Below are 144,179 nucleotides of genomic sequence, written 5' to 3'. Positions count from 1 at the left end.
GAGTCCAAAGGCCAAAGCGGCCATTTTTTCTAGGGGAATTGATCTCTATTGGCTGGAGATCAGTTGTAATAGCAGGAGATCTCCAGCTAGTACCTGGAGGATGGTAACTCTGGTTTAGATGAAGAGCCAGCAACTGCAGTCAGCATGTGATTTTATGCAAGAACTCTGAAATATTATACATCTTTTGCTAAAAGTATGTTTAAAGAACACAGCTATTCCAAACGTTACTAAAAATAACCCAACGCCTTGTTAATTGGCCTTGGTGTAATTCATGCGTGTGCTTTGTCTGAGGCCCATAAGAATGTCAGGTCTTGAACAATGGTTAAAACTGTTAAATTGTTAAAAATACATGAGCCCAGATGGAGATCCGACGGAGCTCACCCTCTGAGGAGCTGTATGGAATCAGAAGGCTACCTTCGTGAGCAGAATTCACAAGGACTGCACATTGTACAGAGTTTAAACAAAGTTTATTTCCCCTTTTTGAAACTTTGGGTTGCCATTGCCGATTGTCAAGGCAACCGACAGAGAGCTCTCTGCTTCCGTGGGTCAGATTTCTAGCTCTGGTGACAGACACTACAGCCTCCCTGCTGAAGTAGGGAAACACCTGGCTTAAGGGTGCATGGTAGGGTTGCCAGGTTGGGAAATACCTGGAGGTTTTTGGGGCAGAGCCTGAGGAGGGTGGGGTTTGGGGAGTGACTTCAATGCCATAGAGTCCAATTGCCAAAGTGGCCATTTCATCCAGGTGAACTGATCTCTATTGGCTGGAGATCAGTTGTAATAGCAGGAGATCAGTTGTAATCCCAGATCTCCAGCCACCCCCTGGAAGCTGGCAACCCCATTGCCCTAATATCTGACACCCAAGGCCTCTGCCTCAGATGTGTGTGTGGCCAAATAAGAAGTAGTAGAAGTAGTAGTAGTTGTTGTCATCGTCATAGTCCTACTCGTAGTCATAATAGAAGAAGAACAATTGGTTTTTATATGCCAACTTTCTCTACCACTTAAGGAAGACTCAACCCAGCTTACAATCACCTTCCCTTCCTCTCCCCACAACAAACACCTTGTGAGGTAGGTGAGGCTGAGAGAGTGTGACTAGCCTAAGGTCACCCAGCTGGCTTCATGTGTAGGAGTGGGAAAACAAACCCAGTTCACCAGATTAGAGTCCACCACTCATGTGGAGGAGTGGGGAATCAAACCCGGTTCTCCAGATCAGAGTCCACCATTCCGAACCACCGCTCTTAACCACTACACTATGCTGGCTCTCAATCGTAGTTTATTTGGGGGAATTTTTTGCTCTGTGAGCTTCAGTACCCTAAACCTGAACCCCTGCCCCCATTGAGAATGGTAAGCCCTAATACATGAACATGGAGTTGGCTTGAAAAGTCAACATTTATTCAGGCCTAATGTTAGTCATCATTAATCCTTGTATGTTCCCACCATTCCTCTCTGTCTCATACTCTTTCTAGGACCCATACTGTTTTCCCCTAAGTACTTTATTACATTTTTGCAGAATATTAAATTTTAATATGATTTTAAAGGCAAACGGGTACACAAACCATTCTCTGCTTATCCTGCCCGACAAAGATTGCAGAGATATAACAAAACCAGAATGCCAGAGAACAAAAGATGACTATTTATGAATCTCTAAGGCCCCAGGGTTGGAGGCAGGGGGGAGGGGAAGAAACACACAGAGCTATTGAAAAACTAGGAGGGCTGGGAGGGGGTAAGCAATTGGTACACTATAAAAAATTCATTGATACTCCTTTCTTATGGTATTTACACATTGCTTCAAAGCTAAGCATCCTGCTATATGGGGGGGGGGTTTCAATTAGAAGACTGGGATTTTTTTAAAAAAAATGGTTAATGGAGCCAAGAACACTATTTTTCAATGAACATCAATAAAAGAAAGTTGGCAGTTCTATCACTGAAGGGGGAAAAGTAGGCATGGCAAGGAGGAGGAGGAGGAGGAGAGAGCCAGCATGGGATGTTTAAGGTAGAGCCAGCAAATTTGCGGAATATCTTCAGGTGACTCTCCTTAAAAAACCCCAAGTTTGGTAAAGATTGGGTCGGGTGTGTGTGTGTCCAATTTTATGGCATCCCAAAGAGGGTGCCCCCGCCATTCTCCATTATTTTCAATGGAGAAAAATGGGCATCCATAAAATTGGACCCCTGACCCAATCTTCACCAAACTTGGAGGTTCTTATAAGGAGAGTCACCAGCAGCTACGCTGCAAATTTGGTTCCTCTACCTCAAAAAACCGCTCTTCCAGAGCCCTGCAAAGATTCCCCAATACTTTCTTTGTGCTGGGAAAATTTGATCTCCATGATTCTCAGCTCTGACATAGCTCAATGTTATGTCAAATGAGGGATCTTTGTGGGGCTCTGGGGAGCTGTATTTCAAGACATAGGCACCAAATTCAGAGCATAGCTGCTGGTGTCTCTCTTGTATGCTTGTTGTAACATAGGTGGGAGGACTATAAAGTAAATAAATATATAAAACTAATGTTTATATTAAAGCAAAATGGTATATTAGTAAACCCTGTCCAGAACTGCAAGCAACAAAGAATCACTTAAGATGCAGCAGACGACAAGCTCAATATTGCTTGGCTTCCAAAGACAATGTCACTGGTTAACTGAAAGTTGTATTTTTCTCCTATCTTTTCCAGGCAGTTTTCAAATAGATTGTCAACCTTGTTAAGCTTCAACAATCCCACTGCCTAAAAGACAGCTCTAAAGGTCAGGTCTACAAGAACAGAGTAATGTCTTTCCCATTTATTCTAACATTTTGCTCTAAGCCTTTCACTGAGATTGTAGCTAAAGGTTATTCAATTTAGGTCCTCTATTGGAAGGCCCAGGCTAGTCATTGCAGAAGATAAGGCAAAATCATTCTTGAACACCCTGAAAGTACGGTAGTTAACGTGGGGGGGAAATAGCCTGATGGCACCTTACATAATGACAAACGTTTTGTGTCTTAAACTTCGTAGATTGAAATCCATTTCATCAGATGCATGAATTAAATTGCTAGACTCCAGTCCAGTAGCACCTTAAAGACCAATAAAATTTCAGGGGTATAAGCTTTCAAGAGTCCAAACTCCCTTTGTGAGGCATCTGATGAAGGTAGCTTGGACTCTCAAAAGCTCATACCCCGAAAATCTTGTGGATCTTTAATAGGGTTGCCAACCTCCAGGTTGTGGTTGAAGATCACCCACTATTACAACTGATCTCCAGCCGATAGAGATCAGTTCCCCTGGAGAAAATGGCCACTTTGGCAATTGGACTCTATAACATTGAAGTCCCTCCCTTCTCCAAACCCTGCCCTCCTCAGGCTCTGCCCCCAAAATCTTCAAGTAGTTCCCAGTCTGGAGCTGGCAACCCTAATCTTTAAGGTGCTCTTGGACTCAAATCTAGCTATTCTACTGCAGATCACTTTGTCCCTGTAGATAATTCTGGAGACTATAACTAAAGGAGTACTTGGGGAAATAAGAGACATGACACATTAGGTCGTTGAAGTGGAACTGATGAAGAAACTTGAAACAGCCGTCTTCCTTCTCACCTTCTGATCTTCCTTCAATTGGATGAGTCTTCTTACCTGGAATTCTTACCTGTGATTTAGAATAAGATTATTTTATAGACTTTGACTCCAGAACAAACTGTATATGGAATTGGACTCTTATTGTCATGAGTATACTTTGTTGACTCTTTTTGTCATGATTGTGTACTTTTGATGCACTAGTAGTTTGTATGTTGATAATATGGATTTTTTTGTGCAGTTATATTTATTGTGCAGCCTATCTGTGATAGACTTGGTGTAACCTTCAGGTACTAGCTGGAGATCTTTAGCAATTCTTCAGTGATTCTTTAGCAAACTGAGGACAGAGGTATCCTGTTTGGCTCCGCCTTCTTGAGGCAGCCATTTGGAGGTTTGGATCTGTTTGGGGACCCCAGGTATAAATATTTATGCCCGAAGAGAAGCAGGCAGGGATGGGGGTCTCCAGCAAACTCTCTACAGCAACCTCTCTACAGTGACATGAGAATTCCCCTTATGCTTCACAAGCATGTGTTATTAAGGCTGAATAATACACACATGTCTATCACTTCATGACTGCAGCATCAGAAGGTGACTTGTACATATGGACACAGAGCAAATTAATAAGATTGGTTTCCGCACATCAGAAGTTAGGGTTGCCAGGTGCCTGCTTTCTCTGAATTAAATTTTTTTTTCTGAACTACAATAGTGTAGTGTGGGCTAGTAATGACCATAATAAAATGATACACTTATTTGATTATAGAATTGTAGCTTTATTGCAAGAATTCCGATGAAGTTTTTGACAAAACAACAGCCCATTCCTGAAACAAAAAAGTCTTCACTTACTGGCGGAATATGGCAACAGAAGGAGAGAGATGAATCTCCCTGGGGAGAGAGATCCAGAGCTTTGGAACTAATTGATAAAGTCATCAGGGCCAGATGTGCCATTCACCCAAGCAGTTCTTAAATGCAAAATAACTGGATTTTTAACCCCCCCAAAAATGAAACTTATCAAAATCAAATGTCTTAAAAATGGAAAGTTGCCAATGTAACACGAATAATTAAAGAGATCCAGAATGCAATCTGAAAACCATAGATCTAAGCTAATGTTTAACTCAGGAAAATTGCTGAAAGTAGTAGAAAAGCTAGTTAATATAAAGAAGAAAAGGGATTGTTATGGACAAAATCAACATAGTTTTTGGGAAGGAAAGCATCACCCTACCAGCAGTTTAGGAATCTGGGATGAGCCGAAAGAGTATACTAACGGTGATTACTGTCTGTTATGCATCTACAATATAGACTTGTCATCCCATTAAACAAGTCCTGGTTCATTAATCATATAACTATAATCTTGCTTTGCTCAGGAATAAAAACAAATGCCCTGAAGCAAAAAGAGACAGGATTTCATTGTTTTTAGATTACATACATGTATGTGATAGGTGGCATAATCTTAGAAGGGACATTTCAACAGCATTGCTAAGAAGGGGTACCCAGAATCCTACTTAGGTATGTTCAAGAGGACTTAGGGCTGCAACAGGGCCATCCTAAGAACACTTTCCTAGGAGTATGCCCCATTACTCTGACCTTGATGGCCCAGGCTAGCACCAAGGAGGCTATGTCTCACAGCCCCTGTTGGGACTATTGACAGCAACGCCGTGTTTTCTTGTATAACTATGTAATTTAACATATTTGTTACATTCCGGTCTTTTGTACACCTTGTATATTGTTGTGCATGTTTTTGTAGTTTATAGGTATAGTTAGATAGACAGTGGCTGCATACATACACACACACACACACACACACATATACATACATATATATATACATGTTTTGAACTATAAATTGTTGGCATCCAGCACCGATTGACTTATTTGTTATTACGGCCATAGTGCTGTGTCTTTTATTGCAACTGCTTTTACGCCACCTGGAGGTTGGCAACCCTACGAATAACCAATTAAACATTATAATGCTTGTGCTTCAAAAACGCTTTTGAAGAAGTCCACCAAAGGCTCTTGAGCAATCATGGAATAAAAGTATAAATCCTGTTATGGACCAATAACTAGGGTTGCCAGGTCCCTCTTTGCCATTGGTGGGAGGTTTTGGGGGCAGAGCCTGAGGAGGGTGGGGTTTGGGGAGGGACATCAATGTCATAGAGTCCAGTGGCCAAAGTGGCCATTTTCTCCAGGTGAACATATGAACACATGAAGTTGCCTTATACTGAATCAGACCCTTGGTCCATCAAAGTCAGTATTGTCTACTCAGACTGGCAGCGACTCTCCAGGGTCTCAGGAAGAGGTTGTTCACATCACCTACTTGCCCAGTCCCTTTAACTGAAGATACTGGGGATTGAACCTGGAACCTTCTGCATGCCAAGCAGATGCTCTACCATTGAGATGCTCTACCCTTCTCTATTAGCTGGAGATCAGTTGTAATAGCAGGAGCTCTTCTGCTATTACCTGGAGGTAGGCAACCCTACCAATAACTAGCTAAAGAACAGAAAACAGGGGCTACCGAAAAAAGGATGGTTTTTACAATGGAGGGAACTAAGTTGCTCCCCCACCCTGGACTTGCTCTGGAATCGTTGCTATTTCTCTTATTCAGGCTTGCCAAAAATTAGCAGATAGTGGTAAGAGGCATCTATAGGAAAAAGAATCCTTTTGTCACTGTGACAGTTTATGGAAGAAAAAAAACCCCAAGAGGACTAGAAGGCCTTTTCTTCCAGCTCTGTGACTTTAAGAAGCAACGTTCTGTAAAGGTTTTTGTGACACTCCACATTTTCTTCAATACTTCATGCCAAGTATATTTCTCTTCTTAAAACCCATTATGTCTTTTTAAAGGATATTTGCTAAATATCTCTGTAGGTTTGGGAAACGATGCCACCCGTTGTTTTATGTTGAGGAGGAGAAAAAGCAAAATGGCACATATGAAAAGATATTTGCCGCACGATTATTTTTTAAAAAGCAGGAAGTCATATAAAGGACAAAACACAATTTTTTTTAAAAAAAATTGGATACAGAAGCCGGTGTCTGAAGCTCATTCAGCGTTCAAGGGATTATGGTAAAAGAGGGAGAGCCATTCAATAAAAGACGAGCAAATGCTTTGTGATAGGCTAAGAGATAAAATGTGCTCTCTTTAGAGTAATCCCTGGAGGGGAAAAAAAGAGAGATTAAAAGCATCCTGGTCCTCCGATGTAGCCATTTGCTGGACCAAAAATAAAGTCATTATTGTGGCATATGGAGAAAAACACTCAGCACATGCTGAGCCCACAGTGGCCCTTTAGAAAAGTACAATCAACCAGAACTGCAACCACTTGGGGTTTTGCTTTAAAATATCCATGGAAACAGCCTATTTAGAAATGAATAGGCTGTAGGACTCCTAACCTAGAAACTCTGACACTGTGAAATCTAAACGTACCACTAGGGTTGCCAACCTCCAGGTGGCTGGAGATCTCCTGGGATTACAACTGATCTCCAGGCAACAGAGATCAGTTCACCTGGAGAAAATGGCTGCTTTGGAAGGTGGACTCTATGGCATTCTACCCCACTGAAGTCCCTCCCCTCCCCAAACCCCACCCTCCTCAGGCTCCACCCATCAAATCTCCAGGTATTTCCCAAGTCAGAGCTGGCAACCCTACGTATCACTGAGGGCCAATTTGCAGCATTTGAAAAAAAAAGTAAAGTTCAGATGAAGACCTGCCACGATCACAAAGGTTTATAGAATCATAGAATAATACAGTTGGAAGGGGCCACCAGGGTCCTCTAGTCCAACCCCCTGCACAATGCAGGAAATTCAGAACTGCCTCCCCACAGCCCTAGTGACCCCTACTCCATGCCCAGAAGATAGTCAAGATGCGTTCCCTCTCATCATCTGCTTAAGGTTATAGAATCAGCATTGCTGACAGATGGCCATCGAACCTCTTCTTAAGAACCCCCAGGGAAGGAGAGCTTACCACCTCCCGAGGAAGCCTGTTCCACTGAAGAACTGCTTTAACTGTTAGAAAATTCTTCCTAATATCTAGATGGAAACTCTTTTGATTTAATTTCAACCCGTTGGTTCTGGTCCAACCTTCTGGGGAAACAGAAAACAACTCAGCACCATCCTCTATATGACAGCCCTTCAAGTACTTGAAGATGATTGTCATATCACTTCTCAGTCTTCTCTTCAGGCTAAACCTACCCAGCTCCTTCAACCTTTCCTCATAGGACTTGGTCTCCAGACCCCTCACCCTCTTTGTTGCCCTCCTCTGGACACATTCCAGCTTGTCTACATCCTTCTTAAATTACGGTGCCCAAAACTGAACAAAATACTCTCGGTGAGATCTAAGCAGAGTAGAGCGTTACCATCACTTTGCGTGACCTGGACGCTATACTTCTGTTGATACAGCCCAAGATCGCATTTCTTCAGAGCATTGCCAGCTGAACACCTGGACAGTCTCGACAGGGTTGGCTGCGGAGGGAGGCGAGGTTGGCCTTTCGTCAGTCTCCAAAGCCCATGAAGAATCCAGCATTTGATCTCCTCCTCACAAGGATCCAAAGGATCTCAGTTCTTTATCAGACTCTCACAGCTCTTTATCGCCCAAAAGGGCACCTAAAAAAAGAAGCGTAAGCGAGCAAAACAAACAAGATGCAGAAGGAATGTCTGGTCCCCAAAGTGCATCTTAGGAGCTCTGAGACTTGAATCTCTTAGTTAGCAAAACCTAAACACACCTCCCCGTGCTATATCTATTTCTTCCTGCCGACTCCCCTCTAAGGGCTTACAATTAAGAGCAGTCCTTCCATTTCTCCCTAATCCAATTTCGAGCTCTCTAGCAGCAGCAAAGGAAATAGCTTTCAAAGGTGTCGTCAGCACGTCACTGCGCTTCTTAGTGATATGATAACTTAATCACTTCTTTCAAAGCAAGCAGGAGTTCCTGGGGAATATGAAAGACTATGAGTTGTTTTTTTAATTAATAAATAAATATCCTGTGTCTTTCAATGAGACACAAACTCTACTGCAGTAGAGAAACATACTATTCCCCCCTCCCCCCATGTGGTTAAAAAGTCCTTTTTTGGTTGCTCTCACTAGTATGTGAATGTCTTTCTTTTTTAACAAAAAAGGATAGTTTAAAAGAACAGTTTCAGAAGGTAGCTGTGTTGGTCAGCAGTAAAAGAGCTAGATTCAAGTTCAGCGGAAGTTCAGAACCAGCTGAAATTGCCAAAAGGGACCCCACCAGTTGCAGAGAAGTCATCAGTAGGGTTGCCAGGTCCTTCTTGGCAACCGGCGGGAGGTTTTTGGGGAAGAGCCTAAGGAGGGCGGGGTTTGTGAAGGGGAGGGGCTTCAATGCCATAGAGTCCAATGGCCAAAGTGGCCATTTTCTCTAGGGGAACTGATCTCTATTGGCTGGAGATCAATTGTAATAGCGGGAGATCTTCTGCTATTACCTGGAGGTTGGCAACCCAAAAAATACAGTCACAGTCAACACACCCATATAAACTATACAATCCACCAATTAGTGTATACATACAAAGTATCAAAAAGGTACAAGATCCTTCTTATATCAGATAAGTATAATAAATATTTTGTTTTTACTCTAGTTAACAATATTGTTTATAGAAGACTAATCATATATGAATTCTTGTTTCAGATGCCAGGTAGAAGAGGAAGACAGCCGTTTCTTTCTTCTTCAGTTCCTCTTCAGACCCTTAAGTTTACCAGTTGGTATATTCCTTCAATTTAACGTAAGTTCTTTCCTTTATTCAAAAGCTCCCCATGGATAGTTCAAAAGCAAATTCTCTGCTCTTTCAGGCTAGTCGGGTTCCATAGATTTTTTGCTAATTACCTGGAGGTTGGCAACCCTATCAGTAGGGTTGCCAGGTCCTACTTGGCAACCGGTGGGAGGTTTTTGGGGAGGAGCCTAAGGAGGGCGGGGTTTGTGGAGGGGAGGGACTTCAGTGCCATAGAATCCAATTGCCATTTTTTCCAGGGGAACTGATCTCTATCAGCTGGAGATCAGTTGTAATAGCAGGAGATCCCCAGCGACTACCTGGAAGATGGCAACCCTAGTCACCAGGGACCTCCCCCTGAAGATATGGATCTAACAGCATCCCCAGGCTGTGAAACGATTCCTTCCCCTGATCAGGGCTTTGTTGCCCTTGTTCTGCTGGGACCTCCCCTGCCGTGGGGGACTTGCAAGGCCTCAGATTGGAGAGGGGAGTTGCTTGCATCACCTTATTCCTCCTCCTTTCTGTATCCTCTGCTTTTACTCGGATTCTTTGGGTGAAATAGGCATGGTCGCTTTAGCCTCCTTTATTCCCTGTTTCAGCCAGGATTCAGCCAGGATCGAAGGCATGTGTTTCGCCGAACGTGGGTTCAATCCTGGCTGAATCCTGGCTGAAACGCAATAAAGGAGGCTAAACCGACCGTGCGTTTTCGCCCTTAATCCTCCCCCTGGCCTGCTGCAGAACTTCCTTAAATAGTCCAACCTTCCAGTCCCCTCTCCTTGTGAGAAGCCGGAGCCCTCCTCAATTAATGGAGGGTGCCTTTGTTCCAAATGTGACTTTGAAGCAATAACTCTAAATACAATGACAAAAATAAGGACGAAACCCTGAAGCATCCTTGTGTTCGTTCTACATCAGAAACGTCGGGGTTTTTTTTCATCTCTCTCTCTCTTTTAAAATCAGATTTCCGAACACACACACACACACTTCACTTCTTTTGCCCAACACTTTCCTCAGAGAGTAAAGCAGAAATACACTTTAAATAAACAGAGAATTTTAAACCACAGCAGGCTCTGGTCACACGGTCACCTTCAAGTCCCACTGATTTCAGTGGGAAATCTAAGCACATCTATTGAAGTCAGTGGGACTTTGAAACGCTTTTCATTGTTGCTTTTTTGGAGGGGGATTCCCTTTAAAAGCTTCTGCTATAAAGCAGCATATGAGTTTTGTAATATAAAAACAAAATAAAGAACTGTCATATGCCTTTTTGGCTCATGTGACTCAATCCTCTCCTTATACCACAACTACTGAGGCAGCAACATGGGGGTAGAGCATACGCAATAAAGACTTAGGCTAAAATATAGCAATGCATCTCATATTTAGGCTGGATCTATATACATCTTGGGAAGACAGCAAAATCAAGAACGATCACAATAGATGATCCACCAATGTCTGGATCCAGTCTTTCAGGTCAGAGTGATAGGTTAGTTTTAATTATCATGGCTAGTAAAACTGTGGAAAAGTATTACCCTTTTATTAGACTCAGGCGCTGGAGCATTAATACTTCACATGCTCGGAAGTTATATGATCGAGTTTTCATTCTGTCCTCCCACTCTCCTTTGACCAACATTGACCTAGAAATATTGTTCCAGTTCTGTATAACTCTCAGGTGAATACTAATTTCTGCAATGGTTGCTTGCCAGATGGAGAGATCAATCTGAAGTGCACATTTGCAGTAACAGAGGGAGCATGAAAGGGATTCGCACAGATTAGAAATGCTTTATTGTTGTTGTTGTTGTTGGACTCTGATCTGGAGAACCGGGTTTGATTCCCCACTCCTCCACATGAGCCGTGGAGGCTAATCCGGTAGCCTGGATTTGTTTTCCCACTCCTACACACGAAGCCAGCTGGGTGACCTTGGGCTAGTCACACTCTCTCAGCCTCACCTACCTCACAGGGTGTCTGTTGTGGGGAAGGAAAGGGAAGGTGATTGTAAGCCAGGTTGTGACTCCCTTAAGTGGTAGAGAAAGTTGGCATATAAAGACCAATTCTTGTTGTTGTTGTTGTTGTTGTTGTTGTTAAACAGGTTCTTCCTAACACTTGTCCTGCAATAACATTGCAAACTGGAAATCGTCCATGGGATGGCAATTAACTCTGATATTTAGGGTTGCCAGCCTCCAGGTACTAGTTGGAGATCTCCTGCTGTTACAACTGATCTCCAGCCAATAGAGATCAGTTTGCCTGGAGAAAATGGCCGCTTTGGCAATTGGACTCTATGGCACTGAAGTCCCTCCCCTCTTCAAAACCCTTCCTCCTCAGGCTCTGATATTACCCTACTGATATTACTGGAGTATCAGACCTTGTAAGTCATCTTGCAAAGCTAAAAGCCAGACCAGAGAGAGAGAGAGAGAGAGGGAGAGAGAGAGAGAGAGAGAGAGAGAGAGAGAGAGAGAGAGAGAGAGAGAGAATTATCAGTATCAAACCTGGAGTCTGCATAGGTTGTGTTACACTTCAAAGGAGCCAAATCTGAAAAAAACATTTGGAGCTCAGCATTCCGGGTATATTGTTGGAAAAAAAATATTGGGGGAAAATATCGAAGTGTTTCTGTGCAGTTTATTTTAGGGAAAGAAAGAGCCCTGTCAGGCGCACAAGACAATCAGCTAGACTTGCTACTACGATAATGCTTCTACACATTCTCTCTGTACTTTCTTACTGCTCTGATAAAGTAATACCAACAATGTGACTGTTTTTTACAATATTTTTGACAGGTAAATTGACCATTTCTTTGTCCTGTCAAACAATAACCCTGCTTGATATGATCCAATATGTGAAGGTGATTACATAGGAAGGAGAAACAGCTTCACACGTTTCACGCTGACAAATTGAAAAGAAAGTCTAGGGATAATGTTAAAGTTTGGGGAAGATTTTTTTTTAAAGCTTGTCATTAAACAAAAGAATACACACTACCTAATCTAAAAGAGCAACAACAAGAAATTCTTACAAATGTAGGGTTGCCGGTCCCTCTTCGCTACTGGCGGGAGGTTTTGGGGGCGGAGCCTGAGGTGGACGGGGTTTGTGGAGGGAGGGACTTCAATGCCATAGAGTCCAATTGCCAAGGTGGCAATTTTCTCCAGGGGAACTGATCTCTATCAGCTGGAGATCAGTTGTAATAGCAGGAGATCTCCAGCTATTACCTGGAGCCTGAGGTTGGCAACCCTATCATTTTTATTGAGAGAAAAGGATTCAAGGTAGCATAAAATAGTTTAAAGCCTGTTGCATTGCGCCATGCTTAATTGCCAAGGTTATTAATTTTGCTTTATATGTGTGCGATGTTACCTTAAGAGTTCACAGAACGGGTTGCCATGACAACATTGAAGTAATCATATATTGCTAAATATATCATTGCCTAGTTTGCTAAAAATATAAAGGAGGCAGCATTTTAGAAAGTGGTGACTAACAGATGACTATCAGAAAGAGCAGGAAATGCTTTATTATTTCAATTCCCAGTTCACTTTAGGATTCAAAAGTGAGCCGAACATGCAGCTGTATTCACTGGGGGAGGGGGTGGACCAAAAAATGAATGCCCAACCTGGTTAAAGGCCCATCCAAAACCATGATATGAAAGGTTATCTTCAGGGGAAAAGTCAACAGAATACAGGTAGGGTTGCCAAACTCCAGGCACTTGGCTTGCTGTACACAGTAGTGGAAGTCAAACAACAGCAGTAAGCCAAAGTACAACAGTTAGATGCAAAAGTGTGAAGTTCATTAATCAAGTATGCACAAATGCACAATAAACAAAGGTGAAACCCAAGATAGTACAGCGAATTCCCAACAACACAAGGTTGAAGAAAAGGACCACAATGTCCAGAAAATGGATATGATGCACAATGCAATGACAAGGTTAACATAAACCTTCAAATGACCATGATTTTTAGAGTTATAATAACTCATAATTCTTGTATATCAAAGTGACCGTGGTTACTGTGAGTTATATATACCTAGGGTTGCCAACCTCCAGGTACTAAACTGGAGAAATAGGCACAAGTACCAAATGCTAAGCTGAGGAAATAAATAGTACTAGGCTCTTGCAATGCAAACAAGCTTCTATTAATAATACAAAACTGTGCAATAAGTGAAAGTGCAGAATATTACAAACGGAACAACAACACATACAATACAGCTCCAAAAGGCTGCTCAATGTTCCACAAAATTTATCACAAAGTTGTTATAGTCAGTCAAGGTTAAGAATTATCTCAAGAGTGAGCGCAAGACGAGAAGGCGGCCCGGATGACCTCGCGCTTTCGCTGCTGCGGTAGCAGCTTCTTCAGTCATTCGTCTTGAAGTTCATATGCACTTGATTCTTAACTATAGAATAAAGATTCTCAGAAAAGGGCTCTGCTCTCTCTGCGCCGCAAAACCCCACCCACTTCGCTTCCAAACCCCACCCACCTCAGGCTCCACCCCAAAAACCTCCCTCCTGTGGCGAAGAGGGACCCGGCAACCCTATCCTGCTAGCTGAATAAATGAATAAACCCACCTCCAAAATCTCCAGGTAGTTCACAACTCAGAGCTGGCAACCCTAGCTTTTAACCACTACACCACGCTCATATGTGGATCGCAGGAAATAAAATAGTCAATCATTTGACTTGCCAGATCTTATTTTATATACAATTGCCAAAACAGCCCATTAGCACTCAATAAAGACACACATTGTTAACATACTTAATGGCTTGCAACGAAGAGCTTTAAAAAAAGCTTGGGGAAAAACTGCAAAGCAGTGTGTTCAGAAAACATTTCAACAATTTAAAAAACAGCTTGAAAATAATTTTTCTAATCTATTTTCATCATGTGAATGTGTCTTGCTTGGTCAGATAACATTGTCCTTTGCTGTCAAACATTCCGAGGGCTTTCAAAAGGTTAATTATAATGGGAATAATGTATCTCAACTTGTGTTTCCTGACATAGCTGTGTAAGATAATTGCAGTTTGTAAGATAGTTTGCTTAAGTGACCAGACATTTGTGACCATTTTGGATAATAACGATCGCCAGGCAAATGTCACTTTCCAATCAAGACTTCTGAATTCCTCATTTTAAAAAGAGCATGTTTTATCAAGCAAAGACAAAGGTCATAGAAATAAAGAGAGGTCTTGGGGGAAAATACCCCCAAGGAATCTCTGGAGTAAGCTATCAACTTAGACTGGTCTGTGGTTAGGGTTGCCAACCTCCAGGTACTAGCTGGAAATGTCCTGCTATTTCAATTGATCTCCAGCCGATACAGATCAGTTCCCCTGGAGAAAAATGGCCGCTTTGGCAATTGGACTCTATGGCATTGAAGTCCCTCCCCTCCCCAAACCCCGTCCTCCTCAGGCTCCACCCCAAAAACTTCCCGCCGGTTGCAAAGAGGATTCACTATTCACCGATCTCTAATGATTCATTATACAGTTTTGGGTGAATCCTAGAGAATTAGGGGTGCCAGGTCCCCCCCTCCTCCGGCGGGAGGTTTTTGGGAGCGGAGGTGAGGCAAAGATTGTGGCGCGCACGGCTGCACCGACACGATTACGCCACTTCTGGTTTACACCCGGAAGTACTGCATTGCAAGGGGCTTTTTACCAGTTTTCCACTTCAAGTGATGTCACACATTGGCATTATGCTGGGATGACTGTCCCCACCCACCAGCATCTCCTGGCAGGGTGCCCCAGTAATTGTAAACCTACCGATTTCTAATTCTGCCTTCCCTATATTCCTTGTGATCTCAGCCATGATGAAAGCCTTCCTCTGAAAGCTTTTTAAAATCTGCAAACACGTTCTGTGTGCAGACTCAAAAGCTGTGCTTCATTCGACCAAAACTGCTAAAAGGGGTCTCTTAGATGACAGCGTTTGTCAAAACAGTTTCAGCCGTTTCCCAAACACGGGTTGCTCTTCTGCAGTTTAATGGTCTTCACTCGGATGTGATATATCTCCCAGTGGTTCCCTGTTTCAACTGGGTGTTCATTAAGCCCTAGTGCTTTATTAGTAATTTCTTTGCCATCTGTGTGTGTTTTCTCGAGGTTTCCGAATGGAATGGGCTGTAGGCCCAAGGCTGATCCTGTTTGCTTTGTTTTTCGGAGGCAACAGCCTGTGCGGTAAGCTGCAATCACTCATGACTGGTGGCATCAGCTTTTGGCAGGGATGGGCTGTTGAGGGATAGGGTTGCCAGGTCCCTCTTAGCCACCAGTGGGAGATTTTTGGGGCGGAGTCTGAGGAGGATGGGGTTTGGGGAGGGACTTCAGTGCCATAGAGGCCAATTGCCAAAGCGGCCATTTTCTCCAGGAGAACTGATCTCTATCGGCTGGAGAGTGTTACAGATACCGTGGACTGCCAAAAAAACCAAATCAGTGAGTTATAGATCAAATCAAGCCTGAACTGACCCTAGAAGCTAAAGTGACTACACAGAGGCTATCGTACTTTGGTCACATTACGAGAAGACAAGAGTCACTGGAAAAGACCATCATGCTAGGAAAAGTTAAAGGCAGCAGGAACAGAGGAAGACCCAACAAGAGATGGATTGACTCAATAAAGGAAGCCACGGCCCTCAATTTGCAAGACCTGAGCAAGGCTGTTAAAAATAGGACATTTTGGAGGACATTAATTCATAGGGCCGCCACAAGTTGGAAGCGACTTGACGGCACTTAATACACAATACCCTGAAAGGTGTGCTAACCTATGTTTAACCCACCCTACTCTGTGCTATCGTCATATTTGCAATAGACTAATCCCCACACACACACACACATGTTGCCAGACCAATATCTAAGGCTGCCTTTTGGATCTTTTCCTTTTAATTTTATGTTGACTGCACAGTGATTGGCCTCACAGGCCAGCGTTAACTGGTGTTGCTCCCAGGCTGAAGTTAATTTGTATGCAGGCAGCAATGATAGGACAGTTATATACTGGTTGGTTTGTTTTAAATCAAAACATGCACAAGAGATGCTTGTGTCTCTGGAAAGAGTGTGTGACCCCTCTCAGAAGCACACCACCGTTACATACCAAAATAGCCCATGATCAAGTCACTGACCCTTTAGGGAATGAAAATCTATCCCAAGAAAGAGATGGTAAATGTGGATAAGCATACAAAGCCTGATTAACTGAATTTCTTGTCAGGAATCTGTCAGGAAAGCACAACGTCAGTCGAGAGTTTACGAAAACCCTTAGACAAGAATGTGACAGGCAGCTAAGCCACTGAACATATCAACAGCAACCCACACAAGTCCTTATTGGAATTACAACCCACCAAATGAAAAAAAACAAACCCATTTTCAAACACTTTTTTTCTTTGAAAAGAGAATTCCACCTTACAAGCTGCACACAGCAGAAGACTGATAATGAAGAAGAAGAAGAGTTGGTTTTTATATGCCAACTTTCTCTACCACTTAAGGGCGACTCAAACCACCTTCCCCTCCCCTCCCCACAACAGACACCCTGTGAGGTAGGTGTGGCTGAGAGAGCTGTGACTAGCCCAAGGTCACCCAGCTGGCTTCATAAATCGGAGTGGGGAAACCAACCCAGTTCACCAGATTATCCTCTGCTGCTCATGTGGAGGAGTGGGGAATAAAAAATGGTTCTCCAGATCAGACTCCACCGCTCCAAAGCACCGCTCTTAACCACTACACCATGCTCGGTCTTAACCACGACACCATGTTGGCTAGAGGGCAAGGCTGTTCACTATTACCAATTTTCTCCTTTGTGGAGCCACTGGGTTGCTCTGCACTGGACAGTATTTGAGACAATCACAGCTCAGGGCAGTGACATCTACACTGTAGGAATAATTCAGGCATTCCTGAATAAGATCTGGTAACACCAGACAAGCTATCCTGAAAGGCAGCCAAGTCTTCCACCACCAACATTGCCCTGAAATTCTCTTGCAGGGGAGTTCTGAGGGATGTTCTGTATATTCTCTGTTTGCATGGAACAATAGGAAGAGCCAACAAGCCAACCTAATACCTCACATAGACTGATAGAACACTTTAGTAAGCACCTTTGATTTGCCTGCAACACACCTGGGTTCTTCAGCAGATACATTGAAGAGGAAAATATACCTTAAGGTCGTCTGTGTAAACTGTCTGGTGGAAGGGCAGTGGCTCAGTAGTACAGCATCTGCTTGGCATGCAGACGGTCCCAGGTTCAGTCCCCGGCATCTCCAGTTAAAGGGACCAGGCAGGTAGATGATGTGAAAGACCCCTGCCTGAGACCCTGGAGAGCAGCTGCCGGCCTGAGTAGGCAATACTGACTTTGATGGACCAAGGGTCTGATTCAGTATAAGGCAGCTTCATGTGTTCATGTGTTCAACCTGGGTGGACATTTAGCCAACATGATCCAAGGGAAATTTATTTTCTATCCTTCCAAATAACGTGATCAGTTGGTTTCTAAGTGTAAGCAAAATACAAAAACTCTTAAGTTTTACTAGGAGGAAGAACAGTATCCAAAGAGAAGCCGCTGAGAGCCAGTGTGTTACATTTTTTGCCTGTTCCATCTGCTTCAGCTAACAGTCTTTGAGTTATAACCTGATTCTGATGCACATGCAGTTGTTTAAAGAAAAATCAATACAAATAATGTTTAAAGTCTCATGCGAGTGTAGATGAACTATTGATCAGTGACTGCTGATGCTCTGTTTTGCCTTGCCTGTTACAGAATAATCTAACAACACGCACATTCAAATTAAATTAAGGACAAGGGGGAAAGGAAAAGCCAACGAAAAGGAGAAGGAAGAGGAAACGGCTAAATTAGATAACAGAACCATTAACACAGTTCTCAGGAAACACACACAGTGCATATTATTATTCAGACTACATAATATATCTACATTTATGTAAGGACACATGGATACAGATCCGTCCCATGTCTTAATTTGTCATTCCAAAACATAATTAAGATAACCCAACACTCAAAAAAACATTATCCATAGAATGAAGATTATTTCTCCTTGCTCCCTGGTAATAAGTCCATTTCATTAACGGAGCGATGAATGGTTGATCCGAGCCAGCCATGCATTGGAGATTCCAGTTTCTTCTAGTGTGCAGTGTTACTTACCTTAGCAGCAGTAAATTAGCTTAACACCAACTCCACATCTTTTAACTAACTGAATAAATAACTGTTTTGGGTACAAGAGGTATAGCACAGTTGCAAGGATTTTGCTTCCTTTTGTCTGTTACTAGTCATGATGCATTTCTATTTGTCAAAGAGCTCCCCAACCTGTCTCCACCAGTTGGAGGCTGCTTTGGTTTGGTCAAAAGTTTTCCAAAAGACAAAACCTTGAACTCAGGCTTTCGCCCCAAGTCCAGCTGCCACCAGCCCTTTCAAAAGGTTGAGCTCCAGGGGGAAGATAAGGGCAATCCTCTCCCAACTCACTCCAAAATTGAGTACAACGCTTACCCTGCAAGGTAAAGGCCTGCCAGGGAAAGATTACACTCCCAAAATGTCTTAGGTTTTTGGTAGGTGGTTTTTACGCTCACACAAAGGCACTTAGAATTTAGGCTTGGAATCCCAAAATCACAGACACAAGCCATTTAAAGGCTAACAATTTATTTATAAGATTCAAGCTGGTTTACAGGAAAGAAAAGTCATGAAGTGTTAAGCAAGAAAACAATAAACTATTTAGCATAACTAGCTAATACATTCAAAAACCTTTTTGGTTCAAAAGGATTGGCTAAGATTTCTTGCATCAGGTTTATAGTTACCAACTTCCAAAGATGCTTCCAGCATTCAAGAGTTTCAAAAGGTTGTCCAAAGGTTTCTCCAAGCAGGTCAGCTTGACCAGAGTTTCCCCGTAGGGCCAAAATCAAATGGGTTGTGATGCAGCCAGCACAGCTCTCCTGCTGTACCCCAAAGCATGCATAGTTTTCTCAAGGGTTGGTTTGTCCTTATATTCGTTTTCTCAGTGGCATGAGCTCATAGAGGCCAATTGAGAAAACGCAAGCACTTAGCTGTTAATTAATCGCTTGGTCAGAATTGCTGACTCACTCAGATGTGTTCAGGTGAGGAAGCCTGCAGAACTACCTGCACCTGGACATCGTCATGATGGCTGACTGATTGGTTACTATGGCAATGCACGGCCTTGCATTCCAAAAAGGGGAAAGGTTAACTAGCACCAGCTGGGGCTTACTCCCTCCACAGAAGCAGTTTTCAAAAGGAAACTTATTTTTCTGGTCTAAAATCCCAATAACACAAAATTCATAGGCCTCCCAGGCCTGAACCAAAAAAATCATGAAATCCAAGAAATTGAGAGACCTCAACTTCTTGACACTATTCTCTCCAGGATCAGAGGAGCATGCCTATTATATGAGGTGCTTTGGAACACAGGCAGGATAATGCTGCTGCAGTCATCTTGTTTGGGGGCTCCCTGGAGGCCCCTGTGTGAACAGACTGCTGAACCTGATGGGACCTAGATCTGATCCAGCATGGCCTTTCTTATGTTCTTACGATGCTTGACCAGATGGACTATTTATCTGATTCAGCAGAGCTCTTTTTGTGGTGTTACTGTCTATGTACACACCAGTGAGTTGGGGTGTGTGTCTCTTTTTGGTAAAGATTCATCAGGTACCAATGACCTTGTTCAGAGCAAAGTGTTCGTTCTTCCAGGCCGCCATAAAGATACTTTAAAGATGCGATATTTATGCAAATCCATTCCCCTTTCACCATGCAGAAGAACAGATGGTGTTCCCTTTCGAAGCATTCAGATGGTTCCCAACACTAGGCTTTTGAATGGATTCCAGGTCGGAAACAACGTTGTGTCTTCAAATATCCGTGCCATGTAATATAGAAGAATAAATCTTGGTTTCCGAGATCTTATGAATTGGACACACGTCTCCAAAAACTGAGGATCTGCTGAACAAATCGCTTAGCATCGTGGCAAGTATTTTCAGATGTATCCTGAGAATGATATCCCCAGATGATCTAGTTGTGATCCAGGTCTGGTAATACAACCACAGCACACTACTCAAGCACAGATGATTTCCTGTCCAGATAAAACTTATTGTTACCATAATAAATGCACCACTGTATGAATCTGCAGAAATTTTGCAAAGGAGCTCAACAGGAACATAAAACGATATTAATACATAATAAAAAAAAACCTGACTGTTTCCTTTTGCCAAATGGCAGCAGGGAGAATTTTTGCTCTGAGTCAGAGACGATTAAATCAAAACTGAACAGGGAGGGGAGAAGAATACATTCCTAACTCCTCTGGTGGTATTCCTGCTCCCATTCATTACACCAGAAGGGACAATTCAGTATACATGGTGATCTAATTATGAAAAAGCAATCTGTTGCGATTCCCTCTCTCCTCTATTTGCAAGCAAATCGTGAAGAAAGGACAGCGCCGTTTGGCCTGCTTCGCTTGAACTGCCAATTTGCAAGCATTTCATCAGTTTGAAGGAGGCAGTCTGAAGAGTGAAACACAACCGCATCCCATTCCACACCCAGCACTTATAGATTGATGAGAAATGGGGAAGGATCCTGTGGACATTTTGTCTTCCTTTTGCAGTAAACCCCACCCCCTGAATCGATCCAATGGATATTCTGGACATGTGAATTAGGGTTGCCAACTCTGGACTGGGAAATTCCTGGATATTTGGGGGTGGAGTCCAAGGAGGGCGGGGTTTGGAAAGGGAGGAACCTCAGCAGGGTATAATACCATACAGTTTGGGGAGAGGCTGGGGCTCAGTGGTACAGCATCTGCTTGGTGTGCAGGTTCAATCCCTGGTATCTCCAGTTAAAGGAACCAGGCAAGTAAGGTGATGTGAAAGACCTCTGCCTGAGACCCTGGAGAGCCGCTGCTGCAGCCTGCATGAGTAGACAATACTGACTTTGATGGACCAAGCGTCTGATTCAGTGTAAGGCAGCTTCATGTGTTCATGTGTGAATCCATTCTTCAAAACAGCCATTTTCTCCAGATCATTTTCTCCACGGTCTGGAGCTCACTTGTAATTTCCGGAGTTCTCCAGGCCCCACCTGAAGACTGGCAGCCCTACATGTGATTGAGATTAGAGTTACCAACTGCCAGGTATTAGCTGGAGATCTCCTGCTATTACAACGGATCTCCAGCCGATAGACATCAGTTCACCTGGAGAAAACGGCGGCTTTGGAAACTGGACTCTACGGCATGGAAGTCCTTCCCCTCCCCAAACCCCGCTCTTCTCAGGCTCCGCCTCAAAAACCTCCTGCCGGTGGTGAAGAGGGACCTGGCAGCCCTAGATTGAGATGTTCATGAAACTGGGGGAGTACTGGGCACTTTTCACTTAATTCCCTCCTAGCAGTCCCAGGTATTTTACAAGACAGCTCATCAGTTATAATCACTGGCGGGGGACATTTTCTGGTCCCCTCACACTGTAAACCTGAGCTTCAAAAGATCAAATAAAATCCATTATTATTGTACACAAAATGCAAAGTATCCACCATTAAGACTGAAAGTAAAAAAACAAAAAACAGCTGAGTGTACATGTCCTTGTTTAGGTGACGGATGGACCTGTGGCATTTGTTAAAAGCTCAGGAGACTTGCTAAAAAGAGGCAGCAAATTGAAATGTCTTCAAAAACAAGCAGGCTCTTGTTACCGGTTGAGTGTGAAGCTGCATAAACATATCCCTCAGTGGGTCCAATGGATGGTCTGGGGCTGCCTGAAATACGGAAAAAGGTGGGGGGACAGAACCTACTCCACCCCCCAGCTCACCACAGGTCTAATCCAAGTCTGTCAGCCCTATAGCTGACTTTTTGCAATAAAAGAGCCATTTGAAGAACACTACTTCTAGTTTCCTAGAGTTAAAGTTGGACTTAGGGAACAGATTCGAAGCAAAGACTCTGCTTCTGAACGTAGGTGTCTAAAATCTGAAGGATTTTTCCCAGACCCCTGGTGTAGGTTGCCACCTCCGGGCTGGGAAATACCTGGAGATTTGGGGGGCAGAACCTGAGGAGGGCAGGGTTTAGAGAGGGGAGAGACTTCAATGCCATAGAGTCCAATGGCCAAAGCGGCCATTTTTTCCAGGGGAACTGATCTCTATCAGCTGGCGATCAGTTGCAATAGCGGGAGATCTCCAGCTACCACCTGGCGATTGGCAACCCTATGCTGGTGGCTTACTTGTCAGAATAGCTGAACAGCATCTCCAGAGCTCAAAGACGGCAACTTCCTGAGCTGTTACCATCACCCCACCTGCCTCAAATCACACAGGGTCATTAATTAAGAAAATAATAGGAGAAACGGCCCTGAGACATGTCCTCAAGAATCAAGGGTCTAATATCCTTTTGGAGCACATTGTCCAAGGATGCCATTTGTTGCAAGGTTTTCCAGGCTATTTTTGCACCAGGGACATCTAGGCCAACCCCCTGCACATTGCAGGAAATTCACAACTACCTTCTCCCACACCCCCCGTGACCCCTACTCCATGCCCAGAAGATGGCCAAGATGCCCTCCCTCTCATCATCTGCCTAAGGTCATAGAATCAGCATTGCCGAAGGATGGTCATCTAACCTCTTCTTTAAAACCTCCAGGGAAGGAGAGCTCACCACCTCCCGAGGAAGCCTGTTCCACTGAGGAACAGCTCCAACTGTTTAAATATATCTATATCTATATAATGAGGAATTCAGTAGCAGAGGGCTCCGATTCACTCAGCCAACCGCTTCCAATTTCCCCCTCAAGCGGTTCCAGACTTGGTTGGTCTAGCAGGCTCCAAGCAGCCAAGCCTGCTGATCAGAGCGGAGGGTCAGCCTTTTCATAGCACCGTTGGGAATCTCAGGCTCGTTCCTATATTAACATTGGCAAGGTGTCAGCTGTTCATTATTTTTATTTTACAAGCTTGTTTTAACACCTTGCGGAAAACACCACAACCCTTCCTCCAAGCCAAGCCTGGTCCGGGCCTGCAAATTGCCTCCGGCGGCTAGTTAACTAGCTGCTAGACCAGTTGTCTTTCCACTGATTTAAATTATTGTGATTATTTGTAAGCCAAGTCCCCACAGGCCAGCCCAGACTGAGTATTAATCTTCAGATACCCATCAGGTGTTTCCCTCTCTGCATTCTTAATTTTAGTTGTATCCTTTGAGCCAACTTGACCATTTTGACAAAAGCCTTTTGAGACGGTCCCCACTGTAAGAATTCATTCGTCTTCTAATTTTAAAAGATTAGTTGGTGATCGTTGGCATGATCTCACTTCAGTTACACTTAAACACTGCCACCTTGTGACTTAAAAATATTATTAAGAAAGTTAAGATTTGAACGTTGTGGGGACACCATTTTGAGACTTAGACCCAACACGTCTTCTGTTATCTGTGGTTTGAAAGATGGACCATGAGGTCATTTCCCACCAAAAGAAGACACTGAACCTGGAGGGGGAGAGATTCAAAACAGATAAAAGGAAGTATTTCTTCACACAACACATAGGTAAATTGTGGAACTCCCTGCCCCAGGATGTGGTGATGGCTTTAAGAGGGGAGTGGACATGTTCATGGAGGAGAGGGCTATTCATGGCTATTAGTAAAAATGGATGATAGTCATGATGCACACCTATTCTCTACAATATCAGAGGAGCATGCCTATTCTGTTAGGTGCTGTGGGACACAGGCAGGATGGTGCTGCTGCAGTCGTCTTATTTGTGGGCTTCCTAGAGGCACCTGGTTGGCCACTGTGTGAACAGACTGCTGGACTTGATGGACCTTGTTCTGATCCAGCAGAGCTTTTATGTTCTGATGTTCGTTTGTCAGAAGAACATCACTTTCCCACCTCTTTCCACCCCTGCTGCACTTTCCAAAATGCTTCTCCAAAGGGATAAAAAGCCTCCAGAAAAGCATGGCAGAAGCGCTACCTCAACATGAGAGGAGTAAGTAATCCAATGAACAGGGTAACATGCTTCGGGAGCTGTTTAACAGCCCTGTGGAAAAAACCTGACTCACTGTTTGTGATCAAAAAGGGTGTTTGAAAATCCTCTAGTGATTATGCCAGATATTCAGAATTTTTTTCTTTAAAAATAACAGATATATGCAATGCTTCAGTATAAGGCAGCTTCATGTGTTCATGTGAAGTGGGGTGGGGGGAGAAGGAAAAGAATTAAGCCTTTAAAAAAAGGTATAGTTAAATTGTGGAACTCCCTGCCCCAGGATGTGCTGATGGCTGCCAACTCGGAAGGCTTTAAGAGGGGAGTGGACATGTTCTTGGAGGAGAGGGCTATTCGTGGCTACTCGTCAAAATGGATACTAGTCATGACGCATACCTGTTCTCTCCAGCATCAGAGGAGCATGCCTATTATCTTAGGTGCTGTGGAACACAGGCAGGATGGTGCTGCTGCAGCTGTCCTATTTGGGGGCTTCCCAGAGGCCCCTGGTTGGCCACTGTGTGAACAGACTGCTGGACTTAATGGGCCTTGGTCTGATCCAGCATGGCCTTTCTTATGTTCTTATAATAATTATTCATTTTTATATCTCACCTTAAACTCAGGGCAGGTAAGAATGATTCCCATGCCTCATGCTTTATAACCACCATAGCAGGGTGTCTTTCCAGCTGACTTCTGGGGAACTCTTGCATTTTCTGGAAGCTTATCAAGGTTTTGTAAGGAGAAGTTCTGATGCAGCTGGGTGAACAATAGCTCGTCCATTACTCCCCCTGTCCCTGTGCGAAGCCCAGGAATGGTGTGTCCTCACGTGGGGGTATAAGCTTAGGGTTTTCAGCCTCCATGTGGTGGTGGCTGGAGATCTCCCGCTATTACAACTGATCTCCAGGTGACAGAGATCAGTTCACCTGGAGAAAATGGCCGTTTTGGAAGGCGGACTCTATGGCATTATACCCCATTGAAGTCCCTCCCCTCTCCAAACCGCACCCTCCTCAGGCTCCACCCCCAAAATCTCCAGGTATTTCCCAACCTGGAGCTGGCAACACTATATAAGCTCCATTTTCACAGAATCATATTGAGGATCAAGAGGTCTAGCCTGTGCCCAACATGAATCATGTCCACACCCTAGAATATTCCCAGAATCCACACTATAGCACAGGGGGTTCTGTGCTAGATGACTTGGGGCCATTCAGCAAAGAAGTCAGCAAGGAAAGGTTTCCTGAAACTAAAACACTAGAAACCACGTTTCTACTGAAATGGCTATTATTTTTGCAATTTACTGTTTTTTTAATAGCACTTCAGTAGCAGTGCATGCCAATATTGGCACAATTAATTGCCATTAAATTCTCCAAATGACTAAAGGTACACAACGTTAGAAAAGGCAAAGTGTGTTTGATTTCGCCATTCTTTTACTGATTATTTTTAAAGTGGCCAGAGAATGTTGCAAACTGAACTAGATCGAAGAGGAAGAGGAGGAAGAGGAAGAAGAGGAAGAGGAGGAAGAGGAAGAAGAGTTGGTTTTTATATGCCGTCTTTCTCTACCACTTAAGGGAGACTCAAACCGGCTTACAATCACCTTCCCTTCACCTCCCCACAACAGACACCCTGTGAGGTGGGTGGGGCTGAGAGACTGTGACTAGCCCAAGGTCATCCAGCTGGCTTCGTGTGTAGGAGTGGGAAAACTAATCCAGTTCACCAGATTAGCCCCCGCTGCTCATGTGGAGGAGTGGGGAATCAAACCCGGTTCTCCAGATCAGACTCCACCGCTCTAAACTACCGCTCTTAACCACTACACCATGCTACCTTTAAAAAGGTAAAGCACCGGATCATTCCTGACCCATGGGTGACGTCACATCCCGACGTTTACTAGGCAGACTTTGTTTATGGGGTGGTTTGCCGTTGCCTTCCACAGTCGTCTTCCCTTTACCCCCAGCAAGCTGGGTACTTGTTTTACCGACCTCAGAAGGATGGAAGGCTGAGTCAACCTTGAGCCGGCTACCTGAAATCAACTTCCGTCGGGATTGAACTCAGGTCGTGAGCAGAGCTTTTGACTGCAGTACTGCAGCTTAACACTCTGCGCCACGGGGCTCTTCTTGGTCTCACATTACACACAATATTTTTAATCAGGATTCATCCATTAAATTATCAATGTGGCTGAAGCAATTTTGCTTCATTTGCTTCATCCATTAAATTATCAATGTGGCTGAAGCAATTTTGCAACCCAAATTTTCAACAGTCCTAATTAAAAAGGTTATATTATATCATTAAGGAAGAATATGATTCTAAGCCAGATTGCCTGTTATAACAAGTTTATCTTTATTTAAAACGCAGAGGTATTCAATCAAAATTTAGCTCTCTTATTTATCCTTAAGATACCCTGTGATAAACAGAAGCCGTGGAAGCTTAAGCAAAGAACCGTTTCACCAAAATGAAATCATACCCAAGTCTAACAGCTTCTTCCTGTAGACAGTCTTCCCTCAAAATGAAGTTAAAAATACAAAACATCTATTTCAGTGCAGATTCAGCAACTTTATTTACAAATACAAAATAAGTCGAGAGGAGGAAAACAATTCTTCAGTCTTATTTACTTGTCTGAGGTGCGCGTGGGAGCCCCATTTTTCAAACCTGAAAAGGAAAAAGAAAACCCCTCACAAACAATTTCCCCCCACTGGATTTAACTGTTCAAGCACAATGAAAATACTGATCCCCGAGCAAACAGACTGAAGTTTTATATTTTAGTCTTTAAAAGTTTCATATGACTTAGGCTTAGAAACTGAAATACAGGCAGCAACCACCAAAGTGTGCCTTTAAACACAATTTCATAATAATTCTGCGGAACCCTGGAGGGTATACATCAAAATTAGAAATTGCAGTTACAAAACCATATTTATTTTTCAATAATGCTCATTAAAGAGCATTAAAAAACCCCAAAAATAGTCTCCATACGTAATTGAAAAATTCAAGCTATTTCATATAGCCTTCAATATTCTGATGTATTGACTACCAGGTATAGATTACTCGTGTGTATAGAAATGAGAGCGTACATTGAACAGACTGCGAGTGTGTTTTTTATCCAGAAGAGTTTTACTACGATTACTTTCTTATAAATAACTAAATGTTAAGTTCAACGGATACAATGCATTTTCTACATAATCTAGACAGGCATATATATATATATATATTTAAAAAAACCACACACTATTTATAGATCTACAGCAGCAGCTTCCTCTGTTATTTGTAGAAGCGTTTTCATGTTCAGGTTTCTCTCACATAATGGTTGGCTGTCCAGCTGTTGAGAAAAAGTGGTGGTGTGGGGGGGGGGAGACAGAGAAAGAGTTAATTTAAAGGGTATGCCCATTTGAATACAGGCAACTTTTAAACTCTGAATATTTGCTGCATTCTACTTATTCATGGATTTCCAAACAAATGTTTAAGAGGGAAAAAAATTAGTTGCTTCTGATTCTTGAGGATTTCACCTCGCCCCTCAGACATCTACACCAGGGGTGTCGAACTCAATTGTTACGAGGGCTGGATATGACATAAATGTCACTTGGTCGGGCCGGACCATGCCTCGCCAGCCCAGATCAAGAGTGGTGGTGGTGGGGGGGGGTGGTTGCCTCGGCTGGCCGAATAAGAGCTTTCAAGGGGCTGGATCCGGCCCATGGGCCTTATGTTTGATACCCCTGATCTAGACCTCTAAATGGCTATAAAAGTCTTTTTCCAATGCAGTTATGATTTCAGGTAGCCAATAGAGGGAGCTCTAGTAATATCAGGTTACTCCTATGCGTGCACTAGCCCAAAGAGGACTTCAAAGAAATGTTTGGGACTAAAGTCAGTTGTGATGAAAACCACATCAGATTAGCTGCTGCCTCTGCCTTGAAGAAAAACAAGCAAAGAGCAGCCAGCACAGACAACAGGCTAACACAGTAGGCAGCAGACTTTCAAGGATCGCCGTTGATTCCCTAAAATTATTCGGGTTGCCAGCTCCAGGCTGGAAAATCCCTGGAGATTTTGGGGTGGAACCTGGGGAGGGAGGAATTTGGTAAGGAGAGGTACCTCAGTTGGTATAATGCCATAGATACCACCCTCCAAAGCAGCCATTTTCTCCAGGGGAACTGATCTCTGTCTTCTGGAGATCAACTGTAATACAGGGAGATCCCCAGGCCCCACCTGGAAGCTGGCAACCCTATGCAAATGTAAAGACAATGCTAGCCTGAATTGGCTTCTTCCGCAACACAAATTATTTTCTTTTTTTCATTGTTAAAACTCCCAAGCTCACATTACCATCATATTACCAAGAGAGACTCAAACGATGATGTACACAGCAGCTGTCATCTCTTAAAGTTAGAGCAATCTAGATGAATCCTGATAGGAGAAGGCTGAGCAAGGTGGGCAGTCCATGCAAGGCACAGATGAGAGTTAACATAATAAAGTTCCTCAGCTTGAGAACCGCTGACCTAAGGTGCCAGAATTCCAGGTCAAACCCTTCAAGCTCTTCCCTATTCACAAGCTTCAATATACCTAGAAATCTAAAAATGTGAAATAGGGCTGGTTCGCACATGACACAGTTCCCCTATAACTTGACACCAGCTAAAAGCAGTGAGTTTGAAGTGACAACAGGTGACAGAGCACACATGCACGGAGGTCACATCTCATGATATCATAGTCCTCAGATAGTGAAAATACATGTGGGAACCAACCCAAGGCCCCTACTATGCAACATTAAATATGTTTTGACATTGGACACATTCCTAAGGGGAGAGACTCTGCCTCCTTGTTGAGACGTTGGACTTTTATGCAAGGCTGTTTCCCTTGCGCTCACCTTCCGATGACTTTGGGTCTTTGTTTTGATTATGCATGCCATTTCTGACCGTCAGAGGTCACTTCGTTCTCCCCCTGAATTTCCCCGCGTTTTGCCCATGTTTTCAAATTTGAGATAAAACAGGTCCCTGAAAATGCAGGCAAAATGCAGGGAAACGCAGGGGGAGAGGGAGGCGACCTCTGCCGATCGTAAATGGCATGCATAATCAAAACAAAGACCCGAAATCGTTGGAGGGGTGACCGCGAGGTAAACAGCCATGCATAAAAAGCCAGTGAAACAAGGAATAAAGCCAGATCAAAAAGGTTCTACGTGGTCAATCAACCATTAACATTTGGCTTCTGAAGCGTTAAAATCCGAATAATTCCTTCAATGCACCAGCCACTCGTAAAAGGGACCCTAGATCGGCTATATAGCTGAAGGGCTTCCATCTATCAAAGTCAACCCTTCTCTGTAATTTTAAATGGTTACCTAGTGACTGCATCCAAAGTAAAAAGCACCACCATGGCTATTTTTCATCAAAATCAAGCCTGAAATACCACAGCTGAAGTAAATAATCAGTTGTGAAGCCATAGTTCAAACGCCATTGAAGATAGAGGGGTCGAACCTTCACAATTATGCCAGGATTAAGTTAAACGTCTTCCCACATGGTTGCTAAAAATGCTTAAACAATATAGCTATAATTACAATGTACACCCACTCTGCAACATTCACATGCAGAAGATGGCTTTGGTTCATGTCATCCTAGTACTGGAATGAAAACCATCTACAATTTTCAGTTCTCTTGAGTGGAAGTGCAGGGCTTGAATCCAGAACCTGGTGAATGGAAAGAAAGTGTTCTACTGCTGAGCTATACAGTTACTATAACTCAAAAGGGCAGATATTCACACTTCCTTCCCCCCACCCCAGCTAGAAAAGACAGCACATCATAAGTACATGATAGAGGACCAGACATGAGTTTGCCACATTAAACCACGGCAGAGTCACAACACAACACTTACACTACACATTACCGTTTTAACATCCAATCCAATTCCTCCTGGAGGAATTTCCTTCCAAGCATTAACATGGGGGAAAAAATGAGATTTAAGAGCGTAAGCAAGAATAGGCATTATTTGTATTTCTAAGTAAGACGGCCCCAACGAATTCATAAAACTGAAAGGGTGAATAGGAGCCCAAGCCAACAATGAAACTTAATTTTCACAGCTATGCAGAAGAGTTCTGCTTCCAGCTGTGGGTGAAGAGGAATACCATATTTCTGGGGAAAGGAGGGTGAGGAAAGAAGAGTCCTTTGATATAATCAGCCAATGCCACATCTCAAACTTTATACAACCAATCTGCAGTTGAAGATTTAAAAAAAACGATTTCTACTCCTTCACCATCAGCTTTTTAATGCGAAGGCAGAGAAGTACTTTTAATGTGTCATGAGCCATACTTATTACAAGTTGGAATTTTTTACTTTAAAAATCTGATACGTTCAGTGCTTCTTACTGCTCCTGCAGTTGTTGCTATAGACTGGGTTCTTTAGTGTTTACATCCTGAAAAAAATATATTCATGCTTGTTGGGGGAGGTGGAAACAACTGAGCATATGATTCTGAGATGCCCAATTTACAAGGAGGCCAGATTACAATATCTTCAGCCTGTGCTAGATGGCTTTCTGTGCGAATCCAATGAAATTAAATTGGAAAACTTATTGTGCGATAAAAATCACTGGGTATCCAGACAAGTTGCTAAGTTTTGCCTCGAGATATGAAAGACTTGGGAAACGACAGTAAAGCCGTTGTAAAGCTGTAGACTTTTATTCTTCCGTTGTTTTGAATCATTGTTTTAAATCTGAAACTTTTGTTAAATCTTGTTATAACTTCTGTTATACTGGTCAAAGGCCACAATAAAATTTTTATGTTTATGAAGGGCTGTCATATAGAGGAGTACTTGAAGGGCTGTCATATAGAGCATGGTGCCAAGTTGTTTTCTGTTGCCCCAGAAGGTCGGACCAGAACCAACGGGTTGAAATTAAATCACAAGAGTTTCCAACTAGACATCAGGAAGAATTTTCTAACCATTAGAGCGGTTGCTCAGTGGAACAGGCTTCCTCGGGAGGTGGTGAGCTTTCCTTCCCTGGAGGTTTTTAAGCAGAGGTTAAATAGCCATCTGTCAGCAATGCTGATTCTATGACCTTAGGCAAATCAAGAGAGGGAGGGCATCTTGGCCATCTTCTGGGCATGGAGTAGGGGTCACTGGGGGTGTGGGGAGAGGCAGTTCCGAATTTCCTGCATTGTGCAGGGGGTTGGACTAGATGTCCCTGGGGGTCCCTTCCCAACTCTATGATTCTATGATACATCCTGAAAATCGGCGCCGTAAGTCCAAGGACAAAGAACCCCCTCAGAATCCCAACAAACGAAGCGCTGGGTCACAATGAGAACCCTGCCATCGCCCTTCATACGTCTGGGTGTGACACTCTTAAAAACATCAGGCACGGAACAGCGGAAGCCGAGCCAGTAGCTCATAAGAAGAAATTAAATGGTGATTCATTTATGCAGGAAGGAACGCCTTACTCTTAAATCTGAGATAGCAGTCGTTACAGAAGAGTTCATTGTTTCGGATGCGGACTTCGGTTCCCGTCTGAGACCCCCCAAGGTCGCACTCGCAAGCAACGCACTGTGTGGGAGAAAGAACAACAATTGGCGAGTACACAATTAGCGGACGGCCATCAGAAGGGAATCCTTGAACTATTCCCCCAGCTTGGGCAAGAGCAGTGGTTAGTAATGTTAATAAGGCAGATAGCCGGCAGAGATTCTAACGGGTGCAACAAGCAACCCAGCAGAGTGGCATGGTCTAAAAAACAAAAGAGGAATGAGTGAGGTTAGATTGTCAAGTCTTTGCTCTCTCTGACACGGTGATTATATGGCACGAGAGAATCACAGCAGGCAGACAGTTTTGGCACAAAGCACTTCTAGCGTAAAGCATGCAGGTCGCTTACAACACTATCTGATTTTCAGCTTGACATCTGTCCCGTTTATGTTTCCTAGACTTCCTTTGTTTAAGCTTCCAATTGCTTGAAATGCTATGCAAACTCACAGAATACCAGCTTTCCGTTTTTTTCTGCCCTGCCATGTTAATAAGTTTTCTGTTATGATGGGAGAATGCTCAGGACTTTAGCAAAAAGCCAAATTTCTCCAGTCTTGAATAGGGTTCTCAGCCTTGTGCTAGCAAATGTCGTAAGAGAGTGCTACCTGGGGGTAAGGTTTTCAGGAGGAAGTGATATCACTTCTGGGTGATGCTCTAGGAATTTCCCCTAATTTCTGTGGTAAAGGCCATAGAGATTAGAGGAAATATCTAGAGCATCGCTATTAGTGCCATTTTCCCATCATTTTTTCCTTCTACTTCTCAAATTATTGAAGGGGGGGGGGGATTGCCAACTTCCAGCGGGCAAACGGCAAGCCTATTTTCGGGAAGGTTCCCCTCCCCAAATAAAAAGAGCAACACAGTTTCTACTCTCCAAAATATCCTCAAAGTGCTTATTATAGTATAATTGGTATGAATAGCTGTGACAGAATACTGGATTAAGCTACAAGCTATTATGATGTAGATACGGCTATTATGGGATTGTGAGAATGCTCCTTTAAATAGACGTATTAGAAGTGTATCTTGTTCTCAAGGGAGCTTACAATACAGACCAATTACATTAATAAGCAACCCCAATTAATCGGCAATACAGTGACAAAACTATAGCAGCCATGTAACTTCCTAACAAAACCATAGTAAAATAAGTTCTTTAAAAAAATTCATATGATAATTGGAACAAAATGGCTTCCAACTTCTTGCAATCATAAATGAGCAGGCTGGAAATTCAGAGAAGGGAGATGGGTGCCACTGAAGAGAAGGCCCCATGTCCTGGTGGCAGCCAAACAACAGTGGCATTCTGAGTAGGGCGTCACTTGATGAACTTATAGCATGAGGATTTGGGCAGGATCTCAAATGGGGGACGGCAACTCCCAAGATAAAAAGGGGGGGGGGGAGACTAGTCATGCTTCAATCTCCCTGACTGCACTGAAAGTAAAAGTGTTTGAAGAGTAACTAATGCTAGTTTGAATCTTTTCTAGACGGCACGAGATCACAGAGAATAAATGGAAGTAATTAATCCCGCGCTTGATCTTTTGAACCTCTCTCTACAAGGGAGCTAACCCGATTGCTGCACCGCGTAGCGCGTGGTTGATTACTACCACCCTGTTAAGTAAGCTGCCATGCGAGCAGATGTGTGAAAGCTCCTGCGCTTCCCAGGGTGTTTCGCCCAGCTCTCACCTTAAAACAATGCAAATGATAACAAAGGCCAAGAGACTCGATGATCATGGCCGCTCCTTTGCCCAGAACGTTCTTACAGTATGAACACACGCGCTTCCCACTGACCGACCTAGATACAGAATGAGAACGTGGCTGAGAAAACAAGGCTTAAAGGGGGCACAAGAGAAAGATCTCTCTGAAGAAACCACTGGGGCAGGGTGAGCAAACAACCCCAAAACTCAGGATTCCTGGATGAAATCTGAACGTTAATATCCTAGAACAAAATTCTGCCAGCTCAGCCGTTCTGGCAACTAAACGCAAATATACACTTCCAGTTAATTCTTGTGCAATGGAGCACCAGTGCAAAGCCTGGACTAGGGTTTCCAACCTCCAGGTGGTTATGCATCGATGGCCACACAGCAAACTTATCAAATAGAACCTCTGGTTAGATCCAATGAATCCCCCCTCCACTTTCCTGTTTCAGCCCCTCCAAAATGACTATCCCAAAAGTTGGGGACATTCAGGTATAACAAGGTATGTGCAGCTGGGATTGGGGGGTGGGACAGGACACAATCCTCCCAGTACTTCCTCCCCTAGTGTGAGTGGAAGTAGGAGAAGAGTTGGTTTTTATAACCCGCTTTTGTCCACCATAACAAGTCTCAAAGCGGCTTACAATTGCCTTCCCTTCCTCTCCCCACAACAGGCACCCTGTGAGGTAGGTGGGGCTGAGAGAGCTCGGAGAGAGCTGTTGACTAGCCCAAGGTCACCCAGCAGGTTTCATGTGGAGGAGTGGGGAAACAAACCCAATTCTCCAGATAAAGAGTCAGCTCATGTGGAGGTGTGGGAAAACAAACCCGGTTCTCCAGATTAGAGTCAGATGCTCATGTGGAGGAGTGGGGAATCAAACCTGGTTTTCCAGATTAGAGTCAGCCACTCATGAGGAGGAGTGGGGAATCAAACCCAGTTCTCCAGATTACAGTCCGCCGCTCATGTGGAGGTGTGGGAAATCAAACTTGGTTCTCCAGATTAGAGTCAGGTGCTCATGTGCAGAAGTGGGGAATCAAACCTAGTTTTCCAGATTAGAGTCCACTGCTCTTAACCACTATGACACGCTGATACCCTTCCACTCTAGATTCTAAGTAATACAATAGACATTAGAAAACACTCGGTGCTATTATGGGCAAGCCTTACTAGATTGCCTAGAATTTACTTTCTGTTGTTGTTATTGTTGCTGTTAAGTATTTTGCCGGTAAGTAGCATACCTGTTGCGCTGCTGGGTTCCAGGATGGGAAGGCGAGGTTGGTGACTGGGCATGGGGGACAGGAGACGGTGCAGATGGGACAATGTGAGGCAAAGATGAAGCCTTCATAGAACCAGCAGAAGACGAGGGCAGGCTGGACAAGGGGGCACGCATGTAGGCTCGGTTCGAAGTGGACACCACCGGAGGCGCATGGTGACTAAAATCCTGACTAGACGGCAAAGATGTCGTGGACGCAGACTGACTCATCCAAGAGTGAGGCCTCCAAGAATGCGCTCTCGTAGAATCCAGGTTATCTAAACTCTCACCTCTGGAACAAAAAATAGGTTATATAGATGGATCCGACTTGCCACCATGGCTGTATGAGCGGTTTACTCAACATTAGCTACTCCAGTGAGACGAAGGCAATGCAATCGTATAGTTAAATAAGATACAATAGCATAATTAAATGGTGGAACTCCCTGCCCCAGGATGTGGTGATGGCTGCCAACTTGGAAGACTTTAAGAGGGGAGTGGACATGTTCATGGAGGAGAGGGCTATTCATGGCTACTAGTCAAAATGGATACTAGTCATGATGCATACCCATTCTCTCCAGGATCAGAGGAGCATGCCTATTATATTAGGTGCTGTGGAACACAGGCAGGATGGTGCTGCTGGAGTTGTCTTGTTTGTGGGCTTCCTAGAGGCCCCTGGTTGGCCACTGTGTGAACAGACTGCTGGACTTCATGGGCCTTGGTCTGATCCAGCAGGGCTTTTCTTATGTTCTTATGTAATCGAAGGCATACCTAGAAAAGCTCCAATTCCGAGAAAGCTTGTCGCATGGATTAGCCTAACCAGAGTTCCATTGTAATCAATGGGTATCATGTGCAGTCAACTTCCTTGATCCCTGGGAATCAAGGCTGCAGGGTTAGCACAATAGGAATGCTTATCTCGTTTGCTCAGAGATGTTTGCACAATTAAGAACTCGATAACAAAAGATCTTAGTGAATGATAAAGGGGGGGAAGTTGGTGAGTATTTTAATACCTCTTAGTGACATGTACATTTACATTGTTTCCAGTGTATAGGAAGTCACCATATCACTTTACTTGGACTAAAATGGTATATTGACAGTTACTATGAAAAAATAACAAAATCCTCTTACAGTTTCCTATTGCTATGCCATAAGAACATAAGAAAGGCCATGCTGGATCAGACCAAGGTCCATCAAGTCCAGCAGGCTGTTCACACAGTGGCCAACCAGGTGCCTCTAGGAAGCCCCCAAACAAGACGACTGCAGCAGCACCATCCTGCCTGTGTTCCACAGCACCTAATATATTCGGCACGCTCCTCTGACCCTGGAGTTTTCTGAACACGAAGAGACTTTCAGCCACCAGCCTTGGAAAGAGTAGGCCTTATGAAAGAGCCTCCATCGACAATACCTCTCCCCCCTTCACTTTCATACATGGTGGGACTGGGAGTGGGTTCTGGGATTACGCTTCCCTTCTATATATATATATATATATATATATATATATATATGATTCAGTATAAGGCAGCTTCATGTGCTCATGCATAATCAAAACAAAAACCCTAATGTTTTCTATTCTGTATTTTTGTTCTGTTTCTATTATTAAATAATAATAAAAATAAGTTTAAAAACGAAAACCAAAACAAAGACCCAAAGTCATTGGAGGGGTGGCGGCAAGGGAAACAGTCATGCATAAAAGGCCAGTGTCTTAGTATCTCAGAAAATATTTGTTTTCCTGGAATGTGACCCCTCTATTTTTGTTCCGCAAAGTAACAGAAATTCATGCCCTGCCCTGCTTTGTAATCAGAGCTCCATAATGGCAGAGTATCTTAAAGCTAAAAAGGGCGGAAAAGGCTTTCCGACACGTCCATTACCTCCTCATTTTACTGCCCGGCAGACTCACGGGCTCTTTGTGCATGCTGGAACTCCGCTGCCTGATCCAGCTGTTATCTGTGTGCAGGGAAGTCTTCTTTCTCATTTCCTGAAGGATCTGCTGCCTTTCCTGCTCTGCAGGGGACAAGCCGGGCTCTTTCTGAGATCTCTTCTGTGAGTCAACAGTATGCAAGGACGGCTCGGAGCATTTGCTCTTCATACCTAGTTTGAAAAGGAAATAAAACTTAAAAAACAAACAGAGGGACACATGGCCAGGCTGAAAGGGGGAGGGCGGGGAGAAAGAATGGTGGAAAAAACACACACAACAAACTAAATAATGCATTATATTATTGTCTATGCATTGTAGGATTAGTCACGATTCATGACAGAGTGCTGATGGAAAGGTGAAACATATCTTGTTTTTGAAAATGCAAATGCAGCTCATTGGGGAGAAGAAGGTTGGCTGTGACTCATAATCTCCCTGGCAAAAAGAACAGGTCTAACATTCAAGAATGACAACATAGCCTAAAATCCAGAGCTGTCACCTATCTACAGTTGAGTTCAAGGCTGGTGCTATGACCCTCGTCTCAAAATAATCCATCAACTAGCAAAATAATCCAGTAGTCTGGATTACCCTTGAAATGGAACCAACAGTATTCATTCATCCCTATTGCTCCTCTTTAAATTTGAGATTAGAATAAGACCAAGGCCAATGGTGTAAAATAGGTTAAAAGATTCTTTTATTACTCAAGAATAGAAATTCCCTACACGTTTTACCCAATGGGGCGTCTTTCGGGGGATCTGTAGTTATTGCAGTAATACTTCAAATTAGCATAAATTCTAGAATTTATGGTCATTTGAAGAACTGTTGAAATCACTACAGATTCCCCTGAAGAAGCCCCACTGGGCGAAATGTGTAGGGAATTTTTATTCTTGAGTAATAAAAGAATCTTTTTGCCTATTCTGCACCATTGGCCTTGGCCTTATTTTGAGACTCCTGTTACTGGTACGGCCCTTTTATTTCTCTTTCCTCTTTAAATTTCGGCATGTTAAGATGCTTACCGTTCCTATGGGCATGATGCTCATCTAGATCTGGAGTTGATCTGGATTTGCTTCTAGAAAGAACGGAGGATGCGTTACAGAGATATGGCACAGTAGAGAAAAATTACACTGATGTAACAGGTTACAACAGAACAATGGGTCAAAGTAAAGAGCTGCGGCACATTTGGTGAAATTTAGTTGTGACTTGTGGACTCTACTGGGGTCAATTAGCATGCAAACGAAGCCAGGTGCAACTGCCGATAAAGGGCGAACAGCACACCTATCAATAGAAGGATTGGGGGAAGTAGTACAAACATGTTATTGGCACAGGCAAAGTGAAATACTAGCTGCTAGAAGGTAGGGATGAACACATGAACTTTCCTTAGACTGAACCAGACCCTTGGTCCATCAAAGTCAGTATTGTCTACTCAGACATATTTCGGGTCAGACTTTACAAACTTTAATATCTGAAGCTCTTCTCAAAGGATTTCCAAATCATACAGCAGAAATAGGCTCCTTACTGCTTTTAAGGACTCAAAAGTCTGAGACTTCAAGCATTTTTGCGAGAGACGCTGAGAGCATCTTTTAATCAGGAACACTTATAATTAGTGTGGGTCTGAACACAGAAGATAGCTGTTCTACAGTGGAAATATTTTAGGCAACAGAGCTGAAATTACACTTCTCCCACATCAGGCTTCTGTAATTGGCCATTATGTGTGTGTGTGTGTGTGTGTGTGTGTAAAGTGCCGTCAAGTCGCAGCCGACTTATGGCGACCCCTTTTGGGGTTTTCATGGCAAGAGACTAACAGAGGTGGTTTGCCAGTGCCTTCCTCTGCACAGCAACCCTGGTATTCCTTGGTGGTCTCCCATCCGAATACTAACCAGGGCTGACCCTGCTTAGCTTCTGAGATCTGACGAGATCAGGCTAGCCTGGGCCATCCAGGTCAGGGCTGGCCATTATATACCCTATATAAAATAGCGACTTCACTATAAGTTAGGTGCCACAGGGCTTTTAAGAACTGGTTTAACCACCGGAGGTTTAACCACCAACTAATGTGACCACTCTCCTCGACTGCCTCATCATTCACCATGCAGAGACACAATTGTACGAATGAACAATGAAAGAAAACCTGAAGATGTGGTCATTCCAAACAGGGAGAAATCCCGAATTATTCCTTACATTCATAGCCAATATTAGCATAATATTAGCATATTATTACCATAATACTCTGCCTGAGACCCTGGAGAGCCACTGCAGGTCTGAGTAGACAATACTGACTTTGATGGACCAAGGGTCTGATTCAGTAGAAGGCAGCTTCAGGTGTTCATGTGTTCAACAGCCAGATTGATAAATTCTGAAGAATTCTCAGGCTTGCACACTCTTTTTTAAGGGGAGAGGCCATGGCTCGGTGGTAGAGCATCTGCTTGGCATGCAGAAGGTCCCAGGTTCAATCCCCGGCATCTCCAGTTAAAAGGGACTAGGCAGGTAGGTCATGTGAAAGACCTCTGCCTGAGACCCTGGAGAGCCGCTGCTGCTGAGTAGACAATACTGACTTTGATGGACCAAGGGTCTGGTTCAGTAGAAGGCAGCTTCAGGTGTTCATGTGTTCATAATTACTGATTTCCCCCCCCCACACACCTTAATATTTGGCCGCACACTTACTTATCGGAGCTGAAGCAACCCGGATACTCCGAATTTCTTGGTGCATCATAATACCTAAAGTAAATAAATATACGTATTTGAACAGCGCAGGAAGAGATAGTGAAATGAACAACAGGTAGGGCTGCCGACTCCGTTTTGGGAAATACCTGTAGATTTTGGGAGTGGAGCCTGAGGAGGGTGGGGTTTGGGGAGGGGAGAGACTTCAATGCCATAGAGGTCAATTGCCAAAGTGGCCATTTTCTCCAGGGGAACTGATCTCTGTCACCTGGAGATCAGTTGTAATAGCAGGTGATTACCAGCCACCACCTGGAGGTTGGCAACCCTAACAGCAGGCCCGTACATTTTGAACAAGAAATTTTGGCAGACCCAGAATTGCATCCCAGAAACAGGAAGCTGCAGGAGAAGAGAATGACAGGATAAGAAGTCAGACCTGTTCTTTGTTGCATAATTCACGACCATAGCATAATTATCGATAGCAATGCCCTGCACCAAGTTCTTAGCATGTGCAGGCCGCAGATAAACAGCATCTGAATACAATTTAGTATAGCAACAGCCCAGGTGCATACAGGCCTGGCCTTGAATATTAGGAAGCTGACATGTTTTGTGGATTCTTGGCAGTATGACTGAGATGCACATTACAAAAATGCACAATTTGGCTGACACCGACAGTCATATTCTTGGAACAAGCAGTAAAGTGAATAAATATGGGCAGCAACAGGATTTCAGAGTTTAATTTATCCCCCCCCTTTGAAAAGTAGTAGTAGTAGTAGTAGTGGTTGTGGTGGTGGTGGTGGACATTCAGGAATAATATGGTATGTGATGCTGGGGGTGGGACAAAGTCCACCATGGTACCAGAACATCGAGGAGGAGGAGGAGGAAGAGGAGGAGAAGAATAATAATTGGTTTTTATATGCAGTTTTTCTCTACCTTTTAAGGAGAATCAAACTGGCTTACAATCGCCTTCCCTTCCCCTCCCCACAACAGACACCTTGTGAGGCAGGTGGGGCTGAGAGAGTTCAGAGAGAACTGTGATTAGCCCAAGATCATCCAGCAGGCTGCATGTGGAGGAGTGGGGAAACCAACCCGGTTCACCAGATTAGAGTCCGCTGCTCATGTGGAGGAGTGGGGAAACAAACAGTGGAGCAGAACTCTCTTGCAACGCAAGCGGCTCCCTTGCCAAAACTAAACCCTTATATGCCAAACACATTTTTGTTCGGAACACAAAAAAGGGGTGCAAAAAATAAATAAAAAGTATTGCTTCAGCACAAAAGGGGATAGTTTCAAACAGGGCCTCCATAATCGGAAGTACCACAGGAAAGTCGACACACTTATGTGGCACCTCAGTTTCCAAAACAAAAAGCAGAAAATAAATGTGCAATGCAGACCTTTGATATTGGGGCCTCTGCGCTGGAACCTCCCTGACTTGTTCCACCACCTGCTGTTTCCATTCCACTTCCTCCTGGTGCTTTGGCTCCTCTCTGTAGTAAATGGTGTCCCGTCCATTAAGTCCCCCCTCATGCTCCCCTTCCCGGAGTTTCCTCTCTTGTTCCACCCGCAAAACTGCTTCTTCCTGGATCCTCTGCTCTTCCAGGAGACGCTTCCGCTCTTCCTGGAGTCTTTGCTCTTCCAGGAGACGCTTCCGCTCTTCCTGGAGTCTTTGCTCTTCCAGAAGACGCTTCCGCTCTTCCTGGAGTCTTTGCTCTTCCAGGAGACGCTTCCGCTCTTCCTGGAGCCTCTGCTCTTCCAGGAGACGCTTCCGCTCTTCCTGGAGCCTCTGCTCTTCCAGAAGACGCTTCCGCTCTTCCTGGAGTCTTTGCTCTTCCAGGAGACGCTTCCGCTCTTCCTGGAGCCTCTGCTCTTCCTGAAGACGCTTCCGCTCTTCCTGGAGTCTCTGCTCTTCCTGAAGACGCTTCCGCTCTTCCTCTTCCTTACTATGCTGTTCTCTTTCCTCTTCCCATTGTCTGCCAGTGTCATAATAGTCAGCTCTCCCATTTCCGTTTGTTCCCCACCTGGAAGAAGGTGAATCTTCAGCTGTTACAGAAAGAGGATCTGACTTCCATATGGTCTGTTCCTAGGAAAAGAGTGCACAGTTAATAGAAACGAACAGCATAGAATGTATTTAGTCTCAATTTATGGATTTCTAACCAGCGGAAATAGTCTAGCAAGGAAAAGGTTCTGTTAAAGGGTAACTGGAAGAAGTGAGGTGAACATGTACGATTTGCTTCCTTAAACACTAAGGACCAATCCCAATTTAAGATCTTGTTTTGTAATTGTTTACAGCTTGCCTTCCGAATACTATTACTTGCAGCTTTCATTTGCTCTATTGCAGCAGTTCCCAAACTTTTTGAGTCATGGAGCACTTTTCAGGAGAGAAATTTGTTACGAAGCGCTACTTTTCACCTAGCACCTATATACTAAACCAAATGACAGTAGTATTTTTCTTTCCAATCTCTTCACGGAGCACTAGATGTTTCACGGAGCACCAAGTGGGACATGACAGATTTCTATTATAATTTTTATGGCCAGATAACAGAAGGGATCAGATGTGTTTGCTCATTATATGATCCTGTTGGCAAAGGTCATCTCTGAAGTGACTGGTATCCCTGCAACCCAAACACCAGCTATTGAAAGGCCTATCCTTGTCTACAAGGAGGGGAGGGGCAGTGGCTCAGTGGTAGAACATCTGCTTGGCATGCAGAAGGTCCCAGGTTCAACCCCCGGCATCTCCACTTAAAGGGACTAGGCAAGTAGGTGATGTGAAAGGACCTCTGCTTGAGACCCTGGAGAGCCGCTGCCGGTCTGAGCAGATAATACTGACTTGGATGGACCAAGGGTCTGATTCAGTGTAAGGCAGCTTCATGTGTTCATACATTACAACAGCTAAAGATGAAGTCAGCTGGTCAACCGATTGCTGCTACACTTTTAAAATGGCACTTCAATTGAAATGAACAGACATTCAAAGAGTTTATTTCTGGTCTGCCCAGCTCCATCCGGACTATCATTGGCTCTCTGGGGTATGACAAAGACAACGTAAGATCTGTAACGGGAGACGCCATGGAACTGAACCCAGAACTGACTACCTACAAAACCCAATGAGTTATCAATGAGTTGAACTATATTGTGGGGAAGAGGGAGGTTTCAGCCCCCACCCCCCAGTACTGTTTTCTTGACCTGAAATGGCCCTGGGGGCACTATTTGCCCCTCTGGGCACCACTGCTGCAAATAAAGCCCTTCTGGGGGTCAGGAAAATGGTGTGGCAGGAAGGGCAAAGCCTCTCCTTGCTCATCCACCGCACTACAGTCCCGATCTGAATCAGGCCCCTGGAGCACTTGGGAATGTAGTTGTCATCTGACTGTATGGTTTGGAGAATCGGGTCAGGGAATTCTTAGTAAAACATCACTTCTAGTTTGGCCCTGAGACCACACTTTACAAAGAGTGTGAAAAGTTCTGCTTGGAATTGGTAGATGGGGCATGTGTTTACTTTACTTTCAATTTCTGTGAGGAGCCAACATTTTAAGATTATATCCCGCTATTGCCAGAGATGGCCTTTTTTAAACATCTTGCCTGAAGAAGAGTTCTGTGGAACTCAAAAGCTGCTCCCACTACTCTGTGATTTTTTTTTTACTTAGTCCTAACAAAAAGATATTTTGCCGATGTGGTTCCTCTTTGGACTTTGTCCCAGGTCCATGCTGCTTGCCTGCACTTCCTGTTTTAGAACTATGCACTCTGCTTTCAGTGTGGAAGCGAAGTTGTGTTTTTGTTTCAGGAAAGAGCCAAGAAAGGTTAAAGCACAAAGTGTTTAGGACACACCTCGGTTAAGTATTGAGAGCTCTCCTTCTCAACCTCCTGCTGTGCTTTCAGCCATTCTTCCTTCAGCCTCTCCTGCTCACGCTGGTATTTCTCCTAGGTTTTTTTTGTTTTTTTAAAAAAAGAACAGTATGGCACAATTAGCTGAGTTTTTTCTTCTTCGTGATATACCCAAATAGAAAGATAGTCTCTTTTAAACCGATTAAAAGAAACGCAGGATTGGGTAGCCATGGGTCATTGTGCACCCTCATTTCAGCAAAAGTTTACTTAGCACATTTTTATCATATCCTTCCTTCAAAGAGTTGAGAGTGGAATCCATTGTCCTCCCCTTAGGGGTGCCAATCTCCAGGTAATAGCTGGAGATCTTTCGCTATTACAATTGATCTCCAGGTGACAGAGATCAGTTCACCTGGAGAAAATGGCCGCTTGGCAATTGGACTCTATGGCAGTCCCTCCCCAAACCCCGCCCTTCTCAGGCTCCACTCCAAAAACCTCCCGCCAGTGACAAACAGGAACCTGGCAACCCTACTTTACACCAACAAATTATAATCAACATTCCTGCCAGTTTTTCCTGTGTCTGTGTGTGTGAGAGGGGAGACCATACATCACAGCAATGTTACTTGATAGGCTTGCAGAGAAACTGCAATATGTTAACACAGAAAAAGGAAAACAAAATCTCTGACAAAGCAGCATGGTTTTGGGAATAGGACAGGTAGCACTTCCATATCCGTATGCACCTCTCCATAATCCCTGCTTAGCCGCCAGAAGGATCCAAATCCATGGCACCTCTTACACAGAGGTAAGATCTGAGAGGACACGAATCAGGACAAACTCATCCCCAGCTGGAGTCTCCCCGGCATGCTGGGGTCATCTTTCACAGATATATAATAACCCAGCAAGTTCTCAGAAAGGTGTTTTGGCAAGAAGGGACAGTTTTATCTGAAGCTGGCTGCGTATTTACGGACGGCGCAGCTGCTGGTTATTTATACTTGTATTGTTTTACGGTCAGGCTACTTTAGTTATTGATCGGTTTGTGACCGGTTTATGTTTGGTACATTGCTCGCGGTGCTACTTGGGGCGGAGGACTGTTATTCAAGATATAGCCTATTAACCTTTTAACTTCCACTGTAGGGTTGCCAGCTCGGGAAATCCCTGGAGATTTGGGGGAGGGAAGGACCTAGGAAGAGTGAAGGTGCAGTTTGGGGAGGGGTGTTGAACTGAATTGTTATGAGGGCCAGATAGGACATGAATGTCACTTGGTCGGGCCAGGCCATGCCTCCCCAGCCCAGAATGAGAGCGGGGGGTGGCGGCTGCCTTGCCACCATGGTGTAGTGGTTAAGAGCAGTGGACTGGAGCAGTGGACTTTAATCTGGAGAACCAGGTTTGATTCCCCACTCCTCCACAGGAGCGGCGGACGCTAATCTGGAGAACCGGGCTGGTTTCCCCGCTCCTACACATGAAGCCTGCTGGGTGACCTTGGGCTAGTCACAGCTCTCTTAGAGCTCTCTCAGCCCCATCTACCTCACAGGCCATCTGTCGTGGGAAGGGAAGGTGACTGTAAGCCGGTTTGATTCTTCTGTAAGTGGTAGAGAAAGTTGGCTGGCTCGTAAGCTGGGTAAGAGCTCTCAAGGGGCCGGACCCCTGCCTTAAACACAGCTGGAAGCGGTTTCTATTGATAGCACAGACAACAGGGCAGCCGGTCAGTTCCATTTGGAGGCCTAAGATCCTGGGGCAGTTCAGCGGGCCGGTCTGGAGCCACCCCTAGAAGAGACGGCCCGCGAAACACTCACCTGAAGCAGGCGTTCCTGTTCTGCCTGCCATTTTTCCTGTCTCTGTCTTTCTTTCTCTTGATCCCAAGCCCAGCGGCTAGAAGCACTTATGGGTGGAACTGGGAGCTGTAGTAGCAAAGACACACAAGACACAAAGATCAGATTCGTGATTGGAGAGAGAAACTATGGATGTATATGAGGATGGCCAAATTAGCAAGAATTCCTACCTGGAAAAGATATGGAAGAATTAAAAAAAAACCTGGGCAAAGGCCGTCACATATTGGGATAAACTGGCAAAAATGGATTTTACTACTTTAGTTAGTGAATCATAGAAATAAGTTTCATTACTTTTCTATTTTATTGTTAATAATGTAATTGTTAAAACTGTTTACACACTTCTTCGGAAGTCTGGTGATGGGTCACTTTTTAAGGTGGGTGGAGGGTCAAAAGGGTATTTTTGCTTTTTGAACTTTACAACTTTGTAACTATGAATGTATCAACTACAGCATACAATTGATGCTCTTTTGTATTTTCTTTTTACTTTCTTTTTATTATTGTATTTGTTTGTTTTGTTTTATGTTATAAATATATATAAAAAGACACAAAGATCAAGAATTTGCCAGGTTATTTATAGTCTCAGGCAAGAAACTAAACATTCAGAATAGATTTCTTAACTACATTTACCCCGGATGTACATTGAGGGGTTTATTTCCTGGAAAGAAGAAACTGGAGGTGGAAAAGGTGCTTTTGCTTTCCAATTTAGGGATGCCAACTTGGGGTTGGGAAATTCCAGGAGATTTGTGGGGCAAAGCTTGAGGAAGGTGGAGTTTGGGAAGGGGAGGGACCTCAGCAGGGAATAATGCCATTTTCTCCAGGGGGGGGAGCGATCTGTGTCTGGAGATGTTGTAATCTGGGGAGATCTCCAGGTCCGTCCCAGATAGGGTTGCTAGCTCCAGGTGGGGAAATACCTGGAGATTTTTGGGGGCGGAGCCTGAGGAGGGTGGGGTTTGGGGAGGAGAGGGACTTCAATGCCATGGAGTCCAATTGCAGAAGCAGCCAATTTCTCCAGCGGAGATAGGGTTGCCAGCTCTGGGTTGGGAAATACCTGGAGATTTTGGGGGTGGAACCTTAGGAGGGTAGGTTTGGGGAGAGGAGGGGCTTCAATGGGGTATAATGCTATAGAGTCCAATTGCCAAAGCGGCCATTTTCTCCAGGTGACCTGATCTCTGTTGCCCGGAGATCAGTTTTAATAGCGGGAGATCTCCAGCCCCCACCTGGAGGCTGGCAACCTTAGAGACAGGTAGCAACAAAATGACTTCCTACAAGGATGACTGTCAATACATAAGCTCTGATCATCAGCATCATTTAAATAAACAAGTACTTACATCAAGGATTGCCGGTTCTGAGCCTCCTGCAGGATTGGAAGTTGTGAGGAAGAAACAACAATAAAGAGAGAGAAAAATATTTATCAATGTGACCTGGAGAATACTATTTAAGCATTAAGCATTACGAGAGACTTGTCCTGAGCCCTGTTTTCTTTAGGGTGTCAAGGACTCATCCAGTGCCCTCAGATGAAGAAAGATTAGAGTCAGGTGAGAGGGAAGACGTCACCTCAGCCTTGACTACTTGTTATATTTTCACCATGGATTTCACTCTTTGTTTCTCCCTCAACTGCCCAAGCCAGGGATGAGCAGCAAACAGAAAAAGGGACAGCAGCAGTAACTGCAGGATATGCCAGTCACCACGTCAGGGAAAAGCTCAAAGATGTGAGCACTTTCCCTCAGGTTTCATAAAGAAAAAAAATGCTGAAAGGGGTTCTGTGCACCCTCATCTCTTGTAAACCTGTATTATTGAAGAGCATGTTTGGCTGAAATTTGGATAAATAAAATAAGTTTGTACTTCCGAGCTGGTTCTTTCCTTTACCAAAAAAACCACGTTTTGTTTATGGTTGGACTGGAGTGTTTGTTGCATAAGCTTGACTTCACTGACATTGTAAGCCACCCTGAGCTATTGGAAAGGCAAGGCAGGCTTTTAGAAGACAAATCAAATATATATATTAAAACAAACACATTCTCAGCTGCCGCGCTATTCTTCCTAGGCCTCTCCTGCCTAAAGCTATACAAACAAAAATAGTTCCTGGGCCAGGACAAGTAAAAACACACAGGTGGAAGCCGAGAATACGGTGTTCGCAGTAACACCTGTGAATACCACACCAGAAGGAACAATAAATACACCACCAGGTCAGAAATGTCAGGTCAGGAGCAAAATTTCCAGTTAATAGGAAATACAACAGGAAATACAAGCCCCCTTGTGGCCTTTTCCTTGGAAGATATTTGTGCCGTCAAGTCGCTTCCGACTCATGGCAACCCTATGAAACAATGGCCTCCAAAACGTACTATCTTTAACAGCCTTGCTCAGGTCTTGCAAACTGAGGCTTCCTTTATAGAGTCAATCCACCTTTCCCTGCTGCCTTCAACTTTTCCTAGCAAGATTGTCTTTTCCAGTGACTCTTGTCTTCTCATAATGTGACCAAAGTACAATAGCCTCAGTTTTGTTGGCAGGGTATAATGCCATCAGAGTCCCCACCACCACCCTTGAGAGCAGTCATTTTCTCTAAGCGAACTGACCCCGGTAGTCTGGAGATCAGCTGAAATTCCAGGAGATCTCCAGACCCCGCCTGGAGGTTGCTAACCCTACCACTGAGATGTGCTAAAAATATACAAGCGCTTGTCACAAAGCACCCAATGTACCACTGTACTCAATCCACAACCAGTTCTAAGAGCATTATTAACCGACGTACGCTATTTGAAAGTTTGTGCGCCTTTATTACTTTTTAAAGATTTGAGTCATCAATAATGACATCTTTTTATCTTTTAAAAATGCTTTGCTCTCTTTTTTCTGCTGAGGTAAGACATTAGAGATGCATGTATAATTCACTTTTCAGGTGTCATTTGAAGAACACTGTTAGGCATTAAGAAAGGAATGCGCTGAAAACCAAGGAACGTCCCATATAAGCAGCTAAAGCATTCTCCATTTGCACTGTAACTTATCTGGCTTTCCTGCAAGTCTTTTTATGGAATGCCAATAGTACGAAAATGTAACTGTCAGGGGAAGGTGTTCTGGTCACCCTTTTTTGTGCTGCACTGTACTATGTTCACATTTTACAACAATAGTAGTAAAAACCAAAATGTTATAAATAAAAAGTTCACTTGTCACAAATGATAAACCTAGGGAGCGCCTGCAACACCATTCTTCCAAGCAATCAAAATAGCAATGAATATCCCATGGATATGGTTGCCAACACTGCCTTGGCAAGTGCTGAAAGATTTTGAGAGTATTGCCTGGGAGGGTGGAGTTTGGGGACAATGTGACGTCACTTCCAGGTAATGCTTTAGGAATTTTCCCTGATCTCTATGGTAAAGAGCACAGAGACACGGGGAAATTCCTAGAGCATCACCATGGAGGGCATTTTCTGTCCATTATTCCTTCTGCTCCTCAGTTTATCAAGGGTGGGTTATTGGGGCCGAGGGCAAGGGATTACCCCCTACGGGCAGACAAACGGCAAGCCTGCCCAAGGACAGAATTACTTTTTCCTATAAAAACATATTTATTTGGATATGGGGACAAGATAGCCTTACTAAATGATCTGCAGCCTTTTGAAAAACAAATGTGCATCAGTTATGCAATCAACTGGTCCTCTGGAACAAAGCTTCTTAAATTGTGGGTTGCAACCCCATATGGGGTCACGTAACTGAATGTGGGGGTCGCAAAACAAGCACATCCATCTCATTAGTATGCAATTTTGCTTTCGTCTTTAATAAATGGTAAAATTATATGTCACATGTCACATGAAGCTGCCTTATACTGAATCAGACCCTTGGTCCATCAAAGTCAGTATTATCTACTCAGACCGGCAGCAGCTCTCTAGGGTTTCAGGCAGGGGTCTTTCACATCACCTACTTGCCTAGACCCTTTAACTGGAGGTACAAGGGGTTGAACTTGGTACCTTCTGCATGCCAAGCAGAGCCTCTACCACTGAGCCAAAGTATTGTTTTAAAATAAATTTCTTCATGATTTATTATCAGTAAATGTTTGATTTGTATGCCTATTTTATATACCTATATACCGGGGTCGCGTAAAAATTTCTCGGGCGAAAAGGGGTCGCGAGTGGAAAAAGTTTAAGAAGCCCTGCTCTAGAAGGCCTAACATAATGAAGTTCTCTTTCCAGTACGCCTCATTGTGATCCATACTGTTATTTGGTACAGTGACGCTGAAGGCCTGAAAATGAATGAGCAGCTAGCCTTTGCCAAGCATGATAAAGAGTTCCACCAAGCCGCTTGACCGTCACAGAGAGTTATGCTAAAGAGTTTCTGGCTTGTTTATCTTTACTTCACTGCCGTCAAAGCAGCATGACCTTTTTTTTTAAGGCAGGACGCATGATGCGATTCATCCAGTGCATAGCTGGGTGTCACTAGGATAAAATAAGCTCCCATCAGGATCAAAAGGAAACATTAATCTTGGAAATTATTTAAGAACATTGATAAAAAGGATGCACATATTCTAAGGAAAGCAGACATTCGGTAATGCATAAAAATGCTATCGCTACAAGTGTCATCTTAATCACCACATCAACAGATTCCATGTGCAAGAAAATACTGAAAGAGATAAAGGAAGTGTATGACACAAATTATTGAGGGGAAAGTGAAGGGATGGTGAGATGTAACATGCAAATCACACAAGTAAACACAACTTTATAGAATTGTGACAAACCATTCACAGCAAGAATATCCTGACATTTCCAATTTAAAAAAAAATATTAGAATTTGCCCATGGACATGTGATGTAGAATGAGCATCGCCAATTTTGAACAAATCTAAATCAGATTGTGCACAAATGTCAATCTGACTGTTCTTCCGAACTCAGTACACTTGCTCATTAAATCTTTGCTCAGAAGCATGGCTTTTTAGAGGAAATCTGCAAACTTGGACAAACGGCTCCGTGTTTCACACCGTTCCCCCAGCGGGAACAGTGTTTGAACACACATAAGAAATGTAAAAGGTTTGATATATACAGAGGAACACACAAAGCCCATTACCACAAAGGTAGACCCATGAATTGTAAGAAAACCCTGATGGTCCTAGGAAAAGAATGGAAACAGATTATGCTAGTTTGTCATATGCTAGCAACAGTCAATGATTGAAGAAAACTCAGAACCCAACACCAGAGACTTGATAAGCAGAATATACACAGTGGGGGAACAATTTCATGGAAGTACATGAAATGTTAGATTTTTTAATTTTTGTTTACCTTGTTCAAAAAACTGTGATCGCCTTTTTAAGTTTTTCAAAGAAATAGATTCTGTGTCTATTTGGAAAAAATATGGAGATAACAAATCAGTGCGGCGTGTGGTCTGACGGTATTTCATCTCTCGCTGTTCACCGGATATATGCTATTCACTTATTTCAAGCGCATGATTACATTCAAGGTAAGCTGTATGGCCACAAACATCATTTGTTAGCTGTAGTAAATACTTGATTTGGGGCAAGAAGAAGAGTTGGTTTTTATATGCCGACTTGCTCTACCACTTAAGGAAGAATCAAACCAGCTTAAAATCACCTTCCCTTCCCCTCCCCACAACAGACACCCGTTGAGGTAGGTGGGGCTGAGAGAGCTCTAAGAGAGCTGTGACTAGCCCAAGGTCACCCAGCTGGCTTCGTGTGTAGGAGTGGGGAAACAAATCCAGTTCACCAGAGTAGCCTCCGCCGCTCCAAACCACCGCTCTTAACCACTACACCATGCTGGCTCTCACAGCACTGATATCACAGAAAGGAAGAATGCAGGACAAGTCCTGCTTAGGGTTGCCAACTCTGGTTTGGGAAATCCCTGGAGATTAGAGACCAGTGTCTGGGGACGATGGAGCGTGGAAAGGGGAGACAGATCAATGGGGATGTGATGATATGGAGTCTACCCTCCACAGCTGCCATTTTCTCCAGAGGAACTAATCTCTGTAAGTCTGGAGATCAGTTGTAACTCTGGAAGAACTCCAGGCCCCTCTTGAAAGTTGGCAATGCTAGTCCTACTGGATTAGACCAGCTGGATTAGATCTACATCAGTATCTGGTTTGGACAGCGGCCAAGCAGTTACCATGGAGGGCCAACGAACACAGCATAGAGGCCAAGGCCTTCCTCAGATGCTGCCCCTTAACATCGGTATTCAAAGTCCGAGTGCCTCGAACAACATTAATCCTGTGCCTCCTATTCTAGACATCCATCATTTAAAAACACAGTCAAAGCTAGCGTAGACACATGTTGGACATAGACCAGAATGGGAGGAAGGATACAAAGGCAACATGAAAGTAAGTGTTATCAGTGGAAGGTCTTCTCGTTCCTCATAATGCCACAGATGTTTCTTTCATCAACCACATTCTTATTTATTCCATTTTTGTTTTTTGGGGGGAGGAGGAGTTGGTTTTTATACCCTGATTTTCTCTACCCTTTTTACGGAGACTCAAACCAGGTTACAATTGGCTTCCCTTCCTCTCCCCACACCCTGTGAGGTAGGTGGGGCTGAGAGAGTTTGGGGAGAGCTGTGACTAGCCCAAGGTCACCCCAGCAGGCTTCATGAGTAGGAGTGGGGAAACCAACCTGGTTCTCCAGATTAGAGTCCGCCACTCATGTGGAGGAGTGGGGAATCAAACCCAGTTCTCCAGATTGGAGTTCACCGCTCTTAGCCACTGCACCACGCAGTTGATGTGGGGCTTCCAGGCAGTCTTCCATTCAGGGTTGGGGGGAAATACTAATTTGAGAATATGATCGACGCTGACAGATGATGGGAACACATAACGCTGCCTTATACTGAAGAAGACCGCTGGTCTACAAAGGAAAGTATTGTTGGTTTTACAGGGTCGCTGGCTGAGGTCTTTTGCAAATGGAGATGCTGGAGACTGAACCTGACCCCTCTGGCATCCAAAGCAGATGCTCTACCACTGAGCCACAGCCTCTACCCCACAAGTCACTGAACTTGATCTACCATAACCCAGATTAGTACAAGGTGCCACAAATTCAAAATTATAAATATTTGAAAAGCCAGTAATTCTGTAGTTTATTTAACAGTGCTGGTGTGTAGCGGTTTTTTAATTCTGTTAACTTAAAAAAAACAAAAACAAAAAACCCCACACACATTTTTTACTACAATAAAAAATAAATTTTCTTAATTTTGGTTAACCTAACAGGTTGATTTAGCAGCCAAATAAGCTGGGGCTGCCCTGAATTTCAACTCTGCTTCTAACCCAAGTGGAAACCTGGTTTCCTGACCAACCGGAAACCATATTAGCTTCCACGATGACTAACACCACATTTGCCATTAGACATGCGAATGATGAGCCTTCTCCAAATGGTAAAATATTCACTCCCAGTCCTATCTGTGTCGTAGGCTGGAGTTGCAAAAAGCGGTTATTATAGACACACAGAGCTCCGTTGCCACAGAAACACCGCTGAAATAATCGGAAACTGCGAGGGAGCAGCTCCTCGGCTGAAACGCACTCTAGTTTTGTGTTACAGATCAAATTCTCCCTTCCTTTGTCTTCCCCACAAAGGGCTAAGCATTCTAACACACAAATATATAGTAACATCATGACACAAAGGTCCAAAAATTTAAAACTTCCTTTAAAACAACCCCCTGAAGGGTCTTTACCCGGTTTTTTAGGAAGGACCTTCAACAGAATCTCTTCTCCTACCCCCTCCCATGCCCCCATATGTTGTTGATGGAGAAATTTAGCTCTCTCCCAGCCTCCTTGTTCTTCTCTTATTATGACAAGCCCATGGACGGTGTCAGCTGGTCATGCTGAAATAAAGGGACTAGGATGTCCTTTTGGTTAACAGCCCTTTCCGTATGCACTGTTTCTTGAACAGAATCATGTTTGTTACTAGCAAGACATTTCCATTTGTAAAAACTTCAGGGGTTCCCTCTCCCCTGCAAATTCGTATTTCAACTGTACCTGAACCCAAGTCATGTATACTCTGTTCTTTGCCAGTTCCACATACACAACATTCATAGCAGCCCCAAACACTCCCAAATGACTGCAGTTTTACCTTTTTGCTCACTGTTATTAGTGTCCCCTTGCATTCCATTGACTTTTGTCTCTATGTCCTGAAAAGAGAAAGTTAAATACACCATAATAATTCCAGGGCTTTAATTTAGGATCTTTTTTTTTTTAATCTGTGAAGAGAAACACATCTGGTCCTGGTACTTTTCTCAGCGTTCATATGAACGGCTTATACTTTGTAAATAATTTAAAATTTAATCCTACCTATTCGGGTAGGATTAATGACTAGCTGAAAGCCGATGCCCTGAAAGTCAGCAGTAGTAATTTCTGTTCCTACCCTTTAGGGTTTTTAAAATTAATTTTATACACTTGCTATGAATTATATGGACCAGACATTGTTCATCCAAAGGGAAGATGCAACAAGGAACAGTATTTCTACATACGTTTTAGCATTTATCAGTTTTTTAAAATTTAAAAATATTTGTATGTCAGCTTTTCTCCCAAGCATCCCTGGGCTGAAGGTGGGCAACAACAATATAAAAATAAATAATGAGGAAAATGCTTGTAATCCATTTGTCATACAGACCCAACGCTCTGTGCAAAACTCTTTGTTTATCTCTCTTCCAAGAAGATGGCCAGGATGCTTCAGAATATTAGCCTACAGTCAATCATAGATTTAAAAATCCACCAGGGCAAGGAGTGATGCTTTTTGGAATTAATTCTCTTCAAAGCATGGCTGGGTGCTCTTTCTTGATATTTGAGAAAACCAGGAGAAGATGAGGGGCCTTCATGGAACTCCCACCCCCAACTCCAGGAAGGGATTTAGACAATCTCCAATTGGAGACAAAGAGTTGGGAAGCTGCCACAATTGGATCATTTCTCTCCTAAGCCCTGAGGATGATTTCCCTTATGTCACATTGCTTCCCAAACCTCTGTCAGCCAAGCCAATGCCTTTTTCTTGAATTAAAAATGGAGACTCATTTAATTCAGACACCCGTAGTGTTCCAGAGGTAGGGTTGCCAGCTCTGGTTTGGAAAATACCTGGTGATTTTGGGAGTGGGGAGCCTGAGGAGGGTGGGGTTTGGGGAGGGGAGGGACTTCAATGGTATATAATGCCATAGAGTCCACCTTCCAAAGTGGCCATTTTCTCCAGGTGAACTGATCTCTGTTGCCTGGAGATCAGTTGTAATCCCAGGAGATCTCCAGCTACCCCTTGGAGATTGGCAACCCCATCCAAAGGGCAACTGGTAGTTTCCTCTGAGGAGAGATAAATTTGCTATCTACCAGCACATCAAAAATGACTGAATGATTCAGTCACACCAATGGTTGCCAACCTCCAGGTACTAACTGGAGATCTCTTGCTATTACAACTGATCTCCAGAATGTAGAGATCAGTTCCCCTGGAGAAAATGAACGCTTTGGCAATGAGACTCTATAGCATTGAAGTCCCTCCCCTCCCCAAACCCCGGGACATAAGTGGAGTACAATGACAGAGCAGGGGTGTCAAACATACAGCTCACGAGCCGGATCCGGCCCCTTGAAAGCTCTTATCTGGCTCATGAGCCAGCTAAGCCAGCCACCCCACCCCGTCCCGATCTGGACTGGTGAGGCACAGCACAAACAAGTGACATTTATGTCACATCTGGCCCACATAAAAAATAAAGTTAGACACCCCTGCTATAGAGTCCTCCCTCCCAATCATCCATTTTCTCTAGGGAAACTCATCTTTTTGGTCTGGAGATGAGCTGTAATTCCAGGGGGGATCCCCAGGTCCCACCTGGAGGCTGTCATCCCTATTACTAGCCACAATCTGATTTTCACGTTGTATTTGGAGGGGGGGGGGTGTATCTATATATTTAACCAGGGTTGTTGCTACCTGGAAAAAAAAATTGTTTTCTGTCTCTAAGCAACTACTATAATTCTTTCATCTGAATTCAAGAGCTGAAGAGGAAGAACTGTTAAATCTTGCACCCAATTTTGTAACCCAGTTCCCGGAAAATGAATAACCTTCCCGCTCACACGCATACCTCACTCGGGAAATTGTTGGACGTGTCTTTTTGTGTCGATAGACTTGGACTTTTGGCTGAAGTGCGGTCGCCGGATGTCGCATCAATCCATTTGCTTTCTGGTGTACCTATAATGTCGGTAGCCATACTGGTGAGATTGAGGATTTTGTGCCTTTCATATGGCAGGGAAGGCTGGTCTTTGCCCCAGTCTGATTGGCATGTGGAGATCAAAAAAATTAAAAAGCAGACAGGAAGGTGTGAAAGTATAAAGAAAAAGAATTAATGAAAATACATCCAAAGGAAACACAGAAAGAAAAAGACTGGAAAAAAAAGAATGAAGTAAGAAGTAAATTGGAATTTGAATGTTTAAGAATGTTAGGGCTTTTATGAGCAGACCGCCTTCCCCAAAAAAGCAAGAATTAGTCAACAGCTGGCACAACACACTAGCAAGCAAAGTAATTTTCCTTTTTACAGACTTGGAACAGAACTAACACATGCTACTGAAATACTTTTATGTACACATGAAGCTGCCTCATACTGAATCAGACCATCAAGGTCCATCAAAGTCAGTATTCAGTATTGTCTACTCAGATCGGCAGTGGCTCTCCAGGGTCTCAGGCAGAGGGTCTTTCACATCACCTACTTGCCTGGTCCCTTTAACTGGAGATGTCGGGGATTGAACCTGGGACCTTCTGCATGCCAAGCAGATGCTCTACCACTAAGCCACAGCCCTTCCCCTCCTTGTAGACAAAGATAGGCCTTTCAATAGCTGAAAGTGTTTGGGTTGCAGGGATACCAGTCACTTCAGAGATGACCTTTGCCAACAGGATCATATAATGAGCAAACACATCTGATCCCTTCTTTTATCTGGCCATAAAAATTATAATAGAAATCTGTTATGTCCCAAGCCTGGTACCGAAAGCACCACTGGTGAGTGTTCATTTCTATTAAAATGTTATCTCCAATTTAAGGGAAGTAGCTTGCTAGTCAAGAAATTTACAGTGGCCGTTTATGCACGGGAGGTTTTGCCTTGGGTTTGCCGCTCTCTAGACGTACATTTTCCCCATGCAAATTCTCAAAACACAACAACAAGCCCCCATGCAAAGTTTTGAGATTTGGATGGGGAAAATGCGCATCTAGAGAGCGGCAAACCCAAGGCAAAACCTCCTGTGCATAAATGGCCAGTGTTTAGGCATGCAAAAGCATTTTTAAAGGATCTCAAGACAAAACAAAATAAAAAAAATTAAGCCACAGAACTATACCCACAACAGCAAGAATACTAACAGAAAGGATTACATTTTGCAAAGCAATTGCTGTTGCAGTAGATTCTAGGAAAAGATAACTCTTACCCACCACAGTAAGGATACAGGCAAAGAACAGTCACCTTGTAAGTCACAGTATGATTGCCCCAAGCAAGAACTCACCCTTCTTCCCATATCGCCTAACATCCATGAGAAGGTTTCCGGTTTCTAGAGCACTGCTGATGGCTCCTTCCCACTGACTCTGGTCCATATGCGAGACCTTCGTGCCATTGATGGAGAGGATTTCGTCATCCACATTCAACTGGCAAAATTCTGCGGGGCTGCCTGGTAACAGTGGGGGGAAAGGAACAACGCTACTTATACGAACATCTGCAATGATGCAACCAAGCAATGACTTAGACATTAGGAAGAATTTTCTAACAGTTAGAGTGGTTCCTCAGTGGAACAGGCTTCCTCAGGAGGGGGTGAGCGCTCCTTCCCTGGAGGTTTTTAAGAAGAGGCTAAATGGCCATCTGTCAGCAATTCTATGACCTTAGGCAAATCGTGAGCGGGAGGGCACCTTGGCCATCTTCTGGGCATGGAGTAAGGGACACTGGGGGTGTGAAGGAGGTAGTTTGGAATTTCCTGCATTGTGCAGGGGGTTGGACTAGATGACCCTGATGGTCCCTTCCAACTCTATGATTCTATGATTCTATGGTGCTGTTTTTAATGAAGAAGAAGAAGAGTTGGCTTTTATATGTTGACTTTCTCTACCACTTAAGGAAGACTCAAACCGGCTCACAATCCTCTTCCCCTCCCCACAACCAACACCCTGTGAGGTAGGTGAGGCTGAGAGTGTGACTAGCCCAAGGTCACCCAGCTGGCTTCATGTGTAGGAAACAAATCCAGTTCACCAGATCAGCGTCTGCCGCTCATGTGGAGGAGTGGGGAATCAAACCCGGTTCTCCAGATTAGAGTCTGCTGCTCCAAACCACCGCTCTTAACCACTACACCACGCTGGCTCTTTTTAACACCAGTACCCACAATTCATCCCCGTTGTTAGGTCACCTTCTGGTAGGAAGGATCTCAGAAACATGGGCAGAATAATATCTACTCTTCCATCAAGGACTGCTTTTATTTAGATAATAACTAGCTCTTATTATTTTGCATACAGAACTTGAAACCCACCAAAAGAAAAACACAGCCCCCACCCAATGCTCTTGTGATCTGCTGCTAGTCTGGGCCTGTAAAAAAAATATGATCGGTGGGGTTGTGCTCAGCAAGGGGCACGTGTCTCTGTCAAGTTTTTAGTTTTGCCATCGAAACAAAACCCATATTAAGGTCATGAAACAATCTGGCTTTTGTTAGAATGAGCAATACAGAAGTATTGTCTAGCCCACACAGGCAAATCCAGTTCCAAATTATTTCTACAGCACAATGATATTGCAGTATCCCATTATGTGGTGTAGTGGTTAAGAGCAGTGGACTCTAATCTGGTGAACCGGGTTGGTTTCCCCACTCCTACACATGAAGCCAGCTGGGTGACAGTGGGCTAGTCACAGCTCTCTCAGAGCTCTCTCAGCCCCCACCTCCCTCACAGGGTGTCTGTTGTGGGGAGGGGAAAGGAAGGGGATTGTAAACCGGTTTGATTCTCACATACACATGAACCCATGAAGCTGCCTTATACTGAATCAGACCATCAAGGTCAGTATTGCCTACTCAGACCGGCAGTGGCTCTCCAGGGTCTCAGGTGGAGTTCTTTCACATCACCTACCTGCCTAGTCCCTTTAACTGGAGATGCCAGGGATTGAACCTGGGACCTTCTGCATACCAAGCAGATGCTCTACCACTGAGCCACAGCCCCTCTCCTTTTAAAGTAGAGAAAATCGGCATATAAAAACCAACTCTTCTTCTTCAGCCTGAGCTGTGGAATATCTGGCATGACATTACTTATTTAAGATATCACTTTAGCTTCTAAAACCTAGCTAGGCTAAATTTTTTCCCTAACTGTAACAATACAACATTTTTATTCAAAGGTTAACTAAAAAGTGACTGTGGTAGATCTTCACCAATGTAGTTAAAGATGGATGACAGCCTTTCCTTTGCATGCCCATGAACTTTAAAATATACTAAATTAAAAAGCTGAAAAGTTTGTGGAATGTAACACACTACAACCCCTTTGAATGGTGTGGAGGAAAATTGCTCCTCCCACTATAGATCTAGCCATCAGAGTCCTAAATCAAACAAACATCGGTTCTCCGAGCCAGTTTGGGGTGTTTCGAAACCCTTTACCATTCGTAGCAGTTCTCCCTTCCATAACATCATTGCGACTTGAATTCTCAGAATTCAGTTTCAATCACCTGTTGGCCACCCCATGGCAAGTATATTAAGAGCTTTAAATAGTTATCTTACCTTCTTCTATCGCCTTGACGAAAACTCCAGAAGGATTCCAGTGCGTTGCGAACCCAAAGTTTCGACCGCTTCCTGGTTTCTGGTTAATACTGATTCTCATATCACTGAACTGGCTCTGAAAAAAAAAAACCCAAACAAACAGACTGTAACGTAACACTGTGGTATCTGGTGTCACAAGCATCTACATGGACGAAAGTCTATCCCCTAAATAAGTGAGGCTACTGTCCGTGTGGGCTTTTTAATTATCTATCAAGGCAGTTATAAATGTTCGCCATACAGCAAAGGCTTAGCAAGACAATTAATTTTAAGTTTTGTATTTAGACATGGAACTGTGGTAGATGCTTAGGCCTCACTCATGGGAGCATCATGGTCCTTGTGGACTTCCTGTGCTTCAGAAAGCTGAAATTTGATACCCGTGCTGCCAAAGATCTGTAGCTCAATCAACAGAAAGAAGAGTTGGTTTTTATATAGCCACTTTACCATTTAAAGGAGAATCAAACCGGCTTACAATCACCTTCCCTTCCCCACAACAGACACCCTGTGAGGTAGGTGGGGCTCTAAGAGAGAGCTCTAAGAGAACTGTGACTAGCCCAAGGTCACCCAGCTGGCTTCGTGTGTAGGAGTGGGGCAACCAACCCGGTTCTCCGGATTAGCCTTGGCCACTGATGTGGAGGAGTGGGGAATCAAACCCGGTTCTCCAGATCAGAGACCACCGCTCCAAACCACCGCTCTTAACCACTTCAACATGCTGGCTCTCCAAAGCCTGGAAATGGGGCATTTTTTACTTTTGTCTATGGTTGTGAACTCTTGGTTGGGAAATTCCTGGAGATTTTGGGGGAGGGTGGGATTTGGGGAGAGACCCCAGCAGGGTATAATTCCATAGTGTCCACTCTCCAGAGCCACCATTTTCTCCAGGAGAACTGATCTCTGTAGTCTAGAGATCGATTAACATTCCGGGAGATCTCCTGGCTCTACCTGGAAGTCGGCAACCCTACTTCTGTCTCTCAAATTTGGGGACACAGCCCGCCTTATAAACTGCAGTGAGCTTTCTAGTACAGAAAATGACAAAGCACCAAGTGTTTTGGTGTGGGAGTTGCCCTTTACTAAGCTTCGACAATCCTTGCATGGGCGGCATGTGGATTTCCAGAGGCAGCCAGGAATACATCAGTGTTTGCAGAGGGCAAGCTGTATTTACTCATAAAAAATCTGCACACAAAACATAGAATTGTTTTTACGAGTAAAGTTAGGGTTGCCAGGTCCCTTTTTGCCACCAGCGGGAGGTTTTTGGGGTGGAGCCTGAGGAGGGAAGGATTTGGGGAGGGGAGGGACTTCAATGCCATAGAGTCCAATTGCCAAAGCAGCCATTTTCTCCAGGGGAACTGATCTCTATCAGCTGGAGATGAGTTGTAACAGCAGATCTCCAGCTAGTTGGAGGTTGGCAGTCCTAAGTAAAGTCCACTGGATATAGAACACATATAGTCCGAGGCACCTTGATTACTAGAAAGAGCTGAAAATGGGGAAAGCCTTTGTTGATAAAATCTCTCATCTGATCCAACCTGGAGGCCTGTCTCATTGTAGGTTCTTTCCCAGTTATGTTAGAAGCTACCCTTCGACCAACAGGGGTCATTTTGGATTGCTCTCCTTGACTAAGATGAACACACTTCTGTATACTTCTGAATACAAGTATGTCAAATTTCAGCTGATTACTGCAAAATTGCAACAGCTTTAGGGTGTACTTCTGCATCCCCTATTTTAGGGGACTTTAGGGTGTACTTCTGTATCCCCTATTTTGAAACACATACTCAGAGAGAAGATAATACCTCCCCCTATATGCTACTCACATCCACACTTACAAATGTATTTATTGAAAGATTATACCTCTCTTTTGTTCAGGATGACTAACAAGCAAATATGTAGGACTGCCAACCTTCAGGTACTAGCTGGAGATCTCCTGCTATTACAACTGATCTCCAGCCAATAGAGATCCATTCACCTGGAGAAAATGGCCGCTTTGGTAATTGGACTCTATGGCATTGAAGTCCCTCCCATCTCCAAACCCCACCCTCCTCAGGCTCTGCCCCAAAAAACCTCCCGCCAGTGGTGAATAAGGACCTGGAAACCCTACAAATATGTTAAAAACTATAAACCTGCACAGCACTGCCAAACTGATGTAACGATATGCCAACCTGTGTACCAGGTGGCTGTCACAGACCAGGTTCTTTCAATTCCCAGCTTTCATTTTTTTAAAGAAAGTAAGTCTCTATCTCTTTCTGTTGCAGAGATATGACTTTCTCCTTATATCTCTGCAGCAAAAAGGGCAAGAGACTTTTTGAAAATGAAAGCTGGGAACCTAGTACACATGTCAGCATATCATATTGATATAACTATACTGTGACTAGCCCAAGGTCACCCAGCAGGCTTCATGTGGAGGAGTGGGGAACTGAACCCGGTTCTCCAGATTAGAGTCCACCACTCTTAACCACTACACCACGCAGCCACACCAGCAATGGGGGAAACAGACAAGGCCATCCCCATGTGGAAACCACCAATAACATCAACCAGGTCACAACAACACAGGCTAGGACTTCAAATCGAAACAGTAAGAGCTTAAAGGAAGACGGCATTAAAGATGAGGGTTGGAGAGACTATTTTTAAAAAGTCGATCCATGTTAAAGACACGTACCCTCTCCTTCTTTCATTTGCTTTAAAAATTCCCGCAAAATTAAAACTGAGTTACCTTTTTCGCCTGCGTAAGCAAACAGTTCTAAGCTCTGGGGTGTTATTTAGTGCACTCAAGTGAAATCAGGCTCAAATTTCTACCTCCCAGAGGCTCATAAGGAACAAAAGAGCTATTACCCTGTATTCAACTCTTATCAATAATCCAGTAGCTGCTTTGCTTACTTATGCTGATCTACAAGCAACAATTTCTTTGTGTGATAGAAATGCAGCCTGCAGAACAAAATTTAGAGAAAGAGAGTTTACTGAGGACCCTTCAGTCTGATCCAGCAGAACTCTTTGGAGGTTATCAAGAGTTTCCACTCCAGATTCTCTACTCAACTATGGGAAATCAAGAATTTACATAGCTCACATATATATGAGTGGATAGAATATACAACTCCACCTTTACTACTACTGCTCTAACCGCAGATTTTAACATAATAGAAAGGTAGTAAGGTAGTATGGCCCTGACCTGGATAGCCCAGGCTAGCCTGATCTTGTCAGATTTTGGAAGCTAAGCAGGGTCAGCCCTGGTTGGATGGGAGACCACCAAGGAAGTCTAGGGTTTTTTACGCAGAGGCAGGCAATGGCAAACCACCTCTGAAAAAAGAAAGAGTTGGTTTTTATACCCCACTTTTCTCTACCTTTAAGGAGTCTCAAGGCGGCTTACAATTCCCTTCCCCTCCCCACAACAAACAACCTGTGGGGTAGGTGGGGCTGAGAGAGTTCTGAGAGAACTGACTGGCCCAAGGTCACTCAGGAGGCTTCATGTGGAGGAGAGGGGAATCAAACCCAGTCCTCCAGATTAGCGTCCCGCAGCTCATGTGGAAGAGCGGGGAATCAAACACAGTTCTCCAGATTAGAGTCCGCCGCTCTTAACACCCCGCTGGCTCTGAACATCTCTTGCCTTGAAAGCCCCTACAGAGTCACCATAAATTGGCTACGACTTGTTAGCAAAACAAAAAAAGTGTCATAAAGGTCAAATTAACTTTCAACAGCTGGCTTAAACCAAACATTTGTGAATGGAGAAACCTTGATTCCTGTGCGGTGCTGGATTGCTATGAGCCCAGCTAATCTGATTATGATAGGAAGGAGGGCAAGAGAGGACGATAAAGCCATTCCGACACCAGAGAATAATGCTCTATTTATTCATGCAAGATAATGAGGTGGGAGTGAGGTGGTAAAGAACTGAGGTGATAAAATGAGACAGATTACAGGTGGATGTTTTTGGAATGTTTCCTATGTTTAAAAAAAAATCCTTATAAATAGAAAGCCAGCTCTATGACCAAAGGCTGGGGATACTTTCTCCCAGCTTTCCATCAGCAGGGAGGTTTTTATTGTGAAAGAACATTCAATCCTCCTCGGGTGGTGTGGGGTGAAGGAGTCAGAAGCTTGGCTAGGCACCGATGAGTCATTGCTAGAGTCTGAGCATCCCCTAGTCATGGAGATGTGCATTAGAGTTCAGACACTACCAGATGCTTCCCTTCTTTATTCACTCCTGTATCTATTTTAGTGGTTGGCCCAGCTGCCTAGAAGCACAAAATAAGCTTAGTCTGGAAGTCTCCCTTCTGGCTTCCCACATTATGACCATAACGTCAAAAAATAGTATTTTGCAAGAAACATTATTTATTTATTGCATTTGTACCCCCCCCCCTATGTCCTGGCCGAAGCCCGGCTCAGAACGGCTAACGTTAATTAAAACCCAGAACAGACACATATAACATATAGATCCAGTTAAAACATAACCATGAAATTCTCGACAAAACAAATTGGCATCTATATAACGCCACAGGTCCATAGCAGGGAAGAGCAACCAGGGACCCTAATTAAAGTAGATGGAAAGTAAGAAGAAGGGGAGGGAGAATCATGTAGATTTATTTATTTGTTTGTTTTATATCCCACTCCCCTCCCCCCAAAAAAGCGGGACATAGAGCAACAATCAGCAAATGCAGACTGCAATTCAAACCATTTTAAAAATGGGTCACTTAAATTGACAGGAAATCTAGTTACAATGGAAGCGGTAAATGTTTGTTAATAACAGATACTTTTAAGAAAACATTACAGTTGAAGTCGGGAAAGAAAAATTGAGGCTGCAACCCAAACTAGTGAAAAACTGCATTAAGTCACACCAAGAAGTTTAGCAAATTGGATGGGAAAGTGGTTTCAGTAGAAGAGATCTCCCCATCTAACATTTCCTTGCCATACCATCAACAATACCGCTAAGAATGCAAGGAATGCTGTTCACTAAGCCGTCCTCAAGTGCGCTGCCATAAACTTCTCAAAGATAACAATGGCATTGAAGCCACTGGCTGCTGACAACCTCCTTTGTTGACATTCGTAACTGGAGAAAGATGGGAAGAGCAAGCAGCTCCCGATAGCATCTTCTGAAACCCTACGGCAAGATTAGCTCCTAACAGGAGTTAAACCGCTTCTGTAACACAAACTAATGAAAAACTGTGTGCTTGGAAGAGTCAGGTGCACAGCTCGAGCTCTGAAATGATACTGTGGATGTAGCAATTCCCAGAGCTGAAGAGATAAGCCCCCTGCTCAGTTTTAAGAGTGGCTTATCTCTTCCGCAGTGGGAGAAGCCGTAATTATGCCACCACACAAATCAGCAATTGCATTTGCCTCTCCTGATATTTTCCTCCCATGAAAATATTCACACCATCATTGGATCATGACCTCATGGTGTATGATTGCTTTAAAATTATGAAACAGACTTGTCTTAAAATTCACGGACAGGCTTGGACAACGAAATAAAGGAGCAGAGCAAGATTTAGTACATTAGAATCAGATGTTCAGGGCCACAGCCTTTCTTGAAATGAATGAAATTTACAAAGGCTTGGTTCGCCTCTCAAAACCTTGGTCAATTTCATACTTACTACACTGGGTGAGTACACTTGCTGTAATCTTAAACTGAGTTACTCCAGCCTGAACTCACTGGGCAAAAACGCATGGTCACTTTATCCTCCTTTAATCCCTGTTTCAGCCAGGATTCAGCCAGGATCGAACGCATGCGTTTTGCCTAATGTGCATTCGATCCTGGCTAAAACAGGGATTAAAGGAGGATAAAGCGACCAAGCGTTTTCACCCACTGAAAACTGTACCCTTAGACATGAGTAAGTTGCATAGGATTGTTCTGTTAGTCTAATAGTTTGGAGGTCCAAAGCCTAAAAAGTTCAAATGAATCTGACCCTCATAAAGGTAAGGCTCCTGCCTGTGAAGAGCATGGGGGAAAGAGGAGGAAAGCTGAGAACCAATGAATGCCAGAACTGGCAACAGCTGCAGAATTAACAATATACAACTTTTAAACGTGACACCCCATGATGACCCGGGGCACAGCAATGATGCATGCTGATCAGCAGCTTCTCAGCCAAGACAGATTGCCAAATGCAGTCGCTACATAGATGCGGAACAGCTCTCAACACTGCTTCCTTTGAATTGCAAACTAGACTTCCAGGTGATCCAAAGACAGCATGCACTGAACAAAAATGCTGATTTCAAGCAAGGCCATGTTGGTGGCGTTTTTTTTTTACATTGTTCTCAGAATCTCTGAATTCCATTATGAACCAGAAAACAAGTTTAGGCCCAGGTTGGAGACAGTATGTCTTGAAAAGATCTGTTGGACCACTGTTTCATTTCAAGAGCTAAAACTGCAAGACCTAAGTAATTTTTGGATTTCATAAAGGGGAATACTTTGAGGCATCAGGGTAGCCACCCTTCCATGTTCCATTTTTGGAGGAGGAGAAGAAGAAGAAGAGTTGGTTTTTCTATGCTGACTTTCTCTACCACTTAAGGACGAATCAAACTGGCTTACAATCACCTTCCCTTCCCCTCCCCACAACAGACACCCTGTGAGGTAGGTGGGGCTGAGAGTGTGACTAGCCCAAGGTCACTCAGCTGGTTTCACATGGAGGAGTGGGGAAACCAATCCGGTTCACCAGATTAGAGTCCACCGCTCATGTGGAGGAGTGGGGAATCAAACAGGGTTCTCTAGATCAGAGTCCATCGCTCCAAACCACCACTCTTAACCACTACACCATTTTGGCTGGTACTTGCTAGATTTCTGATATCGAGACAATTTCCATCTCCCTATTCAAACTGCCTCACTCTCTTCCATAAGGCCCATTTTCCTTGAAGAGTTCTAGCCAAAACAAGCTGCCACTGAACGAAGAGCTAAACAGAAGGATTAGATCGTTCCATACTCACTTGCACTATTGACGCCTCCAGCTCTTGAAGACTTCTCTCTTCTACTCCTGAAGATACAGCTGTAACTATGTCTTGCTCTGATTTAGGGCCAAGGTGATCGATATCCACAGGTTGGAAGGCAGCCGAAGTATTCTCTGCAAGCAAGTCTCTTGTCCTAGACTTGTCCTCCTCTGTGCTTCTTAGGTCATTCAGAGACGGGCTTTGACCAGCTTCCGCTTTAGAAAATGAATTGCCGGTGAATGTACGTTGAGCTCTCTTGGATGCGTCTACTTCTCCATTATACTTTGGGGCATCGTCCATCTAGAAGAAACACAAGTTGTTGTTTATTTAAAGGCATTTTTCTAAATTGGGCAGAGCGCTAGATAGTTTTAAACGCTCGCCGACTTCATGTTTTATCTAGACCAGGGGTGTCGAACTCATTTGTTACAAGGGCCTGATATGACATATGACTTGGTCGAGCCGGGCCATGTCTCACCAGCCTAGATCGAGAGTGGAGGCGGGGTGGCTGGCTCGCAAGCCAGATAAGAGCTCTCAAGAGGCTGGATACGGGCCCCGGGACGTAAATTTGACATCCCTGATCTAGACCTAACACACACTGCTTAGTAGACTCCCTATTAATGCATTTTATAAAATGAGGATTATCAGAGCCATCTCAAAAAGAATAGCCCACAAACACTGCAATACAGCAGTGCCATTAAGTGAACAAACCCTTTAAAAGTCATGGTTTGGGATAGTATAATGTAACAATGTTGAAGCAGCACAAGAAATAATTGCATACCCCCTCAAATAATACCACAGAAGCTATTTATAATCTTTGTATTCTTCAACAGCTTTTGTTATTGTTCTTTTATGTTTATGTCAACACTGTAGTGTGAGTGATTTAAAATGTATTCATCAGTCAAGAAACATCTATTTTAAGCATTGGAAAGGTTTGTTTATATCTTATGCCAGGTGCCCCCAATGTAGGCACCGTGGCGCCTGGCACCCACCAAGTGCTTTTAAGAAAGTGGCCAGGGCCAAGTAAGGCTTTTGCCCAGCAAGGCTTCTGCCTGGCCCCTGGAGATTTGACTGGCTGTGCAAATTTGTAAAAATGTTGCTTTGGCAGCAGCTGCCACCACAGCACAAGGATCTTCATTGTGTGACTGAAGGTAGGCCACAGCAGCCATTTTGTGGCTTGCTCCAGCCATTTTGCGGCTTGCTCCACCTCCTGCAGAAGCTATTTTGCGGCAGCCGTTTTGTGGCTGCGCCCATCACACCGTGTCAAAATTACAAAGGTGCCCACAGGGTCAGAAAGGTTGGGGACCCAGCCTTATGCAATATTTTTTTTCTTTTTAATCCTACAGAGAAGGTGGAAACTCTTGAGCTACAGCTAGAAATGGTGACCCACAAACAACTTAAGATGAAAGTTTTTTACCGTGAAGGACCTGGGAAGCGATGAGATTCCTCTTGAATGGACACCGAAAGGTCTTGGCGTAACCACGGATGTTAGCCTGGCAGTATCAGTTTTCGTGTAAGTTCTCGGGAGGGAAGCTGAAACCCGAGCTGACGCAACTGGTGCGCTGACTGAATAGTAAGCCGAAAAAGAGGGTTGGCTCTTTTCTTCCACCACGCTTTTAGGTGGAGCTGGAGTTTCAACTCTTGTGTGGCTGGTCTCAACTCTTGCGTCGACGGTCTCTGTTTTTCGATCAATCTCTTTGCCGTTTTCTTCGCTCTTCGGCAAGTAGGCGGCAGTGCCGTTTGCATCAAACTGATCTTTCGCAGGCCTGGAAGCCATTTCCTCCTCGCTGAACACATTGTCGTTTGACAAATACCTCTGCCTTGTTCTCTGCTGGCTACCACCTTGGTACAGCCCCTGATCCCTGTCCTCTCTAGGGGCCAAAGGAAAACATCGTTGCGTGTCAGTGACCTACAGAAACAGCTGGGCTAGGAAACATCGATTCAATCCATTCTAAAGCAGAGTCTGAAAAACCTGCGGGCTTTCTGGTTATTGTTCAGTCTTAATCCTTACACTCCTGGTTCAGGGCTTTCATCTCTCTCTCTCTCTCTCTCCTTTCATACAAATAAGACCCATGCATATTTTCAGCATACGAAATGTTGCCAAAGAATGACCTGTTTCCCTCGGGCAAGTTTTAGAAAATTTCCCAAGGGTGAATATTTGACGTGATGACTAACAAACACAGCTTTCGTACTGCAGATCAATGAGAGCTTTTTCAAACAAAAGGCTTAAATGCAAAACGGAGAGACGTCTCAATATGGACCCTAATTTAAAACAGCAAGAATTTCAGCTGTCCTAAACACCTGAAGCAGGCATGGTGTTTATTTTTTACCTCTTAAGAAAGGCTTGCCTTTGTCCCAGATTCCACTAGGAACACAGAGGGATTATAGACAGAGACGGTAACAGCCAGATGTGAGCTTTGTCATATTGTTTTATAAAGCAAGTAAATGCCTCTGCTATTTTTACCAGAACTAGTTAAACAAGAAAAAAAAATTCCACCAAACACCTGTGTTATTTCTGCCAGAAGCAGTTAAATGTGAACATAAAATTCAATAAGAAACCCAAGACACCTGCCACTAAGACTATTGAACGGAAAGCATAAATGCTCTGATCTCAAGCATACTTACTTGATAATGAGCTGAAATAGGTTTTCAGTCTGGACATAAATTAAACAAACTCTTTTAATCATTGGAGTCTGAAGAAAAACCCTGACCTAAAAAAGTAACCTATTCTTCAACATTGCTTTATTAAAGCCTTATTAAAGCATTGCACCTTTTGAAAAGTTCCATGAAGGTAATCACAGTACAATGCAAATAATTTTTATTAGCAGAGAACGTTTTAAATGTTCTGCGTTAAAAGAAAAAGTAATTTAAATTGGTTGAGCAATGAAAGTGCTGCATTTGCTTCTGAGTGCTGGAGGCTCCAATTCTTAAGGATACTTCTAGCAGAGTAAGACATTTGAACTCTCTGAGGCTGATTTCCAAGTAAACATGCTTAGAACTTACTAAAAATGCTAATCGCAATTTTGAGAGCATTACCTGTCTTTCTGCATTTGTTTCAACGATTTTCCGCGTCTCTCGGAACTCACAGAAGACAGCCGCTCCATCTCTTCTCTCTCTTCCTTTTTCTTTTGCAAATCAGTATTGTAACTCTTGCGCCGGCTCTTCCATTTTGCCAAATCCTAACGTAAATCACATGAACACGCAATACATTTTTCTGCAGTTATCTGTAAGAGAGCTACTCTTCTGAATGGCCGGATATCCTGTTACCTATCCGAGACTGCTCATTCCGACTGGAAGCTCGGGTGCCCTAATTTCGCTTTACATGTCTAGAGTTCCTGCGTTCTCAAGTATCCTCCTAACAAAATTCGCTCTCAAAGAACTGGAAAGCAACTGATTTCCCAGAAGCTGAAGAGGCCAGCCATATGCTGGACAATCAAAAGTTAAGCAACAAAGATTTCGTAAAAGAAAAGTATATTACGCCCTTAAAAAAACCCAGTTACACTGGAAATATTTTTTCTAAACCCTTCATAGCAGCAATTACATGGAATTTTAAGAACATTTTTGTTCAGGCAAACAAGAACAGAAACGACTGATTATATCCTAATAACTCAGAATATTTTTGCCTGCTTCAAGATGAATATTGCTCAGTGTTTTAGGCTGTCCTCTGAATTGTGATGTCTCAATGGAGGCCCAACCCAACACTGCCATATAGGCAAATTTGGTATCCAAATTTAAAACCTTTGAGGGAGGGAGCATAGTTGTCCTACTCCAGAACCTTAAGAAAATGATGTTGGGCAGGGGTAGGGTTGTCAACCTCCAGGTACTAGCTGGAGATCTCCCGTGTTTCCTGACATAGCTGTGTAAGATAATTGAAGTTTGTAAGATAGTTTGCTTAAGTGACCAGACATTTGTGACCATTTTGGATAATAACAATCACCAGGCAAATGTCACTTTCCAATCAAGAATTCTGAATTCCTCATTTTAAAAAGAGCATGTTTTAGCAAGCAAAGACAAAGGTCATAGAAATAAAGAGAGGTCTTGGGGGAAAATACCCCCAAGGAATCTCTGGAATAAACTATCAACTTAGACTGGTCTGTGGTTAGGGTTGCCAACCTCCAGGTACTAGCTGGAAATCTCCTGCTATTTCAACTGATCTCCAGCCAATAGCGATCAGTTCACCTGGAGAAAATGGCCGCTTTGGCAATTGGACTCCATGGCACAGAAGTCCCTCCCCTCCCCAAACCCCGTCCTCCTCAGGCTCCACCCCAAAAACTCCAGGTATTTGAACTGATCTCAATCACCTGGAGATAAAAGTGGGAGACCTCCAGTCATCACCTGGAGTTTGGCAACCCTAGTATTATACTGTGTTTTAGATGCAGTTTTGTAAGCTGCATGCATTATATTGTTCTTACTGCATTATTTTTAGTTGCAATCTGCTTCGAGTATCATTGAGAAAGGCAGACTATAAAGGAAGTTTTCACGTAAATGGCTTAAGATAACCCTATGCAGTACCAGGGAGCTCTTGATATAGCCCTTTGAGGGGGAAATAGTGGACCAAGCAGTCTTTATGACTTAAGACTTCATGATTTAATACTAACAAAAATTAATTATGTATAACAGTGATTCCGATAGAGCAAATCTGGTCCCATCAATGGGTTATTGTAAGCCTTTAGATAAACAACCAAGTCGCTGCATCAGAGACAATTTCATGAGAATATCCAAAGAACGAGCTATCTCTATTCCAGGGAAACCAGCTGGGTGAAGATACGCAACATTCTACCAGTAGGTTTCCCAGGGAAAGTCAATGAATCAAAGTTTTTGACCCTTAAGATGCCATTATCCTAGCCAACATAGCTACTGAAGGATAGACTGGGAGAGCTACACCCACAGATGACGTACTGGCAAACACATTTTTCATATTTAAGTATTTAACTTGCCTGAAGAACTTCCCTCTCTACACACTAACCAGGAGAAGGGTGTTTGCCTTGCCCCCAGGGGAGAGACAAACGATTGTAAGCCCGCCTAGCAGGGTATTCAGTCAAGTGGGTATGGTCCTAGAGGGCATTTAACCCCTGGAAACAATTCACATGGTCCTAACTGCCCCATGCCAAACGAAAACAAGGATTTATCTAATGGTGGAAGGAACTAGGCATCATAAGGAAGCAAGGTTCCTGACCCCATTTTCTCCTTGTAAGGAAAACGGAAGGGACTGGTCTGGTAGTGGAGAATCAGCAGGTAGAACAAGGATAACATTTCCCCCACAAATTTCCACCAGAAGCCATTTTCTAGCCTTCTCTCCCTCGCCCCTAGAGGACCACAATACTCTAAAGAAGCCCAGCTGAGAGGAAACAATGTGGGGTATCTCTCCTGGCCACCCATTAATCTTCCCATTCAAGCCCCCTATCCTCCCCCTGGTATTCATACTATTTAAAGCACATGTTTGGAAAGGCAACACACAGTTCTCCTCTTACAAAAGGTAGACAAACATCTTGAGGAAGTGGATAAGCACGGCAGCCAGGCACAATGTCTACTGTTTCATTGTCCCTAGCATCTAACAGCCAAAAACATAACCACTGAAATGGAAGCTGAATTTCAGAGAGTCAACAAGCAACTGCCAAGAGATCGTCTTCATAGGACATTTATACATTCTACAAAGTTCGGAGTATTTCTCAGAATGACCAAAAAAGAGGCCTTCTATTATATAGCTCCTTTGCCCAACCCCATGTCAGAAACAGAGAGCAATAAAATGCAGTCACAAAGGACTTCTCAGAAACCATACTCTTCACTTGCCTCCGTATCTTAAGACAGTAGAGCAGCAAAGCAATGGCGTGCACTTCATCTGCTGATACAAGGGCTAGGAAATGCTTTGACTTTAGCAGTCCTCTGAGTTTACTTACACACTCTGTTACAGAACAGAAGATATGGGCACCTTCTATAATAGCCCGGACTAGACCGATCTCGTCAGGGCTTGGAAGCTGAGTAGGGTCAGTACTTGGATGGGTCACCACCACGGAAGACTAGGGTTGTTATGCAGAGGGCAATGGCAAACCATCTCTGCTCAACTCTTGCCCTGAAAACCCCATGAGGTGGAATTTCATGGCGTCGCCATGAGTCAGTTGTGACTCGATGGCACACTTTACCTTCAATTACTTACATCTTGCCACTGTTGGTCTTGCTCTTGTAGCTGAGACCTTATTCTCTGTAGTTCTTCGTAACGCACCTGCCGGATTGTTTGGAGCTCTTCAGCACTGACGTCATTCAAGGATTTACTCCTAAGAGGAGACACCGTTATTTTAACATTTCCACTTTGCCTTTAGGTAAGGTAACAGTTCTTTGGAGAGGGAGATGAACTATCTAGTAAGAAATAATGGAATTGTACCACAAACAACAAGAGACTGGGAAGAAAAATAAACTGTGTGGAGGAGCTGGAGTTTATATTCAACTGTCAAGTATGATATCAAAACAGAATAGGCAATACAATCCATTTCTAGAAGCTTTTTGGGAGCCATTATTAAAAAGATCTCTCTCCCAATTCTGTACACCTGAAGTTGTGTCATCATTAGGGTTGCCAACTATGAGTTGGGAAACACCTGGAGATTTTGAGGGTGAAGCCTGGGGAGGGTGGGGTTTGGGGAAGGGGAGTGACTTCCGCAGGATATAATGCCATAGAGTCCACTCTCCAAAGCAGCCAGTTTCTCCAGGGGAACTGATCTCTATAGTCTGGAGATCAGTTGTAATGCCAGATCTCCAGGCCCCACCTGGAGCTTGGCAACGCTATCATGGGCATAGTGCTAGAAGAAAATTAATGTAAGCATCTTTCAGGGACCTATATGGAACATACTGCAGTAGCATTTACATCAGGAATGCCACTAGTCTGAGACCAGCACTGCCTATGCACAATGCAGATCCTATTCCAGCCATGTATTTCCAAACTTTACGTTGTCATGGACACAGGAAGAAAAAGATATGTGTTGCTTTGGGGGATAAGAAATTACCCTAGATTGATTTTACCATAAATCCCAGTGGAGTTTGACATTGGTAAGTGTCATGATGATACAACTCTACACTGCCACAGCTCCTGCAAACACACACACAATTAAATGCTGTGTCTTGCATTGGACATTTGGACCCAATACGAACCCTAACCAAAGACAATTGCATTTCATCAAATTATAAAACAGTTCTATTGAAAAACAACTTTTTGCTACGTTTCATTAGCTGTTCAAGAGAGATAATTCTCCAAGAAAAGAGCAGGGGAAACTTTGTAATGCAGTACGGAACATGGGCCAGCGTACAAAGTTACCGGAATTAGAAAACCTCTCCCGGAGTACAGGAAACGATAAATGAAAATTAACTTTCCTTTGGAGGTATCATGTAGCTGTCTGCTAGCAACAATTTCCTAATAGGCAAAATGATAGAGCCGATTTTGCAAGAAACACCTGATGTCCAGGACAAAGTTTTAAAGAAATATACATGTTTTTTAAAAATATATATATGAATGGAATAGACTGCCTTTTCACCCCCAACACTTTAAATCAGCAAGGTTTACCACTGCACCACAACATACAACTTCCAAGATTTCTTTTCTTCTTCCTTCATTTTCTGACTTGGTAGATGGAGAACGAGACTGATCTCAACAGTGACACAGATAATGGGTGCAATCCTAAGCAAACTTGATAAAGAGTAGGTCTCATTCAGCTGAGTGGTACTCCTCAGGGAACACACTTTGAGTAGTTCATTAAGCATATGAAATACACAAGCCTTGTCCATCCTCTGGCTGATTCCTCCTAGCTTCCATAATTGGTTTCTCTATCCTTCATCTGAACACTGGGGGCCACAAGAAAGGTAAGTGTATTTATGGGTTTTTTAAAACAGTTTATTAAAAATTCTAATTAATATTTTAAAGAAACCAAGTAAAAACCTTCCTATGACTACATTTCTGAGGAAGTCAACGAATAACTTAGTGATGGATGTGCTTAAAACAACCAACGCAGAAACCAACACTGTTTAGGATTAACCGTCTTTAAGAAACAGAAACTCCCAACTTGATTTTTCAATATGTTTTAAAACCCTTGCTGATTTTGGCAGCGTTAGCACCACTTAATATGGAGTTCTGCAAAACCCTTATCACAAAGCCTGATCCATTTCAAAAAGACATTGCCAAAAATGCACAAGGCACATTACACAAGAGTGGGAAAAGTCATAAAATGCACGTGCACAGGCTAATCTACTATAGAGTGCAACATTCAGCCTCCCAAAGGTAATTCCCGCATGCATCTGACATGACAGCACCGTCTATAGCAAATGGCCAGAGGCCTCCTCTAGTTGCCAACAGGCCTGGAGAAAAATGTCCTGTCCCCTTAACAGTTGCTTTGTGTATGGCCTGTTATTGATTTGTACCGCGTAACCCACTTTGGGTCTCAGTGAAGAAGGCAGACTATAAATACAGAAAGTAATTAAAGGTAAAGGTCCCCTGTGCAAGCACCGGGTCATTCCTGACCCATGGGGTGATGTCACATCCCGACGTTTCCTAGGCAGACTTTGTTTACGGGATGGTTTGCCAGTGCCTTCCCCAGTCATCTTCCCTTTACCCCCAGCAAGCTGGGTACTCGTTTTACCGACCTCGGAAGGATGGAAGGTTGAGTCAACCTTGAGCCCGCTACCTGAAACCAACTTCCGTTGGGATCGAACTCAGGTCTCACGTGAGCAGAGCTTGGACTGCAGTACTGCAGCTTAGCACTCTGCGCCACGGGGCTCCCACAGAAAGTAATTAGTAATAATTATAACCTACGATACTTGTGGACAAGTACAGAAAGCTGCCATACTGGAACCATGGTTTGTAACACTTCACTGGCACAGCCGCAGATGCCTCCCATACTTAGGCATACGTTGTCACGGCAGCAAAACCGTTCACTGTTAGCATCTCTGGCACACGGTCGCCAGCTGCTGTCCAGTGCAAAGAGCTAGCCATGAAAAACTGTATGAGCTAGATTCAGATGCTCTGTTTGAAGGACTCCGCGAGCCAGGCATCAGCAACAGAGAAACGTTAAGAAACCAGGAAACAGCGGTCCTCTTTTATCATACGTGCAACCCTTTTGTCAGTGAAAGCGCCTTCCAAACCAAGCGCCGAAACTGCTACGCAAACCAGCCAAGCGCAGAAGTATTAAAGCAGCATGCACCAATCGCCTAGAGCGCCAAGTTTTCAGCCGCCGCAATGAATGCACAAGCTGGGGGGGGGGGTGTTAATCCGTTCTACGGTCCGGTACGTTTGCGTTCTTTCGCCATGAAACTTACCCATGCTCATCAGAAAGCTTTTGAAACAGCCTAGGAAATCAGAAAACCAGAAACAAGGTCATATTACCCATTCCATTTTCATCAAATGTAAATCAAGGCAACACTGAAACACAGGATAACTAAAACAATGAGTATTGAACTGCTGAAGGAGCAAATACTATGAGGTCTCCATTACCCTCTGAAATTTCAGATACTTATGAGGAAAGACTGAAGAGAGTCTGGGACTTTTCAATCTAGAAAACAGGTGACTAAGGGGGGACATCATAGAGGTTTATAGATTTATGCACGGGGTGTAAAGAGTTGACAAAGAGAAATTTTTCTCCCTCTCCCAAAATAGTGGAACTCAAGGGCACCCACTGAAGCAGATGCGCAGTAGATTCAGGACATACAAAAGGAAATAATTCTTTACAAAGTGAGTGATTAAAATTGGAATTCGCTGCCAGAGGATGTAGTGATGGCCACAGGCACTGACATATTTAAAAGGGAATTAGACAGATTCATGGAGGATAGGACTATCAGTGGCCACTAGCCATGGTGACTAAAGGAAAGCTCCATGTTCGGAGGCAGTCAACCTCTGAATACCAGGAGCCAACATCAGGGGAAGGCCTCGGCCTCCAGCAGGGCTCTTCTTATGTTCTTACGAAGGCCTCAGCCTCTATGCCCTGTTGTTGTCCCTCCAGAAGAACTGGTTGGCCACTGTGCTAGACAGTATGCTGGACTAGATGGACCACTGGATGCTGGACTAGATGCCTGAATGACCCCCTCCCACTGCTTCTACTGGACTAGATGCACCACTGATCTGATCCAGCAAGACTCATGTTCTTATGGATATGGTTTAGAAGAACCATTTGAAGTAACAGCCTCAACAAGCACAAATACCACTTCCTAATTTCAGCTGGTGTGAGTGTATGTATCTGTCAAACACAAAAATACTGTCAAACACATAGACGTATCAGAAGCTTAACACATTAAAGCCTCAAACATTCATTCACAATTTAGATGTTCCTATGATAGCCCTTCAAAACAGTCAGAAAACAAAACATTAGGGCCACAATCCTGTTCATAACCTATGTGTAACATTCTTGGCATGTAGGAAAAGAAGCCAATTAGAGAGGGATAGTTAACAAGCAAGGAATCCATCACCAAGGAAGGTTGGGGGAAGCAGCCATAGAGGATCCAAATGAGGCCTCATGCTACCCGAATTTTAAGTGCACTTATCATTCCTTACATTTTGTTAACTGTGTTAAGCTTCAATATATGATCAAACAAATTCAGAACCACAAATGTTCACAAATGTTTCCAATGAAGCATGCACAATGGGTTCTTCAGAACTACACAACTAGCAAAACATACACAGTGTTTATGGAAGACCGAACGAATGCCTTGAGTGGAGCGAAACGGATGAGGCTATTTCGAGATGAGAAACGAACACTTTACCAGGCAAACACAAGAAACCTCATAAGGTATGACCAAGGATTGTCTCTTCGTGAAGACAGACGCTGTCAACATCGACACCTTATGCTCACTACGGTCCAAGAACCTTCTGAAAAGGCTGTAGAAATCCTCCCACACTGGGGCTACCTTTCAGCGCAGGATTTAAATTGGAGTGGGGCAGCGTTACCTGTTAAAGTTTTAGTGGCATCATTAAAAAAAACAACGTTTCAGTGCAAGCTCTCAGCCTCCAGGATAGATGGGGCTAAAAATTAAAACAAATGGAAACGTTACTAATTTACCAAATTCGTTCGAGTTGTGAGTCCTTCCTGACCTAACTGCAGGAAAGGGAGAATTCAGAAACATGTCAGGTTACTAAACTACTAAGAAGCAGAAAAACGGGTCTCTTGTTAATCCCGGTGACAGCAAGAAATCTAGCAAGGCCTTTAATTTGATCACAAAATTGAAGAGGGAGGGAAAAAACACAGATTGGGACAAATTTGCCTTAAAGTCAAAGCCCCCTTCTCCCAAAAAAGCTGCACAGTGCGTTTCGGTGTCCCTTTCCAAAGGCTCCCATCCCTCATGACGGATAAGCAGCCTCTGGCTTCTGACAAACAATAGTTACTCCCAGAAAGAGAAGCTACAAGGTGCGCCTGAACACCTCGCACGTTCCAAAAGGGCTCTGAGATGTTTGTAGAAACAATTATTTCCCCTGTACCTCCTCCTCATCCACAGGCATGTCTATCAACATGATGGCTTTAAGAGCTTTATATTTTCATAAGAAGGTTCTAGAGAAAAGGTCACGGGCGAGAACAGAGTTTTCATTGTTAGCGAAGCACTCCAGTACTCAAAGCGTGCATATTTCCATAAATGTCTACAGACAGGTGCTAAGTAGTAACTGACTGCCTTGTTTCTGTTATCACAAAGAGCAACAGATCTCTCCTGGTCCTTTACTGGAACAAAAGTTGGACAGTTCAGGAGGGGGAGTTGCGTTAGTCCAGTGATCGAACAAGTCCTGTAACCTCTGAAATGGAACATCTGTACTGTTGACGACTTTGGTAACCAACACAAGGACTTACAAGATGATGAACACAAAAAGCCAAACAGGTTGAAGTTTCACACCAAGACATGCAGAGCGGAATACGAGATGCTGCCTTTCTTCATAACAACCCACATTTCTCAAGTACTCTTAGACACAAGCTCAATCCATGCAAGGCCACGAGCTGACCTTTCCACCATCTGCCGTTTCTTGTGCTTGATTTTGCTGGCCTCTCTGATAGCCTCCCATTTTTCTAGATCGTCTTTGTTGCACGTTCCTGGGGAGAAGCTGATTGGCTGCACGTTAAGGCCCACTTTGAGAAGTTCTATCTTGCGGGTCAGCATATCGTCCTTTTTTCGGCGCGAAGAGGGCAGTAAGATGTTTCCACCACTTTCATTCATTGAGGCTGTCTTCTTCTCAAGCAAGCAAAGAAACTTGGCCTGGATTTCTGGTGGGAGACTCCAAGGATCCGGAAAAAGAGCAGGCTGGTATCGATCTGGGGCACCCGACAAGGGCACAGCTCTGTTCTGTAGCTGAACTTTGCGGACTGTCAGGTCATCTTTTTCTAAATCTGGTATTACAGGTTCACCATCTCTGGGCTGCAGAACTATTTCCCCTTCTAAATGAGGGCCTCGCTTATAGGACTTCCTAAGATACTCAAAATTTTGGAGAACTACCGGATTCAAATGGAACGCGCCAGTCTTACGAACAAACAAATCATCATTCTCCAAATCTGGATAGAAGTCTCCGTTTTCAGAGTCCCTTTGGTCATATCCAGGCCTAACGTAATTGGTTTTTCTGCATGTTATGAGCCTAGGGCCAGAAGCAGGATCAATTTTGGTCCTAGTTTCGGAGGACAGGTAGTCATCAGAATATTTTTGCAGGGCCCGGAGAAATAAAAACTGACTGAGATATAAGAAAAAACACACATACAAAAAAATTAGAGCTGTATTAACTGGTAAATTCAGAAACCTCTCACAGAAGTGGTAATTCTGGTTCCAAATTGCACCATTTCAGACGGTAGGTAAAAGCCATGCAAAACCAAATGCTTCTCAATGCTCAACAAATAAAGGTGTGATGTGGAAAACTACAGTGTTGGGGGAAGCCTGTTCCTGATACTGTAGTTCTCTAAGGCTTGAAACTTCAATCTCTGGGACTGAAAAGGGCGCACACTGCAACATTAACACATGGCTGGGCTTACATTCCAATGTCTTTACGAACAACGACTTTATTCCAGAACAGCACCAGTGACAGACACACACCAGCCATCGCAGGAAATACGCAAGGGAGCACAGGCAACACAACAAAAAAGACGATCCCGTTTCTTTTAGTCGTGTGAATTTGGTAAGCTGGCTATGTACGGGCAACGCGTAGAACGTTAAAAGCAGCTTCCACGTCGCTTATTGTTCGTTTTAACATTTAGCAAACAGAGCTTTCCCCACAGACAGAATAGCACACATCATGCAGTTGTAGCAACCTTGGGAGGTCAGAAGAGACGCTAATGCTTCTTTCCGCAGCCTGTGGTTGTGCAGCATATTCTGCTGCTTGGTTAATGAAGTCTGGGTCTCCTCTGCAAGTGTTATCCAAACTACCACAGGTGATGTTGCGTGGTTGGACTTCAGCAATGTGCTCTTCAGAATCTGTTTTTATACTGCAAAGTAGCACAAAAGTTGGAGAACAGGCAGGGGGGAAAGTCAAAGAACGCCTAAGTGCTGCTGTAAAAATCACATACAAATTATCTATTTCAATACACAATGCTGAAAATAAGTGTGGGAAAGATAGCGTGCCAAGATTACTTGAAACGCTATTCAAGTTTCAACTTCCCCAAATGGCAGACCAAGAAGTTTTTAACACACTCCCTTTAAAAAAATACTTCTTTGATCTGAGCCAGTTTAAAAATATATATATATATTTCTATACAAAAATTAAAATCTGGTTCTGACTTCCAAAGAAGTGACAAACCTGAATCCTTGAATATCCATATACCATTTTTTGGAAAAAGATATTCTGTCAGCTTTTTTCCAATGTAATTCTTCGCCTGGAGTCCACGTCTTGGGAAGAAACTTATGAGAAGAATCTTTTGTGTTTGACACTGCAGCATTTATTTTGCGAACATAAAGGTCATCTGTTTCTATGTCTGGGGTGCCCATTGTCTTTTCTTCCTCCTCTTCATCGAAATAGCTGGAGAAGTCTGAAAGGACGTTAGCTGTTGTTGACCTGAATTCCATCTCTCGCTGCAAAGCTCTCCTCGGGTTACTGCACAAAATATCCAGTCAAGTTATACTTTTTAAGAACCAAACGTGCCGCCCTGTACACAAGAAACATTTTGGGCTACAAAATCACAAGCTCTTTTGAATGAAGAAAATTAACTTTCCAGTCTGGAAACTCTGTAACAGTGTCAGTAGGCGGATTATGTTGCCTTTGGCCAACACAAAATGTTAAGAATTTGATTATGAAAACTGAGGTTACTTATAAAGATGTAGAAATTCTGGTTTTTCTATGTCCCCCCCCCCCCAGTAAGTTGCTGTTGACTTATGGTGACCCTACAGGGTTTTCAAGACAAGAGACTTTCAGAGGTAGCTTGCTACTGCCTGCCTCTGTGTAGAGGCCCTGGACTTCCTCGGTGGTCTCCTATCCAAGTACTAACCAGGGCCAACCCTGCTCATCTTCCAAGATCTGATGAGGTCAAGCTAACCTGGACTGTCAGGGATGCTCTAGGCTGATCCTGCATTAAGCAGGGGGTTGGACTAGATGGCCTGTATGGCCCCTTCCAACTCGATGATTCTATGACTATCTGGGCCTTGGTTTTCAATGGATTATTTACAGAAAAGCTTTTAGGGAGCTCAGGAACAAATTATTTAGATCTACAGAATTAAAGCTCAGACCTTGACACGCATACATCGTAATCCTAAATGTGTTGAGCATAACCTACAGTGGAATTCTCCTGTTCAAACCCCAATGAAATTAATGGAAGCTGCGCAAGAGCTCAGTAGATTGTGCATTATACTTATTAAACCAAATAGGCCCCAATTAAAACAATGGGCCTTACCTTCAAACAAATGTATTTAAGATAAGCGTATAAGCATGTATTTAGTGACAAAATCCCATCTGGAAGAAGAAAGTGTTCTCAGATGTCAGTGTGAAAATATACAGGTCACTAGAAAAATGTGTTTGGACTTGTTCTGGGAAGCCAAGTTGTTCCATATTAAGTCCTACCTATGTCGTTCCTTGGGGCAAACCTTTGGAACAAGAAAAAGCTGAGCAGAAATTCTGGCAGCACTCTTTCCAGCAGTAGCAAAAAAATTCAGAAGTTTGCTTAATGAAGTGGGAGCTTCCTTTAGCAAGGAAGTAGGGTCCTCAGGAGCACTCAGGATTGAAACAGAGCAAAGCTCAGACCTTGTTAACTGAACACAGCAGGTGGGTTACATGGGCAGCATCTTGAAGTATCAGATTTAGACAGATCACTTTGTGGGGCATTAAGAAATTCAGGTGCTGAAAAGCTCAGTGGGGGGGTTCTTTTTCAACCAGGCCCTGTATTTTGCAGTGTCAACCATAGCCAGTGTTTGGCTGCTTCCTTCTGGTCTTCCAAATCGTCACACTTTCAGATGATCGGTGTGCAACCTAGATGCGCCATGCCACATTCTGCTGTGCCATTTTACTTTGATTAGAAAACTAGGGGGGCTCTGTCCTCAGCTGCTGAGATCAGCCCAAATGGGAACAAAGCAAACAGAATGAAATCACACGCCTCGCGACCGGCTCCATTACAACTGCAGAATAAACCAAAAGCAAGTTATAGAATCCACGAAACAACAATCTAACGCATCATCATTTTGTATTAGAACAGCTGTTATCAGTCCAAAGCAGGGGTGTCGAACTTAATTGTTATGAGGGCCGGATATGACATAAATGTCGCTTGGTCGGGCCAGGCCATGCCTTGCCAGCCCAGATCAAGAGTGGGGAGGGGGTGGTGGCTGGCTCGCAGGCCAGATAAGAACTCTCAAGTCGGATCCAGCCCACGGGCCTTATGTTTGACATCCCTGGTCTAAAGCTACAAATATGAACAAGTACTACTGGATTTAAATGAACTTTTACATAGCATACTATATAGTTTTTTTTCCAGACCTAGAAGTGGAACTGTTGGCAAAAGGCAATTAAGAGGTTTATTCTCCTGATTCTAATAAAAGGACCAAAATCTATGTTATAAAGTACATAGGAGAGGTAAGAGTGTGTAATAAGTTATTCATCACTTTAATAACCTTAAACCCGGAAGTCAAATGCAACCAAAACACCCTGCACGAGGCAAAACAGTATTCCCCAACTGTCCATTTCATTAAACCCCAACATCCTGAAAACCACAGAAGAGTTTCGAACTTAATAAAAACGATTTATTTGGCCTGGTGCAAAATGTAACTTTCTCCACCTTCTAACCATGGTTAGGAGACTGGGACCATACTGCAGCCTCAGCAGTTGTCACCCCTGCCATGGTAAGGGTGAAGAGGATGGGAGGAGTTCATGTGCTCACATGCATGCTTCAGATTTCCATAAGGCGCATTACTTCTACACTGAGCTTCTTCATAGCAACAAGATTAACCCTGGCCACTGAAGGAGCGTAAGCATCACACTAGTACCTGGAGAAGGTCCCGTCTGGCTCAGTAAACACAGGACTCGCCCAGCTTCTCCGGTTGTCTTCATTCTTTTCGGTCCTCTTCTTTCTCAAAGGAGCAGGTATATATGTTGGTGGTTTGGTTTTGCTGGGTAAGAAACGATTGAACTCCGCCGCAGGCTTGGGTTCAATTAAGGAAACCCTGCGGTAGGACATGTCGTCTTTACTAGGATCTTGCATCCTGGCGCGCGTTTCGGAGTCTGTGTCGCTTTCACAATCTTTTAAAGGAAAAAAAAACACAGGATGCACAAAAGACATATTTTACAATGACATTTCAGTTTATGATAACGCAGTATGAATACAATCTGTGAGGTTACAAACAAAAGTACCATTATTATTAGGAACTTGCCACGATGTTGCAGAAAAGAGCTGCTGGACTGGATTTTAGTTTGCACAGTGGCATTAAATTCCTCACATCACTGTCTTCTCTTCGCCACCTTACTAACAAAATAAAATGTTCCTCTCCAGTCATTTATAATCAAGTGACGCTTCTTATTAGAACTACTACAGCTGGTATGATCAGAAAGCCTCATCTCTGCAGTAGACCATTTTCTAAAATTGATTGTCCAATACCAGAACGAGTTTTCAAAATGTCATTGCAAACAAAGAAGTTATAAAGACACGGGGAAGAGATTACAAAGCGTCAGTTAACACTAGCATGCTTATTAAAATGGATTTGTTGCTCCTGGAAACTTCAACACAGCCAGAGAAATGTCACAATCACTCACGTCCACGTGGAATGCAGGCTCAAAGTGATTCTCCTTAGCAATGTTTTATGAGAGGTTTAAATATTTTAAATGAAAATACTGAAATGATTGTATATATCTTTCATTACCTTGGATCAGAGTACAGTAAAACACAACTCTATACTTCTATCATCAAGGTAAAAACACTTTGTATCTCAATGAAAAACATACTACAAAATATGGCCAGTTTTACGATCTTCTACATATTAAAAATAATATACAGGTTGAGTTATACAGATTGAGTATCCCTTATCCGGACTGCTTGGGACCAGAAGTGGTCTGTATTTCGAACCTTTTTAAAAAGATTTTTAGAATATTTACATATACATAATGAGATACATTGGGGATGGGACCCAAGTCTAAACACAAAATTCATCTGTTTCATATACACTTTATACATAGCCTGAATGTAATTTTAAACAATATTTTTAATAATTTTGTGTACACTGAACCATCAGAAAGCAAATCGGCGTGCTGCTGAGGGCCTGTGAGTAATTCCAGCATGCCAGCTCAAAAAGTCTGGTTTTGGGTCCAGATATCAAATGTCTGGATAAGGGATACTCAACCTGTAGTCACTTGCTTGTACTGAATGGGGGGCGGGGAGGGAACAGTTAAAAAATGGGATTCCCTGGGACTGTATGGTTAAACTATGATTTAGAAACTTCTCAATTGGTAGACCTCACACTTAACCTCTGCCTAATACTGCTAGAGGAAGGCACTGGCAAACCACCTCTGTTAGTCTCTTGCCTTGAAAACCCTATAAGAGGTCGCCATAAGTCGGCTGCGACTTGACGGTACTACACACACACAATACTGCTAAGGATAAGAGAAAGCAAGGAATAAGAAAAAGGTCTTCATGTTTGCTTACTGAGGGATACACAGTTTGTATCCTAGCTTTTCACTCAGATAAGTGCAGAGCTGTCTCTGTCCTAAGGAGCCTTCCTAGAGCTGACAAGTGTTTGTTTGTTTTTTGCTGGAGGAAGGCCCCCTGCTTAGGGCCAAACTACAAATGATTGAGGCCATGAGTCCATCCCAAAAGCAAATGCTTCTAAAATGGTGTCTGGCTGTTAGCTGAGCAGAACGGTGGGTTATAGCTTGGTATTTCAACCAGTTGCTAGACAGTCAATATTTGTTTAGAGGAAGATATTCTGCAGAAAGGTTCTTTGAAGCTGGGGTGGGGGGAGAGCCGAAATAAGTCAATGAACAGCAGTGTTTAATCCGAATATAGCTTTCTTTCCTGCTCACTTCTCTACAAAATGCTAGCTGAAGATTTGATAGGAACATACCTTCACTGCAACCTTTTAGAGTTATGTCCGAGGAAAGGCTGGCGGAAGACCTTGAGCCAAATGAATCCAAGCTATCAAACGAATCGTCTCTCTTATGGCTGGCAGATGAAGAAAGTGAGTCACTACGTTCAATGTACCAAATATCACCGTACCCACTATCCCTTCCACTTCGCTTGGGGCTGTTAGATTCTCCAAGAGCCTGCAGGGATAAAAAATTAACCAAATTGTGTTCAAAGTATTTTTAAAAAAATGTTTCAGAAGTTGACTTGGTAATATATGGGTTTTTAATGAGCAGATGCTTGCCCTTTGGCAAAATGAATTTAATGCAAATGTATTCTCTGTTTTATAGTCTGAATATTTTTAATATACATACTCACATATTACACTTAAAAGTTTAAAATAAAATGTAACTAAGTAGACTCCTTTGAAATGTGGTGTTGGAGGAGAGGGTTACAGATACTGTGGACTGCCCCCCAAAAAAATCAGTGGGTTATAGATCAAATCAAGCCTGAACTGACCCTAGAAGCTAAAATGACTAAACTGAGGCTATCATATTTTGGTCACATTAAGAGAAGACAAGAGTCACTGAAAAAGATAATCACGCTAGGAAAAGTTGAGGGCAGCAAAAAAAGAGGAAGACCCAACAAGAGATGGATTGACTCAATAAAGGAAGCCATGGCCCTCAGTTTTCATGATCTGAGCAAGGCTGTTAAAGATAGGACATTTTGGAGGACACTGAGTCATAGGGTCGCCATGAGTCGGAAGCAACTTGACAGCACTTAACACACACACACAAGAGAACCAAGTAAGCCTAATCCATTATGCTAAAGGATCAGCCACAGGAAGTCCCCAGACCAAACCCAACTCCACCTAGCCTTCCTATAGTGTTGGCAACCTCCAGGTGGGGCCTGGAGATCTCCCAGAATAACAGCTGCTCACCAGACAACAGGGATCACATCACTTGGAGAAAATGGCTGCTTTGGCGGGTGGACTCTATGGTGTTATACCCCGCTGAGGTCCCTCCCCTTCCCAAACCCCACACTCTCCAGACTTTATCCCCAAATATCCAGGAATTTCCCAACCCAGACTTGGCAACCCTACCTTCCAGCTGCCAACACAAAAACAATGAGAGTCTGTGGAACAAGCAGAGGCCGTGGCTTGCCCGAGCCGTTCCCCACCCAAACGTTCCACCTAAAAAGCTAGTCCCTGAACAGGTTGTCATGCAGAATATGGAAGTACATACAACATTTTATCTTTGTTAGAAAAATTGCTCTTCCACACTTAAACGTCTTACCTTTGACAAAGCTTGGCCTAATAATTTTTCAAAGGCTTTTAAATTAAGGTGTGGGCCATTATAATACGGGTTGCTGTGCGCTTTTCTACCCAGCCAATATAATGTGATCAAAACCTAAAACAAAACAAAAGGAATCAAATAAGAGACATTTGCAAGTAACCAAATCAGGCAAGTGTGTGTGTGGGAAATCCTACTATAAAATATTGCATTCAGTTTCAGGTTTTCCATAATACATTCCAATACGGTATACTATTGTTTCACTTTCTTCACAAGACAGACGTTTTACAGTTTGATAAAAGAGAAGACGACTGAAGACTTCCAAAAAAATTGGGAATGCTATTTCGAATATGTTAAACAGAAAAGACAGATTATTGTCGAAGGCTTTCACGGTCAGAGTTCATTGGTTCTTGTAGGTTATCCGGGCTGTGTAACCGTGGTCTTGGAATTTTCTTTCCTGATGTTTCGCCAGCAGCTGTGGCAGGCATCTTCAGAGTAGTAACACTGAAGGACAGTGTCTCTCAGTGTCAAGTGTGTAGGAAGAGTAATATATAGTCAGAAAGGGGTTGGGTTTGAGCTGAGTACTGTCCTGCAAACGTAATGTGCTAATCATTGTCCTGTAAGTATCAAGATAATGTGCTAATGAGGGTATGGTATGTTAATATGGAACCATTGTATTCTGAAGTGATCTGTTAATGTGTGTAATCCAAAGCTAATCTGCATGGCTATTGTTGAATGTTGTCTTTGTTAGTCTGGAGGTTTTCAGAACAGGAAGCCAAGCCTTATTCATTCTTAAACTCTCCTCTTTTCTGTTAAAGTTGTGCTGATGTTTATGAATTTCAATGGCTTCTCTGTGCAATCTGACAAAATAGTTGGTAGAATTGTCCAGTCTTTCAGTGTCTTGGAATAAGACCCTGTGTCCTGTTTGTGTCAGTCCATGTTCAGCCACTGCTGATTTCTCAGGCTGGCCAAGTCTGCAGTATCTTTCATGTTCTTTTATCCTTGTTTGTATGCTGCGTTTTGTGGTCCCGATGTAAACTTCTCCACAGCTGCAAGGTATACGATATACTCCTGCAGAGGTGAGGGGGTCTCTTTTGTCTTTTGCTGATCGTAGCATTTGTTGTATTTTCTTGGTGGGTTTAAACACTGTTTGTAGGTTATGTTTTTTCAAACGTTTCTCCATCCTATCAGTGACTCCTTTAATAAATGGCAAGAATACCTTTCCTATGGGAGACTGTTTTTCCTGAGTTTTCTGATTTTTGTTTGGTTTGTTTGGTTTAATGGCCCTTCTGATTTCATTCTTGGAGTAGCCGTTTGCTAGCAGTGCGTGATTTAGATGATTAGTTTCTTCCTTGAGAAACTGTGGTTCACAGATCCATCTTGCACGTTAATGGCGAAACGTCAGGAAAGAAAATTCCAAGACCACGGTTACACAGCCCGGATAACCTACAAGAACCAGAAAAGACAGATTGTTAGAGATAAAGATTAGTTTATAAAACTTACTATATAGGATAGAAGGAACTTATTTAAAAAAAATGTAGACTATAATGTATAGGATATCTGAAATGAAGAGACAGACTCCCCAAAGGAGTACAAACTGTGTGAATGTGTGTGTATATGTAATTTGTGTGTTTTCTTTCTGAAAATGTTAATAAAATATCTTTTTTTAAAAAAGACAGATGTTTTACAATTCTCTTTCAACTAGCACATGTGATTCTTAATTTTCAAGAACCTCTGACCAGGTCCCCTTTCAAACAAACAGGTAGTGGCTAATACTAGCCTTTTCTGGCTAGATTATGAATATCCAACCTTAGGGTCTTTTATTAAGCCTGGTCTATACATCCTTGTTAAGCCTGATCAATACATCCTGCAGAGGGAACAATTTATGTCATATCCATCATGCATTCACAATCACAGCAAGAAGAAATATGTTCTATGGAACAAAGTCTTCCCTTTGTACTTTACTTGACTCCAGTTTAAGACAATATATTTTTGTAAGATTCACCTATCTAGAAAATAGCTCCTCCAGTAAGTCTCAGCACGTAGCCAGAAGTATATAAACAGAATTTAGTAGAGTTTTGCCCATGCATGAGGAATCTTGAGAATCGAAAGGCAGCATTGTGTGGTGGTTAGACTGTCACAGTAAGAGGACAATGCACGTTATTAAAATCAACAAGTAATGCAGTTAAGCACATCTCTTCAAGAGGACAATGCACGTTATTAAAATCAACAAGTAATGCAGTTAAGCACATCTCTTCAAGAGACCAGTTTTTACTACTGCTTGAGAGTTCTAATGAAAAACAGTAATAAACCCAATAAATTAAAATTTCGAGTCATTTTTATGGGTGTCAAATGATTTAAAAGTTAGGAACCCCCCCCCCCCGCATCTTACATTTTTCACTCTTCTGTTGGTCTCTTCTTGCCTACAAAAAATACAGAGAAAAAAAGTCCATTAATCTACATCATGACCACCACTCAACGGTATTCACATAGCAAAAACTAACTTGGACTCCACAGACAGAAAGCACAGAACCACAGAGCCTAGTATTGTAACTCACAGATACCCTAAGCGCGACCATACCCCACTGACTATTAGTGCCAATCAAATCACATGGCAAAATTGGACAAGAGGCATCCCTTTGTAAATGGGGAAATCACACAAACTGACCTGCAAGAGCAGATCCAGATCTGTGAGAGAAAGGAAGGGTGAGATGGATGCCATTCCAGTGAACCTGTCCTAGGAAACTCCACTTAGGAGCCAGTGTGATATGGTGGTTTGGAGCGGTGGACTCTAATCTGGAGAACTGGGTTTGATTCCCCACTCCTCCACGTGAGCGGTGGACTCTAATCTGGTGAACCGGGTTGGTTTCCCCACTCCTACACATGAAGTCAGCTGGGTGACCTTGGGCTAGTCACAGCTCTCTTAAGAGCTCTCTCAGCCCCACCTACCTCACAGGGTGTCTGTTATGGGGAGAGGAAGGGAAGGAGATTGTAAAACAGTTTGAGACTCCTTAAAAGGTAGAGAAAATCGGGGTATAAAAACCAGCTCTTCTACTGATCTTCTTCTTCTAATGCACATTTCCCAGCAAATTTAAAAACTGGAAAATCGTATCAACCACCCCCTCCCCCATGCCAAACCATTTTCAACAGAACAACAAAACGAAAGAATGCCACGTTCATTTTATGTCCCATATATATATATATGTCATAGCCAAGTAGTTGAATTTGGCGAGGTGGTGTGTGATTAGGGAAAATATTCTATAAAGTGTACTTTATGCACTTTAAATTGAGTATTATTTTTTTAATAGTGAGACTTCCTTAATTACAACTTGGAAACTGCTCAGTTTGACTGGTATTGTTTCCGTTCATGTTACCAAATTTGATGAAACAATGCATTTTTAGAACTCATCACTGGCCAGGACCTAAAATTAAAACCTACTCAGCTTACCCACTAGGCATTTTCCATTATTGAAATAACAGTGGACAACTTCAATTTCAAAGAATATTGGTGGATAGTAAGATAAGAACAGATTACAGAGAAAAAAATATTAATTCCAAGAGTCTAACTTTCAAAACGTATATATAAACCAATAGCTTTGTTGGTTCTTGTAGGTTATCCGGGCTGTGTAACCGTGGTCTTGGAATTTTCTGTCCTGACGTTTCGCCAGCAACTGTGGCAGGCATCTTCAGAGTAGTAACACTGAAGGACAGTGTCTCTCAGTGTCAAGGGTGTAGGAAGAGTAATATATAGTCAGAAAGGGGTTGGGTTTGAGCTGAGTATTGTCCTGCAAAAGTATTGTCCTGTAAGTATCAAGATAATGTGCTAATGAGGGTATGGTATGTTAATATGGAACCATTGTATCCTGAAGTGATCTGTTAATGTGTGTAATCCAAAACTAATCTGTATGGCTATTGTTGAATGTTGTCTTTGTCTGGAGGTTTTTCAGGGCAGGAAGCCAAGCCTTATTCATTCTTAAACTCTCCTCTTTTCTGTTAAAGTTGTGCTGATGTTTATGAATTTCAATGGCTTCTCTGTGCAATCTGACAAAATAGTTGGTAGAATTGTCCAGTCTTTCAGTGTCTTGGAATAAGACCCTGTGTCCTGTTTGTGTCAGTCCATGTTCAGCCACTGCTGATTTCTCAGGTTGTTTAAACCCACCAAGAAAATACAACAAATGCTACGATCAGCAAAAGACAAAAGAGACCCCCTCACCTCTGCAGGAGTATATCGTATACCTTGCAGCTGTGGAGAAGTTTACATCGGGACCACAAAACGCAGCATACAAACAAGGATAAAAGAACATGAAAGATACTGCAGACTTGGCCAACCTGAGAAATCAGCAGTGGCTGAACATGGACTGACACAAACAGGACACAGGGTCTTATTCCAAGACACTGAAAGACTGGACAATTCTACCAACTATTTTGTCAGATTGCACAGAGAAGCCATTGAAATTCATAAACATCAGCACAACTTTAACAGAAAAGAGGAGAGTTTAAGAATGAATAAGGCTTGGCTTCCTGCCCTGAAAAACCTCCAGACAAAGACAACATTCAACAATAGCCATACAGATTAGTTTTGGATTACACACATTAACAGATCACTTCAGGATACAATGGTTCCATATTAACATACCATACCCTCATTAGCACATTATCTTGATACTTACAGGACAATACTTTTGCAGGACAATACTCAGCTCAAACCCAACCCCTTTCTGACTATATATTACTCTTCCTACACCCTTGACACTGAGAGACACTGTCCTTCAGTGTTACTACTCTGAAGATGCCTGCCACAGCTGCTGGCGAAACATCAGGAAAGAAAATTCCAAGACCACGGTTACACAGCCCGGATAACCTACAAGAACCAATGAACTCTGACCGTGAAAGCCTTCGACAATAGCTTTGTTATTACAATTAACAACTGAAGAGTTAGTATTACTTATCCAAAACCTCTGGATGATAAATGTAAAGCTTTACTAATGTGTTGTACTGCTGCCAACACAAAATAAATTCCTGTAGACCTTCTTACTGCTTTCAGTGCGATTCAGCCAGCAACGCAGTGGAAAACTTTGACAAAGATGCACAATTTTATTCACTATGAGTTGTTACACTATAGCATATGTTCACGGGCCCCTTGGTCTTGGAAATGTATGTAACATGTGTCAGATTAAACACGTCTGAGGGCTGGCGCATTACTGTCTCCATAGGTGCCTCCACCAAAAACCACCTCCCTAGGACAAGCAATTCCAGTCCATAACATGTTCAGGTATTCATTACTAAACTTCCTGATGTGCGTTGTGTGTACTTGCAAATATTGTGGGAAGGTAGTATTTGCTACAGGGAGACATCTGCATTGATGGATGTTTCCATTTGAATGGCCATTAGAAATAATTTGCAAGAATGCCATGAGGAAGGGCTGTGACTCAGTGGTAGAGCCTCTGCTTGGCATGCAGATGGTCCCCGGTTCAATCCCGGGCATCTCCAGTTAAAGGGACTAGGCAAGTAGGTGATGAGAAAGACCTCCGCCTGAGACCCTGGAGAGCCGCTGCCGGTCTGAGTAGACAATATTGACTTCAATGGACCAAGGGTCTGATTCAAGATAAGGCGGCTTTATGTGTTCAGGTAGGTGCCATGAGGCTTTGATGATGATGAGGAAGTAATCGTGCAATGCTCAGTTCTCCAGGGGAGGAGAGGAATGACCTAATAGTGTTTTATATGCTCACTTTCTACCCGAACTGTTGGAAGTTCCAGGGCTGTTTTTTTTACAGGGTCAGTTCCCTTTTGAAGATGATGTAATAAGCTTTTAGAGCTACCCAGTAGCAACTTTCAGAACTGAGGCGACATCCCAACTACCAAATTTTTTTCTACCACCCAGTCACCTAAGTAGTCACACTGTTTCCAGCATTAATGTCCATTTCACCAAGTATCTTCTATCCCATCAAGGAAGCATCTTCTACCAATACAAAGCATTCCCTGACACTGCAAGCCCATTAACATTTTGCTTTGTTCTTCACAGGGAACCATGACTTACCGGTGGCCATAAAACATAGGTTGGAAAGAACGGTGGAGTGGGGTGGGGGATGGAATCAAGAGAACGCCATTTGGTTCAAGAAAGTAGCCAATAACTCTCATAAGTGTCCTGAGATTCGTTCCCACCAGCTTCAACACCAAATGCTTTAACCTGAAGTTGGTGTACAGAACAGTCTTAAACGTAACTGAACACTTTCAAATTCTTCATAATGGACTGATGACGTCCCAAAGAAAAACAGTCGCACAATGTTTTTTTTTAACTCACTCAACATACCGAACATTGTATTACCCTCCTCAAGTGTTAAGCTTGCCGAACCTAATACTTTGTAAGCTTCAGCGAGTCATTCATCTGCTCGCCTCCTCAGGGTGACATTGAGTAAACAGAGTTGTGCTGCTCAGATCACATTTGCATGGACGTTTGTAAATACTTCTCTGCTTGTTGTGAACCCAATGACAAGGCTACACAACAGGCGCCCTGGTTAGTTGGAGAATTCAGCTTCAGCTGGTTATGGGACAGGGAGGGTAGAAGAACACACGAACATATGAAGCTGCCTTATACTGAACCAGACCCTTGGTCCATCAAAGTCAGTACTGTCTACTCAGACCAGCAACTGCTCTCCAGGGTCTCAGGCAGGGGTCTTTCACATCACTTACTTGCCTAGTCCCTTTAACTGGAGATGCCGGGGACTAAACCTGGGACCTTCTGCATGCCAAGCAGATGCTCTACCACTGAGCCACGGCCCCTCCACAACAAGAAGAAGAGCTGGTTTTTATATGCTGACTTTCTCTACCACTTAAGGCAGAATCAAACCGGCCTACAATCACCTTTCCTTCCCCTCCCCACAACAGGCACCCTGTGAAGTAGATGGGGCTGAGAGAGCTCTAAGAAAACTGTGATTAGCCCAAGGTCACCCAGCAGGCTTCATGTGTAGGAGCGGGGAAACAAATCCAGTTCACCAGATTAGCCTCCGCCGCTCATGTGGAGGAGTGGGGAATCAAATCCATTAGAAGGAGAAACGCTTATCCACGATGGCCACCTTATATCAAGGCATATTATAAACACCCTAGGAATTCAGCGAAGGTAAGACGGGTAAATACATCATCAGCATTTGTGTGACCACAGTACTGTTGTGGTTTGGAGTTACACAATTAAGGATACAGAGTTGAAAAAACAAGGGTTTAAAGTCACTATTGCTTTTTCTTAACCTACACGACAGTTTTGGTGCAGTTTGGTGCAGCACTCAGGTGCCAGACAAGAAAATTAAGTATTACAATTCAACAAGACCCTGCTTAAGGTACCCTCACCATCTGAGGCTAGATGAGTTGTAACCTGAGAAAGTGCCTCCTCGGTCGTGGCACCAAAATTATGGAATTCCCTCTCTATAATTGTCTTCTGCCAGCATGTGAATATTTGTGTTGTTGTTGTATTTGGTGTTCCAATGACCCTTCCTCCTGTTCATATGATTATGTGTTTTGTTTTAATTGTGTTTACCAATTATATATTAATAATGTTTGAACGCTTTTATTGTTTGCCACCTTGGGGACCCTAAGTTGGATGGAAAGGCAGCTTAAAAGGCTGGAAAGGCAGCTTCAAATAAGACAACTCGTTCAATCAATTTTGTTTTTCAAGCATACTTGTTATGTCATCTTGCCTTTCTCAAAAAGACATTCCTGAAACTGAAGGCAGCATTCACTAATGTTAATTCAGACCCACATCTATGCCTTCACAGGAAATAATACCTGTAATGCATTTGGATCTAATATGGACAGAACTCTTGAACCAGCAAAAGTCTATAAAATTACCAGCGGGAGGTATATATTTGTATACGTCTATGATATATACTAGGCCAAATTTTGCTAGGATAGGTGCTCGGTCCCTCCGCTACTCTAATTACCTCCTCTGTAGGCTAAATTATCTCTCTTCAAGTTCTGTGCGTCACCGTTCAAACAGCTTTTGAAGTTCATCCATCTGCCCACACCGTCCCCACCCGTGGACAGCTGCGCATTCCCTTTCCCCACCAACTGCCAACTCTCAAGTCGATCCTCCAAATCACAGCCAAGCGGACATATGCATCTATCTGCTCTTGGCTTCATTTCTGTTGGCCGATTTTCCTAAGATCCCCATGGCGGGGATAAGAGGGCAGGAAAGATGGAAAGAAAAAGATGAGTCCTCACTGATAATTGGCCTTCTTTGTTTTACGAAACTGAAAAGCAACTAAAAGAATTATGGGTCTAGAGCTGGGGTCCTCACCAAGTAGGGTTGCCAGGTCCCTCTTCACCACTGGTGGGAGGTTTGGGGGGGTGGAACCTGAAAAGGGCGGGGTTTGGGAAGGGGCTTCAATGACACAGAGCCCAATTTCCAAAGCGGCCATTTTCTCCAGGTGATCTCTATCGGTTGGAGATCAGTTATAATAGCAGGAGATCTCCAGCTAGTACACGCCTATCACCAAGGCGCCCACCAAAACCTTTCTGGGTTCCCACCAAGTGTTTTTAGAAAGTGGGCAGGACACTCACCCAGCAAGGCTTCTGATTGGCCACTGGAGTTCCAATTGGTGGGCAGGTTAAAATAACATTTTTTTTGCAACAGCTGCAACTAGTGTTGGTTTTTATTCTCATTCCTCTTTCCCCATACATTTTTTAAAACTATCCTCTTCCCTTGCACGTAAGCATCCTCTGTGTGATTGGCTGTGCCTTCTGCAGCAGCAATTTTGTGGTTGCGCGCCCACCACCCTGCGTCACTTCCAAAGGCGCCCACAGGTTTGAAAAGCTTAGGAGAAAGTGCTGGAAATGTCAAAGCATAGATGGAACACTCTATCACATGTGGAGGTCTTGCAAAAAAACCAAGAAAATATTGGGAAATGATGAAATGCGAAGAATACCGAAAATCATGGATCCAAAAAGTATCTTGTTAAATATCTGGCCAGACAATATGCCAAAAATATATAATGAATTATTTAAGTATATGGTGACAGCAGCAAGAGTGGAGAATGCAAGAAAGTGGAACGCAGAAGACAACCCAGATGTAACTGAATGGACAAATAAAGTAGCAGAATATGCAACCACGGCTAAGTTAACGTCTTTAGTGAACTAATGAAGCTGCCTTATATTGAATCAGACCCTTGGTCCATCAAAGTTAGTACTGTCCACTCAGACCGGCAGCGGCTCTCCAGGGTCTCAGGCAGGGGTCTTTCACCTCACCTATTTGCCTAGTCCCTTTAACTGGAGATGGCAGGGATTGAACCTGGGACCTTCTGCATGCCTAGCAGATGCTCTACCACTGAGCCACGGCCCCAACCACAGCTCTACCACTGAGCCACGAACTCTGTTTTTTTATGAAAAATTGAAAGTATTTCTTGAGTATACAGTTGTTAAAAGATAAAAAATATTAGAATGTTAGAATTTAAGTGAGAAAAACGTCATCGAATATGCAATTATGATATTCAAAGAAGGTATAATAGAATAGAAGTTACAGAATCAGTTCCGTTATAATGTAAGAATTTGATGTCTATGTTTATATGTTTGTATGAATGTTTTGTAATATCTGTTTGGAAAATAAAAAACTTTTAAAAGAAAAACGTGGAGTCCCCTGTTCTACAGCCACCTCCAGTAAGGAATGTATGAAAATAAGAGGGATGAGACACCACTGTGAGAATTGAGATGTCTTATTGAGATGTCTTATTGTAAGAACTACAATCTGAGCTATCTTTAAGTAGTTGCAGCTAAAACTCATGGGAGGGGAAGGGGTGGATGCATGTGGGAGGGTTAAAATGTACTGTGCTTTATCTCACACCTTTTAATTCACTCTTAATTCAATATTTCTGTCCTGCCCCTTTGAGACTCGTCAGGCCAGAAGCCAGACAATTACTTCCCACCACTGGAAGATCTTCTGATTTGAATGTTAATATGTTTATTTAAATTCTGTATTAAGTTGGTTTCCCACGCTTCCTTTAAGTCGGGTGGGGCAGATGGAGCTATTCCACTGTATCCTTACAACAGCCCCTGCATTGTAGGCTGAGAAATAGCTAGACTGAACATGGGTTAAGTGGGGATCTGAATCCAAATGTCTGTGGCTCAAAAACAACGCTGTCTATTCACTTTAATGATAACTTTATAAAGAGTCTATATTAGGGTTGTCAGGTCCCTCTTCACCACAGACTGGAGGTTTTGGGGGCGAAGCCTGAGGAGGGTTTGGGGAGGGACTTCAGTGCCATAGAGTCCAATTGCCAAAGCGGCCATTTTCTCCAGGTGAACTGATCTCTATCAGCTGGAGATCAGTTGTAATAGCAGGAGGTCTCTAGCCAGTACCTGGAGGTTGGCAACCCTAGTCTATATGCTTTCAAGTCATGCTGGCCCCATTCACATTGCCGTTCTAAAACAATTGTTATCTGTTGTTGGCCTGATTCCGAGTAAAGCAACATTGGGATGGAGGCTTCATACAGCGTATTTAATGGGGTTGCCAAGTCCCTCTTCACCACCGGTGGGAAGTTTCTGGGGCAGAGCCTGAGGAGGGTGGGGTTTGGGGAGAGACTTCAATGCCATAGAGTCCAATTGCCAAAGTGGCCATTTTCTCCAGGTGAATTGATCTCTATCGGCTGTAGATTAGTTGTAATAGCAGGAGATCGCCAGCTAGTACTTGGAGGTTGGCAACCCTAGTATTTAAATCTGTTAATGAGCTGTGTCTGAAGTGCTCTGGCCGTTTCCCTCCCCCTCCCCCGCCTTTTTTGCAATGCTTTTGTTTTGTTTTGTTTTTCAAATATTCCAACTTTTGTGCTATAGAGCTAGACCAATATAGCAATTCAGTGCGATATTGCAAGCATTCTGCATGCATCTGAATGCTGGCAATATAACACTGAATTGCTATTATCGGTATAGAGCTATAGCGCGTAAGTTGGAATGTTTTAAAAAAGAGCCAAAATAGACTTCACTGTGGAAATGGAGGTGTTGGGGGAAACAGAGCTTTCAGGAGCACCACAGACATTTCAAGCAACATACTATAGTGACTCAGAAGCGCAAACAAGGCCTGAAAACAGGAGTTTTCAAAAAGACACAACAACAAAAAACAGCCCTGCTTTGCGAATGGGGCATAGGCTGTTACCGCACTAGTATTCCCAGCGATGTATTAAGAGTTTGAAAATGTTATAAAAAATACTGTTCGCACTTTCTATGTATTCCCACCGATGTATTAAGAGTTTGAAACTGTTATAAAAAAGACTGTTCGCACTTTGTTTGGCCCCTTTAGCTGTGAAGACGTCTGCCAACCATTTTTTAGCCGTGGCATCCAAAAACCCTTTTAAAGCGATGTTTTTTATAACATTTCCAAACTCTTGATACATCGCTGGGAATACCCAGTGCGGTAAAAGCCATAAATGGCTTTGTATGAAAAGGTTTTAAAACATCCAACAGCAGCCGAGAATCAAAACGGTTGTGTCTGAAATGACATTTTTAAAAATCCCTTAACAACTGGCTGCTAAAACGGATTATAAAGGCTGTTTGCGAGGGATCACTGTCTCGAGATGATGAAGTATTGTATCACTTCCGACTGCATGCAGAAATCCCGTATTTAATGCTCTGATTTCCAAAAAAACTATGCTTTAAGACAAAAAAAACCCCAGCTAGCTGAACAAACAATAGTTATGTCCATAAGAGCAATCGAACATAAGGAAAGTCCTGCTAGATTAGACCACGGTCCAGCAGTCTGTTCACACAGTGGCCAACCAGGTGCCTCTAGGAAGCCCACAAACAAGATGACTATAGCAACGCCATCAGTGAAAGAGTTCTGTGAGTATTGACATGATAGTAGAAGGACAAAAAAAATCTCTCCTTAAATTGATAGAAAGGAGTCTTGTTGAACTGTGGCAAATATCCACCGCTTCCTACCTAGCCATTTCCCTACAGAATGCACACCCACCAATCCTATTTCCCTCCAACACTTACTTCCCTTCATTGTTGAGCTTTCAATTCAGCAGCAGCTCAAGGCAAGTGGAACCAGGTTCATTTCAGGATGTTTTCATTGCTCCCTTTTCCCTTGAACAATAACTGCAGCAAAATTAACACACACATGCACTAAAAAAAATAATAAATTGCTACCGCAGTGTGTATATGTAAAGTGTAGGGTTGCCAGGTCCCTCTTCCTCACTGGTGGGAGGTTTCTGGGACAGAGCCTAAGGAAGGCAGGGTTTGGGGAGGGGAGAGATGTCAATGCCACAGAGTCCAATTGCCAAAGCGGCCATTTTCTCCAGGTGAACTGACTTCTATCGGCTGGAGATCAGTAGTAATCGCAGGAGATCTCCAGCTAGTACCTAGAGGTTGCAACCCTAGAAAAGTGCTGTCAAGTTACTACCAACTTACGGTGACTCACAAGACAAGAGACGAACAGAGGTGGTTTGCCATTGCCTGCCTCTGCGTAGCAACCCTGGACTTCCTGGGCGGTCTCCCATCCAAGTACTAACCAGGACTGACCCTGCTTACCTTCCGAGATCCAATGAATTCAGGCTAATCTGGACCATCCAGCTCAGACTACTACCACAATACTTATGGGAAAAGAGCTAGCCCCTTTAGAAGAGTAAGCCATTTCACTTATTTTCCTTTATAGGCGATCTGAAGGGATGAGGAAATATTTAAACTCATCTGATTGTTTTGAGCCCCACTGAACATCTAAATTGCTCATCGCTCTGTCCAGATACTTTCTTTTGTGCTGATGAATAAATACTATAACTACGGATGTGAAGCTTTCTTGGGTCCAAACCATGTCAGACATTTGGACACGAGTTTCCCCAACCCCATTCCTCACAGCCATGCAGTGGCTTCAAGGACTTGATTACTAGGGTTGCCAACCTCTAGATTGTTTTTTTCCAACCAACTGGATGCCAACAGATAGCAACTCTTAATGCATCTGACCAAGCAGGCTCTGCTCATGAAAGCTGATGCCACGATAATGGTGTTAGTTTAAAAGTTGTTCCTTCTGAAGGGGGGAAGGAAATGGAAACCTGCATTCTGATGCCCTGGACTGATTTTCAGTTCCCACGAGTTAACATATCATGTTGTTTACCTGGACGGCCCATTGACAGCAACGCTGCAGCAAGATCGGAATGCCCCGGTCCTTTTAAATCAACAGGCCTAAAGTATAAATAACTGGGTGGAAATTAACACCCAGGTGCTACAGTCCCGCATAGTTTCTCATGGCTGCAGTAAACCTCAAAGTCTCATTAGACCGCAATTAAAAGTTTTAACACACTGGGTATCAGAACATTAGGAAAAACATTCTGTGGTCACAGGCAGGTAAATCTGACAGTATTTAATGTGTTAAAGAAACACCCATTTGTACAAATGGAAATACCAGGGCACTGTGGGCCTAGAATACAGAGAGAATCCGCCTCTCCAAATGAATGTCTCCACCTTCTTGTTTAAGAGGAGAAAGGAAAGGAGAGGATGAAAACATGTCACTGTTAAGAGCCAGCGTGGTGTGAGAACCAGAATGGCGTAGTGGTTAAAAGCGATGGTTTTGAGCGGTGGACTCTGATCTGGAGAACCGGGTTTGATTCCCCACTCCTCCACATGAGCGGTGGAGGCTAATCTGGTGAACTGGGTTGGTTTCCCCACTCCTACACATGAAGCCAGCTAGGAGACCTTGGGCTAGTCACAGCTCTCTTAGAGCTCTCTCAGCCTCACCTACCTCACAGGGTGTCTGTTGTGGGGAGGGGAAGGGAAGGTGATTGTAAGCCGGTTTGAGTCTCCCTTAAGTGGTAGAGAAAGTAGGCATATAAAACCAACTCTTCTTCTTTAAGAGGAGAAAGGAAAGGAGAGGATGAGAACACGTTGCCATCTTTTTAAAATGCCCAAAAGCAACAGAAATATAAGAGTGTTGCATAAAGTGAAAATTATTGTGGTTACAAAAACTGGAGCTAGTGTGTGCATCTCATTTTGTGCCTACTTGACTTCAGGTGAGGGAGATGGCTCCTTCTTAACCGTCTGCTGTGAGATTTTAAACGTTACACCCTAACAATGTGGTATATTATTCAGCCGTTTAAAAATAAACACAAACACACTTCGATTATCACATACCTGAATATATTTGCTCAGCTAAAATAATCTTGTCTGCATATCAAGTTACACGAAACACAGGACCCAGGTTTGTCAGAGCAGTTCTCCTCAAAGATTGTGGGTACAAGCCAAGACAAGCTTATCAGTGTCAAAGTTATTACAGCATACACACAGCCACACACCCTTGCAATCTGCAAAACGCCAAAGGATTTCAAGGAAGGGGCACATTGGTTCATATGCAGATGCAAGCTTCCACACCTTTATGCATAAATATAAGAATGGCTTGGATGAACAATAATATGTGTGGGCATGTTCCTATGATTCTACGGTAGTGCATGAGCTTTACTTGCCGTAATATATTTTTGTCCCACCTGATCTCCAAAGAGCTCTCTTGCTTCTTCCCTCCTCCGTTTTACCCCCACCACACACTTAAGAACATAAGAAAAGCCCTGCTGGATTAAACCAAGGTCTATCAAGTCCAGCAGTCTGTTCACACAGTGGCCAACCAGGTGCCTCTAGGAAGCCCCCAAACAAGACAAACGCAGCAGCATTATCCTGCCCGCGTTGCACAGCACGTAATATAATAGGCATGCTCCTCTGACCCTGGAGAGAATAGGTGTGCATCATGACTAGTATATAGGGTTGTTCACAACCGGCAGAAGATTTTGGGGGCGGAGCCTGAGGAGGGCAGGATTTGGGGAGTGGAGGGACTTCAATGCCATAGAGTCCAATTGCCAAAGACGGTGAACTGATCTCCAGGTGAACTGATCTCTATCAGCTGGAGATTAGTTGTAATAGCAGGAGATCTCCTGCTACTACCTGGAGGTTGGCAACCCTTCCAGTATCCATTTTAACTAGTAGCCATGAATACTCCTTTCCTCCATGAACATGCCCACTCCCCTCTTAAAGCCTTCCAAGTTGGCAGCCATCACCACATTTTGGGGCAAGGAGTTCCACAATTTAACTATGCGTTGTGTGAAAAATACTTCCTTTTATCTGTTTTGAATCTCTCACTCTCCAGCTTCAGCAGATGACCCCGCGTTCTAGAATTACAAGAGAGGGAGAAAAGCTTCTCCCTGTCCAATCTTGCCATACTATGCATAATTTTATAGACCTCTATCATGTCTCCCCACAGCCACCTTCTTTCCAAGCTAAACAGCCCTGAGCGTTTTAACCACTCCTCATAGGGCAGTTGCTGTAGTCCCCTGATCAGTTTGGTTGCTCTTTTCTGCACCTTTTCAAGCTCTGTAATATCCTTTTTTAGGTGGGGTGACCTGTGAGGTAGGTTACATTGACAGGGAACAGGTCATCCAGGGAGTCTCCTGGCAAGCGGGGATTGGAACCTAAATCTCCCCAAGTCTAGTACAGGCAGACCTTGTTTTATGGCGCTTCGCTTTATGGGGCTTTGCAAATATTGTGATTTCAAGCAAGTCTATCAGCACCATTTCCCCAGCGGCATGTGCTCACTTCGCGCCTCTGTGTCACATTTTGGTAATGCTCACAAAATTTCAAACCTTTTCATTATTATTACAGTATATTTTTTTTAACATAATGCTATTGCTCACTTAATAAGCTACAGTATAGTGTAAACATAACTTTTACACGCATGGGGAAACAAAACAAATTGTGTGACTCGCTTTATTACGATATTCGCTTTATTGTGGCGGTATGGAACCGAACCTGCAATATCTACGAGGTATGCTCGTATCGTGCTTAACCGAAACAGCATACTGGTCTTGTCTAAAGCAACAGAAAGACCGGTGGTCTTCGGCAACTTTGTGGCCTTCATTACTTTTAGAGGCATGGGGAGCGCAGCTATCGTATACCCTTGACCGAAGAACGGTACACTCCTTCTATCTGGGATGCTCGCTCTTTTCCACCGAGCGCGCAGATTCGGGAGGGATGCCCATGGAGCGGTGAGGGAGGTAGGGGACACCCACCTAGCCAGCCAGATCAGCTGAATCAACCCTGGCGATCAATGGGGTGACAGATGCCGCAGCCAGATCGCCCTCACATCCAAGGCATGGGCTGAAGGAAAATGGGTATACCGTATGCCAGTAAAACCCAGGGATCCTGAGAACTTTGCAAAAAAAAAAACACCACCCCAAAACTTGCTTTCTAGAGAAGACAAATCTAACACTGTTTACTTCTCTCCCCAAATAATCTGTCCTTTCATCAAAGCATTATCTGAATCCATTTCACCCACCTAGACCAACAGTATATTGCCATTTTATTGCGTGAAATGCAGGAGGTGCAGCGCTGTACTAGGGCTAGGGGAAACCTGGAATCAGCCAGCGTGGTGTAGCAGTTAAGAGCAGTGGTTTGGAGCAGTGGACTTTAATCTGGAGAACTGGGTTTGATTCCCCACTCCTTCACATGAGCGGCGGATGCTAACCTGGTGAACCGGGTTGGTTTCCCCACTCCTACACATGAAGCCAGCTGAGTGACCTTGGGCTAGTCACAGCTCACTCAGCCTCACCTACCTCACAGGGAGTCTGTTGTGGGGAGGGGAAGGGAAAGTGATTGTAAGCCAGTTTGATTCTGCCTGAGGTGGTAGAGAAAGTTGGCATATAAAAACCAACTCTTCTTCTTCTTCAAATCCACACTCTGACATGGAAACTCGATGAGTGACCTCAGGCCAGGTACTCTCTCTTTCAGCTTAAGTTACCTCACAGGGTTGTTGTGAGGATTAAACAGAGTAGAGGAGAACAGTGTACACTTCCGCAAGATCCTCAGGGAAAGGACAGGATAAAAATGGAATTTTTTAAATTATCTGTAAGGAATGCCAGAAGTATGCCCTCTACCCTCTTGAACACATGAAGCTGCCTTATACTGAATCAGACTCTCAGTCCATCAAAGTCAGTACTGTCTACTCAGACAGGCAGTGGCTCTCCAGGGTCTCAGGCAGAGGGTCTTTCGCATCACCTACCTGCCTGGTCCTTTTAACTGGAGATGCCAGGGATTGAACCTGGGACCCTTCTGCATGCCAAGCAGATACTCTACCACTGAGCCACAGCCCCTGATCACTGACTCTGTTTTAAAAATAGTTCTCAACCTAGTTCAGTTGGGCAAACTCCCTCTAATTACCACCCAGTAAGTCATCGACTGTAAGGATGTATCAAGGTTCAAAAGTTCCCCAACATTGTAATAAAATATACGCAAGAGGGCATGTACTCAAGATTACTTGACAAACATCACGTAACTGTGAAAAAGCTTTCATTCTTGTAAGGTAAAGTAATTCCTGCGTCAGGTTTTTAACAGTCATCTTCCTGAAGGAAGGGCCAGAGTTCGCTGTGAAATGTAAACGTTACAACTGGAATTGCACCCTTATGAACATATCAGGAAGTCCATATCAGGAAGTGTGGACACAAACCATACTCCACAGCGACACAGGTATTTGTCCTGTTTTAAAAGAAGAGTTGGTTTTTATACCCCAATGTTCTCTACCTTTAAGGAGTCTCAAACCAGCTTACAATCGCCTTCCCTTCCTCTCCCCACAACAAACACCTTGGGCGGTAGGTGGGGCTGAGAGAGTTCAGAGAGAACTGTGACTAGCCCAAGGTCACCCAGCTGGCTTCATGTGGAGGAGTGAGGACACCAACCCGGTTCACCAGATTAGAGTCGGCCGCTCATGTGGAGGAGTGGGGAATAAAACCCAGTTCTCCAGATCAGAGTCCACTGCTTTTAACCACTACAACACGCTGGGAGGGTGGGAGATTCACCTCATTGTGCCCACCAGTCTACCTCTATTATTTTCTGGGATCGCGTCCATAGTTTGTTTGCTGTTAGCTAGCAAGCCAAACAAAAACGGCTTTCCCCTTTGCTTAGGAAGAAGAAATTCATCCTTCAGAAGAAACCTCTGCGCTCTGAACAGATTTCAAGTGAACTATTAAAGGAAACGCTCGGTACTAGAGAACAGCAGCATTATCAGTTGACTGCAACTTCCAATAACGATAGAACTGTGTAGACCTACGACAAACGCATAGCTCCACCTCAAAATTAAACATCGCATGCTTGCCAGTGTGCTTAAATGTGTGGAATTCGAAATACTGCAGACAGGTTAAGCCACCAACGTATACAGGGATTCCAATGATCCAACAGGGTTGACATGGCACGGAAAACATCTCCACGCATGGTTGAATAGCCAGAAGGACAGAAACATTCAACCGAAGTGGATGTCCCAAGAGTAACTTTCCTGGATTCTAATGTTTACTTCCTCAGACGTTCGCCTTCGCTACGATTCAATCGCTCAGTTCCACTTCATTTGGTTTTTGGGCAGTTGTGTAAATATTTAAGAATTTCTTATGATACTTGTGACTACAGAAACCAGAATGTGCTGGGATTAATCCCTAGTCACACACGGGAGGGGGGAAGATGAGGAAGTACCAACCCAGCTGCTTGCTCATTTTAAATCGCTGGGCACATTTTTTGGCGTTACAATGCTTCAAGTATAATCATATTTCCCTTTCATATATGTGATGCCCTACCCAGATTTACCTTGGAATACGAGCTTCGGCCAGGAACTAAATTAGCACTGTTCCAAGTATGCAGGCTCGCATGCCAACCGTCAGCAGCCTATTCCCCCACACAACTTGCCTGCCGCACTTTGGACCAGTTCATACAACAAGAGTGAAACCGATCCTGCGCCACAGCCCTTCCGGGCGCGTGTTCCCACAGAAAAAAGACGTATCTACATGTACAAAATTAGTCCAGGAGAAGACGGCAGCCCGACCTTTTGCGGAAGCAATATTAATTAGTTTCTAGCTGTGAAGCGCACCATACATTACGAGCTTGGTGTTCCATGCTTAACCCTAATGAGGAACCTCCACTTAGAAGAAGAGTTGGTTTTTATATGCCAAATTTCTCTCCCACTTAAGGAAGACTCAAACTGGCTTACAATCCTCTTCCCTTCCCCTCCCAACAGATACCCTGTGAGGTAGGTGGGGCTGAGAGAGTGTGACTAGCCCAAGGTCACCCAGCTGGCTTCATGTATAGGAGTGGGGAATCAAACCCGGTTCTCCAGATCAGACTCCACCGCTCCAAACCACTGCTCTTAACCACTACACCACTTAGGGTTGCCAACCTCCAGTTAGGGCTTGGAATTACAACTGATCTCCAAACTACAGAGATCAGTTCCCCTGGAGAAAAAGGCAGGTTTGGAGGGTGAACTCTATGGCAGTGTACCCCACTGAGGTACCTCCCCTCCCCAAACCCTGCCCTCCCCAGGCTCCATCCCCAAATCTAAAGGAATTTCCCAACCACAGCCCTTCCAGGGGCGTGTTCCCATAGAAAAAGATGTATCTACATATACAAAATTAGTTCAGGAGAAGAGGGCAGTCTGACCTTTGGCAGAAGCAATATTAATTAGTTTCTAGCTGTGAAGTGCACCATACATTAATAGCTTGGATGGTATTCCACCCTTACCCCTAATGAGAAACCTTCACTTAACGGTTGCCAACCTCACAGTTGGACTTAGAATTATATCCATATTCCCCTGGAGAATATGGCAGATTTGGAGGGGGAACTCTATGGCCTTTTATGCAGGGACATTTCCCCACGGTCACCCCCACCAACTGCTTTGGGGCTTCCTTTGGATTATGCATGTCTTTTCCACCCATCAGAGATCGCCTCACTCTCCCCATGCATTTTGCCCACATTTTCCAGATTCTGGCTAAAACAGCATCTGGATAACACGGGCAAAACAAGCGGGGAGAGTGAGGTGACCTCTGACAGGTGGCAAAGACACGCATAATCAAAAGGAAGCCCCGAAACAGTCGGTGTGGGTGACCGTGGGGAAATGTCCCTGCATAAAAGGCCTATGGCAAGTATACCCCGCTGAGGTAACTGTCCTTCCCAGACTCCATCCCCAAATCTAAATAAATTTCCCAACCCAGAGTGGGCAACTCTACCTCCACTCAAAGACGCTAGCAATGCTTAAATGATATTTAAGCATTAGATGGCCATCTGCCAGCAATGCTGATTCTATGACATTAAGCAGATGATGAGAGGGAGGGCATCTTGGCCATCTTCTGGGCATGGAGTAGGGGTCACTGGCGGTGTAGATGACCCTGGTGGTCCCTTCCAACTCTATGATTCTATGCTATTCTCTATCTTTTTCAATTTTAGGCCTTTTAATGTCCGTTTACATTCCATCTGTAAATAAATCCCCCGCCTGCAAACTCCAGAGAAATCACCTGTGGCGAAACTTAGAGCAAACCTTTCTTTTTGATATGCTTGGACTCTGTGCAAAAGTCATACTGTCGTCACAGGGGAACATGTAAAGTCCAACTTCCACATTCAGCTTAAAGTAATGTGGTCCAGGAAAAGCTTTACCACAGAGTCCTCACTAAACAAACTGACCGAAAATTATGCAGGCACACTGGGGGAGGGAAGGCCGGAGAACATACAATGGATGCTTGGCCTGAAACACGACGTTCAGAGGCCGAACACTATTATCCATCAAGCGAGGCTAAACAAGGCCTTGCCCAAGGTTATAATTACCCTACCATTCCCCATGGCTAGGAACAAATGCTGCATTTGGCACAGGCCATATTCCACCGCGGTGCCCTACACCCCTAAGACCCAAGTGTACAAGCTTTTGTTTAGATCCCTAGACTTGTCCTACGTAATTAGTGAAAACTTACCCCCGACAGGGTCACTATGAAGAAAAACCCCAAACATGCTAAAAAGACTATTATGGATCCCTAGACGATCTCCCTCCCCCTCTCCCTCAAGCCAACAAACTGGCCAACTCCCCTTTGACACCATATAGGAGAAGTGGATGTTTAATTGGACACAGACTGAGGTGTATGTTAATTAAATCCCTCTGCGCTAAATTCTAATTTGCCAGAACTGCTTTTTTTCATTTGGAGGGCTGTTTTCTCCTCTGATTTACTAGGTTATACTCGCTAATTGGCCTAATCCAAACCCCTGCCCAGGACTTGATACTCCACAATTAACAAATGCCAACAGTACTTCCAACTGGTCTTAGACTCCCTGCATTTTTGTCAAAACCCAGAAAACATCACACGTCCACCAGGTAGATATGGGAAGTGAACCCCCTGCCAAGATTCAGGTACAAATGTAATACAGTTCAGATAACTGTACACTGATATTACTGGAAAATAAAACAGATGTTTGTTAGTCTCCCTCCCGTATAAGTGACAGATTAGATTTTTAAAGCTGCCGAAATTTGATTCTGAAATTGTACAAAAGTTACTCTGCTCTGGTTAGACCTCACCTAGAGTATTGTGTTCAGTTTTGGGCACCGCAATTTAAAAAGGATGTAGGCAAGCTGGAACATGTCCAGAGGAGGGCAACAAAGATGGTGAGGGGTCTAGAGACCAAGTCCTATAAGGAAAGGCTGAAGGAGCTGGGTATGTTTAGCCTGGAGAGGAGAAAACTGAGAGCGGCTATGATAATCATCTTCAAGTACTTGAAGGGCTGTCATATCGAGGATGGTGCCGAGTCATTTTCTGTTGCTCCAGAAGGTCAGACCAAAACCAACGGCTTGAAATTAAATCAAAAGAGTTTCCATCTAGACATAAGGAAGAATTTTCTAAGAGTTAGAGCGGTTCCCCAGTGGAACAGGCTTCCTCGGGAGGTGGTGAGCTCTCCTTCCCTGGAGGTTTTTAAGAGGCTAGATGGCCATCTGTCAGCAATGCTGATTCTATGACCTTAGGCAGATGATGAGAGGGAGGGCATCTTGACCATCTTCTGGGCATGGAATAGGGGTCAGTGGGGGTGTGGGGGGGGAGGTAGTTGTGAATTTCCTGCATTGTGCAGGGGGTTGGACTAGATGACCCTGATGGTCCCTTCCAACTCTATGATTCTATGAAAAGAGAGATTACTTTAAGAGACTTTAAGATTACTTTAAGAGACAGAGAGAGAGATTACTTTAAGACTAACCCACACATGTGGGTGAGTTATTATTCCTTCCCCACATCCCACAGAAGTATAGTTCTAAGCCTTAAGAGACTGCAGGAATAAGTAATTGAAAGCAGCATATGGGCTATGCACACACTTACATAAGCAAACCCATTGTAGGGAGAAATATTCACAACTATGTCATGCTGTAGGAAGGACACCATTGCGTGACTCAGAAGTCACAACATTTTGTTCAATGTACCCACACAAGCAATACAAACACTAAAAACGCATAAACAGAGGTTGCAAAGTGGATTCCTACAGAAAGAAAATAATGCGAATATGGTACTTTTTCGTGCAATAGGAATTCCTTTATTACATAGAGAGAGTCTTTTGAAAATAGTTTAAAGCTAATCTTGAACTCTGGAAAAGAAATATTTACACAGGTTCCATTAAAAAAAATCCCCAGTTCTTAAAGTCAAAGAAACGTTCATCGCAGGAAGAATTACAACACTGAAATGCTCTGTTTGAGCTCTACCCAAGATTCTGTAAGTATTTTTAGCAAGAGTTTCACATTTCACCCTATAATAATCTCAGTCCTTTGACCTCAGTCCACACTTACTTCCCTACAGAAGCTAAGATTTATGCTTGGCCTCCCCATGCCGAAAAAATGTCTCACACATACTCTTCTTCGGGGGATGATTCACTTATGTTCAAAATCTAGGTCAGTGGTTCCCAAACTTTTCGGGCCACCGCCCCCTTGGTTCCACCAACTCAACCCCAGCGCGTCCCAAAACATTATTCAAAATAGGGGTTTGCATGACGCACTAAAAAAAAAAAAAACAATAAAATTTCAAAACAGTAACAATTAATTGCACATCTACTCAAAATCAAATTAAAACTTTTTAGTTGAAATTATTTCAAAAGAACTGATGAACTTGATCCAGTGGTACCAGCTCTTCAAAGCCTGGAAAAAAAATTCTGATAGTTTCCACCAAATTTGCCAGCATGGTGCCATAGCTTGATCTATCGTAAATTAGTGAGCAACATAGTTGAATGGGCCCACCTCTAGTGCCCCCCTGATGGCCCCTTGCCTCTTAATGCCCCCCTAGGTAATCCCACTGCCCCCCAGGGGGTGGTACTGCCCACTTTGGGAACCACTGATCTAGGTGGTTCTCTGAGCTGATTAACACATACATGCTCCAAGCTTCAGCGTTTACATGTTTGCAGTCTCAGTGCCAGAGAGACAATAATTAGGAGGAGTTCTCTAACCCCCCTCTGGGGATTTTCAGGCCTATCTTAGCTGCCTACTACCTGGAGAACTACCTGTAGCGTGTCTGCCAAGTAGCATTTTGTATGCTGAATCTGCCTGCTATAGTCAGACACTCTTGAGCCTGAACAATTAAGAACGGAACTGGCTGCGGACACCACTGACAGTTATTAAATATGTAAAAGCTAGCTAAGCCATAAGCGAGAGCCTAAGGAAATAACAGCTCAGACGATCCTTTGTGTGCTTTTTTAACCTTTCAAAAACAATACTGAGAAAATGCATAGACTGTATAGCTGAAAATGACTAGAGAGGGTTCGTAGATGGGCAGATTCTGTTTACTCGCAGAAGCGCCAGTTGCCACACCGAGTTCCCACAAGTATTAATGATTTGAGTAATGAGTGCCCCCAAGGTGCACGCTATTCTGCAACAGATGGGAGCACCACAAGAATAATCGTGCCACGTTGAACAAGGAACATCCTGTTGATGATGGACGCCGTCCACAAAGGGAAGCGTCCACCAGGAAGTTACCTTCTGCTGGACACCGCTGAAGCAAAAACACAATCGCCGTTCCCATTAATTTCATTGTGGCTTTCACAGGAGAACTTTGCAGCCTAAAAAGTGATTGGTCTAATATACCTTCTTTTAATTGCATTCTTTAAAAGAATGCCACAGTATATCATCGTGTCAATTTTTAAAACATGCTCAAAATTCAGGGAGAGGTAGGGTTGCCAGGCCCCTCTTCACCACCGGTGGGAGGTTTTTGAGGCAGAGCCTGAGGAAGGTAGGGTTTGGGGAGGGGAGGGACTTCAATGCCATAGAGTCCAATTGACAAAGCGGCCATTTTCTCCAGGGGAACTGATCTCTATCAGCTGGAGATCAGTTGTAATAGCAGGAGATCCCCAGCTACTACCTGGAGGTTGGCAACTCTAGGGAGAGGGAATATTTTAAATGTATTACATAAAAAATTAACTGGACATTATTTTTTAAAGAATTACCGCATGATAAAGTCTTTAGAATATTGCAATTATCCCTGCACTAGGTAACAGAATGTGATTAATGCTATACAGACTGACAATCAGAATAAATCTTTTTTTGTATTTGCAAGAATATACCAGAGACACAATTTTAAAATCCTATAATCAGCTTAAGAAATAGAGGAAAAAATCATTCATTGTTTGAAAGCCTTGTGGAGGTTTGCAGTAGAAAAACCACCATTATGACCTTTCCACACCAAGGACCACAAAAGATATCGAGGCAATACCAGGAACTCTCTGAATCAGCCACAGTTTCAGCATCCATCTCATCGCTAGTCACTAACACCTGACCTAGGGTTGCCAAATCCCACCCACTGCCCCGCTGGCAGCGATTGGAGGGTAGGGTTGCCAGATCCAGGTTGGGAAACTCCTGGAGATTTGGGGATGGAAGGTGGGGAGGGCAGTATCTCAGTGGGGTATAATGCCCCACTGAGCCCGCCCTTCAAAGCATCCATTTTCTCCAGAGGAACTGATCTCTATCATCTGGAGATGAGCTGTAATTCCAGGGGATCCCAAGGCATCCCTAAATCCTGAACACACCTGCTGGCCTTTCTGAGTGGCAGTCCAGGCTGACGGTTGGAGAGATAAGAATTGAGCAACACATGCCCTGAAACACTGCTCTTGGTTTCAGTTTGTTTCACATTACAGAGAGTGTGGCTCAAGACAAGATCATGCAACTTCTAATCACTCTGCATTAACTCCAGAAGTAAACAGAAGAAGAAGAGTTGGTTTTTATATGCCGACTTTCTCTACCTTTTAAGGAGAATCAAACTGGCTTACAATCTCCTTCCCTTCCCCTCCCCACAACAGACACCTTGTGAGGTAGGTGAGGCTGAGAGAGCTCTAAGAGAGCTGTGACTAGCCCAAGGTCACCCAGCTGGCTCCATGTGAAGGAGTGGGGAAACCAAACCCGCTTCACCAGATTAGAGTCCACCGCTCCTAAACACTACACCATGTTATTGTTAGACATTTGGGCTTTGCAACTATATTTCTGAGGCATGATAAATGTCCTTGAAAAGCCTGATGTAGAGCCAGTATGGGGATATTGTTAAAGTGGCACGTAGCTTTCGATTTTGAAGTTGTTGGGTATTGGCCTTCAACCTACAAAAAAACAGGGCAGACAAATAAAAAAATGATAACATGCTTAGCCGGAAGAGCCAGTAACTCTTCCATATTTTCCCATTTAAGGATGGACACTGATGAAGGCAATTTTATTATACAGAATGGCAATAGCCATCCTTTTCGCACCAGGATTCATAGCAATTGTAGATAATGTGAAAATAACTCATGATATTTCTTAAGACAAAAACTTATGTGATGGGCTTTGACCAGACTTGCAAATAACCTGGAGTTAGAGTTGCCAACCTCCAGCTGGTGTCTGGAGATCTCCTGGGATTACTACTGATCTCCAGGCGACAGAAATCAGTTCAGCTGGAGAAAATGGCCGCTTTGGAAGGTGTACTCTATGTAGGGATGCCAGGCTCCAACCCAGAACTGGCAACCCAACCAGGAGTAGGTTACACATCCAGGCCCTGAGCCACTGACCTTTACCTCCCTGCCCCCCAACAATAATTTCCCTTTGTGTGTGTGTGTTAAGTGCCGTCAAATCGCTTATGACTTATGGCAACCCTGTGAATCAGTGTCCTCCAGTGTCCTCCAAAATGTCCTATCTTTAACAGCCTTGCTTAGATCTTGCAAATTGAGGGCCGTGGCTTCCTTTATAGAGTCAATCCATCTCTTGTTGGGTCTTCCTCTAAATTTCCCTTTAAGATTCCCATTTGCCATCTTAGGTGGGCAGCCAACTGCAGCCTTTGTCGTCTGATGCTCAGCTGATCAGTAGACAGAAACTGGGGTCACAGTGGGGGGGGGGACGACAGTCCTGGGGAGAAAAATTAAAAAGAAAAAAAAGACCTTGTCTACTTATTGGAAGTTTTGACCATAGAGTTCCTGACCATTCCTAGAGCTACCCAGAAGGGATAAGAGTAGTTCTAACAATTATTTGTCACTTCTGGATAGCTCTAAGAATTATCAGAAACTCTATGGTCAAAACTTCCAGTAATTAGACACGGTCTTGTTTTTCTTTTTAATTTTTCTCCAGGGATGCTGCCCCCCACAACAACCCTATTTCCCTTCCCTACCTCCAACATGCTACCCTTCCCCACTTGACTGTTGAGTAACAAACTGTAATGATGAGAATCTTGCACTAAAATCTGTGAAATCCAGGTTCAAATCCCCATGTTGCCATGGAGCTCACTGGCAATATTAGGCCAATGAAGAACTGTTGGCGTAACTGACCTCACAAGGCTGTTGTGAGATCAAAATGGGTTAAGGGAGAACCAGCTACACTTCCCTAAACTCTTTGAAACAAGGATGGGATTAAAATGTATTAAAATAGAATAGCTAGAACTCCCATTCCCTCTCCCATTCAAAACAATACAGGGCAGCTAGAGAAATGGCCAGTTACCGATAGCACTCCTCTCTGCATGGCTCTAATGGCAGCTACCCCCATCCTCCCTCCCTTAAATGCTTCACATAAGAGAGGAAAACAAATTGGGGGGGGGGGGGGAGAGGCGTCCCATAATATCAATGAAGAGCCTGAGCACAGCCTTCCATTGTCTGCCTCAGAATAAGAAAGTGAAAGTAGCAAGCCCTGTGCAGCCCAGGTGGGTAATGCTGGGGGGGGGGCAGGGTTGCCAGGTCCCTCTTCGCTCCCGGCGGGAGGTTTTTGGGGCAGAGCCTGAGGAGGACAGGGTTTGGGGAGGGACTTCAATGCCACAGAGTCCAATAGCCAACGCGGCCGTTTTCTCCAGGGGAACTGATCTCTATCGGCTGGAGATCAGTTGTAACAGCAGGAGATATCCAGCTAGTACCTGGAGGTTGGCAACCCTGGGTGTGCGGGTTAAGCAGAACCTTTTAATGTCCTGTGGAGGGGAGAAGTGAAAAAGATGCAACAGCCAGTGCCGTGCTGTTTAAAGGGGGTCTAGAGGGGCGTGAGCTCCGGCCCCGTCCCTGCACGGGGGACCGTGGCCCCTTTCCCATCAAGAGGGCCCCTTTCCCATCAGGATACGCCTCGGCAAATGCTCTCACGTCCGAAGAAAGAAGGCGACCGTGTGCCGGGCCTCAAGTGCAGAGCTCTGTCAGGCTGCAGGTTGTTTATGTCTCCTTTTTCCATCAGGGAAGAACGACAACCCTCATATTCCTACATACACATAACGCACAAGCTCCGTCGCTCAGTCACCTGGAGGCGATTCTGGCAGGCCCCTAGGCAACCGGCGAGTGGGTATTGAGAAGCCCAATTTCAACGAGGATTAGGTTCTCTAGAGGTTTAGCAAGACTGGTGTCACAACGTTGTTTACCGTTCTCGGCAACAAACCCCCCCCCCCCCGCTTGCGTACATATTACCCATGCCCTTCTCAGATGAACCAAAATTAAAAACGGTCCCCTTAACATTTCTGTCTTATCAATGAGCTGCCTCCTCCAACTTTTCACCGATCACATATGCACGGAGACAGAGGGCCCACTTGTCATCCTGACACAGCTCAGCAGCCCAAGGAAACATTTCCTGCTGTGCCATATTTACCTTAGTTACACTTGTCAGCGACAAAATTCTTGGCAACGTATTAAGGACTTTGTCCTGCTCTTTACTGACGCTCATAAATGTCCTTACCAAATTAAAAAAAAAAAAAAAGGAGCAAGAAGTTCTGGCTAATGGAAGGAAATGCATTATTGTGCAAGATCTAACACATGTTTTAAAAAAAGTCTTCTCATGAAACCAGCTGTAATAGCAGCAATTATAGCCTGAACACACTGAAGCCAGCTTTCCTTTCCATGAGAACCCTTTTTAAAAAGGTTGTTTCTCATCCTAACATCCCTCTTAATCAGATTCTGACTGGTGAGAAAAAGGATTATCCTTAGGAACGTATTATTATTCATGATTTTGTATTACCACTCAGTAGCTGCATGGTTCTATATAGCTACACTATTTATACAGAATGTTCTGAAGTACTTCACATACATAATCTTCAGCAGACCTTGCATCAACCTTTTAAGACCACCACCCCCAATATGGCAGAGGTAAGCAAAGGGTTAACAGTTTACGCTCAAGACGCACCTAGCAAATTCACTGCCCAATTCAGATATTGATCCAGGACTCCCTGGCCTGAAGTTCACAAGCGTAGCTACCTCTACAGCATCACGTCTCAAATACAATAAAAGTACATCTCACAACGTGCTGGTAGCACATCTATGGAGCAGAGGACATGTCTAGGTCCAGCCCTCCAAGATTACAGATTTCAAAATCTGAATGCTAGACCAAAAAGGTGCATGGATCCCACACACTGAAGGAGCCTCCTAGTAATTACAAGCTTACAGCAATGGTTTCCATTTTTTTTAACTTTTGTCTTTTTAAAACTGTGGAACCTTCTACTTTGCATCTTTAAGCAATGCAACCATTAATTAGTATACAGCTGGCGTGGTGCACTTAAAATGTCAGCAAATACCTTGAAAAAAATTATTGAGGCAAAGCCTGACCACATTAAATCATCGCATCTTAAAAAAAAACCCTCTCAAAACAGAAGATACAAACGAAACATTAAATTATTGTTTGCAGTCATGTACATGAATAGCAGCACCAAGAATAGTTTAAAAAACATTCTAAGGTTCTTAATGTTAACTGATAAACATACAGATCACTTACTTGACAGTAACTCGATTGGATAAATCCTGAAGGTCGCCAGGATGAAAAAGCTGAGCTTCTTTTAATCCAAGCTTTTCGCAGGCTTTCAAAAAAACATTTACATTATCCTGCAAAAAAGAAAAGAAAAAGGGATTGCTTTAAAGTTTAAGCAAATGTGGAGGAAAAGATTGCAAGCTGGATCAGCACAAACTCCAGAGTTTCAAAGTCCAGTAAGCGGAGAGCGACAAAAAGAAACCGTGTCTTCTGGATCATCGACAGTAATATTTCATACAGATCCGTAGGCTGAGCAGAGATCTCTGTGACTGACAGAGACACGTTAAAGATTAGCAGGTAGAAAGCAGAAATGAAATGCCCCGGCCACTCGGCACCAATCGACACTTTGATGTCAGCTCTGCAAACAGACGCCCTCTTTTTTTAAGCTTCACATGGCGAGCCTCACCTCTTGCATTTAAAAATAACTCTCCAGCGACTGACATTCACCCACCCAGAAACGGTTGGCAACGGAGGAAGGAGGAGGAGGGAACTCCGTTTCTATGATTACAGATTGACTGTGGAATACGGCACCTGGAATCTGGCTGTGGTTTCTGAGCAAGCTAATATGAGTCAGAAAGAAAGCAGAGAGAGAGAGAGGCAGCAGGAACGAATGGTTTTCATTGGGTAAACTGGAAAACATAGGTGTGGTTTCAGGACTGACTTATTACACCTGCTAGAAGCTGGCGTGCTCAGTGGATAGAGCAGGCGGGTTTGCCGTTCACCCTCCCTCTTCCTGCTGAACAGATCCTGTTGAAACGACTGTTCTGGTTATTGACGTGTGTGTGTGTGTGTGTGTGTGTGTGTGTGTGTGTGTGTGTGTTACATGCCATCAAGTCGCTTCTGACTCCTGGCAATCCTATGAATTAAAGTCCTCCAAAATGTCCTATCTTCGACAGCCTTGCTCAGATCTTGCAAATTGAAGGCTTTGGCTTCCTTTATAGAACCAATCCATCTCTTGTTGGGTCTTTCTCTTTTCCTGCTGCCCTCAACTTTTCCTAGCATGACTGTCTTTTCCAGTGACTCTTGTCGTCTCATAATGTGACCAAAGTACGACAGCCTCAGTTTAGTCGTTTTAGCTTCTAGGGTCAGTTCAGGCTTGATTTGATCTATAACCCACTGATTTGTCTTTTGGTGGCCCACAGTATCTGTAAAACTCTCCTCCAACACCACTTTTCAAAGGAATCTTTCTTCCTATCAGCTTTCTTCAATGTCCAGCTTTCACATCCCTACATAGTAACAGGGAACATCAGCGTCTAGTCTCACTGAAACCACGATCAAAATGATTCCCCATTATACATTCCAAGGAAGTCCAACAGAAATGGCGTACAAGACCGAACACATCATGCTACAATCCTGAATGTTTTAACATGTGCTGTTTCCGTAATTTATTGCCCCCGCAGAAGTACAAAACCAGTAACATATGGCAAGGAAGTGTCACAGAACTTCTAAAAAAAAAAGATTTACTCTTACTGCTTTTTATTAGCAACCATTGGTCGAAGGTATACCATTATTTATAAACGATTTAAGAAAATAGACTTCGCATGCTGATGATATCGGAGAACCATTAATTAGGGCTGCCACTTTTTTGTAATGTTAATGGCTTTTCCGGAGTTCCCTCTGCAAGTAAGGAACTTCCTTACGGAAGGTCTTTTGTTCAAGTGCACAAATTCTGCCTAAGCAGGAAGAGGGATCTTTTTTTTAGTTTCAAGAAGTGTGCCAAAGGTGAAAGATAAGCAGCAGCAGAATTTCCTAAAAATACCTTCACTAACAAGAACAAAACTAGACACAATGCAAGAGAACCTCGATCAGATTCTCCCATCTTATCGTTTCCAATGAACAAGAACCAAACTAGATACAATGCAGAAAACCATGACCAAATTCATAAAATCATAACAGTTGGAAGTGTCCCTAGAGGCCATCTAGTCCAACCCCCTGCTCTATGCAGGATCAGCCTAAAGCATCCTTGACAAGTGTTCGTCCAGCCGCTGCATAAAGACTGCCATTGAGACGGAGCTCACCACCTCCCTAGGCAGCTGATTCCACTGCTGAACTACTCTTACTGTAAAAAATGTTTTCCTAATATCCTAATTGGACAGTGAAAAGCTTTTCTCCCTCTCTCACAATACTAGAATGCGGGGGTCATCTGCTGAAGCTGGAGGGTGAGAGATTCAAAACAGATAAAAGGAAGTATTTATTCACACAACGCATAGTTAAATTGTGGAACTCCCTGCCCCAAAATATGGTGATGGCTGCCAACTTGGAAGGCTTTAAGAGGCGAGCGGACATGTTCATGGAGGAGAGGGCTATCCATGGCTACTAGTTACAATGAATACTAGCCATGACGCATGCCTGTTCTCCCCAGGATCAGGGGAGCATGCCTCTTATATTAGGTGCTTTGGAAACCAGACAGTCGTCTTGTTTGTGGGCTTCCTAGAGGCACCTGGTTGCCCACTGTGTGAACAGACTTCTGGACACAATGGGCCTTGGTCTGATCCAGCATGGCTGTTCTTATGTTTTTATCCAGTCAATAGCTTTTCACCCATAATTTACACCCATTCTCTCCTCTTATTGTTTTCAACGAACAAGCAAATTGACTCAGCTGCTTCGAAGACTGGGGGATAGGCTGAAATATACAAGGGCTGAAATATACAAGGAGAAATAAAAGGGCGGCACCAATCACAGAAGATAAAGAAATAATGCCAAGGCCAATGGAGCAAAGTATATATTTTATTACTCAGTTAAAATTCCCAATGCGTTTCGCCAATGGTTTTGCCAGTTATGATCTTGTACTCTTTTTTGGAAAATCACTGCAAGACTAACAGACCAGGGTGGTGTAGTGGTAAAGAGCGGTGGACTCTAATCTGGAGAACCAGGTTTGATTCCCCACTCCTACACATGAGCAGCGGACCCATGAGCCAGCTGGGTGACCTTGGCTAGTCACAGCTCTCTCCAAACTCTCTCAGCCCCACCTACCTCAAAAGGTGTCTGTTGTGGGGAGAGGAAGGGAAGAAGAATGTAAGCTGTTTTGATTCTCCTTAAAAGGTAGAGAAAGTCAGCATATAAAAGCCAACTCTTCTTCTTCTGAAAAAGCCTTTTGGTGGAACACGTAGGGAATTTTGGGAATTTTAACTGAGTAATAAAATATATTTTTACCTTATTTTGCCCCATTGGCCTTGGCTTTATTTTTATCTCCTAAAATATATGACACATGTGACACGAATTGGGGACACAAGGTGCCCGACTCAACACATCATTACAGGCAGGATTGGTGTAACTCACTTTGAAGGCATTGTATTACTCTTACACCCTTGCGGAGTCCAGAGGGAAGGAAAAAGAAGAAGAGTTGGTTTTTATATGCCGACTTCTCTACCACTTAAGAGAAAATCAAACTGGCTTATAATCACCTTCCCCCCACACAAACACACAACAGACACCTTGTGAGGTAGTTGGGGCTAAGAGGGTTCAGAGAGAACTGTGACTAGCCCAAGGTCACCCAGCCAGCTTCATGCGAAGGAGTGGGGAAAACAACCCGGTTCACCAGATTAGTGCCAGCTGCTCATGTGGAGGTGGGGGGGGAGTTATGCTAGATGGACCCATACAGTTTAAGAAAGAAAAAATGAGTTATTAAAGCCCATGTTTTGATTCTATTGTTTATATAAAACCAGTTTAAAATTCTCAATGCCCTCTGTGTGTGTGCGTGTGTGTGTGTATAAACAGCACACACATACAGTGATTAAATTGAAGTTAAAGGTGTTGGCTACTTGTCAATTCCATCTGGGCAGCACCCTCCAAGTTCTTCAGATGTTTGCTTTCCTCATTGTTTAAACACACTGGGTGGGAGTCCTACATTCCCCTTATGTAACCAATGCGAATTCCGGAACGCACACCCCAATGTATGACACCAAACTACTCAGCTGGGACAAAAAAAAAAAAACACCTTTAGCAGAAATTCAAGTTATGGCACATCTTTAACATTCAACAAGAGAGGTATGGGGATAAAAAAAAAATAACTTCCGAACTATTCAGTACGCTTTGCGTATAAGGGAAAAAAAATGCAAACTTTTGTCCGAGCCAAATTGAGATTTAATTCTCCATTACTTATTTTGGACTCTTTTCCTACCTTCATCTAAATGCTTGCCTTTCCAGTTTATGCACAATGTTAGCTGAAGTTATGCAAGCAAAACCAGAATTCTGCTCAACAACTATGAATAGATTAGCATAAATATATACAAAGAGCCTGCAAGCCCAAAGCTACCACTGTATACACATTCAAGGGCTTTCTGCATTTATTTTGATCACTTTAAACTGCCTTAGCGGTTATTAAGGGAATTAAACTAAGATCTGCTAACACTTAAACTTCACTAGCATTCTAAAGGATTGCAGGTACCAACAGCTACATCAAATAATTGGGGAAGGGCTGTGGCTCAATAGCAGAGCATATGCTTGGCATGCAGAAGGTCCCAGGTTCAATCCCCGGCATCTCCAGTTAAAGGGACTAGGCAAGCAGGTGATGTAAAAGACCTCTGCCTGAGACCCTGGAGAGCTGCTGACTTTGATGGACCAAGGCTCTGATTGTATAAGGCAGCTTCATGTGTTTATGTGTGCAATTTAACACAGGGCTCCTCAACCTTTTTTGAGCCGGTGGGTACCTTTGGAATTTTTAAAGGAGGTGATGGGCGTCAACTGGGATTCCCAACTCCAGGCTGGGAAACACTTGAGATTTGGGGGGGTGGAACCTGAAGAGGGCGGGGTTCATCCACGTCTTCATCCACTGGCAAAAGACAGCAACGTAAGGGGACAGGCATGTCTCCCTGGGGACAGAGTTCCAAAGTTTTGGAGCAATGCCCCTCTCCCTGGTTGCCACTCAAGTTTACCTCGGGAACCTGAAACAAGGCCTTCAAAGATGACTACAACACCTGGGTCATAAGGGAGTAGGTGGCCCTTCAGGTATGTTGGTCTCAAGCCATATAGGGACTTAGAGGTCAACAACAACACCTTGAATTGTGCCTGGGAAGAGTTTGGGAGCCTATGTAGACTGGCTAAGGCTGGAGTAATATGGTCCCTATGACCCACATCAGTCAACATCCTGGTTAACTCCATTAAGAATCTAGGAGCATTGCTAGGCCCTGATCTGCTGATGCAGAAACAAGTTTTTATTGATTATTAAAGTATTTATACCCTGCCTTTCCTCTTTGCACAGGTAGCAGAAGAAAAAGAGTTAGTTTTTATATGCCGACTTTCTCTACTACTTAAGGAAGAATCAAACCGGCTTACAATCCCCTTCCCTTCCCCTCCCCACAACAGACACCCTGTGAGGTAGGTGGGGCTGAGAGAGCTATTAGAGAGCTGTGACTTGCCCAAGGTCACCCAGCTGGCTTCATGTGAAGAAGTGGGGAAACAAATCCAGTTCACCAGATTGGCCTCCACCGCTCATGTGGAGGAGTGGGGAATGAAACCCGGTTCTCCAGATCGGAGTCCACAGCTCTTAACCACTATACCACACTGGCTGGTATTAGCCAAAAAGTATATTTTACAGTCTGCATTTGGAGCAAAAACTGTCCCCTTATCATGATTCAGCCAATCTAGCCACACAGATCCACCCTACAGTAACTACGGCCCTTGCAAACCATCAAAAGTATCACCTTGCACAAAATGTTGAGGCGCTCATTTACCATCTGAAACAAACCGCAGTTCCTATCACACCAATTACTCTGATTGCCCATTTGTTTCCTGGCCCAGTTCTAGGTGCTCGTTATGATCAATAAATAGGTTTGCCAGGCATGGCTTGGAAACCGGCGGGAGATGAGGGGAGGAAACTTTATCCATTTTGCTGGCATGCTTCTGCCCGCTGACCAGATAAGCATGAGCGGGCATCAGAAAGAATTACCGGGAGTTTGCCTGCCATTAGCAGGCACCTGGTAAGCCCCTTTATTAGGACCCACATATCTTCACAACAGCCTCTTCCTGGGCTGAAGCTCCATACATCAGTCAAGTGTCATCATACTTTCAGATTACATCCACTCAGGAAGGCCATTCCACCACACAGGATTTGCCTCCAAGAGCATTCCAGTGCAGGCAGAAGTTGATCAGGAAGGCCTCTGTGACATTAGCATTTTGATAGCAACACAAGACTGAATTTATTTAGCTGGCCCTCGGGCACATTAAAGTTTTCCTGTTGATTAATTTGTGTTACATATCAGCTTTAATTAGCTTGTTTTGTTCGATGGTGTTTTTGCAAAAATCACTGTGACCTGCCTCAAGCCCAGGAATTAAGATCAGAGGTAGAGGACCTCCTGCCCCATCCATCAAAGAAGCTCGTTTGGTGGATACATGGAAAGAGGGCCTTTTTGGTGGCAGCCCCACGATTATGGAAGGGAGAGATGTGCCTGACCCCTTCACTTTCGATCTTTAGGAGGCAGTTGGAGATGGTTTTATTTAAGACAACACGTGTTTACTAGCAATCCTAAATTGTGATTTTAAATGTTGGCATCTAAATATTTTATCTACATTGTAAGTCGCCATGAGCTCCGTAGAGAAGAAAGGCAACTAATACAAGTTTTAAATAAATAAATGTTTTAAATAAATAAATAAGTGGGCATGTTCATGGAGGAGAGGGCTATTCATGGCTACTAGTAAAAACGGATACTAGTCATGATGCATATCTATTCTCTCCAGGATCAGAGGAGCATGCCTCTTATATTAGGTGCTGTGGAACACAGGCAGGACAATGCTGCTGCAGTCATCTTGTTTGTGGGCTTCCTAGAGGCACCTGTGTGAACAGACTGCTGGACTTGATGGACCTTGGTCTGATCCAGCATGGCCTTTCTTATGTTTTTATGCCATAAATAAATGGAAGTCAGTGGTTTTGTTTTTCATGCACACACTTCCTCCCAGCCACAAGCAAGGATTGCCAGGCCAAGACTGGCACTCAGCAAAGGGTCCGGCGCAAGATCTGGGGAGGTAAAATCACAGAGTTTCCAACAATTCCTAGAACTACCCACCCTACGCCACTTCCAGGTTTTCCCTGGAAGTGACATAGGAACACAGCCAATGACTTCTTCCCCCTTCAACCACAGCTTGGAGCAGTGACAGGCAAAGAGAGCTGGGGATAACCTGACACAACTGGGAGGACTGGTAAACCTCCCATGACCAGAGCCTGGCCAACCTAGATTACACCCCTCCTTCTAAAGTGGAATAAGAAAGGTTACTGTCCTGCTGTTTTAGTCCTCATTGGTCTTCCCAGTGGAAAGGCATCTTAGGTAAGATTCTCTACCATGTTTTTTTTAATTAAACAGCCATAAATCTATAAACTCCGTAAATATGTACTTTCATTGCGGGCAAAGATCTTAGGCCCTCTTTCGAGAAAGTGCTGGTTTTTCTGAACCCTACAGAGTCGATATCCTCCTTATGGACGAATTTCCACAGATAACAAAGCAGGTTGCCAAGTTCTGTAAAACAGTATCTAATTTCCAGAAATCTAAACAGGAAGCGAAAAGGTGTTCGTTGCCTTTGTGAGCCTGAAATTACCTTTCTTAGCAGTTATATTTATTTTAAAGTTATTAATATTTTGTTTAGTGCTTAACCATAACGTATCGGTTTTATACTATTGAAATGGGTATGTAAAGGTAATTTTTAAAAATTAAGTGTTTGGTCAACAACCGTAATAAATGATGATGATGGCACTTTTATTGTTGTTTTTTAACAGACATTAGTTTAACCTTCAGCTGAACTTGCAGTTGGAATGCCAACGATCTATACATAAAGTCTGGTAATAAAGCTGCTCAGAGCCATCAGCAAAAGAATGTTTATTATCTAAATTCTGTACGGGAAGGTTACAAATTCCAGTGTATCAGTCTGTTCAGCAAAACACACAAAAAAGGAGTCTTGTGGAACCTTACAGATTAACAGATCTACTGAGGCATAAGCTTCCGCGGGGTACAGCCCAATTTGTCAAATGCATGAAACGGATTCGTAGATTGATAGCCAGTTACAGGCTGGTGTGAACACGCTTATCTTGTGTACTTTGGAGTTTTGCCCTTTTCCCCTGTACCCTCTTGATGGCTGAAAATTGATTGATCTGATCAATTGGGTTCTAACACGCAAAAGCTTTTCCTTCAAGAAACCTCCTTGTCATTTTTGGTACGAGAAAAAGAAAGCCTGCTCTCTGTTCCTGTTGGCTCCCCTTGACCCTTCAAGCTATTTCTCTTGGATAGGCCAAAACAGAAATTCTTATGAACTTAAATTAGCCCCACAAAAAGCTTCTATTTTAAAGGGAGATTAAAATGTATCTGTGTCTGTGTATATATGCGTGCATGTGCGTAAGCATGTCTATGTATGTGTATATATGTATATTAGTGTGGTTAGGCTTTGGACAATAAAGCTGTATCATTAAGGAAAGGAACGTCAATTTTAAATACCTTTCATATGCATCCTCTGCCATTCCAAACAGGGACATTCTAGCAGTCCTCCAAAAACTCTATGGTTTCCACCGTTTTTTGTTTTTTTTTAAGAAATGTGTTAAGACTAGTTAGAGCGTCTCTCGCTTCTGGGGTAAACCTGGAAGTGATGTTTTCGTGGCACTCGCCCCCCCCCCAAGCCCAAATACAAAGCTCCCGCCGATGGCAAGTAGGTACCTGACAACCCTAACCATAGATTTAGGTGAAATTCCTCCCCAAACTCACCATCTTCACAGACCCCCCCCCCCAAAAAAAAATCTTTAGGAATTTCCCATGCCAGAGTTGGTAACCCTAGATTTTTGACCCCCAGGAAGTGTTCAGTTCCCCACTGACTACACCGAATGAAGTTGTGCATCAAGGATGTAGAACACAGTAGCGGGATGAGAGAAAGGGAGGGAGATAATTTCAACAGGTTCGCTAGTAAAAACCTCACATTTGGCCTTTGGGGAAAAAGGACAGACATCTATATCACAGGAATGTCGAGGCTAATTTGGTGGAATGCATTAGAATGCTTTTTGCTATAAAATGTCCTCCATTGCAAGACATTCCAGTGTTCTTAGGCATTTTCTAATATAACTTCCAATGGTTACAAACTTAGATCAATATTCTTTCATGCGCCTTAAGCATCTAAATCACATTTAGTTTCTACTTTACCACCCCTTTAACTACTGTACAGCATAACTCGAGGGAATATATGTTTTTTTAAAAATACTCCCATGCTACAAACTAGAGATTTTCAAAGTTATAAATAAGCCTTTTATACATAAGGAATCCATTATGCTGACCATAAAAACTCATGATAATTCAGGAGCTTGGAGCTGCATGTCATAACCAAGCTATTGCAGCACACCATTTATTAGGGGGGAAAGTATAGCCTATAAAAAGGCCTTTGGGCTTTTTTTTATATCAGGAAGACAAAAGGCCTTTGTACCTCATTATGCATCACAGATGTATAAGAATTACTTATTGTCTTTGAAGCATATGGAAAGAGGGGCTGATCACAAGACTGGGGAGGCCAAAATTCCCAGACATTAATCTCTGCTTACTGTAAGGTAAGAGCAAACTGACTTCTTATCATCACCCCACACCACAAACCAATGCACTGAACTACTAGGGTTGTCAGCTCCAGGTTGGGAAATACCTGGAGATTTTGAGGGGGGTAGGGCCTGAGGAGGGAGGGGTTTGGGGAGGGAAGGGACTTCAATGCAGTATAATGTCAGAGAGTCCACCTTCCAAAGCGGCCATTTTGTCCAGGTGAACTGATCTCTGTCGCCTGGAGATCAGTTGTAATAGAGGGAATCTCCAGCCACCACCTGGAGGTTGGCAATCCTATGAACTAATCCTATGGCAATCCTATGAACTAAAACTATGAACTGGGCCTCCACATGGCAGTGACGTCAGCGGTGTGCTAAATGTGTGTGTCAAACTTTCATACTTTCACACACAAAAAGTGTTCCTTTGATAGGTGCATGAAACAGTCCTCCATGCTTTTTCCACCTTGGGTGTTCCTTTTTCCACAGCCCTTCCCACCTTCCCAAGTCAACTGCTGGCAGCTGCCGTTGTTGAAGGCGAGGCTTTTTTTCTTCTCCATGATGGCATCAAGGTGGCAACCGTGAAAGCAAGTGAAGCCATAATGCTTTCATTCTGAAGCCTCCAACTACTGCCAAAGCAATGCTTTTAAAAATCTGCACAGCCAATCAAACCTTCAATGGCCAATCGGAAGCCTTACTGGGCAAAAGTCCCACCTTGGTGGACGCTAGGAAAGGTATCAATAGGTGCGATGGCTAGGGTTGCCAGGTCCCTCTTTGCCACCGGTGGGAGGTTCTTGAGGTGGAGCCTGAGGAGGGTGGGGTTTGGGTAGGGTCTTCAATGCCAATTGCCAAAGCGGCCATTTTCTCAAGGGGAACTGATCTCTATCAGCTGGAGATCAGTTGAAATAGAAGATCTCCAGCTAGCACCTGGAGGTTAGTACAGGAGCGAAACACTACATAAACAAAGTGCAAATAGATTTATAAATAGCTACGTGCAATTACATACAATATGAGGCATTATATACACAAAAAGACCTACAAGAAGTCATTCATAAATATTCATATTCATATTTTTAAATGTCCAAACAAGGTACACATTGGTTCTTGTAGGTTATCCGGGCTGTGTAACCGTGGTCTTGGAATTTTCTTTCCTGACGTTTCGCCAGCAGCTGTGGCAGGCATCTTCAGAGTAGTAACTACTCTGTAGTGTTACTACTCTGAAGATGCCTGCCACAGCTGCTGGCGAAACGTCAGGAAAGAAAATTCCAAGACCACGGTTACACAGCCCGGATAACCTACAAGAACCAATGAACTCTGACCGTGAAAGCCTTCGACAATATTAAGGTACACATTCTTCTTCCACAAACTAATCTCATGTAGTCCAATGGATGCCAATAGTAATGGAGGATACGGCCGTTTCAAATTCTTGGCAATTTAACACTTCTTCTTCAGTCCTTCTTATTCATATAAATGGTTTAAAAATTCAAATTACAATTACAATCATTTTATCTGTCAATAAATATTTGAATTTTTAAACCATTTATATGAATAGGAAGGACTGAAGAAGAATTGTTAAATTGCCAAGAATTTGAAACGGCCGTATCCTCCATTACTATTGGCATCCATTGGACTACATGAGATTAGCTTGTGGAAGAAGAATGTGTACCTTGTTTGGACATTTAAAAATATGAATATTTATGAATGACTTCTTGTAGGTCTTTTTGTGTATATAATGTCTCGTATTGTATGTAATTGCACGTAGCTATTTATAAATCTATTTGCGCTTTGTTTATGTAGTGTTTCGCTCCTGTACTAGCTTCTAAATCCTTGGATAATTGTACAGCGGTGTTTATTTTCTCCAGCACCTGGAGGTTGGCAACCCTAACTATGGCACCCACAGGCACCACCTTGGGGACACCAGCTCTAGTCTATATCTGTACCCATCACTTAAAAATTAGTAACTTGCAGGGGTGGTGAGACCTTACTATAACCTTTGAGAGTTTGCATGTGTGCCATGGAGAGAACAGAGGAGAATGCCGACAATCAGAAGTGACGGCACAGAAATTCACTCCCGAAACCACCGTTGGAGAAGAAATACAGCCTCAACAATACCTGACCCTGGGCAGGCATGGCAGCGCCCAGGAAGTATTAAGGGCATGGCAAATTGCAAACACGCCTCATCCGGCCACCGTTAGTCAGGGCTGACTGCTCATAGCTGACACTTGACCCAGGAGCGGGTTCTTCAAAGACTGCGAGGGTGAAGGTGAGACACACCAAAACTCAATTCTGACTAAAAAACAAACAAACTTTGTTCTGGCTTAACTAGTTTGTGTTAACAGGGCCTGTCAGGGCTCCAGTTGCTGCTGCCAATGTAAAGACAAGCAAATGTGTGCGCTCTATGGCGTGTGTGCTCTACGGCGGGGGGGGGGGGGAAGTATGTTTATTTTATATGGCACCTGTGACCTTTGATCACCTTCGCTGCACTGCTCCGCTTAATTGCCTGCAAACAAGTCCATAAATGGCATCGGTGGTTCCACCCTGAACAGCCGCTCAGGACGCACCCACATTGGGGCGCCAACCTCCAGGTGGTGGCTGGAGATCTCCCGCTATTTCAACTGATCTCCAGGCGACAGAGATCAGGTCACCTGGAGAAAATGGCTGCTTTGGAAGGTGGACTCTATGGCATTATACCCCATTGAAGTCCCTCCCTCCTCAGGCTCCACCCCCAAAATCTCCAGGTATTTCCCAACCCGGAGCTGGCAACCCTACACCCACACCTATAAGGCTGCCAACCTCCAGGTACTAGCTGGAGGTCTCCTGCTATTACAACTGATCTCAGCCAATAGAGATCAGTTCACCTGGAGAAAATGGCTGCTTTGGCAATTGGACTCTATGGCAATGAAGTCCTTACTCTCCCCAAACCCCACCCTCCTCAGGCTTTGCCCAAAAAACCTCCCACTGGAGGCGAAGTGGGACCTGGCAACCGTACGCACCTACCAAGCAAGTGAAAGAATGAAATAACAGAGGAAAATATGAGTATGTGTCCAATCAAAACACACAGGGAAAGGGAACGTTCCCAATTGATAGCCCGGTTGCCAGTTTTTGTGCTGGCTGGTGGGTTAAATAAGCATGTCTCCATACGCAAAGTTGAGACATACATTTTGCAGTACATGTACAGCGCTGAGCCTTAACCACAGGGGCATAAGCTTTCACTTTCCTTCCACTGGCTAACTCTCAACGTACTATCTCTGCAGCTTGTTTCTACTCCTGCGTGTGCAAAGAAGGCCCACCCTGCTACAGTTAGCAGTTTCTGACAGTTCGAGTGGTTCCCCAGTGGGACAGGCTTCCTCAGGAGGCAGTGGGCTCTCCTTCTTTGGAGGTTTTTAAGCAGAGACTAGATGGCCTTCTGAAAGCAATGCTGATTCTGTGAATTTAGGCAGATCATGAGAGGGAGGGCAGGAAGGGTTGCATCAGTGTTTGGCTCTCGTAGCCCTTTCTTACATGCCAATTGACACTATGGGGTCAGGAAGCAATTTTCCTCCAGGTCAGAGATTCTGGAGGATTTTTTTTGGGGGGGGGCATCTTCTGGGCATGGAGTAGGGGTCACTGGGGGTGTGGAGGAGAACACATGAACACATGAAGCTGCCTTATACTGAATTGGACTCTTGGTCCATCAAAGTCAGTATTGTCTACTGTTGTGATTGAGTAATCACGTTCAGACACGCAGGCTACACATGTACCCACAGAAGCCGCTGCCCAGTGGCCCCCCTTTCCCTCAGCAAGTAGACACACACAGACACACACACACACACACACACACACAGGCCAAAGGCTGGAATGTTCCCTCTCACATGAGAGCATCCCTCCCACAGCATCCCTCCCACCTATTCCTCCTTTCTGATACTTTCGCTTCTCCCTACAAGGGAACAATAGAGGTCTATTCATGTAATGTAGCCATGCTCACACAGGCGGGGTATAAGCTAATGACGTGGCAGTGACAAGCAGCACCGAATGATATTTGGAATGGCAAATGTCTATATAACCTCTTGCATTGCTCCTCCCTCTGTGTGACCGGAGTGCAGAGCTGTCCGTCTGTCATTCTGGCTCACCCAGCTTGACCTTATTGATCAATAAATCAGCTGTAAGCTCAGTCAACCTCCTTCCTTTATTGCCTAACTGAATATTAAGGTAATTAGGGAGTCCACATCACTACTCAGACCCGCAGCGGCTTTCCAGGGTCTCAGGCAGAGGCCTTTCACATCACCTACTTGCCTTGTCCCTTCAATTAGAGATGCCTGGGATTGAACCTGGGACCTTCTGCATGCCAAGCAGATGCTCAACCACTGAGCCACTGAATTTCCTGCATTGTGCAGGAGGTTGGACTAGATGACCCTGGAGGTCCCTTCCAACTCTAAGATTCTAACCACCATATTCCATCTTAGGAGCTTGTCTCGGGACCTTTATCAGTATCTCTTAGAGAAGGGGTCTCTGACCTTTTAGAGCCTGTGGGCACTAGGGTTGCCAACCTCCGTGTACTAGCTGGAGATCTCCCGCTATTACAACTGATCTCCAGCCGACAGAGACCAGTTCACCTGGAGAAAATGACCACTTTGGCCATTGGACTCTATGGCATTGAATTCCCTCCCCTCCCCAAACCCCGCCCTACTCAGGCTCCACCCCAAAGACCTCCCACCGGTGGCGAAGAGAGACCCGGCAACCCTAGTTGGCACCTTTGGAATTCTGACATGGGGTGGTGAGCCCAAGCACAAAATGGCTGCTCCAGGAAGCGGAACCAACCACACAGAGGAAGTCCAAGTGCAGGGGGAAAGAAGAGTAATTTTAAAAATACCCAGAGAAAGAGGAGTGGGAGAAAATATATTCAACACTGTGGTGGCAGCTGCCACTGAAACAATGTTTTTTTAAGTCTACACAGCCACTCGGATCTCCAAGGGCCAATCATAAGCCCTGCTCACATTCTAAAAACACTTGGTGGGAGCCAGGGAAGTGGTCAGCAAGCAACGTGGTGTCCACGGCCGCTTCATTGGGGACTCCAGTTTTAAGAGTCTTTACTTCAAAGCCCAAGGTAAAATCCCTGGCACATCCAGTTAAATCGACCAGGTAATAAGTGATGTGAATGATCTCCACTTAAGTTCCTGGAGAGCTGCTACTAATCAGAATAGGCAATATTGACCTCTACAGACCTCTGTCTGAAGGCAGCTTCATATGTTTCAAATTCAAAGTAGGCCTATCTCTGGAGGGTGAGAGATTCAAAACTGATAAAAGGAAATATTTCTTTACACAACGTATAGTTAAATTGTGGAACTCCCTGCCCCAGGATGTGGTGATGGCTGCCAACTTGGAAGGCTTGAAGAGGGGAGTGAACATGTTCATGGAGGAAAGGGCTATTCATGGCTACTAGTAAAAATGGATACTAGTCATGATGCATACCTATTCTCTCCAGGATCAGAGGAGCATGCCAATTATATTGGGTGCTATGGAACACAGGCAGGATAAGGCTGCTGCAGATGTCTTGTTTGAGGGCTTCCTAGAGGCACCTGGCTGGCCACTGTGTGAACAGACTGCTGGACTTGATGGACTTTGGTCTGATCCAGCATGGCTTTCCTTATGTTCTTATGTTCCACTATATAGGAAACCAGGTATCTTCAGAAAGGAGACCACATTTTACATGGCCTCCCTTTACTTTACATATGCATCATAACATGTGCTAATTTCTTCTACATTTTCTTTAGTCTGAGGAATTTATCTAACCAGCAACACAAACTGTTCAATAACATTTGCAACAGCACAATGCCACAGACAAGGTGAATGATGACATGTAAATCGCATTCAAACTAGCTCAACTCAGAGTCCCTAGAGACAGATAAAATGCCTGACCTTTCTCTACCTTTCAAGGAGAATCAAACCAGTTTACAATCTCCTTCCCTTCCTCTCCCCACAGCTGACACCTTGTGAGGTAGGTGGGGCTGAGAGAGCTCTAAGAGAGCTTTGACTAGCCCAAGGTCAGTCAGCTGGCTTCATGTGTAGGAGTGGGGAAACCAACCCAGTTCACCAGATTGGAGTCCACCGCTCATGTGGAGGAGTGGGGAATCAAACCCGGTTCTCCAGATTAGAGTCTACTGCTCTTAACCAGTATACCAGATTGGTTCTCTGCTACCAATGCAGAAGGCCAATGGGGTAGAGTTGCTAGTCCAGAAGGTATCGAATGACCTCAGGGGCTAAGGTGGTTCCACCTGGTCTTCTAATGCTGTTGATGCTGACCTCATTCTGAGCAATACCCGTCCCATACCCCACCTGTCTTCAGATCTCCAGCTTCAACACTGTGCTAAGAATGCAATGCCTAGGCATCTCTAACATGCATTTGTGCAGATGGTTCTCCCATGTCTAGGTTGCTTCTATTCTTGCACACCGCAAGCGTGGGATAAATAACTGGAGATGGCACCATGCAAGGTATCATAACCTGTACCAGCTGCAATCTCTCTTCCTTTATGTATGTGAATCTGGGAGGTGTGTAGGCTGAACTCATAGACATATACTTTTCAGGGCCTGGACATCATGAAAATATATAGCGAGAGACAAATTCGCCTGATGTTCTATTCCTACCAACCCCAAATTCCTCTCCATACCGATATGTCCCAACGTAAACTCATTAGATGCCAAAACTATATGTAGAATATGTGATACATACAACCCCTGCAATTCTAGGGCAAAGAAAGATATCCATCCTCTGTAACTGTTCAGGAATGACTTATTTTGCATGGAAGGGTACATTCTTTAGTCAGAATATAGGATCACTCTCTCTGTATGAAGGAAACAACTTTTGTTTTTCTTATGGAAATGCTTACTTCAAAACTCGTTGGTGTATTATATGCAGCTTCAAAGTCCAACGTTCATGGAATTTCTATGCAAAGGGTATCATACAGATGGAATTTGCTAACTGGAACGCTGCCCTTCTTGCAGTACAAAATGCAACCGAGTTCAAAAACAACCAAGTACATCAATCTTCCCCAAACATTTCCAAATTTATTAACATCTGTATGCACTTTGTGACAAATGGCGTTTAGAACCATTCCATAGGTTCTGCGGTTAGCACTACGCTTACTACCCTTGCAGATAAATTAAACGGATTGCTTTTCGGTTTTTATGGCTTCTAAGGGAATCCACCTCACGTGAGTTATGTTGCCCAACCAGACCGCCCTTTGTTAACGGCTAAACTTTGTGACATTTTGAACAGAGCAAAGGGTGAAAAAGCCAAGTACGTCAGATCCTCCTGCTCATCATTCAAGACACAGGAAATGTGCTCTCTATTCCCCCTGCCTTTTCAGGTCAAATGGCACCAAAGCCCTCCCTTTCCTATGTATTTCTATGCCTCAGTTTAAGATATTCGAAAAGAGCACCAACCAACTTCCGAAACAGGTATTTTACTTAACTGCGCCAGAAGAGAGTATAAACCTTGACTAGACATCAGATTTTGAAGGCAGGTAGGAGGAGGAGGAGGAAGAAGAGGAAGAGGAGGAGGAGGAGGAGGGAGGAGGAGAGGAAGAAGAGGAAGAGTTGGTTTTTATATGCTGACTTTCTCTACCACTTAAGGGAGAATCAAACTAGCTTACAATCACCTTCCCTTCCCCTCCCCACAACAGACACCCTGTGAGATAGGTGGGGCTGAAAGAGTTCAGAGAGAACTGTGACTAGCCCAAGGTCACCTAGCTGGCTTCATGTGTAGGAGCGGGGAAACAAATCCAGCTCACCAGATTAGCCTCTGCCGCTCATATGGAGGAGTGGGGAATCAAACCCGGTGCTCCAAACCATTGCTCTTAGCCACTATACCACGCTGCCGAAGAGGTAGATTAACAGAGCAATCCTAAAACATTTTCATGAGAGTAAGCCCCTATCAAATAACACAGGACTTACCTTTAAGTAGACCTGCTTAAAGGTAAAGGTAGTCCCCTGTGCAAGCACCAGGTTGTGGGGTGATGTTACATCCCAACGTTTACTATGCAGAGTATTTTTATGGGGTGGTTTGCCATTGCCATCCCCAGACATCTACACTTTACCCCCAGCAAGCTGGGTACTCATTTCACTGACTACGGAAGGATGGAAGGCTGAGTCAACCTTGAGCCGGCTACCTGAACCCAACCTCCATCGGGATTGAACTCAGGTCGTGAGCAGAGTTTTTGACTGCAATACTGCAGCTTAACAGTCTATGCCACAGGGCTCCTACAAGACCACTAAGCTTTGCTTAGGATTGCTAAAATACAGCATCCGCTAAGGCCGTGTTGCCCTACACAATGGAATAGTCCCTCAAAAACTGGTCACATTCTTCTGTTTGGAGGCAAGAAGTATCTCTAGACTTAGGCATTATGACAAGATTAGTATTTCCTTAGTGGGGTTAATATTAAGAGAAATTTTTTAATTTAATTCAAATAGCCTAAGAGGGTTGGATTCAGAGATCTGTCAACAAAAAGCACCAATGGTTACATCTTTCCTACATTCAGTTCCCCCAGCAAATCCTTTCCAATCCTGGGAAAGTTGTGGGATCGTATAGACTAATAACCACAGTGATTAGGAGGCTGTGGTGGGGAGCGGGAGGGCAATGAGAATGAAATTGCCCCTCCACTTCCATCAGTGCAGTTCCATTCATGGGATGAGCTAAGAGGGGGAGATTTCCCATTTTCAACAATGTCACATGGCTTTTCGTCCATGTGGGTCCTGCAACTCCATGCATCAACTTTTCTTGACTTGGAAAGGAATGCAGGAGGAAGGCAAGATATGAGATCCTTGCATTTACAAACCACTGCATCCAATCCAGAGCATCAAGCTGTTAAAAGCACGGTGAGAATTTATTAATTCCAGTACTATGCTGTATGACATCACTGCCATGAAATGCCTAAACTCACGTCATTTATTTCTGCTTTAAAAATGCAATGCTAGCATGTTATTTATTTGGTGGCAAAAATCAAGAAAATCCTGATGGCAATGCTGACAATACAAAAAGAGTATTTCATTACTTACCAGGCCAGCTATTGGCGTTGACAGATGATTAATCTTTTTAATGATGCCAGGCTTGATCTTGTTAATCAGACTAGAAAAAAAAGGAGGAGAGTTAATCACACTTTGTAGTGTAATTTCACTCTAGGGCTAAATTCACAGATGACTGAAATTAATAACTGTTGCAAACAATTCTCACTTGCGTTATTTGAGCCATTTATAATAGATTTAAAACTGATCTTGTCCCTGAAAGTGCCCTAATATGTTCGGATGTGTGTGTGTTTCAAGCAACAGGTTAAAATGTTCATCATTTTATTTGCAGTCATAGACCATCAAACTGAATAATACAATGTAAAACAAGTACAAAATACAATTAAAATTTAGATACTTAAAAATGGGGGGGAATGCAGAAGTACCTAGCTAATTAATATCAAGTAGAACAAAAGCAGTATATTATTAAAACTAGAAGGTTAAAATGTTCTTTTAAAAATATTTTTCAAACTGGTAAATAAAACATACAAACACTGGAACTTATTCTATGATTTCAATTCAATTATACATTCTTTGGACTATTGTGTTTTCATATTTTACAGTAGATTTTTTTACTTAAATTCTTACATTCTATTGGTTTTTTTAATTAATTAACAGCTATTCAATCAAACAATATTTTCCATTTATCATAAAACTCAGAGGTTGATCTATTGCGCACTAAAGATGTTAGTTTAGCCATAGTTACATATTCTGCTACTTTATTTGTCAGGTTAAAATGTTCCAATTGAGGGCCATGAGCTCAACTCTGAGATTCAACTCAAAGCACCAAATTACAGATCAACTGTTCGTCATATAGGTTTCTTGAGGTTGTGAATTCCTCCTTCAGAAAGGAAACAGTTCCTGCTGCTTTAAGGGAAATTGCTGTAAGACCACATTTTAGAAAGAAGACCCCCTAAACAGCACCCAACAATACTTCTCACTGTCGGCCCATTGCTAACAACCCTTGTTTGGGTAAACTGCTTGAGCATCTGACGGGGGCAATCCAGCTGCAGAGAAACCTGGTGGTGTACTGGCAAGTCACATCTGACTTATGGCAAACCTGGTGGGGTTTTCAAGGAAAGAGACCTTTGGAGGTGGTTTACCATTGCCTGCCTCTGCATCACGACTCTGGACTTCCTTGGCGGTCTCCCATCCAAATACTAGCCAGAGCTGACCCTGCTTAGCTTCCAAGATCTGATGAAATCGGGCTAGCCTAGCCCCAGAGTCTTCTCTTTCTCTCTCCCTCCCTCCCCCCACTGGGAGAGAGAGGAGGGGCACTTCACTGCTCCTCCCAAACCTCTAACCAGCTTTTGATACCATCAAGCATGGTATGCTTTTGGTAGGGTTGCCAGCTCTGGGTTGGGAAACACTTGGGAGATTTTGGAGGCAGAGCCTGAGGAGCGCAGGGTTTAGAGAGGGGAAATACTTCAATGTCATAGTGTCCAATTGCCAAAGTGGTCATTTTCTCCAGGTGAACTGATCTCTATCGGCTGGAGATCAGTTGTAATAGCGGGAGATCTCCAGCCACCACCTGGAGGTTGGCAATTCTAGCTTTTGGCATCCCCCATAACCTGGATGCCATGGTTGGTTCATTTCAGTCTCAGGATGCTACTGGAGCAGAGTCTGGTCCTAGTTGTAGGGATGACATGCAGTGAGGCCTGATGAAGCGGGCAAACTGTCCACACATTAGAAGCATGTCGTACCACGCCGAGGTTGACACAGGTCACTTTTCTAGCTGGGGCGTGTGGGTGGAGTGGTGCTAGGAGGTGCTAAACGTCGGAAGGAAAAAGTAGTCCAAGCTGTGTTGAAAGAAGCAGTTGTGAGACGCCCTCCTAATTAGGGTGAGCTCTGCCTACACAATTACTGCCAGTCACCAAAGTTCAAATCCTGGGCGAAGCAGTGGCTACTTGGGATGGAAACAGGCCTGGTCGCCCTCATCTTTGCCAGGAGAATAATAGGGGAAATACATCCCTGTTCACTTTCCTGGCCCTCTCAGTGGCTCCAACCCCCATAAAATGGAGACGAGACAACTTAAACCATCTATAATCTGGCAACCAAGACTATAACTGAAGGTTTCTACTGTTTTAAAATAGCATAGCAACAGGTAAGAACATTCCTCCCCACAGTTTGCTCATAAACACTTAAAAATTATAAAGTGAACCATCTATAAAATTTAGCCACAGAACAAAACAAGTTAGAGCAACGTAGTTTTGCATTCTCAGAAAGTTTCCCATTTTTAAAGACTATCATCCAAGTCAGGACGCACGTAACTCACCAGTGGGCGCTCATTAGTATGTCCGGATGCTTCAGAAGGCTAGTCCCATCTGCCAAATGTCACAAATTCTCATATTCTTATTGCCAAATGCATGACAAGACAATTAGACCCAAGCATTTCTAAAGCACCTGTTAGGCATTTTTCAGCTCTAAGGAAGAACACCACCCACACTTTACAGTTATGAAAACTTTTGAAATTTCCTTCTCTCATAGCACAAACTAGAGGACTGCTTATTTGTTCAGAAGAATTTCAGCCTACCAGATCCAAAATTGTTCCAGTATTAAAACAATTCTGCACCGAATTGTAGCCCCAGAAACTGCAAGTATTGTAGGGGGGGGGAACCCTCCAACTGTAAGATGCTATTATAATTAATAAAAAAATAATTTATTTCATTTTATCCAGTTTTCCTCCAAGGAACTCAGAGTGGAATAAGTGCCTCCCCCTTTACTCTAACAACCCTATGAGTAAGGTTGCCAACCTCCAGGCACTAGCTGGAGATCTCCTGCGATTACAACTGATCTCCAGCCGATAAGAGATCAATTCCCCTGGAGAAAATGGCCGCTTTGGTAATTGGACTCTATGGCATTGAAGTCCTTCCCCTCCCCAAACCCCACCCTCCTCAGGCTCTGCCCCCAAAACCTCCCACCGGTGGTGAAGAGGGACCTGGCAACCCTACTTATGAGGTAGGTTTGGGCCAAGGTCACCAGTAAGGTTTTCGCGTTCCAATCCCCGGTCTCCCTAGTCAAACTAACCACTATACATACTATGGCCTCAACGACAAAGATGGTGGAAAACACTGATGTGGAGAGGTAAGTGCTTAGTGCAGGATTAGCTGCTCAAACTTAACACAGAGGATTTGCCATTTTTAAGCATTCTTAAGAATAAAGGGCCATTTCACTGCTGGGAACACTGAGGGCTCAAACAGGCTCACCTTGCCCAAGTAAGCAAGCATTAACAGGACTGTTGAGTTATTTATGAGGGTATGTTTAGTCCTGCCTCTCTGATAAGAAGCCTGATTATCTTTTTCCTCCTCTGCATGTTTATACAGACTTACCCAACCCCACATAACTTTGCATAAGATTACAGACAGACAAAAAGGGAACAGAGCCAGAGAACCCCGAGAGAAGGGAGAGATTCAATGGAGGAATCCTCACTCTTTCACAGATGACAATAGGGACTTCAGTACTAGAGGAAGAAAAGGACCCACTGGGGCAGGCAGAGAGGACGCAAAGGGATAGAGGATGAGGTGTCACTAGGCCTCATCTCTGGAATCTGAATCATAGAGTTGGAAGGGACCACCAGGGTCATTTAGTCCAACCACCTGAACAATGCAGGAAATTCACAACTACCTCCCCCCCCCACACACACACACACAGTGACCAGAAGATGGCCAAGATGCCCTCCCTCTCATGATCTGCCTAAGGTCATAGAATCAGCATTGCTGACTGATGGCCATCTAGCCTCTGCTTAAAAACCTCCAGGGAAGGAGTGCTTACCACCTCCCGAGGAAGCCTGTTCCACTGAGGAACTGCTTTAGCTGTTAGAAAATTCTTCCTAGTGTCTAGACGGAAACTCTTTTGATTTAATTTCAACCCGTTGGTTCTGGTCCGATCTTCTGAGGAAATGGAAATCATTATTATATCCCCTCTTGGTCTTCTCCTTTTCAGGCTAAACATACCCAGCTCCTTCAACCTTTCCTCATAGGACTTGGTCTCCAGACCCCTCACCATCTTCGTTGCCCTCCTCCGGATACGTTCCAGCTTGTCTATATCCTTCTTAAATTGCGGTGCCCAAAACTAAACACAATACTCTAGGTGAGATCTAACCAGAGAAGAGTAAAGCAATACCATTACTTTGCGTGATCTGGACACTATACATCTGAGACTTGACTTGCTCCCACACTGTTGTAGCGCATCTCCAAGTACAGTGCAACTAGTTGGCTGATATGAGGATGCTGGACTCCATGGACTGCTGATCTGATCCATTAGGTTTCTTCTTAAGTGCGTCTATGACAACCTCAAGCACTGGGGTTACCAACCTCCAGGTGGCACCTGGAGATCTCCCAGAATTATAACTGAACTCCAGATGACAGAGATTGGTTCCCCTGGAGAAAATGGCTGCTTCGGAGGGTGATCTCTAGGCCTTACACCCCACTGAACTTCCTCTGCTCCTCAAAACCCACCTCCCAAAGCATCCCCCCCAAAAACAAATCTCAAGGAATTTCCCAGGCCAGAGTTGGTATTCCTATTAGACACATACTTAAGAGGACTAGCAGGGCAATCACTAGGGTTGCCAACTGCCAGGTGGTGCCTGGAGATCTCCTGCTATTACAACTGATCTCCAGGCGACAGAGATCAATTCACCTGGAGAAAATGGCCACTTTGGAAGGTGGAAGCTATGTCATTATATCGCATGGATGTCCCACCCCTCCCCAAATCCCTCCCTCCTCAGGCTCCATCCCCAAAATCTCCAGGTATTTCCCAACCCAGAGCTGGCAACCCTAGCAATCACATATACACAAACACATATATATGCCCCTTCACTTTCTGGATGCCAAGCATTGCTCCCATCCCATTGCTCCCTGTAAAACCAGAGCACGCACCCTGTACTGTTCTACTACATGTCTGTGAACTATTTCCCCCTCTCCTTTCCTTTGCAATAGGTTTCCGCCTCCCCCATTCACTCCCTTTCCACCTTTATTATTCGTCTGAATTAAGGAGTGGGGTACCTCTTTGAGTACTTGCACAGCCCTGCATTTAGGAATGTCCTGGAAGGATCTTGTTGATCAACTAGAAATCTGCATATATTAGGCAGGGAGGGAGGGCTGTTGGCTCAACTTCAAAGTTCCAGTTTGAGGAGAGGAGGCTCCACTCCAGAATGTGCAGCTCACCTAGACCTTGCGCCAGGAAATCCTTGTGCCAGGGAATCACTGCTGAGGAGGCAGCGCCAACTCCCGAGCCTCACGCTGCCACGTTGCTCCCCCGAGCTGACGTAAGTTGCCCTGCATTGGCGTTAGTGCCCCACTTAGCCAATGCAAAGGGCACTTATGCTGGAGCAGGGGACACACCGGCTCCAAAAGCCATTCTCCCCCTTTCAGGATTGTTCTGCCCATGTGTCATTTTAATATTTTGGTTTTGCTTCGGTTCTAGATTTCTGGTTGGTTCTACAACCCCTAATCCTATTGCGTTGCTTAGTGAATGTCCCTCCCCAACGTTAAGATGGGCCTTTTCTAGGGCCCGATTTGATGCCCTTCCATCTGCTGTACTTCCAGGAAGGCTTCTTCATTGCCCAAGAGAGTCACGCAAATGCTCTTGTTCCATGGATACGGTGGAGAAGCTAGCACAAATTTTGCTCCATTGTGAACATTATGATGATGCCAGAAATTGTTTAATTACTCCCCTCCTATTTCGATTTGAACATTCCTACACCTCTGAGGCCTCCTTGGTAGAATATCTACTGGAAGATAGGGTGACCTATATTTCATATTCTGTAGCCCTGACCTGGATGGCCCAGGCTAGCCTTGTCAGATCTTAGAAGCTAAGCAGGGTCAGCCCTGGTTAGTATTTGGATGGGAGACCACCAAAGAATACCAGGGTTGCTGTGCAGAGGAAGGCATTGGCAAACCACCTCTGTAAGTCTCTTGCCATGAAAACCCCAAAAGGGGTCGCCATAAGTCGGCTGCGACTTGACGGCACTTTACACACATACACAGCAAAAATTTGCTCTTATGTTTACTGGAAACGGAAGGCATTTATGAAGAACAAAGACCTTATGGGCAAACCTTCAGATTAAGTAGTATGGACAAAATACTGTAAGTGGGAGCTGTATAATTTTATCATAGGATGTTTATTTTATATTTTATGCTGGCCTTGGGCTGTAATAAATAAATGAAATAAAAATACTGAATGCCCCATCTTGTTGATTGTATTGTCTCACTCTGTGTAATTCACGTTGAGTCCAAGTGAGAAAGGCAAACTATAAATAACATTAAAAAATAAAAAATAAGTGACACTATCAGCAAGAAGATATGAATAATAGTGTCATAGAACTGAAAAAAGTTCAATTTTACCCAACTTTATACCGTACTTGATAGGAAAAGAATGATCTGCAGTTGAATTCTATTTATTGTTCCCTTTCACATGTATTCTAATTATTGTTATATTATTTTGCCGGAAAGCCTATGTACTATGTAGGCTTGTTTGAATAAATGAATGAATGGGTTCTATTTATGGCATTTTGGTGAGCCACATTAAGGGTAGCAGAGCTGAGAGAAAAAAGCATAAATAAATTTTAAATGGCACCTAAAATTTATCTTAGCTAATTATGATGCTAGAGGCCATTTTAGAAGAGGAAATACTGATGCTGGGCCCAAGATAGAGGTAGTATTGAAAGATCTGCCTATTGAATTGATATTGAATTTCTGGACCAATCCTGCACCATAAATTTTCACCTGAAAGGAATTCAAATTACTTACTCGCAAAGTAGGACTCCGTTTTCCAAAGCAGCACGAAAATCCTTGTTTCCAAAACTTTTCCCGGTGGCTGCCTGCAAAAGAAACATACCATTTAGCTGCCTTTGGGGACAATAACACAGAGCTCAAGAGAGTCATAGGTTACATATTCCTACAACAGTCTGAGATAATTGGCTTCTATCCCTTATGGTCTCACGCAGACAAAGATAAAGGCAGTTTGTTTTAGCATACTTTTCAAGCTACTGCCTCCTAAATAAATTAATTTTCTTCTGTACTTTGTGTAAAAACTATTGGCCTTATCACCTCACCAAAGCTGGAAGCCTTCTTCCAATTTCAGTGGCTGTTCTTCCAGCTGAAGAGCTACTTGCCGGATAAGTGCTTTTTAGGCTGAAGGAACTTCCTCCATCCTCTGGTAGGATACCGCCCATTGTGTTAAACAAATTAAAAGGTTTGCTGCTTGAAAACCAGGAAATACAGCGGCACCATTTCACTCCCGAACACGGGACAGGAGTGGTTCATTTCCACACATGGAAGATGCATGTGGTACGGGAATATAATTGACTGATGCAACAGTGGCAGGTACATGTGATATGGAAATATAATCGACTACTTTCCCAGTGCCAGTACCATAGTGACTTTAAGCAAGAACAACATTCCACAGGAGTTTTTGTCTAGAAAATTTCATAAACCACTGAATCAGGAAAAGTGGAAGTTGTTGCAAAGAATGCACCACCTTGTCTGTGTTTGCAATATAGATGCTCTCTGGTATTCACCGAGTAAACAGCAGTCTGTGCTCAGTAGGAAAGCAGATTTGTGCCTCAGTACGTTTCCCTACCACAATATAAATTATACCTCAGTCCAAATTGCAAGAAAAGATTACACTAATCCAGTTGTTCACATCCTGGGGGCAGGTTTGCCAGAACTGGGTTGGGAAACACCTGGAGATTTTGGGGGTGGAGTCTGAGAAGGGTGGGGTTTCGGGAGGGGGGACCTCAGCAGGGTATAACGTCATAGGGTCCACCCTACAAAGCCGGCATGTTCTCCAGGGGAACTGATCTTGGTCGTCTGGAGATGAACTGTAATAGCTGGAGGTCTCCAGCCACCACCTGGAGGTTGGCAACTGTACCTGGTGGTCAGGACCCAAAAATGGGTTATGACTCTTTTGTAGGTGGTTGTGAGATCACAGGAGAAATAGGGAGGAGGAGTAGGGAAAGATGGGAGAAGAGGCTTAATAGCAAATTTAGATTTGCCTCTCCAAATTATGGGCAGAATGATCAAGAAACACACCCTGGTACTCAGTAATGCAATATATTTTATAAATTCGTAAACATTAACAATATACATTTGTTCAGGGTTAGCTGATGCAAGATTCCTGCATTTCATACTGGGAAAGGAGCGTGGAGCTACTTTACAAGCAGGTCCCAAAAGTAGAGATGCCAGCCTCCAGATGGGGCTAGGAGATCTCCAGACGACAGAATTCAATTCCCTGGAGAAAAATGGCTGCTTTGGAGGGTCGACTCTATGGCATTATATTCCAACTTAGGTTCCTCCCCTCCTGGAAGCCCATCCCCCTAAGGCTCCACCCCCCCTCCAATCTCCAGGAATTTCCCAACCCAGACTTGGCAACCCTTCCCCAAAGTGGGAGCATATATCCGCTGAAGAAAAAGGTGAAGGAAGGCAGATGCAAGAGAAAGGATTTGAACTTTGCAGAACGAAGTGGTAGGATACATGCTGGTAAGCGTTGGTCCCAAAAATACAGTAAATTTAGAAACAGGTCCCACTTCAAAGAGTCAAACCTACAAAATCATTTTATTAACTACATGTTCTGTGGCTTTTCAGTAACTTCTTGATCGATTCTCCTGAATTGAGTCACACTTTGTATTGATGTCATGTACTTATACTAACATTTCCATAGGTGTTAAGGACGCCTTCAACAATTCTGTGTGAGACCAGTTTTGTATTGAGCGTTATTGACAACTGGGAGTCAGTGATCATGTAGGAGGACACCGAAAGCAACTTCTGAAAGACCAAAGAAAGAAGTCTCAAACTAGCCACAAGAGAGATTGGTGGCGGTGGAAAGTCCTGTCAAATCGCAGGCAACTTACCCTTTGCTCTAACAACCCTATGAGTAGGGTTGCCAGCCTCCAGGTACTAGCTGGAGATCTCCTGCTTTTACAACTGATCTCCAGCCAATAGAGATCAGTTCCCCTGAAGAAAATGGCTGCTTTGGCAATTGGACTCAATGGCATTGAAGTCCCTCCCCTTCCCAAACCCCACCCTCCTCATGCTCCACCTCAAAAACCTCCTGCTGGCGGTGAAGAGGGACCTGGCAACCCTACGACTTATGGTGACCCTTGGTGTGGTTTTCAAGGCAAGAGGTGTTCAGAGGTGGCTTGCCATTGCCTTCCTCTCCATAGCAACCCTGGACTTCCTTGGTGGTTTTGCCTCCGGGTACTAACCAGAACCAACCCTACTTAGTTTCTGAGATTGGGCTGACCTGGGACACTGAGGTAAGCAGAATTGAAATAGCTGCAGCTTTAACGTTTCGGAGCACATGATCACAATTGGTAGAGACGCGAGAGGAGGTGGACTCATTAGCAACTGCATGGAAGGAAACATCACCCAACAGGCAATGCTCAGACTATTCTACATGTGCCAAGCCAATGCAAATTATGTTAGCTACATGGAAATCATCTCTGCGCTGTAAGGTAGTCTTTTATCCTGGGGAGTAGATACAACCTTTGTTCATTTGCATGTACTAATTAGCTTAAACATATGAAGTCAGCCATCTGCCAAGAGGCTATAGTCATGTCCACTGACGTACATTTCTTAAGGCCAAATATCTTTTATGAACTCTCATGTCTGATCGAACAGAGATGCTGCCAATGTACAAAACAAGAGCTTTTTTGCTACTAGGTGCGTGAATAGAGAACAACTCCATTGCAAACAATGTAAACAAGTACGGCAAGAGTAAAGCATATGAACTGGCACTATGTTGCATGAGTTTAAGCTACTTTATTCTCTTGTAGTCCGCTGTTGGATGCCAAGAAACTATGGCTCGCTCTGTTCAACGATGGGCACATCGAGTCATTATAGTGCAACTGTTAAGAATTATGATTCATACTCTTAACCACACAGATTTATAATCTCTTTCTAGAATTTCAGGCCAGAGGTGTGGGACATTTTTTGATTTTGGAATGTGCTTAACTGATGTGAATAAGACATCTTGCTTCCAAACCCAAAACATTCAAGTGTCAGAAGAATTAAGACTGACAACGTGTTTAGGATTATTTCAATTTATTACTTTTTGGGCCCATATGTATAACTTTGTGTAAGTAAGCAATAGCTTTACTTGCATTTAGCCATAGGCCATTACAAACATGTCCAGGATACCACAGATATGTAATGAAAGGAAATACGAGGTTAATAAAACGCTGGATTAGCAATAGATGTACACAATCAAACTATGCTAAATTGATGCATACAGAGAAATAATAATTAAAAGTTGCAGTGGTGTCCCAATCAGCCAATGGGACCTAGCAACCATTAAAGTCAACTTGAAGGATCAGCACTCTTAGCAACCATATTGGACCTTAGTTTCTTTGCTGCCAGAGCATACAGGGAAGTCCTATAAGAAACAAACCCATCAGTGTCTTTAAAAACAAACAAACTAATTTTTCAACACTAGGACTAGTGTTAAGGCCAGAAACCAACCCGGCAAGAAATTTAGCCCTGGGTCTCACGTATAGAGGGCATTCAAATAAGTAGTAGTATAAGTCCTCCAGAGCAGATGTTCCACAGATGTATAACTTTGTGTAAGAAACTACCTCCATTAACCCATCTGTGTTTCTATGCATCTTTGTATTATCTGGAAAACCATTAGCTAAAAAAAGAGAGAAAAAAATAAGTTTCCATCTCAGAACATTTCCCCCATTTATTTGTCCCACGAATCGGGCTGTGGCTCAGTATTAGAGCATCTGCTTGGTATGCAGGAGGTCCCAGGTTCAATCCCTGGCATCTCCAGTTAAAGGGACCAGGCAAGTAGGTGATGTGAAAGACCCCTGCCTGAGACCCTGGAGAGCCATGGAGAGGGGTCTTGGCTCAGTGGTAGAGCATCTGCTTGGCATGCAGGAGGGCCCAGGTTCAATCCCTGGCATCTCCAGTTGAAAGGACCTGGCAGTAGGTGATGCGAAAGACCTCTGCCGGAGACCCCAGAAAGCTGCTGTTGAGCAGACAATACTGATCTTGATGGACCAATGTGACGATTCAATAAAAGGAAGCTTCATGTTTCATGTGTCCTAGAGTGTCCTAACTTGCTTTCTAGCAAAGCAGTACTAATATTTAAATTACAAGGGCATTGTGGCCACTAATGAACTATGGTTTGCTTCTAATAATCCAAGTTCTCTGATAAGGACTTGCTCATTCTTACTGACAGGTGTTAAGTTGCACACCTCAAGGCAAAGTAATATGCTGATCACAGGGGAGTTTTCCATTTTCATGTGACATGCTGGCTTCTTTAAAAGCATTATCATGTGTGCTGGGCACGCTGACTCAGTAACTGGCCACCTCAGGAATGCTGTGATGATTTTACACAAGGTATTTTTAGCCCATAGCAAATCAGAACATTTGCTCTCGGGTTTTGATATCTTCCACCATAGAGTTCCAACTCCAGCCCATCCGAGAGAATGGAGATCGCCTAGCCATCTGTCTCTATGGTTTTCCTTCTAAAATACGGCCCTCTTACAACTTCCTCTAAAACTCTAACAACGACTTGAGAGATAAGAACCCTCCAGAAGGGAAAGTCTTAAAGGAGAATCTTTACAGTAAACAACTGGTACCAGCAACGATCAACACAGGAGGAAAGTACTCATGGCAGAAATCACTTCCCAACCATAATTGTGGTAAGCTTTAACTTTTAGATTTAATGTTCGCTCTACATTAATCTTTTCAAAAATTATACTGAAGCTTCTGGTCA

At 43.7% G+C, this 144,179-nt stretch overlaps 1 protein-coding gene and 1 non-coding gene across 2 annotated transcripts; both read right to left on the bottom strand.

The window, feature by feature from the left end:
• Window positions 1-27,262: 27,262 nt before the first annotated feature.
• Window positions 27,263-139,277, bottom strand: LMO7 (LIM domain 7). The gene is made up of 32 exons (XM_056861866.1): window positions 139,208-139,277; window positions 132,453-132,522; window positions 113,903-114,009; window positions 87,353-87,383; window positions 84,964-85,077; window positions 83,670-83,868; window positions 81,603-81,855; window positions 78,937-79,230; window positions 78,452-78,625; window positions 77,164-77,880; window positions 74,505-74,534; window positions 71,365-71,482; window positions 68,247-68,389; window positions 66,628-67,081; window positions 65,214-65,513; window positions 58,287-58,401; window positions 56,058-56,219; window positions 54,655-54,842; window positions 52,674-52,731; window positions 49,891-49,947; window positions 45,969-45,994; window positions 44,605-44,709; window positions 42,818-42,910; window positions 40,838-41,078; window positions 40,393-40,708; window positions 39,008-39,061; window positions 37,366-37,418; window positions 36,306-36,525; window positions 34,427-34,732; window positions 33,186-33,294; window positions 31,439-31,541; window positions 27,263-27,352 (listed from the first exon to the last, which is right to left on the bottom strand). The coding sequence occupies exons 7-32, from the start codon at window positions 81,815-81,817 to the stop codon at window positions 27,330-27,332; spliced, it is 4,674 nt and encodes a 1,557-aa protein (XP_056717844.1). The 5' UTR covers window positions 81,818-81,855; window positions 83,670-83,868; window positions 84,964-85,077; window positions 87,353-87,383; window positions 113,903-114,009; window positions 132,453-132,522; window positions 139,208-139,277; the 3' UTR covers window positions 27,263-27,329.
• TRNAT-GGU (transfer RNA threonine (anticodon GGU)) lies at window positions 57,667-57,738 on the bottom strand. The gene has a single exon. It is a non-coding gene; the product is annotated as a tRNA-Thr (tRNA).
• Window positions 139,278-144,179: the final 4,902 nt, after the last annotated feature.

Source organism: Euleptes europaea, chromosome 16 (assembly GCF_029931775.1).
Source record: "Euleptes europaea isolate rEulEur1 chromosome 16, rEulEur1.hap1, whole genome shotgun sequence".
Classification (NCBI taxonomy): Eukaryota; Metazoa; Chordata; class Lepidosauria; order Squamata; family Sphaerodactylidae; genus Euleptes; species Euleptes europaea.
Note: the sequence above shows the minus strand (reverse complement) of the source record. Positions and strands in the feature narration are given on the sequence as shown.

What these genes read in the sequence shown, in the direction of transcription:
- LMO7 (XM_056861866.1), bottom strand. Translation starts at nt 81,817, where the DNA reads ATGCAAGATCCTAGTAAAGACGACATGTCCTACCGCAGGGTTTCCTTA. An exon ending in CCAGACGGGACCTTCTCCAG is followed by an intron (nt 79,231 to 81,602) that starts GTACTAGTGTGA and finishes TATTTTGTGCAG; the next exon opens with TAACCCGAGGAGAGCTTTGC. An exon ending in TAGGCGATATGGGAAGAAGG is followed by an intron (nt 54,843 to 56,057) that starts GTGAGTTCTTGC and finishes CATGCCAATCAG; the next exon opens with ACTGGGGCAAAGACCAGCCT.